Here is a 144,179-nt window from a genome sequence, read left to right as displayed (position 1 = left end):
ACTGTCTCAATTATATTATAAAAGACCAGCTCGATTTACCGTCTCTATTATATTATGACAGACAAGCTAGATATACTGATACTTTTATATTATGACAGACCAGCTAGATCTACAGTATCTATTATATTATGACAGACCAGCTATATCTACTGTCTCTATTATATTATGACAGACCAGCTATATCTACTGTCTCTCAAATATATTATGACAGACCAGCTACATCTACTGTCTCAATTATTTTATGACAGACCAGCTAGATCTAATGTCTCTATTATATTCTGGCAAACTAGCTAGATCGACTGTCTCTATTATAGTATGGCAAACTAGCTAGATCTACTGTCTCTATTATATTATGACAGACCAGCTAGAGCTACTGTCTCAATTATTTTATGACAGTTCAGCTAGATATACCGTCTCTAGTATATTATGACAGACCAGCTAGAGCTACTGTCTCAATTATTTTATGACAGTTCAGCTAGATATACCGTCTCTATTATATTATGACAGTTCAGCTAGATCTACTGTCTCTATTATATTATGACAGACCAGCTAGATCTACTGTCTCTATTATATTATGACAGACCAGCTAGATCTACTGTATTTATTATATCATGACATACCAGCTAGATCTACTGTCTCAATTATATTATGCTAGACCAGCTAGATCTACTGTCTCTATTATATTATGACAGACCAGCTACATCTACTGCCTCTCTTATATTATGACAGACCAGCTAAATCTACTGTCTCAATTATATTATAAAAGACCAGCTCGATTTACCGTCTCTATTATATTATGACAGACAAGCTAGATATACTGATACTTTTATATTATGACAGACCAGCTAGATCTACAGTATCTATTATATTATGACAGACCAGCTATATCTACTGTCTCTCTTATATTACGACAGACCAGCTATATCTACTGTCTCAATTATTTTATGACAGACCAGCTACATCTACTGTCTCTATTATATTTTAAAAGACTAGCTAGATCTACAGTATCTATTATATAATGACAGACCAGCTACATCTACTGTCTCTATTATATTTTAAAAGACCAGCTAGATCTACTGTCTCTATTATATTATGACAGACCAGCTAGAACTACTGTCTCATTTATTTTATGACAGACCAGCTAAATCTACTGTCTCATTTTTATCACGAAACACCAGCTATATCTACTGTCTCTATTTTATTATAACAGACCAGCTAGATCGACTGTCTCAATTATATAATGACAGACCAGCTAGATCGACTGTCTCTATTATATTTTGGCAGACCATCTACATCTACAGACTCTAATAAATGATGACAGACCTGCTTGATCTACTGTCTCATTTATATAATGACAGACCAGCTAGATCGACTGTCTCAATTATATAATGACAGACCAGCTAGATCGACTGTCTCTATTATATTTTGACAGACCAGCTAGATCTACTGTCTCATTTATATTTTGACAGACCAGCCATATCTATTGTCTCAATGACAGTATGACACACCAGCTAGATCTACTGTCTCTACTATATTATGACAGACTAGCTATATCTATTATTTTTACTATATTATGGCAGACCAGCTAAATCTACTGTCTCAAATATATTATGATAGACCTGCTAGATCTACTGTCTCATTATATTTTGACAGACCAGCTATATCTACTGTCTCTATTATATTATGACATACCAAATAGATCTACTGTCTATTATATTTTGACAGACTAGCTATATCTATTACATTTACTATAATACTAGATCTACTGTCTCTCAAATATATTATGACAGACCAGCTAGATCTAATGTCTCTATTATATGCTGGCAAACTAGCTAGATCTACTGTCTCTATTATATTATGGCAAACTAGCTAGATCTACTGTCTCTATTATATTATGAAAGACCAGCTAAATCTACTGTCTCTATTATATTATGACAGACCAGCTACATCTACTGTCTCAATTATTTTATGACAGACCAGATAGATCTAATGTCTCTATTACATTATGGCAAACTAGCTAGATCTACTGTCTCTATTATATTATGAAAGACCAGCTAGATCTACTGTCTCTATTAAATTATGACAAACCAGCTACATGTACTGTCTCAAATATATTATGACAGACCAGCTACATGTACTGTCTCTATTATATTATGAAAGACCAGTTAGATCTACTGCCTCTCTTATATTATGACAGACCAGCTAGATCTACAGTATCTATTATATTATGACAGACCAGCTATATCTACTGTCTCTCTTATATTACGACAGACCAGCTATATCTACTGTCTCAATTATTTTATGACAGACCAGCTACATCTACTGTCTCTATTATATTTTAAAAGACTAGCTAGATCTACAGTATCTATTATATAATGACAGACCAGCTACATCTACTGTCTCTATTATATTTTAAAAGACCAGCTAGATCTACTGTCTCTATTATATTATGACAGACCAGCTAGAACTACTGTCTCAATTATTTTATGACAGACCAGCTAAATCTACTGTCTCATTTTTATCACGAAACACCAGCTATATCTACTGTCTCTATTTTATTATAACAGACCAGCTAGATCGACTGTCTCAATTATATAATGACAGACCAGCTAGATCGACTGTCTCTATTATATTTTGACAGACCATCTACATCTACAGACTCTAATAAATGATGACAGACCTGCTAGATCTACTGTCTCATTTATATAATGAAAGACCAGCTAGATCGACTGTCTCAATTATATAATGACAGACCAGCTAGATCGACTGTCTCTATTATATTTTGACAGACCAGCTAGATCTACTGTCTCATTTATATTTTGACAGACCAGCCATATCTATTGTCTCAATGACAGTATGACACACCAGCTAGATCTACTGTCTCTACTATATTATGACAGACTAGCTATATCTATTATTTTTACTATATTATGGCAGACCAGCTAAATCTACTGTCTCAAATATATTATGATAGACCAGCTAGATCTACTGTCTCTATTATATTATGACAGACCAGCTAGAACTACTGTCTCAATTATTTTATGACAGACCAGCTACATCTACTGTCTCATTTATATTTCAAAACACCAGCTAGATCGACTGCCTCTACTATATTATGACAGACCATCTACATCTACAGACTCTAATAAATTATGATAGACCTGCTAGATCTACTGTCTCATTATATTTTGACAGACCAGCTATATCTACTGTCTCTATTATATTATGACACACCAAATAGATCTACTGTCTATTATATTTTGACAGACTAGCTATATCTATTACATTTACTATAATACTAGATCTACTGTCTCTCAAATATATTATGACAGACCAGCTAGATCTAATGTCTCTATTATATGCTGGCAAACTAGCTAGATCTACTGTCTCTATTATATTATGGCAAACTAGCTAGATCTACTGTCTCTATTATATTATGAAAGACCAGCTAAATCTACTGTCTCTATTATATTATGACAGACCAGCTACATCTACTGTCTCAATTATTTTATGACAGACCAGATAGATCTAATGTCTCTATTACATTATGGCAAACTAGCTAGATCTACTGTCTCTATTATATTATGAAAGACCAGCTAGATCTACTGTCTCTATTAAATTATGACAAACCAGCTACATGTACTGTCTCAAATATATTATGACAGACCAGCTACATGTACTGTCTCTATTATATTATGAAAGACCAGTTAGATCTACTGCCTCTCTTATATTATGACAGACCAGCTAAATCTACTTTCTCTATTATATTATGACAGACCAGCTAGATCGACTGTCTCCACTATATTATGACAGACCAGCTAAATCGACTGTCTCATTTATATTTTGACAGACCAGCTATATCTACTGTCTCTATTATTTTATGACAGACCAGCTAGATCTACTGTCTCATTTATATTTTGACAGACCAGCTATATCTACTGTCTCTATTATAGTATGACACACCAGCTAGATCTACTGTCTATTATATTTTGAAAGACTAGCTATATCTATTATATTTACTATATTATGGCAGACCAGCTAGATCTACTGTCTCTATTATATTATGACAGACCAGCTACATCTACTGCCTCTCTTATATTATGACAGACCAGCTAAATCTACTGTCTCAATTATATTATAAAAGACCAGCTCGATTTACCGTCTCTATTATATTATGACAGACCAGCTACATCTACTGTCTCTATTATATTATGACAGACCAGCTATATCTACTGTCTCTATTATATTATGACAGACCAGCTATATCTACTGTCTCTATTATATTACGACAGACACGCTATATCTACTGTCTCAATTTTTTTATGACAGACCAGCTATATCGACTGTCTCTATTATATTTTAAAAGACCAGCTAGATCTACAGTATCTATTATATAATGACAGACCAGCTACATCTACTGTCTCTATTATATTTTAAAAGACCAGCTAGATCTACTGTCTCTATTATATTATGACAGACCAGCTAAATCTACTGTCTCATTTTTATCACGAAACACCAGCTATATCTACTGTCTCTATTATATTATGACAGACCAGCTAGATCGACTGTCTCAATTATATAATGACAGACCAGCTAGATCGACTGTCTCTATTATATTTTGACAGACCATCTACATCTACAGACTCTAATAAATTATGACAGACCTGCTAGATCTACTGTCTCATTTATATAATGACAGACCAGCTAGATCGACTGTCTCAATTATATAATGAAAGACCAGCTAGATCGACTGTCTCTATTATATTTTGACAGACCAGCTAGATCTACTGTCTCATTTATATTTTGACAGACCAGCCATATCTATTGTCTGAATGACAGTATGACACACCAGCTAGATCTACTGTCTCTACTATATTATGACAGACTAGCTATATCTATTACTTTTACTATATTATGGCAGACCAGCTAAATCTACTGTCTCAAATATATTATAAAAGACCAGCTCGATTTACCGTCTCTATTATATTATGACAGACAAGCTAGATATACTGATACTTTTATATTATGACAGACCAGCTAGATCTACAGTATCTATTATATTATGACAGACCAGCTATATCTACTGTCTCTATTATATTATGACAGACCAGCTATATCTACTGTCTCTCAAATATATTATGACAGACCAGCTACATCTACTGTCTCAATTATTTTATGACAGACCAGCTAGATCTAATGTCTCTATTATATTCTGGCAAACTAGCTAGATCGACTGTCTCTATTATAGTATGGCAAACTAGCTAGATCTACTGTCTCTATTATATTATGACAGACCAGCTAGAGCTACTGTCTCAATTATTTTATGACAGTTCAGCTAGATATACCGTCTCTAGTATATTATGACAGACCAGCTAGAGCTACTGTCTCAATTATTTTATGACAGTTCAGCTAGATATACCGTCTCTATTATATTATGACAGTTCAGCTAGATCTACTGTCTCTATTATATTATGACAGACCAGCTAGATCTACTGTCTCTATTATATTATGACAGACCAGCTAGATCTACTGTATTTATTATATCATGATATACCAGCTAGATCTACTGTCTCAATTATATTATGCTAGACCAGCTAGATCTACTGTCTCTATTATATTATGACAGACCAGCTAGATCTACTGTCTCAATTATATTATGCTAGACCAGCTAGATCTACTGTCTCTATTATATTATGACAGACCAGCTACATCTACTGCCTCTCTTATATTATGACAGACCAGCTAAATCTACTGTCTCAATTATATTATAAAAGACCAGCTCGATTTACCGTCTCTATTATATTATGACAGACAAGCTAGATATACTGATACTTTTATATTATGACAGACCAGCTAGATCTACAGTATCTATTATATTATGACAGACCAGCTATATCTACTGTCTCTCTTATATTACGACAGACCAGCTATATCTACTGTCTCAATTATTTTATGACAGACCAGCTACATCTACTGTCTCTATTATATTTTAAAAGACTAGCTAGATCTACAGTATCTATTATATAATGACAGACCAGCTACATCTACTGTCTCTATTATATTTTAAAAGACCAGCTAGATCTACTGTCTCTATTATATTATGACAGACCAGCTAGAACTACTGTCTCATTTATTTTATGACAGACCAGCTAAATCTACTGTCTCATTTTTATCACGAAACACCAGCTATATCTACTGTCTCTATTTTATTATAACAGACCAGCTAGATCGACTGTCTCAATTATATAATGACAGACCAGCTAGATCGACTGTCTCTATTATATTTTGGCAGACCATCTACATCTACAGACTCTAATAAATGATGACAGACCTGCTAGATCTACTGTCTCATTTATATAATGACAGACCAGCTAGATCGACTGTCTCAATTATATAATGACAGACCAGCTAGATCGACTGTCTCTATTATATTTTGACAGACCAGCTAGATCTACTGTCTCATTTATATTTTGACAGACCAGCCATATCTATTGTCTCAATGACAGTATGACACACCAGCTAGATCTACTGTCTCTACTATATTATGACAGACTAGCTATATCTATTATTTTTACTATATTATGGCAGACCAGCTAAATCTACTGTCTCAAATATATTATGATAGACCTGCTAGATCTACTGTCTCATTATATTTTGACAGACCAGCTATATCTACTGTCTCTATTATATTATGACATACCAAATAGATCTACTGTCTATTATATTTTGACAGACTAGCTATATCTATTACATTTACTATAATACTAGATCTACTGTCTCTCAAATATATTATGACAGACCAGCTAGATCTAATGTCTCTATTATATGCTGGCAAACTAGCTAGATCTACTGTCTCTATTATATTATGGCAAACTAGCTAGATCTACTGTCTCTATTATATTATGAAAGACCAGCTAAATCTACTGTCTCTATTATATTATGACAGACCAGCTACATCTACTGTCTCAATTATTTTATGACAGACCAGATAGATCTAATGTCTCTATTACATTATGGCAAACTAGCTAGATCTACTGTCTCTATTATATTATGAAAGACCAGCTAGATCTACTGTCTCTATTAAATTATGACAAACCAGCTACATGTACTGTCTCAAATATATTATGACAGACCAGCTACATGTACTGTCTCTATTATATTATGAAAGACCAGTTAGATCTACTGCCTCTCTTATATTATGACAGACCAGCTAGATCTACAGTATCTATTATATTATGACAGACCAGCTATATCTACTGTCTCTCTTATATTACGACAGACCAGCTATATCTACTGTCTCAATTATTTTATGACAGACCAGCTACATCTACTGTCTCTATTATATTTTAAAAGACTAGCTAGATCTACAGTATCTATTATATAATGACAGACCAGCTACATCTACTGTCTCTATTATATTTTAAAAGACCAGCTAGATCTACTGTCTCTATTATATTATGACAGACCAGCTAGAACTACTGTCTCAATTATTTTATGACAGACCAGCTAAATCTACTGTCTCATTTTTATCACGAAACACCAGCTATATCTACTGTCTCTATTTTATTATAACAGACCAGCTAGATCGACTGTCTCAATTATATAATGACAGACCAGCTAGATCGACTGTCTCTATTATATTTTGACAGACCATCTACATCTACAGACTCTAATAAATGATGACAGACCTGCTAGATCTACTGTCTCATTTATATAATGAAAGACCAGCTAGATCGACTGTCTCAATTATATAATGACAGACCAGCTAGATCGACTGTCTCTATTATATTTTGACAGACCAGCTAGATCTACTGTCTCATTTATATTTTGACAGACCAGCCATATCTATTGTCTCAATGACAGTATGACACACCAGCTAGATCTACTGTCTCTACTATATTATGACAGACTAGCTATATCTATTATTTTTACTATATTATGGCAGACCAGCTAAATCTACTGTCTCAAATATATTATGATAGACCAGCTAGATCTACTGTCTCTATTATATTATGACAGACCAGCTAGAACTACTGTCTCAATTATTTTATGACAGACCAGCTACATCTACTGTCTCATTTATATTTCAAAACACCAGCTAGATCGACTGCCTCTACTATATTATGACAGACCATCTACATCTACAGACTCTAATAAATTATGATAGACCTGCTAGATCTACTGTCTCATTATATTTTGACAGACCAGCTATATCTACTGTCTCTATTATATTATGACACACCAAATAGATCTACTGTCTATTATATTTTGACAGACTAGCTATATCTATTACATTTACTATAATACTAGATCTACTGTCTCTCAAATATATTATGACAGACCAGCTAGATCTAATGTCTCTATTATATGCTGGCAAACTAGCTAGATCTACTGTCTCTATTATATTATGGCAAACTAGCTAGATCTACTGTCTCTATTATATTATGAAAGACCAGCTAAATCTACTGTCTCTATTATATTATGACAGACCAGCTACATCTACTGTCTCAATTATTTTATGACAGACCAGATAGATCTAATGTCTCTATTACATTATGGCAAACTAGCTAGATCTACTGTCTCTATTATATTATGAAAGACCAGCTAGATCTACTGTCTCTATTAAATTATGACAAACCAGCTACATGTAATGTCTCAAATATATTATGACAGACCAGCTACATGTACTGTCTCTATTATATTATGAAAGACCAGTTAGATCTACTGCCTCTCTTATATTATGACAGACCAGCTAAATCTACTTTCTCTATTATATTATGACAGACCAGCTAGATCGACTGTCTCCACTATATTATGACAGACCAGCTAGATCGACTGTCTCATTTATATTTTGACAGACCAGCTATATCTACTGTCTCTATTATTTTATGACAGACCAGCTAGATCTACTGTCTCATTTATATTTTGACAGACCAGCTATATCTACTGTCTCTATTATAGTATGACACACCAGCTAGATCTACTGTCTATTATATTTTGAAAGACTAGCTATATCTATTATATTTACTATATTATGGCAGACCAGCTAGATCTACTGTCTCTATTATATTATGACAGACCAGCTACATCTACTGCCTCTCTTATATTATGACAGACCAGCTAAATCTACTGTCTCAATTATATTATAAAAGACCAGCTCGATTTACCGTCTCTATTATATTATGACAGACCAGCTACATCTACTGTCTCTATTATATTATGACAGACCAGCTATATCTACTGTCTCTATTATATTATGACAGACCAGCTATATCTACTGTCTCTATTATATTACGACAGACACGCTATATCTACTGTCTCAATTTTTTTATGACAGACCAGCTATATCGACTGTCTCTATTATATTTTAAAAGACCAGCTAGATCTACAGTATCTATTATATAATGACAGACCAGCTACATCTACTGTCTCTATTATATTTTAAAAGACCAGCTAGATCTACTGTCTCTATTATATTATGACAGACCAGCTAAATCTACTGTCTCATTTTTATCACGAAACACCAGCTATATCTACTGTCTCTATTATATTATGACAGACCAGCTAGATCGACTGTCTCAATTATATAATGACAGACCAGCTAGATCGACTGTCTCTATTATATTTTGACAGACCATCTACATCTACAGACTCTAATAAATTATGACAGACCTGCTAGATCTACTGTCTCATTTATATAATGACAGACCAGCTAGATCGACTGTCTCAATTATATAATGAAAGACCAGCTAGATCGACTGTCTCTATTATATTTTGACAGACCAGCTAGATCTACTGTCTCATTTATATTTTGACAGACCAGCCATATCTATTGTCTGAATGACAGTATGACACACCAGCTAGATCTACTGTCTCTACTATATTATGACAGACTAGCTATATCTATTACTTTTACTATATTATGGCAGACCAGCTAAATCTACTGTCTCAAATATATTATAAAAGACCAGCTCGATTTACCGTCTCTATTATATTATGACAGACAAGCTAGATATACTGATACTTTTATATTATGACAGACCAGCTAGATCTACAGTATCTATTATATTATGACAGACCAGCTATATCTACTGTCTCTATTATAATATGACAGACCAGCTATATCTACTGTCTCTCAAATATATTATGACAGACCAGCTACATCTACTGTCTCAATTATTTTATGACAGACCAGCTAGATCTAATGTCTCTATTATATTCTGGCAAACTAGCTAGATCGACTGTCTCTATTATAGTATGGCAAACTAGCTAGATCTACTGTCTCTATTATATTATGACAGACCAGCTAGAGCTACTGTCTCAATTATTTTATGACAGTTCAGCTAGATATACCGTCTCTAGTATATTATGACAGACCAGCTAGAGCTACTGTCTCAATTATTTTATGACAGTTCAGCTAGATATACCGTCTCTATTATATTATGACAGTTCAGCTAGATCTACTGTCTCTATTATATTATGACAGACCAGCTAGATCTACTGTCTCTATTATATTATGACAGACCAGCTAGATCTACTGTATTTATTATATCATGATATACCAGCTAGATCTACTGTCTCAATTATATTATGCTAGACCAGCTAGATCTACTGTCTCTATTATATTATGACAGACCAGCTAGATCTACTGTCTCAATTATATTATGCTAGACCAGCTAGATCTACTGTCTCTATTATATTATGACAGACCAGCTACATCTACTGCCTCTCTTATATTATGACAGACCAGCTAAATCTACTGTCTCAATTATATTATAAAAGACCAGCTCGATTTACCGTCTCTATTATATTATGACAGACAAGCTAGATATACTGATACTTTTATATTATGACAGACCAGCTAGATCTACAGTATCTATTATATTATGACAGACCAGCTATATCTACTGTCTCTCTTATATTACGACAGACCAGCTATATCTACTGTCTCAATTATTTTATGACAGACCAGCTACATCTACTGTCTCTATTATATTTTAAAAGACTAGCTAGATCTACAGTATCTATTATATAATGACAGACCAGCTACATCTACTGTCTCTATTATATTTTAAAAGACCAGCTAGATCTACTGTCTCTATTATATTATGACAGACCAGCTAGAACTACTGTCTCATTTATTTTATGACAGACCAGCTAAATCTACTGTCTCATTTTTATCACGAAACACCAGCTATATCTACTGTCTCTATTTTATTATAACAGACCAGCTAGATCGACTGTCTCAATTATATAATGACAGACCAGCTAGATCGACTGTCTCTATTATATTTTGGCAGACCATCTACATCTACAGACTCTAATAAATGATGACAGACCTGCTAGATCTACTGTCTCATTTATATAATGACAGACCAGCTAGATCGACTGTCTCAATTATATAATGACAGACCAGCTAGATCGACTGTCTCTATTATATTTTGACAGACCAGCTAGATCTACTGTCTCATTTATATTTTGACAGACCAGCCATATCTATTGTCTCAATGACAGTATGACACACCAGCTAGATCTACTGTCTCTACTATATTATGACAGACTAGCTATATCTATTATTTTTACTATATTATGGCAGACCAGCTAAATCTACTGTCTCAAATATATTATGATAGACCTGCTAGATCTACTGTCTCATTATATTTTGACAGACCAGCTATATCTACTGTCTCTATTATATTATGACATACCAAATAGATCTACTGTCTATTATATTTTGACAGACTAGCTATATCTATTACATTTACTATAATACTAGATCTACTGTCTCTCAAATATATTATGACAGACCAGCTAGATCTAATGTCTCTATTAAATTATGACAAACCAGCTACATGTACTGTCTCAAATATATTATGACAGACCAGCTACATGTACTGTCTCTATTATATTATGAAAGACCAGTTAGATCTACTGCCTCTCTTATATTATGACAGACCAGCTAGATCTACAGTATCTATTATATTATGACAGACCAGCTATATCTACTGTCTCTCTTATATTACGACAGACCAGCTATATCTACTGTCTCAATTATTTTATGACAGACCAGCTACATCTACTGTCTCTATTATATTTTAAAAGACTAGCTAGATCTACAGTATCTATTATATAATGACAGACCAGCTACATCTACTGTCTCTATTATATTTTAAAAGACCAGCTAGATCTACTGTCTCTATTATATTATGACAGACCAGCTAGAACTACTGTCTCAATTATTTTATGACAGACCAGCTAAATCTACTGTCTCATTTTTATCACGAAACACCAGCTATATCTACTGTCTCTATTTTATTATAACAGACCAGCTAGATCGACTGTCTCAATTATATAATGACAGACCAGCTAGATCGACTGTCTCTATTATATTTTGACAGACCATCTACATCTACAGACTCTAATAAATGATGACAGACCTGCTAGATCTACTGTCTCATTTATATAATGAAAGACCAGCTAGATCGACTGTCTCAATTATATAATGACAGACCAGCTAGATCGACTGTCTCTATTATATTTTGACAGACCAGCTAGATCTACTGTCTCATTTATATTTTGACAGACCAGCCATATCTATTGTCTCAATGACAGTATGACACACCAGCTAGATCTACTGTCTCTACTATATTATGACAGACTAGCTATATCTATTATTTTTACTATATTATGGCAGACCAGCTAAATCTACTGTCTCAAATATATTATGATAGACCAGCTAGATCTACTGTCTCTATTATATTATGACAGACCAGCTAGAACTACTGTCTCAATTATTTTATGACAGACCAGCTACATCTACTGTCTCATTTATATTTCAAAACACCAGCTAGATCGACTGCCTCTACTATATTATGACAGACCATCTACATCTACAGACTCTAATAAATTATGATAGACCTGCTAGATCTACTGTCTCATTATATTTTGACAGACCAGCTATATCTACTGTCTCTATTATATTATGACACACCAAATAGATCTACTGTCTATTATATTTTGACAGACTAGCTATATCTATTACATTTACTATAATACTAGATCTACTGTCTCTCAAATATATTATGACAGACCAGCTAGATCTAATGTCTCTATTATATGCTGGCAAACTAGCTAGATCTACTGTCTCTATTATATTATGGCAAACTAGCTAGATCTACTGTCTCTATTATATTATGAAAGACCAGCTAAATCTACTGTCTCTATTATATTATGACAGACCAGCTACATCTACTGTCTCAATTATTTTATGACAGACCAGATAGATCTAATGTCTCTATTACATTATGGCAAACTAGCTAGATCTACTGTCTCTATTATATTATGAAAGACCAGCTAGATCTACTGTCTCTATTAAATTATGACAAACCAGCTACATGTACTGTCTCAAATATATTATGACAGACCAGCTACATGTACTGTCTCTATTATATTATGAAAGACCAGTTAGATCTACTGCCTCTCTTATATTATGACAGACCAGCTAAATCTACTTTCTCTATTATATTATGACAGACCAGCTAGATCGACTGTCTCCACTATATTATGACAGACCAGCTAGATCGACTGTCTCATTTATATTTTGACAGACCAGCTATATCTACTGTCTCTATTATTTTATGACAGACCAGGTAGATCTACTGTCTCATTTATATTTTGACAGACCAGCTATATCTACTGTCTCTATTATAGTATGACACACCAGCTAGATCTACTGTCTATTATATTTTGAAAGACTAGCTATATCTATTATATTTACTATATTATGGCAGACCAGCTAGATCTACTGTCTCTATTATATTATGACAGACCAGCTAAATCTACTGTCTCAATTATATTATAAAAGACCAGCTCGATTTACCGTCTCTATTATATTATGACAGACCAGCTACATCTACTGTCTCTATTATATTATGACAGACCAGCTATATCTACTGTCTCTATTATATTATGACAGACCAGCTATATCTACTGTCTCTATTATATTACGACAGACACGCTATATCTACTGTCTCAATTTTTTTATGACAGACCAGCTATATCGACTGTCTCTATTATATTTTAAAAGACCAGCTAGATCTACAGTATCTATTATATAATGACAGACCAGCTACATCTACTGTCTCTATTATATTTTAAAAGACCAGCTAGATCTACTGTCTCTATTATATTATGACAGACCAGCTAAATCTACTGTCTCATTTTTATCACGAAACACCAGCTATATCTACTGTCTCTATTATATTATGACAGACCAGCTAGATCGACTGTCTCAATTATATAATGACAGACCAGCTAGATCGACTGTCTCTATTATATTTTGACAGACCATGTACATCTACAGACTCTAATAAATTATGACAGACCTGCTAGATCTACTGTCTCATTTATATAATGACAGACCAGCTAGATCGACTGTCTCAATTATATAATGAAAGACCAGCTAGATCGACTGTCTCTATTATATTTTGACAGACCAGCTAGATCTACTGTCTCATTTATATTTTGACAGACCAGCCATATCTATTGTCTGAATGACAGTATGACACACCAGCTAGATCTACTGTCTCTACTATATTATGACAGACTAGCTATATCTATTACTTTTACTATATTACGGCAGACCAGCTAAATCTACTGTCTCAAATATATTATGATAGACCAGCTACATCTACTGTCTCATTTATATTACAAAACACCAGCTAGATCCACTGTCTCTACTATATTATGACAGACCATCTACATCTACAGACTCTAATAAATTATGATAGACCTGCTAGATCTACTGTCTCATTTATATTTTGACAGACTAGCTATATCTACTGTCTCTATTATATTATGACACACCAGCTAGATCTACTGTCTATTATATTTTGACAGACTAGCTATATCTATTATATTTACTATTTTATGGCAGACCAACTACATCTACTGTCTCAATTATTTTATGACAGACCAGCTAGATCTAATGTCTCTATTATATTCTGGCAAACTAGCTAGATCTACTGTCTCTATTATATTATGGCAAACTAGCTAGATCTACTGTCTCTATTATATTATGAAAGACCAGCTAAATCTACTGTCTCTATTATATTATGACAAACCAGCTACATGTACTGTCTCAAATATATTATGCTAGACCAGCTAGATCTACTGTCTCTATTATATTTTGACAGACCAGCTAGATCTACTGTCTCTATTATATTATGCTAGACCAGCTAGATCTACTGTCTCTATTATATTTTGACAGACCAGCTAGATCTACTGTATTTATTATATCATGACATACCAGCTAGATCTACTGTCTCAATTATATTATGCTAGACCAGCTAGATCTACTGTCTCTATTATATTATGACAGACCAGCTAGATCTACTGTCTCTATTATATTATGCTTAGCCAGCTAGATCTACTGTCTCTATTATATTATGACAGACCAGCTACATCTACTGTCTCTATTATATTATGACAGACCAGCTACATCTACTGTCTCTATTATATTATGACAGACCAGCTAGATCGACTGTCTCTAATAAATTATGACAGACCTGCTAGATCTACTGTCTCATTTATATTTTGACAGACCAGCTATATCTACTGTCTCTATTATTTTATGACAGACCAGCTAGATCTACTGTCTCATTTATATTTTGACAGACCAGCTATATCTACTGTCTCTATTATATTATGACACACCAGCTAGATCTACTGTCTATTATATTTTGACAGACTAGCTATATCTATTATATTTACTATATTATGGCAGACCAGCTAGATCTACTGTCTCTCTTATATTATGACAGACCAGCTAGATCTACTGATTCAAATATATTATGACAGACCAGCTACATCTACTGTCTCAATTATTTTATGACAGACCAGCTAGATCTAATGTCTCTATTATATTATGGCAAACTAGCTAGATCTACTGTCTCTATTATATTATGAAAGACCAGCTAGATCTACTGTCTCTATTATATTATGACAAACCAGCTACATGTACTGTCTCAAATATATTATGACAGACCAGCTCGATTTACCGTCTCTATTAAATTATGACAGACAAGCTAGATATACTGATACTTTTATATTATGACAGACCAGCTAGATCTACAGTATCTATTATATTATGACAGACCAGCTATATCTACTGTCTCTATTATACTACGACAGACCAGCTATATCTACTGTCTCTATTATATTACGACAGACCAGCTATATCTACTGTCTCTATTTTATTTTAAAAGACCAGCTAGATCTACCGTATCTATTATACTACGACAGACCAGCTATATCTACTGTCTCTATTATATTACGACAGACCAGCTATATCTACTGTCTCTACTATATTATGACAGACCAGCTACATCTACAGTCTCTACCATGTTATGACCGACCAGCTAGATCTACTGTATTTATTATATTATGGCAGACTAGCTAGATCTACTTGTAACGTTCGTCATTTTCTTCCTCCTCCTCGGATGAGGAGAGGCGAGAAGGCTCGGACCAAAATGCAGCGTCGAATTTATTAAACAAGACGAACACTGACACGAAATACACTTGGATAACTACAAAACGATGGTTCTCAATCAGAGGAAACGTAAAACACCTGCCCCTGATTGAGAACCATATCAGGCTAATAGACAATGAACCTAAACATAGAAACACATAACATAGAATGCCCACCCCAACTCACGCCCTGACCAACTAAACAAATACAAAAACAAGGAAAACAGGTTTGGAACGTGACACTACTGCCTCTACTATATTGACAGACAAGCTAGATCTACTGTCTCTACTATATTGACAGACAAGCTAGATCTACTGTCTCTACTATATTATGAAAGACCAGCTAGATCTTCTGTCTCTTTTGTATTATGACAGACCAGCTAGATCGACTGTCTCTATTATATTTTAAAAGACCAGCTAGATCTACTGTCTCTATTATTTTATTACAGACCAGCTAAATCTACTGTCTCAATTATATAATGACAGACCAGCTAGATCGACTGTCTCTATTATATTTTGACAGACCATCTACATCTACAGACTCTAATAATTTATGATAGACCAGCGAGATCTACTGTCTCAATTATATAATGACAGACCAGCTAGATCGACTGTCTCTATTATATTTTGACAGACCAGCTAGATCTACTGTCTCATTTATATTTTGACAGACCAGCTATATCTATTGTCTCAATGACAGTATGACACACCAGCTAGATCTACTGTCTCTACTATATTATGACAGACCAGCTAGATCTACTGTCTCTATTATATTATGACAGACTAGCTATATCTATTATTTTTACTATATTATGGCAGACCAGCTAGATCTACTGTCTCTGAATTATATTATGACAGTCCAGCTAGATCTGTCTCAATTATTTTATGACAGACCAGCTTGATCTACTGTCTCAATTATTTTTTGACAGACCAGCTTGATCTACTGTCTCAATTATTTTATGACAGACCAGCTAGATCTACTGTCTCTATTATAATATGACACACTAGCTACATCTACTGTCTCTATTATATTTTAAAAGACCAGCTAGATCTACTGTCTCTATTATATTATGACAGACCAGCTAGATCGACTGTCTCTATTATATTATGACAGACCAGCTAGATCGACTGTCTCTACTATATTATGACATACCATCTACATCTACAGACTCTAATAAATTATGATAGACCTGCTAGATCTACTGTCTCATTTATAATTTGACAGACCAGCTATATCTACTGTCTCAATTATATTATGACAGACCATCTACAGTCTCAATTATATTATGCTAGACCAGCTAGATCTACTGTCTCTACTACATTATGACAGACCAGCTAGATCTACTGTCTCTACTATATTAAACCAGACCAGCTAGATCTACTGTCTCTATTATATTATGACAGACCATCTACAGTCTCTATTATATTATGCTAGACCAGCTAGATCTACTGTCTCTATTATATTATGACAGACCAGCTACATCTACTGTCTCTACTATATTAAACCAGACCAGCTAGATCTACTGTCTCAATTATTTTATGACATACCAGCTACAGTCTCTATTATATTATGCTAGACCAGCTAAATCTACTGTCTCAATTATATTATCACAGACCAGCGAGATCTACTGTATTGATTATATTATGACAGACCAGCTAGATCTACTGTATTTATTATATATGGCAGACTAGCTAGATCTACTGTCTCAATTATTTTATGACAGACCAGCTAGATCTACAGTCTCTAATATATTATGATTGACCTGCTAGATCCTATGTCTCTACTATATTATGACAGACCAGCTACATCTACAGTCTCTACTATGTTATGACCGACCAGCTAGATCTACTGTATTTATTATATTATGGCAGACTAGCTAGATCTACTTGTAACGTTCGTCATTTTCTTCCTCCTCCTCGGATGAGGAGAGGCGAGAAGGCTCGGACCAAAATGCAGCGTCGAATTTATTAAACAAGACGAACACTGACACGAAATACACTTGGATAACTACAAAACGATGGTTCACAATCAGATGAAACGTAAAACACCTGCCCCTGATTGAGAACCATATCAGGCTAATAGACAATGAACCTAAACATAGAAACACATAACATAGAATGCCCACCCCAACTCACACCCTGACCAACTAAACAAATACAAAAACAAGGAAAACAGGTTTGGAACGTGACACTACTGCCTCTACTATATTGACAGACAAGCTAGATCTACTGTCTCTACAATATTATTACAGACCAGCTAGATCGACTGTCTCTATTATATTATGACAGACCAGCTAGATCTACTGTCTCAATTATATTATGACAGAACAGCTAGATTTACTGCCTCTATTATATTATGAAAGAATAGCTAGATCTACTGTCTCTATTATATTATGACATACCAGCTTAATCTGTCTATATTATATTATGGCAGACCAGCTAGATCTACTGTCGCAATTATTTTATGACATACCAGCTTAATCTGTCTATATTATATTATGACAGACCAGCTAGATCTATTATCTCTATTGTATTATGGCAGACCAGCTAGATCTACAGTCTTAGATGAACTATCTTCAAAGTAATGACTCGGGACGTCGGGTTTGATATGAAATCTTCTTTTAGTAATAATACTTGTTCACGTTACATTTACAAACTTTAGATTCTACAGAACAATGAATAATGAGTTGCTAGCGAAAAGGTCAAAATAATCACTTGTCAATTGCACTTAACTATCGCATTCTCTCTCTACTTCCTGTCGCAAGGCATTCTGGAACTTGCAGTCAAAAGCCTAGTTCAATACTCACCAATACAACAAAATATGTATGTAGTTCTCTCAATCTCCAACACACAAATTCTAATACAATTTCAAAAATCTTTCGATAGAGCTCGATGAATTAACTCAAACATTAATTCTGTAACCCATTAAAGTTACAACACTATTGAACAGATTGATGACCTGTCTCCATAGCTCTATACAATAGACTGATGCCCTGTCTCCATAGCTCTATATAACAGACTGATGACCTGTCTCCATAGCTCTATATAACAGATTGATGACCTGTCTCCATAGCTCTATATAACAGACTGATGACCTGTCTCCATAGCTCTATATAACAGACTGATGCCCTGTCTCCATAGCTCTATATAACAGACTGATGACCTGTCTCCATAGCTCTATATAACAGACTGATGACCTGTCTCCATAGCGCTATATAACAGGCTGATGACCTGTCTCCATAGCTCTATATAACAGGCTGATGACCTGTCTCCATAGCTCTATATAACAGACTGATGACCTGTCTCCATAGCTCTATATAACAGACTTATGACCTGTCTCCATAGCTCTATATAACAGACTGATGACCTGTCTCCATAGCTCTATATAACAGATTGATGACCTGTCTCCATAGCGCTATATAACAGGCTGATGACCTGTCTCCATAGCTCTATATAACAGACTGATGACCTGTCTCCATAGCTATATATAACAGACTGATGACCTGTCTCCATAGCTCCATATAACAGACTGATGACCTGTCTCCATAGCTCTATATAACAGACTGATGACCTGTCTCCTGATGACCTGTCTCCATAGCTCTATATAACAGACTGATGACCTGTCTCCATAGCTCTATATAACAGACTGATGACCTGTCTCCATAGCTCTATATAACAGACTGATGACCTGTCTCCATAGCTCTATATAACAGACTGATGACCTGTCTCCATAGCTCTATATAACAAGCTCTATATAACAGACTGATGACCTGTCTCCATAGCTCTATATAACAGACTGATGACCTGTCTCCTGATGACCTGTCTCCATAGCTCTATATAACAGACTGATGACCTGTCTCCATAGCTCTATATAACAGATTGATGACCTGTCTCCATAGCTCTATATAACAGACTGATGACCTGTCTCCATAGCTCTATATAACAGACTGATGCCCTGTCTCCATAGCTCTATATAACAGACTGATGACCTGTCTCCATAGCTCTATATAACAGACTGATGACCTGTCTCCATAGCGCTATATAACAGGCTGATGACCTGTCTCCATAGCTCTATATAACAGGCTGATGACCTGTCTCCATAGCTCTATATAACAGACTGATGACCTGTCTCCATAGCTCTATATAACAGACTTATGACCTGTCTCCATAGCTCTATATAACAGACTGATGACCTGTCTCCATAGCTCTATATAACAGATTGATGACCTGTCTCCATAGCGCTATATAACAGGCTGATGACCTGTCTCCATAGCTCTATATAACAGACTGATGACCAGTCTCCATAGCTATATATAACAGACTGATGACCTGTCTCCATAGCTCCATATAACAGACTGATGACCTGTCTCCATAGCTCTATATAACAGACTGATGACCTGTCTCCATAGCTCTATATAACAGACTGATGACCTGTCTCCTGATGACCTGTCTCCATAGCTCTATATAACAGACTGATGACCTGTCTCCATAGCTCTATATAACAGACTGATGACCTGTCTCCATAGCTCTATATAACAGACTGATGACCTGTCTCCATAGCTCTATATAACAGACTGATGACCTGTCTCCATAGCTCTATATAACAAGCTCTATATAACAGACTGATGACCTGTCTCCATAGCTCTATATAACAGACTGATGACCTGTCTCCATAGCTCTATATAACAGATTGATGACCTGTCTCCATAGCTCTATATAACAGACTGATGACCTGTCTCCATAGCTCTATATAACAGACTGATGCCCTGTCTCCATAGCTCTATATAACAGACTGATGACCTGTCTCCATAGCTCTATATAACAGACTGATGACCTGTCTCCATTGCGCTATATAACAGGCTGATGACCTGTCTCCATAGCTCTATATAACAGGCTGATGACCTGTCTCCATAGCTCTATATAACAGACTGATGACCTGTCTCCATAGCTCTATATAACAGACTGATGACCTGTCTCCATAGCTCTATATAACAGATTGATGACCTGTCTCCATAGCGCTATATAACAGGCTGATGACCTGTCTCCATAGCGCTATATAACAGACTGATGACCTGTCTCCATAGCTATATATAACAGACTGATGACCTGTCTCCATAGCTCCATATAACAGACTGATGACCTGTCTCCATAGCTCTATATAACAGACTGATGACCTGTCTCCATAGCTCCATATAACAGACTGATGACCTGTCTCCATAGCTCTATATAACAGACTGATGACCTGTCTCCTGATGACCTGTCTCCATAGCTCTATATAACAGACTGATGACCTGTCTCCATAGCTCTATATAACAGACTGATGACCTGTCTCCATAGCTCTATATAACAGACTGATGACCTGTCTCCATAGCTCTATATAACAGACAGATGACCTGTCTCCATAGCTCTATATAACAAGCTCTATATAACAGACTGATGACCTGTCTCCATAGCTCTATATAACAGACTGATGACCTGTCTCCATAGCTCTATATAACAGACTGATGACCTGTCTCCATAGCTCTATATAACAGACTGATGACCTGTCTCCATAGCTCTATATAACAAGCTCTATATAACAGACTGATGACCTGTCTCCATAGCTCTATATAACAGACTGATGACCTGTCTCCTGATGACCTGTCTCCATAGCTCTATATAACAGACTGATGACCTGTCTCCATAGCTCTATATAACAGACTGATGACCTGTCTCCTGATGACCTGTCTCCATAGCTCTATATAACAGACTGATGACCTGTCTCCATAGCTCTATATAACAGACTGATGACCTGTCTCCATAGCTCTATATAACAGACTGATGACCTGTCTCCTGATGACCTGTCTCCATAGCTCTATATAACAGGCTGATGACCTGTCTCCATAGCTCTATATAACAGACTGATGACCTGTCTCCATAGCTCTATATAACAGACTGATGACCTGTCTCCATAGCTCTATATAACAGACTGATGACCTGTCTCCTGATGACCTGTCTCCATAGCTCTATATAACAGACTGATGACCTGTCTCCATAGCTCTATATAACAGACTGATGACCTGTCTCCATAGCTCTATATAACAGACTGATGACCTGTCTCCATAGCTCTATATAACAAGCTCTATATAACAGACTGATGACCTGTCTCCATAGCTCTATATAACAGACTGATGACCTGTCTCCTGATGACCTGTCTCCATAGCTCTATATAACAGACTGATGACCTGTCTCCATAGCTCTATATAACAGATTGATGACCTGTCTCCTGATGACCTGTCTCCATAGCTCTATATAACAGACTGATGACCTGTCTCCATAGCTCTATATAACAGACTGATGACCTGTCTCCATAGCTCTATATAACAGACTGATGACCTGTCTCCTGATGACCTGTCTCCATAGCTCTATATAACAGGCTGATGACCTGTCTCCATAGCTCTATATAACAGACTGATGACCTGTCTCCATAGCTCTATATAACAGACTGATGACCTGTCTCCATAGCTCTATATAACAGACTGATGACCTGTCTCCTGATGACCTGTCTCCATAGCTCTATATAACAGACTGATGACCTGTCTCCATAGCTCTATATAACAGACTGATGACCTGTCTCCATAGCTCTATATAACAGACTGATGACCTGTCTCCATAGCTCTATATAACAAGCTCTATATAACAGACTGATGACCTGTCTCCATAGCTCTATATAACAGACTGATGACCTGTCTCCTGATGACCTGTCTCCATAGCTCTATATAACAGACTGATGACCTGTCTCCATAGCTCTATATAACAGATTGATGACCTGTCTCCATAGCTCTATATAACAGACTGATGACCTGTCTCCATAGCTCTATATAACAGACTGATGCCCTGTCTCCATAGCTCTATATAACAGACTGATGACCTGTCTCCATAGCTCTATATAACAGACTGATGACCTGTCTCCATTGCGCTATATAACAGGCTGATGACCTGTCTCCATAGCTCTATATAACAGGCTGATGACCTGTCTCCATAGCTCTATATAACAGACTGATGACCTGTCTCCATAGCTCTATATAACAGACTGATGACCTGTCTCCATAGCTCTATATAACAGATTGATGACCTGTCTCCATAGCGCTATATAACAGGCTGATGACCTGTCTCCATAGCGCTATATAACAGACTGATGACCTGTCTCCATAGCTATATATAACAGACTGATGACCTGTCTCCATAGCTCCATATAACAGACTGATGACCTGTCTCCATAGCTCTATATAACAGACTGATGACCTGTCTCCATAGCTCCATATAACAGACTGATGACCTGTCTCCATAGCTCTATATAACAGACTGATGACCTGTCTCCTGATGACCTGTCTCCATAGCTCTATATAACAGACTGATGACCTGTCTCCATAGCTCTATATAACAGACTGATGACCTGTCTCCATAGCTCTATATAACAGACTGATGACCTGTCTCCATAGCTCTATATAACAGACTGATGACCTGTCTCCATAGCTCTATATAACAAGCTCTATATAACAGACTGATGACCTGTCTCCATAGCTCTATATAACAGACTGATGACCTGTCTCCATAGCTCTATATAACAGACTGATGACCTGTCTCCTGATGACCTGTCTCCATAGCTCTATATAACAGACTGATGACCTGTCTCCATAGCTCTATATAACAGACTGATGACCTGTCTCCTGATGACCTGTCTCCATAGCTCTATATAACAGACTGATGACCTGTCTCCATAGCTCTATATAACAGACTGATGACCTGTCTCCATAGCTCTATATAACAGACTGATGACCTGTCTCCTGATGACCTGTCTCCATAGCTCTATATAACAGGCTGATGACCTGTCTCCATAGCTCTATATAACAGACTGATGACCTGTCTCCATAGCTCTATATAACAGACTGATGACCTATGGTACGTATAGCAACACTCAATAATGTTAAAATATCACACAATGATGTCCTCGTTTATTAAAACAAGACCTGTTACCTGGAGGACAATGTCTCTACCACAGGTTACCAAGGAAACAGTAACACTACCTAGTAACATTCAATAATGTTAAAATATTACACTGGAGTCACGTTCTCACACAATGATGTCCTAGTTTATTAAAATCAAGAAATCAACAATACATGGAAAATACCATTCAATTGTAAATACATGATCAATATATAATATACAGTGGGTCTGGAATTATTGACACCCTTGATAAAGATAATAATGACTGTATAATATACAGTGGGTCTGGAATTATTGACACCCTTGATAAAGATAATAATGACTGTATAATATACAGTGGGTCTGGAATTATTGACACCCTTGATAAAGATAATGACTGAATAAATAAATAATTCAAATACTGAGCTCTATCATATGCTCAACAACGTGTCAATTATATTATTTTATATTAATACGATTGACCTGATTAAAATATTTTGTTTAACGAGTAGTATTTATTTTCTAAATGATTGACCCCCCTAAAGAGTCTAATAAACTAGTCAGAAGGTCAGTATCTGGTTCTATATTCATAACAATGACATCATCACACTCCTGTAGATTTTGGGCCGTCAATCATTTTGACCCCTAACTTTTTACAACAAAATACATTACAAACAAATATATCTCTCTGAGCAATTATATTATTTTAAAATAATATAATTTACAATTTAATTTGAGCATACAATAGGTCAGCAGTTTATTTATTTATTATTGCTAATCTTTAGCAAGGATTTCAATAACTATATTCTCAAGGTGAATAATAAAAAACACTTCACAACGTCAAATAAAAAACTGTCACATTGACATGTTGAAGCTACAATAGAAGCTGAAATGTTGAAGCTACGATAGAAGCTGACAGGTTGAAGCTACGATAGAAGCTGACAGGTTGAAGCTACGATAGAAGCTGACAGGTTGAAGCTACGATAGAAGCTGACAAGTTGAAGCTACGATAGAAGCTGACAGGAAGCTAAAACAAAAATAAACAAATGGTTTTATCAGTCTTGTTCACAGGAGGCTGCTGAGGGGACGACGGCTCATTATAACGGCTGGAACGGAGCCAATGGAACGGCATCAAACATGGAAACCATGGAAACCACATGTTTGATGTATTTGATACCATGGAAACCGTGTGTAAGAGATTCTACCATGAGACATTAGTCCTGTGGTCTGGTTGATATACCTGATTATCAGGTACTAGACGTAAGAGGGTCTGTAACAGATTCTAACAGGAGACATTAGTCCATCATTCCATTCAACTCTATCAATTCCTGAGGGGGATTAGAAAGACATTGTTTATGGGGAAAACATATATAGAATAACCAGGAAATGGATATAAACCCATAATACAAACATGGTTAGTAAAACTTCAAAAAGTAGAGAACTAACTACTGGAAGTGGATTATAGAGTACTGACTAACACGTTTATCAAATGACTTTGTCTTACCAAGATTCATATCACTCAGTTATATACTCAGAAACTCAGCTTTGTTAGGTGGGACAGGTCTCTATAGAAAGTTATAGTCTCTCTATAGTTATAGTCTCTCTATAGTAACACAGCATTGTTAGGTGGGACAGGTCTCTATAGTAACCCTATAGCATAGAGTTAAATTCTGTAGTAACTCTTCCTCCCCTCTCCAGCTCATCCAGATCATCCTTCAGTAAAGACTCCTTCTCAGGAGCAGACTTCCTCCCTGGTAAAGACTCCTCCTCAGGAGCAGACTTCCTCCCTGGTAAAGACTCCTCCTCAGGAGCAGACTTCCTCCCTGGTAAAGACTCCTCCTCAGGAGCAGACTTCCTCCCTGGTAAAGACTCCTCCTCAGGAGCAGACTTCCTCCCTGGTAAAGACTCCTCCTCAGGAGCAGACTTCCTCCCTGGTAAAGACTTCATCTCCTCCTCAGGAGCAGACTTCCTCCCTGGTAAAGACTTCATCTCCTCCTCAGGAGCAGACTTCCTCCCTGGTAAAGACTTCATCTCCTCCTCAGGAGCAGACTTCCTCCCTGGTAAAGACTCCTCCTCAGGAGCAGACTTCCTCCCTGAACCAGGAGCAGACTTCCTCCCTGGTAAAGACTCCTCCTCAGGAGCAGACTTCCTCCCTGAACCAGGAGCAGACTTCCTCCCTGGTAAAGACTCCTCCTCAGGAGCAGACTTCCTCCCTGAACCAGGAGCAGACTTCCTCCCTATACCAGGAGCAGACTTCCTCCCTGGTAAAGACTCCTCCTCAGAAGCAGACTTCCTCCCTGGTAAAGTCTTCATCTCCATCCCTTCATTCCTCTCAGACTCTATTAAAGATAGAAAGGAACATCAGAACAGACAGAGATAATAAACTGACCAGACAGACAGAGATAATAAACTGACCAGACAGAGAGAGAGATAATAAACTGACCAGACAGAGAGAGATAATAAACTGACCAGACAGAGAGAGATAATAAACTGACCAGACAGAGAGAGATAATAAACTGACCAGACAGAGAGAGATAATAAACTGACCGGACAGAGAGAGAGATAATAAACTGACCAGACAGACAGAGATAATAAACTGACCAGACAGAGAGAGATAATAAACTGACCAGACAGAGAGAGAGATAATAAACTGACCAGACAGACAGAGATAATAAACTGACCAGACAGACAGAGATAATAAACTGACCAGACAGACAGAGATAATAAACTGACCAGACAGAGCGAGATAATAAACTGACCAGACAGAGAGCGAGATAATAAACTGACCAGACAGAGAGAGAGATAATAAACTGACCAGACAGAGAGAGAGATAATAAACTGACCAGACAGAGAGAGAGATCATAAACTGACCAGACAGAGAGAGAGATAATAAACTGACCAGACAGAGAGAGATAATAAACTGACCAGACAGACAGAGATAATAAACTGACCAGACAGACAGAGATAATAAACTGACCAGACAGAGAGAGATATAATAAACTGACCAGACAGAGAGAGATATAATAAACTGACCAGACAGAGAGAGATAATAAACTGACCAGACAGAGAGAGAGATAATAAACTGACCAGACAGAGAGATAATAAACTGACCAGACAGAGAGATAATAAACTGACCAGACAGAGAGAGATAATAAACTGACCAGACAGAGAGAGATAATAAACTGACCAGACAGAGAGAGATAATAAACTGACCAGACAGAGAGAGAGATAATAAACTGACCAGACAGAGAGAGAGATAATAAACTGACCAGACAGAGAGAGAGATAATAAACTGACCAGACAGAGAGAGAGATATAATAAACTGACCAGACAGAGAGAGAGATAATAAACTGACCAGACAGAGAGAGAGATAATAAACTGACCAGACAGAGAGAGAGAGATAATAAACTGACCAGACAGAGAGAGAGATAATAAACTGACCAGACAGAGAGAGAGATATAATAAACTGACCAGACAGAGAGAGATAATAAACTGACCAGACAGAGAGAGATAATAAACTGACCAGACAGAGAGAGATAATAAACTGACCAGACAGACAGAGATAATAAACTGACCAGACAGAGAGAGATAATAAACTGACCAGACAGAGAGAGAGATAATAAACTGACCAGACAGACAGAGATAATAAACTGACAGGACAGAGAGAGAGATAATAAACTGACAGGACAGAGAGAGAGATAATAAACTGACAGGACAGAGAGAGAGATAATAAACTGACCAGACAGACAGAGATAATAAACTGACAGGACAGAGAGAGAGATAATAAACTGACAGGACAGAGAGAGAGATAATAAACTGACCAGACAGAGAGAGATATAATAAACTGACCAGACAGAGAGAGATAATAAACTGACCAGACAGAGAGAGATAATAAACTGACCAGACAGACAGAGATAATAAACTGACCAGACAGAGAGAGATAATAAACTGACCAGACAGAGAGAGATAATAAACTGACCAGACAGACAGAGATAATAAACTGACCAGACAGAGAGAGATAATAAACTGACCAGACAGAGAGAGATAATAAACTGACCAGACAGAGAGAGAGAGATAATAAACTGACCAGACAGACAGAGATAATAAACTGACCAGACAGAGAGAGATAATAAACTGACCAGACAGAGAGAGAGATAATAAACTGACCAGACAGACAGAGATAATAAACTGACAGGACAGAGAGAGAGATAATAAACTGACAGGACAGAGAGAGAGATAATAAACTGACCAGACAGACAGAGATAATAAACTGACAGGACAGAGAGAGAGATAATAAACTGACAGGACAGAGAGAGAGATAATAAACTGACCAGACAGAGAGAGATATAATAAACTGACCAGACAGAGAGAGATAATAAACTGACCAGACAGAGAGAGATAATAAACTGACCAGACAGACAGAGATAATAAACTGACCAGACAGAGAGAGATAATAAACTGACCAGACAGAGAGAGATAATAAACTGACCAGACAGACAGAGATAATAAACTGACCAGACAGAGAAAGATAATAAACTGACCAGACAGACAGAGATAATAAACTGACCAGACAGAGAGAGAGATAATAAACTGACCAGACAGAGAGAGAGATAATAAACTGACCAGACAGAGAGAGAGATAATAAACTGACCAGACAGAGAGAGAGATAATAAACTGACCAGACAGAGAGAGATAATAAACTGACCAGACAGAGAGAGATAAAAAACTGACCAGACAGAGAGAGATAAAAAACTGACCAGACAGAGAGAGATAATAAACTGACCAGACAGAGAGAGATAATAAACTGACCAGACAGAGAGAGAGATAATAAACTGACCAGACAGAGAGAGAGATAATAAACTGACCAGACAGAGAGAGAGATAATAAACTGACCAGACAGAGAGAGAGATAATAAACTGACCAGACAGAGAGAGAGATAACAAACTGACCAGACAGACAGAGATAATAAACTGACCAGACAGAGAGAGAGATAATAAACTGACCAGACAGAGAGAGAGATAATAAACTGACCAGACAGAGAGAGAGATATAATAAACTGACCAGACAGAGAGAGAGATAATAAACTGACCAGACAGAGAGAGAGATAATAAACTGACCAGACAGAGAGAGAGAGATAATAAACTGACCAGACAGAGAGAGAGATAATAAACTGACCAGACAGAGAGAGAGATATAATAAACTGACCAGACAGAGAGAGATAATAAACTGACCAGACAGAGAGAGATAATAAACTGACCAGACAGACAGAGATAATAAACTGACCAGACAGAGAGAGATAATAAACTGACCAGACAGAGAGAGAGATAATAAACTGACCAGACAGACAGAGATAATAAACTGACAGGACAGAGAGAGAGATAATAAACTGACAGGACAGAGAGAGAGATAATAAACTGACCAGACAGACAGAGATAATAAACTGACAGGACAGAGAGAGAGATAATAAACTGACAGGACAGAGAGAGAGATAATAAACTGACCAGACAGAGAGAGATATAATAAACTGACCAGACAGAGAGAGATAATAAACTGACCAGACAGAGAGAGATAATAAACTGACCAGACAGACAGAGATAATAAACTGACCAGACAGAGAGAGATAATAAACTGACCAGACAGAGAGAGATAATAAACTGACCAGACAGACAGAGATAATAAACTGACCAGACAGAGAGAGATAATAAACTGACCAGACAGACAGAGATAATAAACTGACCAGACAGAGAGAGAGAGATAATAAACTGACCAGACAGAGAGAGAGATAATAAACTGACCAGACAGAGAGAGAGATAATAAACTGACCAGACAGAGAGAGATAATAAACTGACCAGACAGAGAGAGAGATAATAAACTGACCAGACAGAGAGAGAGATAATAAACTGACCAGACAGAGAGAGAGATAATAAACTGACCAGACAGAGAGAGAGATAATAAACTGACCAGACAGAGAGAGATAATAAACTGACCAGACAGACAGAGATAAAAAACTGACCAGACAGAGAGAGATAAAAAACTGACCAGACAGAGAGAGATAATAAACTGACCAGACAGAGAGAGATAATAAACTGACCAGACAGAGAGAGAGATAATAAACTGACCAGACAGAGAGAGAGATAATAAACTGACCAGACAGAGAGAGAGATAATAAACTGACCAGACAGAGAGAGAGATAATAAACTGACCAGACAGAGAGAGAGATAACAAACTGACCAGACAGACAGAGATAATAAACTGACCAGACAGAGAGAGATAATACACTGACCAGACAGACAGAGATAATAAACTGACCAGACAGAGAGAGAGATAATAAACTGACCAGACAGAGAGAGAGATAATAAACTGACCAGACAGAGAGAGATAATAAACTGACCAGACAGAGAGAGAGATAATAAACTGACCAGACAGAGAGATAATAAACTGACCAGACAGAGAGAGATAATAAACTGACCAGACAGAGAGAGATAATAAACTGACCAGACAGAGAGAGAGATAATAAACTGACCAGACAGAGAGAGAGATAAACTGACCAGACAGAGAGAGAGATAACAAACTGACCAGACAGAGAGAGAGATAATAAACTGACCAGACAGAGAGAGAGATAATAAACTGACCAGACAGAGAGAGATAATAAACTGACCAGACAGAGAGAGGGATAATAAAGTGACCAGACAGAGAGAGAGATAATAAACTGACCAGACAGAGAGAGATAATAAACTGACCAGGCAGAGAGAGAGATAATAAACTGACAGGACAGAGAGAGAGAGATAATAAACTGACCAGACAGAGAGAGAGAGATAATAAACTGACCAGGCAGAGAGAGATAATAAACTGACCAGACAGAGAGAGAGAGATAATAAACTGACCAGACAGAGAGAGATAATAAACTGACCAGACAGAAAGAGAGAGATAATAAACTGACCAGACAGAGAGAGATAATAAACTGACCAGACAGAGAGAGAGATAATAAACTGACCAGACAGAGAGAGATAGATAATAAACTGACCAGACAGAGAGAGAGATAATAAACTGACCAGACAGAGAGAGAGATAATAAACTGACCAGACAGAGAGAGAAAATAAACTGACCAGACAGAGAGAGATAATAAACTGACCAGACAGAGAGAGATAATAAACCGACCAGACAGAGATAGATAATAAACTGACCAGACAGAGAGAGAGATAATAAACTGACCAGACAGAGAGAGATAATAAACTGACCAGACAGAGAGAGAGATAATAAACTGACCAGACAGAGAGAGAGATAATAAACTGACCAGACAGAGAGAGAGATAATAAACTGACCAGACAGAGAGAGATAATAAACGGACAAGACAGAGAGATACTGATGACCAGTAATTCTAGAAACATTAGAATCATAAAGACTGATTACTTTGGGAAGGAGTCTGTGTTTCCTGTTGACCTCCTGGAGAGGTGGAGAGGGATTGGATGGTCTCTTTAGCTCTCCCTGAGGACAAGAACAGACAGTCAGATAGAATACATAGAATAGATATAACAGATAGATAGAATACATATAACAGATAGAATAGATATAACAGATAGATAGATGGATATAATAAACTGACCATCAATTGTATATAATATAACAGATGGATATAACAAGAACAGATAGACAGAACACATGTTGGTGAGTTAAAAACACAGACAGGCACACTACTTACTATATAATATAGAAACCTTAACATGACAATGTAGACAGACACACACATAGACAGACAGACAGACAGGTACATAGACAGACAGACAGACAGACAGACACACTACTTACTATATAATATAGAAACCTTAACATGACAATGTAGACAGACACACACATAGACAGACAGACAGACAGGTACATAGACAGACAGACAGACAGACAGACACACTACTTACTATATAATATAGAAACCTTAACATGACAATGTAGACAGACACACACATAGACAGACAGACAGACAGGTACATAGACAGACAGACAGACAGACAGACACACTACTTACTCAGTTCTTCTTTGAGTTCACCTGGTGTAAAAAAATAAATACAGATAGTGAGATAGTGATAATTAAATCATCATTGAATCATGAGATTTATACACTACATGACCAAAAGTATGTGGACACCTGCTCATTGAGCATCTCATTCCAAAATCATGGGCATTAATATGGAGTTGGTCCCCCTTTGCTGCTATAACAGCCTCCACTATTCTGGGAAGGCTTTAATATGGAGTTGGTCCCCCTTTGCTGCTATAACAGCCTCCACTATTCTGGGAAGGCTTTCCACTAGATGATGGAACATTGCTGTGGGGACTTGCTTCCAATCAGCCACAAGAGCATTAGTGAGGTCTCCCTCTCTCTCTTCTCTCAGAGGACCTGGGCCATTGGACCATGCATCAGGACTATCTGGCCTGATGACTCCTTGCTGTCCCCAGTCCACCTGGTTGTGCTAAGCGTCAGTATAGAGACAAAGTTGAGTCGCAATTCAATGGCTCAGACACGAGAGGTATGTGACAGGGTCTACGGTCAATCATGGATTACAAAAAGAAAACCAGCCCCGTCGCGGACCAGGATGTCTTGCTCCCAGAAAGACTAAATAACTTTTTGGCTCGTTTGAGGACAATACAGTGCCACCGACACGGCCCGCTACCAAAACCTGCGGACTCTCCTTCACCGCGGCCAACGTGAGTAAAACATTTAAACGTGTTAACCCTCGCAAGGCTGCAGGCCCAGGAGGCATCCCCAGCCGTGTCCTCAGAGCATGTGCAGACCAGCTGGCTGGAGTGTTTACGGACATATTCAATCAATCCTTATCCCAGTCTGCTGTTCCAACATGCTTCAAGAGGGCCACCATTGTTCCTGCTCCCAAGAAAGCTAACTGAGATAAACGACTACCGCCCCGTAGCACTCACCTCATTCATCATGAAGTGCTTTGAGAGACTAGTTAAGGATCACATCACCTTCACCCTACCTGACACCCTAGACCCACTTCAGTTTGCTTAACGCTCACGCCTCCAACTCAATCATCAAGTTTGCAGACGACACTACAGCGGTAGACTTGATTACCAACAACGACGAGACGGCCTACAGGGAGGAGGTGAGGGCCCTCGGAGTGTGGTGTCAGGAAAATAACCTCTCACTCAACGTCAGCAAAATAAAAGAGATGATCGTGGACTTCAGGAAACAGCAGAGGGAGCACCCCCCTATCCACATCAACGGGACAGTAGTGGAGAAGGTGGAAAGTTTTAAGCTACCTGTCCCCGACCTGCTGGTTTCAACTCTCTAGAGACAGCAGTAGCGGTAGAGAAACTCTGAATGATCGGCTATGAAAAGCAAACTGACATTTACTCCTGAGGTGCTGACCTGTTGCACCCTCGACAACTACTGTGATTATTATTATTTGACCCTACTGGTCATTGATCATGCTGCTCGGCCATGGAAACCCATTTCATGAAGCTCCAGACAAACAGTTCTTGTGCTGATGTTGCTTCCAGAGGCAGTTTGGAACTCTGTAGTGAGTGTTGCAACCGAGGACAGACGATTTTTACGCCCTTCAATACTTGGCGGTCCCATTCTGTGAGCTTCTGTGGCCTACCACTAAACGGCTGAGACATTTTTTGCTCCTAGATGTTTCCACTCCACAATAACAGCACTTACACTTGACCGCGGCAGCTCTAGCAGGGCAGAAACTTGACAAACTGACTTATAGGAAAGGTGGCATCCTAAGACAGTGCCACGTTGAAAGTCACTGAGCTCTTCAGTAAGGCAATTCTACTGACAAGGTTTGTCTATGGAGATTGCATGGCTGTGTGCTTGATTTTATACACCTGTCAGCAACGGGTGTGGCTGAAATAGAATCTACTATTTTAAAGAGTTGTCCACATACTTTTGTATATATAGTGTAGTTAATCAGTGTAATATATAGTGTAGTTAACCAGTGTAATATATAGTGTAGTTAATCAGTGTAATATATAGTGTAGTTAATCAGTGTAATATATAGTGTAGTTAATCAGTGTAATATATAGTGTAGTTAATCAGTGTAATATATAGTGTAATATATAGTGTAGTTAATCAGTGTAATATATAGTGTAGTTAATCAGTGTAATATATAGTGTAATATATAGTGTAGTTAATCAGTGTAATATATAGTGTAGTTAATCAGTGTAATATATAGTGTAGTTAATCAGTGTAATATATAGTGTAGTTAATCAGTGTAATATATAGTATAATATATAGTGTAGTTAATCAGTGTAATATATCGTGTAGTTAATCAGTGTAATATATAGTGTAGTTAATCAGTGTAATATATAGTGTAGTTAATCAGTGTAATATATAGTGTAATATATAGTGTAGTTAATCAGTGTAATATATAGTGTAGTTAATCAGTGTAATATATAGTATAATATATAGTGTAGTTAATCAGTGTAATATATAGTGTAATATATAGTGTAGTTAATCAGTGTAATATATTGTGTAGTTAATCAGTGTAATATATAGTGTAGTTAATCAGTGTAATATATAGTGTAGTTAATCAGTGTAATATATAGTGTAATATATAGTGTAGTTAATCAGTGTAATATATAGTGTAGTTAATCAGTGTAATATATAGTGTAGTTAATCAGTGTAATATATAGTGTAATATATAGTGTAGTTAATCAGTGTAATATATAGTGTAGTTAATCAGTGTAATATATAGTGTAGTTAATCAGTGTAATATATAGTGTAGTTAATCAGTGTAATATATAGTGTAGTTAATCAGTGTAATATATAGTGTAGTTAATCAGTGTAATATATAGTGTAGTTAATCAGTATAATATATAGTGTAGTTAATCAGTGTAATATATAGTGTAGTTAATCAGTGTAATATATAGTGTAGTTAATCAGTATAATATATAGTGTAGTTAACCAGTGTAATATATAGTGTAGTTAATCAGTGTAATATATAGTGTAGTTACAGCAGTAGACACAACTTACCGTTCTCTTTTCTGACCTCCTCTGTAGACAGAGAAGATAAAACATGATGTATTATGGGTACTAGAACATGAAGACAGACTACATCCTCTCTATTCTGACCTCCTCTGTAGACAGTAGATAAAACATGATGTATTATGGGTACTAGAACATGAAGACAGACTACATCCTCTCTATTCTGACCTCCTCTATAGACAGTAGATAAAACATGATGTATTATGGGTACTAGAACATGAAGACAGACTACATTCTCTCTATTCTGACCTCCTCTGTAGACAGTAGATAAAACATGATGTATTATGGGTACTAGAACATGAAGACAGACTACATCCTCTCTATTCTGACCTCCTCTGTAGACAGTAGATAAAACATGATGCATTATGGGTACTAGAACATGAAGACAGACTACATTCTCTCTATTCTGACCTCTGTAGACAGTAGATAAAACATGATGTATTATGGGTACTAGAACATGAAGACAAAGACACAGACACACTACTTACTCAGGTCTCCTTGTAGTCCATCTGGTGTAAAAATTAAATAAAGATAGTGAGATAGTGATAATTAAATAATCATTGAATCATGAGATTTATACACTACATGACCAAAAGTATGTGGACACCTGCTCATTGAACATCTCATTCCAAAATCATGGGCATTAATATGGAGATGGTCCCCCTTTGCTGCTATAACAGCCTCCACTATTCTGGGAAGTCATTAATATGGAGTTGGTCCCCCTTTGCTGCTACAACAGCCTCCACTTTCCTGGGAAGTCATTAATATGGAGTTGGTCCCCCCTTTGCTGCTATAACAGCCTCCACTACTCTGGGAAGTCATTAATATGGAGTTGGTCCCCCTTTGCTGCTATAACAGCCTCCACTATTCTGGGAAGGCTTTCCACTAGATGATGGAACATTGCTGTGGGGACTTGCTTCCATTCAGCCACAAGAGCATTAGTGAGGTCTCCCTCTCTCTCTTCTCTCAGAGGACCTGAGCCCTAGGACCACGCCTCAGGACTATCTGGCCTGATGACTCCTTGCTGTCCCCAGTCCACCTGGTTGTGCTAAGCGTCAGTATAGAGCTAACAAGCTAAGCGTCAGTATAGAGACAAAGTAGAGTCGCAATTCAACGGCTCAGACACGAGACGTATGTGGCAGGGTCTACGGTCAATCACGGATTACAAAAAGAAAACCAGCCCCGTCGCGGACCAGGATGTCTTGCTCCCAGACAGACTAAACAACTTCTTTGCTCGCTTTGAGGACAATACAGTGCCACCGACACGGCCCGCTACCAAAACCTGCGGACTCTCCTTCACCGCGGCCAACGTGAGTCAAACATTTAAACGTGTTAACCCTCGCAAGGCTGCCAGCCCAGACGGCATCAACAGCTGCGTCCTCAGAGCATGTGCAGACCAGCTGGCTGGTGTGTTTACGGACATATTCAATCAAACCTTATCCCATTCTGCTGTTCCCACATGCTTCAAGAGGGCCACCATTGTTCCTGTTCCCAAGAAAGCTAAGGTAACTGAGCTAAACGACTATCGCCCCGTAGCACTCACCTCTGTCATCATGAAGTGCTTTGAGAGACTAGTCAAGGACCATATCACCTCCACCCTACCTGACACCCTAGACCCACTCCAATTTGCTTAACGCTCACGCCTCCAACCCATCATCAAGTTTGCAGACGACACTACAGTGGTAGGCTTGATTACCAACAACGACAAGACGGCCTACAGGGAGGAGGTGAGGGCCCTCGGAGTGTGGTGTCAGGAAAATAACCTCTCACTCAACGTCAGCAAAATAAAAGAGATGATCGTGGACTTCAGGAAACAGCAGAGGGAGCACCCCCCTATCCACATCGACGGGACAGTAGTGGAGAGGGTAGTAAGTTTTAAGCTACTTTGTCCCAGACCTGCTGTTTTCAACTCTCTAGAGACAGCAGGAGCGGTAGAGATACTCTTAATGATCGGCTATGAAAAGCCAACTGACATTTACTCCTGAGGTGCTGACTTGCTGCACCCTCGACAACTACTGTGATTATTATTATTTGACCATGCTGGTCATTTATGAACATTTGAACATCTTGGCCATGTTCTGTTATAATCTCCACCCGGCACAGCCAGAAGAGGACTGGCCACCCCTCATAGCCTAGTTCCTCTCTAGGTTTCTTCCTAGGTTTTGGCCTTTCTAGGGAGTTTTTCCTAGCCACCGTGCTTCTACACCTGCATTGCTTGCTGTTTGGGGTTTTAGGCTGGGTTTCTGTACAGAACTTTGTGACATCGGCTGATGTAAAATGGGCTTAATAAATACATTTGATTGATCGATTGATGCTGAGCGATTAGGCCTGGCTCGCAGTCGCCGTTCCAATTCATCCCAAAGGTGTTCAATGGGGTTGAGGTCAGGGCTCTGTGCAAGCCAGTCAAGTTCTTCCATACCAATCTCGACAAACCATTTCTGTATTGACCTCGCTTTGTGCACAGGGACATTGTCATACTAAAACAGGAAAGGGCCTTCCCCAAACTGTTGACACAAAGATTTCTCTTCACTGGAACTAAGGGGCCCAAACCATGAAAAACAGCCCCAGACCATTATTCCTCATCCACCAAACTTTACAGTTGGAAGTATGCATTGGGGCAGGTAGTGTTCTTCTGGCATCCACCAAACCCAGATTCATCTGTCAGACTGCCAGATGGTGAAGCGTGATTCATCACTCCTGAGAACGTATTTCCACTAGTCCAGAGTCCAATGGCGGTGAGCTTTACACTACTCCATCCGACGCTTGGCATTGAGCATGGTGATCTTAGGCTTGTGTGCGGCTGCTCGGCCACGGAAACCCATTTCATGAAGCTCCAGACAAACAGTTATTGTGTTGACGTTGCATCCAGAGGCAGTTTGGAACTCAGTACTGAGTGTTGCAAACGAGGACAGACGATTTTTATGCCTTTCAACACTTGGCGGTCCCATTCTGTGAGCTTCTGTGGCCTACCACTAAACGGCTGAGACATTTTTGCTCCTAGATGTTTCCACTCCACAATAACAGCACTTACACTTGACCGCGGCAGCTCTAGCAGGGCAGAAACTTGACAAACTGACTTGTTGGAAAGGTGGCATCCTAAGACAGTGCCACGTTGAAAGTCACTGAGCTCTTCAGTAAGGCCATTCTACTGACAATGTTTGTCTATGGAGATTGCATGGCTGTGTGCTTGATTTTATAAACCAGTCAGCAACAGGTGTGGCTGAAATAGAATTTACTAATTTAAAGTTGTCCACATACTTTTGTATATACAGTGTAGTTAATCAGTATAATATATAGTGTAGTTGACCAGTGTAGTTAATCAGTGTAATATATAGTGTAATATATAGTGTAGTTAATCAGTGTAATGTATAGTGTAGTTAACCAGTGTAATATATAGTGTAGTTAATCAGTGTAATATATAGTGTAGTTAATCAGTGTAATATATAGTGTAGTTAATCAGTGTAATATATAGTGTACTTAATCTGTGTAATATATAGTGTAGTTAACCAGTGTAATATATAGTGTAGTTAATCAGTGTAATATACAGTGTAGTTAATCAGTGTAATATATAGTGTAGTTAATCAGTGTAATATATAGTGTAGTTAATCAGTGTAATATATAGTGTAGTTAATCAGTGTAATATATAGTGTCGTTAACCAGTGTAATATACAGTGTAATATATAGTGTAGTTAATCAGTGTAATATATAGTGTAGTTAATCAGTGTAATATACAGTGTAATATATAGTGTAGTTAATCAGTGTAATATATAGTGTAGTTAATCAGTGTAATATACAGTGTAATATATAGTATAATATATAGTGTAGTTAACCAGTGTAATATATAGTGTAATATATAGTGTAGTTAATCAGTGTAATATATAGTGTAGTTAATCAGTGTAATATATAGTGTAGTTAATCAGTGTAATATATAGTGTAGTTAATCAGTATAATATATAGTGGACATATCTTTAAAGGAAAGTCTTTTCACTTAAATCAATGAAATACATGCAGTTATGCAACTCACCCCTCTCTCTTATGACCTTGTCTGTAGACAGAAGATAAAACATGATGTATTATGGGTACTAGAACATGAAGACAGACTACATCCTCTCTATTCTGACCTCCTCTGTAGACAGTAGATAAAACATGATGTATTATGGGTACTAGAACATGAAGACAGACTACATCCTCTCTATTCTGACCTCCTCTGTAGACAGTAGATAAAACATGATGCATTATGGGTACTAGAACATGAAGACAGACTACATCCTCTCTATTCTGACCTCCTCTGTAGACAGTAGATAAAACATGATGCATTATGGGTACTAGAACATGAAGACAGACTACATCCTCTCTATTCTGACCTCCTCTGTAGACAGTAGATAAAACATGATGTATTATGGGTACTAGAACATGAAGACAGACTACATCCTCTCTATTCTGACCTCCTCTATAGACAGTAGATAAAACATGATGTATTATGGGTACTAGAACATGAAGACAGACTACATCCTCTCTATTCTGACCTCCTCTGTAGACAGTAGATAAAACATGATGTATTATGGGTACTAGAACATGAAGACAGACTACATCCTCTCTATTCTGACCTCCTCTATAGACAGTAGATAAAACATGATGTATTATGGGTACTAGAACATGAAGACAGACTACATGCATATAGTAAACACAGAGACAACACTTACCCAGCTGTCTAGACAGGTTTTGAAGATCATCTAGGGGGAGAAATATATTCACTCATCTTGCCACCAAAACAGACAGACAAGACAGGTACACAGACAGACAGACACATAGAAAGACAGACAGACAGACAGACACATAGAAAGACAAACAGACAGACATAGACAGAGACACACAGTACACAGACAGACAGGAACACAGGCAGACAGGAATAAACAGACAGACAGACAGATAGGGACACAGACAGACAGACAGGAACACAGACAGACAGACAGACAGACAGACAGACAGACAGACAGACAGACAGACAGACAGACAGACAGGCAGACAGACAGACAGACACACAGACAGGACATACAGTTGTGGCCAAAAGTTTTGAGAAAATATTCATTTCAAATCAAAACGTGTGCCGAATACAACCGGTGTAATGCAGTGAAATGCTTATTTACAGGCTCTAACCAATAGTGCGAAAATAAAGGTAATAGGTAGGTATAGAAATAAAACAACAGTAAAAAGACATTTGAAAATAACAGTAGCGAGGCTACATACAGACACCGGTTAGTCAGGCTGATTGAGGTAGTATGTACATGTAGGTATGGTTAAAGTGACTATGCATATATGATGAACAGAGAGTAGCAGCAGCGTAAAAGAGGGGTTGGCGGGGGGGACACACAATGCAAATAGTCCGGGTAGCCATTTGGTTACCTGTTCAGGAGTCTTATGGCTTGGCGGTAAAAACTGTTGAGAAGCCTTTTTGTCCTAGACTTGGCACTCCGGTACCGCTTGCCATGCGGTAGTAGAGAGAACAGTCTGTGACTGGGGTGGCTGGGGTCTTTGACAATTTTTAGGGCCTTCCTCTGACACCGCTGGTGTAGAGGTCCTGGATGGCAGGCAGCTTAGCCCCAGTGATGTACTGGGCTGTACGCACTACCCTCTGTAGTGCCTTGCGGTCGGATGCTGAGCAGTTGCAATACCAGCCAGTGATGCAACCGGTCAGGATGCTCTCGATGTTGCAGCTGTAGAACTTTTTGAGGATCTGAGGACCCATGCCAAATCTTTTCCTGAGAGGGAATTGTCTTTGTCGTGTCCTCTTCACGACTGTCTTGGTGTGTTTGGACCATGTTGGTTTGTTGGTGATGTGGACACCCAAGGAACTTGAAGCTCTCAACCTGCTCCACTACAACCCCGTCGATAAGAATGGGGATGTGCTCGATCCTCCTTTTCCTGTAGTCCACTTTTTTCCACAAAGTTTGCTGCTTCAGTGTCTTTATATATTTTTGTCAGATGTTACTAAGGAATTCTGAAGTATAATTACAAGCATTTCATAAGTGTCAAAGGCTTTTATTGACAATTACATGAAGTTGATGCAAAGAGTCAATATTTGCAGTGTTGACCCTTCTTTTTCAAGACCTCTGCAATCCATCCTGGTATGCTGTCAATTAACTTCTGGGCCCCATCCTGACTGATGGCAGCCCATTCTTGCATAATCACTGCTTGGAGTTTGTCAGAATTTGTGGGGTTTTGTTTGTCCCCCCGCCTCTTGAGGATTGACCACAAGTTCCCTGTCCGGGGGTTTCTTCTGATGGGGCCACAGTGTCTCCTGACCCCTCCTGTCTCAGCCTCCAGTATTTATGCTGCAGTAGTTTATGTGTCAGGGGGCTAGGGTCAGTTGGTTATACCTGGAGTACTTCTCCTATCTTATCCAGTGTCCTGTGTGAATTTAAGTATGCTCTCTCTAATTCTCTCGTTCTCTCTTTCTCTCTGAGAACCTGAGCCCTAGGACCATACGTCACGGCAAACCGGGCATGATGACTCCTTGCTGTCCCCAGTCCGCCTGGCCTTGCTGCTATTCCAGTTTCAGCTGTTCTGCCTGCGGTTATGGAACCCCTACCTGTCCCAGACCTGCTGTTTTCAACTCTTAATGATCGGCTATGAAAAGCCAACTGATATTTATTCCTGATTATTATTTGACCATGCTTGTCACTTATGAATATTTTGAACATCTTGGCATAGTTCTGTTATAATCTCCACCCGGCACAGCCAGAAGAGGACTTGCCACCCCTCATAGCCTGGTTCCTCTCTAGGTTTCTTCCTAGGTTTTGGCCTTTCTATGGAGTTTTTCCTAGCCACCGTGCTTCTACACCTGCATTGCTTGCTGTTTGGGGTTTTAGGCTGGGTTTCTGTACAGCACTTCGAGATATTAGCTGATGTACGAAGGGCTATATAAAATAACCTTGATTTGATTTGATTTGATTCACAATGGGATTAAGTTCTGGGGAGTTTCCTGGCCATGGACCCAAAATATCAATGTTATGTTCCCCGAGCCACTTAGTTATACCAAGCAACTTACTTTTGCCTTATGGCAAGGTGCTCCATCATGCTGGAAAAGGCATTGTTCGTCACCAAACTATTCCTGGATGGTTGGGAGAAGTTGCTCTCGGAGGATGTGTTGGTACCATTCTTTATTCATGGCTGTGTTCTTAGGCAAAATTGTGAGTGAGCCCACTCCCTTAGCAGAGAAGCAACCCCACACATGAATGGTCTCAGGATGCTTTACTGTTGGCATGACACAGGACTGATGGTAGCGCTCACCTTGTCTTCTCCGGACAAGCTTTTTTCCGGATGCCCCAAACAATTGGAAAGGGGATTCATCAGAGAAAATGACTTTACCCCAGTCCTCAGCAGTCCAATCCCTGTACCTTTTGCAGAATATCAGTCTGTCCCTGATGTTTTTCCTGGAGAGAAGTGGCTTCTTTGCTGCCCTTCTTGACACCAGGCCATCCTCCAAAAGTCTTCGCCTCACTGTGCGTGCAGATGGACTCACACCTGCCTGCTGCCATTCCTGAGCAAGCTCGGTACTGGTGGTGCCCGATCCCGCAGCTGAATCAACTTTAGGAGACGGTCCTGGCGCTTGCTGGACTTTCTTGGGCGCCCTGAAGCCTTCTTCACAACAATTTAACCGCTCTCCTTGAAGTTCTCGATGATCCAATAAATGGTTGATTTAGGTGCAATCTTACTGGCAGCAATATCCTTGCCTGTGAAGTCCTTTTTGTACAAAGCAATAATGACAGCATGTGTTCCCTTGCAGGTAACCATGGTTGACAGAAGAAGAACAATGATTCCAAGCACCACCCTCCTTTTGAAGCTTCCAGTCTGTTATTTGAACTCAATCAGCATGACAAAGTGATCTCCAGCCTTGTCCTCGTCAACACTCACACCTGTGTTAACGAGAGAATCACTGACATGTCAGCTGGTCCTTTTGTGGCAGGGCTGAAATGCAGTGGACATGTTTTTATGGGATTCAGTTCATTTGCATGGCAAAGAGGGACTTTGCAATTAATTGCAATTCATCTGATCACTCTTCATAACATTCTGGAGTATATGCAAATTGCCATCATACAAACTGAGGCAGCAGACTTTGTGAAAATTAATATTTGTGTCATTCTCAAAACGTTTGGCCACGACTGTACATATTTTTTCACTTGTGCAACAATCTCTTAAGACGGAGAAGCTAAAAACATCAGATGCGTATTATGGGAACTAGATCATGAAGTTGGAGAAAGACAGACTTTCAAACACACAACTCACCTCTCTGTTTTATAACCTTCTCTGTAGACAGAAGACAGAAGATAAAAACATGACGCATTTTGGGTAGTAGAACATGAAGACAGACTACATCCTCTCTATTCTGACCTCCTCTGTAGACAGTAGATAAAACATGATGCATTATGGGTACTAGAACATGAAGACAGACTACCTCCTCTGTAGACAGTAGATAAAACATGATGTATTATGGGTACTAGAACATGAAGACAGACTACATCCTCTCTATTCTGACCTCCTCTGTAGACAGTAGATAAAACATGATGTATTATGGGTACTAGAACATGAAGACAGACTACATCCTCTCTATTCTGACCTCCTCTGTAGACAGTAGATAAAACATGATGCATTATGGGTACTAGAACATGAAGACAGACTACATCCTCTCTATTCTGACCTCCTCTGTAGACAGTAGATAAAACATGATGCATTATGGGTACTAGAACATGAAGACAGACTACATCCTCTCTATTCTGACCTCCTCTGTAGACAGTAGATAAAACATGATGCATTATGGGTACTAGAACATGAAGACAGACTACATCCTCTCTATTCTGACCTCCTCTATAGACAGTAGATAAAACATGATGCATTATGGGTACTAGAACATGAAGACAGACTACATCCTCTCTATTCTGACCTCCTCTGTAGACAGTAGATAAAACATGATGCATTATGGGTACTAGAACATGAAGAAAGACTACATCCTCTCTATTCTGACCTCCTCTGTAGACAGTAGATAAAACATGATGTATTATGGGTACTAGAACATGAAGACAGACTACATCCTCTCTATTCTGACCTCTGTAGACAGTAGATAAAACATGATGTATTATGGGTACTAGAACATGAAGACAGACTACATCCTCTCTATTCTGACCTCCTCTGTAGACAGTAGATAAAACATGATGCATTATGGGTACTAGAACATGAAGACAGACTACATCCTCTCTATTCTGACCTCCTCTGTAGACAGTAGATAAAACATGATGTATTATGGGTAATAGAACATGAAGACAGACTACATCCTCTCTATTCTGACCTCCTCTGTAGACAGTAGATAAAACATGATGCATTATGGGTAATAGAACATGAAGACAGACTACATCCTCTCTATTCTGACCTCCTCTGTAGACAGTAGATAAAACATGATGCATTATGGGTACTAGAACATGAAGACAGACTACATCCTCTCTATTCTGACCTCCTCTGTAGACAGTAGATAAAACATGATGCATTATGGGTACTAGAACATGAAGACAGACTACATCCTCTCTATTCTGACCTCTGTAGACAGTAGATAAAACATGATGTATTATGGGTACTAGAACATGAAGACAGACTACATCCTCTCTATTCTGACCTCCTCTGTAGACAGTAGATAAAACATGATGTATTATGGGTAATAGAACATGAAGACAGACTACCTCCTCTCTATTCTGACCTCCTCTATAGACAGTAGATAAAACATGATGTATTATGGGTAATAGAACATGAAGACAGACTACATCCTCTCTATTCTGACCTCCTCTGTAGACAGTAGATAAAACATGATGTATTATGGGTAATAGAACATGAAGACAGACTACATCCTCTCTATTCTGACCTCCTCTGTAGACAGTAGATAAAACATGATGTATTATGGGTAATTTCCTCAATTTCCTTTGATAATGTTGGTAATGTTGAAAATGACATGAATATAGTAAACACAGAGACAACACTTAGCCAGCTGTCCAGTCAGGTTTTTATTGAGTTCATCTAGGGGGGAGGGAAATATATTCACTCAACTTGTCAAAAATAAATAAATACACAGACAGACAGACAGACAGACAGACAGACAGACAGACAGACAGACAGACAGACAGACTACTTACTCAGCTCTCCTTGTCGTTCATCTGGTATAAAAATAAAATAAAGATAGTGATAATTAAATAATCATTGAATCATGAGATTTATACACTACATGACCAAAAGTATGTGGACACCTGCTCATTGAACATCTCATTCCAAAATCATGGGCATTAATATGGAGATGGTCCCCCTTTGCTGCTATAACAGCCTCCACTATTCTGGGAAGTCATTAATATGGAGTTGGTCCCCCTTTGCTGCTACAACAGCCTCCACTTTTCTGGGAAGTCATTAATATGGAGTTGGTCCCCCCTTTGCTGCTATAACAGCCTCCACTACTCTGGGAAGTCATTAATATGGAGTTGGTCCCCCTTTGCTGCTATAACAGCCTCCACTATTCTGGGAAGGCTTTCCACTAGATGATGGAACATTGCTGTGGGGACTTGCTTCCATTCAGCCACAAGAGCATTAGTGAGGTCTCCCTTTCTCTCTTCTCTCAGAGGACCTGAGCCCCAGGACCATGCCTCAGGACTATCTGATCTGATGACTCCTTGCTGTCCCCAGTCCACCTGGTTGTGCTAAGCGTCAGTACAGAGCTAACAAGCTAAGCGTCAGTATAGAGACAAAGTAGAGTCACAATTCAACGGCTCAGACATGAGACGTATGTGGCAGGGTCTACGGCCAATCACGGATTACAAAAAGAAAACCAGCCCAATCGCGGACCAGGATGTCTTGCTCCCAGACAGGCTAAATAACTTTTTTGCTAACTTTGAGGACAATACAGTGCCACTGACACGGCCCGCTACCAAAACCTGCGGACTCTCCTTCACCGCGGCCAACGTGAGTAAAACATTTAAACGTGTTAACCCTCGCAAGGCTGCAGGCCCAGACGGCATCCCCAGCCGCGTCCTCAGAGCATGCGCAGACCAGCTGGCTGGTGTGTTTACAGACATATTCAATTAAACCTTATCCCATTCTGCTGTTCCCACATGCTTCAAGAGGGCCACCATTGTTCCTGTTCCCAAGAAAGCTAAGGTAACTGAGCTAAACGACTATCGCCCCGTAGCACTCACTTCCGTCATCATGAAGTGCTTTGCGAGACTAGTCAAGGACCATATCACCTCCACCCTACCTGACACCCTAGACCCACTCCAATTTGTTTAACGCTCACGCCTCCAAATCAATCATCAAGTTTGCAGACGACACTACTACAACGAGACGGCCTACAGGGAGGAGGGGAAGGCCCTCGGCCCTCTACAACAGTTTGCTGACGACACTACTACAACGAGACGGCCTACAGGGAGGAGGGGAGGGCCCTCAGCCCTCTACAACAGTTTGCTGAAGACACTACTACAACGAGACGGGGAGGAGGGGAGGGCCCTCGGCCCTCTACAACATTTTGCTGACGACACTACTACAACGAGACGGCCTACAGGGAGGTGGGGAGGGCCCTCAGCCCTCTACAACAGTTTGCTGACGACACTACTACAACGAGACGGGGAGGAGGGGAGGGCCCTCGGCCCTCTACAACAGTTTGCTGACGACACTACTACAACGAGACGGTCTACAGGGAGGAGGGGAGGGCCCTCAGCCCTCTACAACAGTTTGCTGACGACACTACTACAACGAGACGGCCTACAGGGAGGAGGGGAGGGCCCTCAGCCCTCTACAACAGTTTGCTGACGACACTACTACAACGAGACGGGGAGGAGGGGAGGGCCCTCAGCCCTCTACAACAGTTTGCTGACGACACTACTACAACGAGACGGTCTAAAGGGAGGAGGGGAGGGCCCTCGGCCCTCTACAACAGTTTGCTGACGACACTACTACAACGAGACGGGGAGGAGGGGAGGGCCCTCAGCCCTCTACAACAGTTTGCTGACGACACTACTACAACGAGACGGTCTACAGGGAGGAGGGGAGGGCCCTCAGCCCTCTACAACAGTTTGCTGACGACACTACTACAACTAGACGGCCTACAGGGAGGAGGGGAGGGCCCTCAGCCCTCTACAACAGTTTGCTGACGACACTACTACAACGAGACGGTCTAAAGGGAGGAGGGGAGGGCCCTCGGCCCTCTACAACAGTTTGCTGACGACACTACTACAACGAGACGGGGAGGAGGGGAGGGCCCTCAGCCCTCTACAACAGTTTGCTGACGACACTACTACAACGAGACGGTCTACAGGGAGGAGGGGAAGGCCCTCAGCCCTCTACAACAGTTTGCTGACGACACTACTACAACGAGACGGCCTACAGGGAGGAGGGGAGGGCCCTCAGCCCTCTACAACAGTTTGCTGACGACACTACTACAACTAGACGGCCTACAGGGAGGAGGGGAGGGCCCTCAGCCCTCTACAACAGTTTGCTGACGACACTACTACAACGAGACGGTCTACAGGGAGGAGGGGAGGGCCCTCAGCCCTCTACAACAGTTTGCTGACGACACTACTACAACGAGACGGTCTACAGGGAGGAGGGGAGGGCCCTCAGCCCTCTACAACAGTTTGCTGACGACACTACTACAACGAGACGGGGAGGAGGGGAGGGCCCTCAGCCCTCTACAACAGTTTGCTGACGACACTACTACAACTAGACGGCCTACAGGGAGGAGGGGAGGGCCCTCAGCCCTCTACAACAGTTTGCTGACGACACTACTACAACTAGACGGCCTACAGGGAGGAGGGGAGGGCCCTCAGCCCTCTACAACAGTTTGCTGACGACACTACTACAACGAGACGGTCTAAAGGGAGGAGGGGAGGGCCCTCAGCCCTCTACAACAGTTTGCTGACGACACTACTACAACGAGACGGTCTAAAGGGAGGAGGGGAGGGCCCTCAGCCCTCTACAACAGTTTGCTGACGACACTACTACAACTAGACGGTCTACAGGGAGGAGGGGAGGGCCCTCAGCCCTCTACAACAGTTTGCTGACGACACTACTACAACGAGACGGCCTACAGGGAGGAGGGGAGGGCCCTCAGCCCTCTACAACAGTTTGCTGACGACACTACTACAACTAGACGGCCTACAGGGAGGAGGGGAGGGCCCTCAGCCCTCTACAACAGTTTGCTGACGACACTACTACAACGAGACGGCCTACAGGGAGGAGGGGAGGGCCCTCAGCCCTCTACAACAGTTTGCTGACGACACTACTACAACTAGACGGCCTACAGGGAGGAGGGGAGGGCCCTCAGCCCTCTACAACAGTTTGCTGACGACACTACTACAACGAGACGGGGAGGAGGGGAGGGCCCTCAGCCCTCTACAACAGTTTGCTGACGACACTACTACAACGAGACGGCCTACAGGGAGGAGGGGAGGGCCCTCAGCCCTCTACAACAGTTTGCTGACGACACTACTACAACGAGACGGTCTAAAGGGAGGAGGGGAGGGCCCTCAGCCCTCTACAACAGTTTGCTGACGACACTACTACAACGAGACGGTCTACAGGGAGGAGGGGAGGGCCCTCAGCCCTCTACAACAGTTTGCTGACGACACTACTACAACGAGACGGCCTACAGGGAGGAGGGGAGGGCCCTCAGCCCTCTACAACAGTTTGTTGACGACACTACTACAACGAGACGGCCTACAGGGAGGAGGGGAGGGCCCTCAGCCCTCTACAACAGTTTGCTGACGACACTACTACAACTAGACGGTCTACAGGGAGGAGGGGAGGGCCCTCAGCCCTCTACAACAGTTTGCTGACGACACTACTACAACGAGACGGGGAGGAGGGGAGGGCCCTCAGCCCTCTACAACAGTTTGCTGACGACACTACTACAACGAGACGGTCTACAGGGAGGAGGGGAGGGCCCTCAGCCCTCTACAACAGTTTGCTGACGACACTACTACAACGAGACGGCCTACAGGGAGGAGGGGAGGGCCCTCAGCCCTCTACAACAGTTTGCTGACGACACTACTACAACGAGACGGCCTACAGGGAGGAGGGGAGGGCCCTCAGCCCTCTACAACAGTTTGCTGACGACACTACTACAACTAGACGGCCTACAGGGAGGAGGGGAGGGCCCTCGGCCCTCTACAACAGTTTGCTGACGACACTACTACAACGAGACGGCCTACAGGGAGGAGGGGAGGGCCCTCAGCCCTCTACAACAGTTTGCTGACGACACTACTACAACGAGACGGGGAGGAGGGGAGGGCCCTCAGCCCTCTACAACAGTTTGCTGACGACACTACTACAACGAGACGGTCTACAGGGAGGAGGGGAGGGCCCTCAGCCCTCTACAACAGTTTGCTGACGACACTACTACAACGAGACGGCCTACAGGGAGGAGGGGAGGGCCCTCAGCCCTCTACAACAGTTTGCTGACGACACTACTACAACTAGACGGTCTACAGGGAGGAGGGGAGGGCCCTCAGCCCTCTACAACAGTTTGCTGACGACACTACTACAACTAGACGGCCTACAGGGAGGAGGGGAGGGCCCTCAGCCCTCTACAACAGTTTGCTGACGACACTACTACAACGAGACGGTCTAAAGGGAGGAGGGGAGGGCCCTCAGCCCTCTACAACAGTTTGCTGACGACACTACTACAACGAGACGGTCTACAGGGAGGAGGGGAGGGCCCTCAGCCCTCTACAACAGTTTGCTGACGACACTACTACAACGAGACGGCCTACAGGGAGGAGGGGAGGGCCCTCAGCCCTCTACAACAGTTTGCTGACGACACTACTACAACGAGACGGGGAGGAGGGGAGGGCCCTCGGCCCTCTACAACAGTTTGCTGACGACACTACTACAACGAGACGGCCTACAGGGAGGAGGGGAGGGCCCTCAGCCCTCTACAACAGTTTGCTGACGACACTACTACAACGAGACGGCCTACAGGGAGGAGGGGAGGGCCCTCAGCCCTCTACAACAGTTTGCTGACGACACTACTACAACTAGACGGTCTACAGGGAGGAGGGGAGGGCCCTCAGCCCTCTACAACAGTTTGCTGACGACACTACTACAACGAGACGGGGAGGAGGGGAGGGCCCTCAGCCCTCGACAACCACTGTGATTATTATTATTTGACCCTGCTGGTCATCTATGAACATTTGAACATCTTGGCCATGTTCTGTTATAATCTCCACCCAGCACAGCCAAAAGAGGACTGGCCACCCCTCATAGCCTGTTTCTTCTCTAGGTTTCTTCCTAGGTTTTGGCCTTTCTAGGGAGTTTTTCCTAGCCACCGTGCTTCTACACCTGCATTGCTTGCTGTTTGGGGGTTTTAGGCTGGGTTTCTGTACAGCACTTTGTGACATCGGCTGATGTAAGAAGGGCTTCATTAATACATTTGATTGATCAATTGATGCTGGGCGATTAGGCCTGGCTCGCAGTCGCCGTTCCAATTCATCCCAAAGGTGTTCGATGGGGTTGAGGTCAGGGCTCTGTGCAGGCCAGTCTAGTTATTCCATACCGATCTCGACAAAACATTTGTATGGACCTCGCTTTGTGCATAGTGGCATTGTCATGCAGAAACAGGAAAGGGCCTTCCCCAAACTGTTGCCACAAAAATTTCTCTTCACTGGAACTAAGGGGCCCGAACCATGAAAAACAGCCCCAGACCATTATTCCTCCTCCACCAAACTTTACAGTTGGAAGTATGCATTGGGGCAGGTAGTGTTCTTCTGGCATCCACCAAACCCAGATTCATCTGTCAGACTGCCAGATGGTGAAGCGTGATTCATCACTCCTGAGAACGTATTTCCACTAGTCCAGAGTCCAATGGCGGCGAGCTTTACACCACTCCACCCGACGCTTGGCATTGAGCATGGTGATCTTAGGCTTGTGTGCGGCTGCTCGGCCACGGAAACCCATTCCATGAAGCTCCAGACAAACAGTTATTGTGCTGATGTTGCTTCCAGAGGCAGTTTGGAACTCTGTAGTGAGTGTTGCAACCGAGGACAGACGATTTTTACGCCCTTCAATACTTGGCGGTCCCATTCTGTGAGATTCTGTGGCCTACCACTAAACGGCTGAGACATTTTTGCTCCTAGATGCTTCCAATCCACAATAACAGCACTTACACTTGACCGGGGCAGCTCTAGCAGGGCAGAAACTTGACAAACTGACTTGTTGGAAAGGTGGCATCCTAAGACAGTGCCACGTTGAAAGTCACTGAGCTCTTCAGTAAGGCCATTCTACTGACAATATTTGTCTATGGAGATTGCATGGCTGTGTGCTTGATTTTATAAACCAGTCAGCAACAGGTGTGGCTGAAATAGAATTTAATAATTTAAAGTTGTCCACATACTTTTGTATATACAGTGTAGTTAATCAGTATAATATATAGTGTAGTTGACCAGTGTAGTTAATCAGTGTAATATATAGTGTAATATATAGTGTAGTTAATCAGTGTAATATATAGTGTAGTTAACCAGTGTAATATATAGTGTAGTTAATCAGTATAATATATAGTGTAGTTAATCAGTGTAATATATAGTGTAGTTAATCAGTGTAATATATAGTGTAGTTAATCAGTGTAATATATAGTGTAGTTAATCAGTGTAATATATAGTGTAGTTAACCAGTGTAATATATAGTGTAGTTAACCAGTGTAATATATAGTGTAGTTAATATATAGTGTAGTTAATCAGTGTAATATATAGTGTAGTTAATCAGTCTAATATATAGTATAATATATAGTGTAGTTAATCAGTGTAATATATAGTGTAGTTAATCAGTATAATATATAGTGTAGTTAATCAGTGTAATATATAGTGTAGTTAATTAGTGTAATATATAGTATAATATATAGTGTAGTTAATCAGTGTAATATATAGTGTAGTTAATCAGTGTAATATATAGTGTAGTTAATTAGTGTAATATATAGTATAATATATAGTGTAGTTAATCAGTATAATATATAGTGTAGTTAATCAGTATAATATATAGTGTAGTTAATCAGTGTAATATATAGTGTAGTTAATCAGTGTAATATATAGTGTGGTTAATCAGTGTAATATATAGTGTAATATATAGTGTAGTTAATCAGTGTAATATATAGTGTAGTTAATTAGTGTAATATATAGTATAATATATAGTGTAGTTAATCAGTATAATATATAGTGTAGTTAATCAGTGTAATATATAGTGTGGTTAATCAGTGTAATATATAGTGTAGTTAATCAGTATAATATATAGTGTAGTTAATCAGTGTAATATATAGTGTGGTTAATCAGTGTAATATATAGTGTAGCTAATCAGTGTAATATATAGTGTAGTTAATCAGTGTAATATATAGTATAGTTAATCAGTGTAATATATAGTGTAGTTAATCAGTGTAATATATAGTATAGTTAATCAGTGTAATATATAGTGTAGTTAATCAGTGTAATATATAGTGTAGTTAATCAGTGTAATATATAGTTTAGTTAATCAGTGTAATATATAGTGTAGTTAATCAGTGTAATATATAGTGTAGTTAATATATAGTGTAGTTAACCAGTGTAATATATAGTGTAGTTAATATATAGTGTAGTTAATCAGTATAATATATTGTGTAGTTAATCTGTATAATATATAGTGTAGTTAATCTGTGTAATATATAGTGTAGTTAATCAGTTTAATATATAGTGTAATATATAGTGTAGTTAACCAGTGTAATATATAGTGTAGTTAATCAGTGTAATATATAGTGTAGTTAATCAGTGTAATATATAGTGTAGTTAATATATAGTGTAGTTAACCAGTGTAATATATAGTGTAGTTAATATATAGTGTAGTTAATCAGTATAATATATTGTGTAGTTAATCAGTGTAATATATAGTGTAGTTAATATATAGTGTAGTTAATCAGTATAATATACAGTGTAGTTAATCAGTGTAATATATAGTGTAGTTAACCAGTGATATTTATTGTGTAGTTAATAAGTGTAATATATAGTGTAGTTAATCAGTGTAATATATAGTGTAGTTAATCAGTGTAATATATAGTATAATATATAGTGTAGTTAATCAGTATAATATATATTGTAGTTAATCAGTGTAATATATAGTGTAGTTAATCTGTGTAATATATAGTGTAGTTAATCAGTGTAATATATAGTGTAGTTAATATATAGTGTAGTTAACCAGTGTAATATATAGTGTAGTTAATATATAGTGTAGTTAATCAGTATAATATATTGTGTAGTTAATCAGTGTAATATATAGTGTAGTTAATATATAGTGTAGTTAATCAGTATAATATACAGTGTAGTTAATCAGTGTAATATATAGTGTAGTTAACCAGTGATATTTATTGTGTAGTTAATAAGTGTAATATATAGTGTAGTTAATCAGTGTAATATATAGTGTAGTTAATCAGTGTAATATATAGTATAATATATAGTGTAGTTAATCAGTATAATATACAGTGTAGTTAATAAGTGTAATATATAGTGTAGTTAATCAGTGTAATATATAGTGTAGTTAATCAGTGTAATATATAGTATAATATATAGTGTAGTTAATCAGTATAATATATATTGTAGTTAATCAGTGTAATATATAGTGTAGTTAATCTGTGTAATATATAGTGTAGTTAATCAGTGTAATATATAGTGTAGTTAATCAGTGTAATATATAGTGTAGTTAATCATTGTAATATATAGTGTAATATATAGTGTAGTTAACCAGTGTAATATATAGTGTAGTTAACCAGTGTAATATATAGTGTAGTTAACCAGTATAATATATAGTGTAGTTAACCAGTGTAATATATAGTGTAGTTAATCAGTTTAATATATAGTGTAATATATAGTGTAGTTAATCAGCGTAATATATAGTGTAGTTAATCAGTGTAATATATTGTGTGGTTAATCAGTGTAATATATAGTGTAGTTAATCAGTGTAATATATAGTGTAGTTAATCAGTGTAATATATAGTGTAGTTAATATATTGTGTAGTTAACCAGTGTAATATATAGTGTAGTTAATCAGTGTAATATATAGTGTAGTTAATCAGTGTAATATATAGTGTAGTTAATCAGTGTAATATATAGTGTAATATATGGTGTAGTTAATCAGTGTAATATATAGTGTAGTTAGTCAGTGTAATATATAGTGTAATATATAGTGTAGTTAATAAGTGTAATATATAGTGTAATATATAGTGTAGTTAATCAGTGTAATATATAGTGCAGTTAATCAGTGTAATATATAGTGTAATATATAGTGTAGTTAATCAGTGTAATATATAGTGTAGTAAATCAGTGTAATATATATTGTAGTTAATCAGTGTAATATATAGTGTAGTTAACCAGTGATATATATTGTGTAGTTAATAAGTGTAATATATAGTGTAGTTAATCAGTGTAATATATTGTGTAGTTAATCAGTGTAATATATAGTGTAGTTAATCAGTGTTATATATAGTATAATATATAGTGTAGTTAATCAGTATAATATACATTGTAGTTAATCAGTGTAATATATAGTGTAATATATAGTGTAGTTAATCAGTGTAATATATAGTGTAGTTAATCAGTGTAATATATAGTATAATATACATTGTAGTTAATCAGTGTAATATATAGTGTAGTTAATCAGTCTAATATATAGTATAATATATAGTGTAGTTAATCAGTGTAATATATAGTGTAGTTAATCAGTGTAATATATAGTGTAATATATAGTATAATATTTAGTGTAGTTAATCAGTGTAATATATAGTGTAGTTAACCAGTGTAATATATAGTGTAGTTAATATATAGTGTAGTTAATCAGTGTAATATATAGTGTAGTTAATCAGTGTAATATAAAGTATAATATATAGTGTAGTTAATCAGTATAATATATAGTGTAGTTAATCAGTATAATATATAGTGTAGTTAATCAGTGTAGTATATAGTGTGGTTAATCAGTGTAATATATAGTGTAGTTAATCAGTGTAATATATAGTGTAGTTAATCAGTGTAATATATAGTGTAGTTAATTAGTGTAATATATAGTATAATATATAGTGTAGTTAATCAGTATAATATATAGTGTAGTTAATCAGTATAATATATAGTGTAGTTAATCAGTGTAATATATAGTGTAGTTAATCAGTGTAATATATAGTGTGGTTAATCAGTGTAATATATAGTGTAATATATAGTGTAGTTAATTAGTGTAATATATAGTATAGTTAATCAGTGTAATATATAGTGTAGCTAATCAGTGTAATATATAGTATAGTTAATCAGTGTAATATATAGTGTAGTTAATCAGTGTAATATATAGTGTAGTTAATCAGTGTAATATATAGTTTAGTTAATCAGTGTAATATATAGTGTAGTTAATCAGTGTAATATATAGTGTAGTTAATATATAGTGTAGTTAACCAGTGTAATATATAGTGTAGTTAATATATAGTGTAGTTAATCAGTATAATATATTGTGTAGTTAATCTGTATAATATATAGTGTAGTTAATCTGTGTAATATATAGTGTAGTTAATCAGTTTAATATATAGTGTAATATATAGTGTAGTTAACCAGTGTAATATATAGTGTAGTTAATCAGTGTAATATATAGTGTAGTTAATCAGTGTAATATATAGTGTAGTTAATATATAGTGTAGTTAACCAGTGTAATATATAGTGTAGTTAATATATAGTGTAGTTAACCAGTGTAATATATAGTGTAGTTAATATATTGTGTAGTTAATCAGTGTAATATATAGTGTAGTTAATATATAGTGTAGTTAATCAGTATAATATACAGTGTAGTTAATCAGTGTAATATATAGTGTAGTTAACCAGTGATATTTATTGTGTAGTTAATAAGTGTAATATATAGTGTAGTTAATCAGTGTAATATATAGTGTAGTTAATCAGTGTAATATATAGTATAATATATAGTGTAGTTAATCAGTATAATATATATTGTAGTTAATCAGTGTAATATATAGTGTAGTTAATCTGTGTAATATATAGTGTAGTTAATCAGTGTAATATATAGTGTAGTTAATCAGTGTAATATATAGTGTAGTTAATCAGTGTTATATATAGTATAATATATAGTGTAGTTAATCAGTATAATATACATTGTAGTTAATCAGTGTAATATATAGTGTAGTTAATCAGTGTAATATATAGTGTAGTTAATCAGTGTAATATATAGTGTAGTTAATCATTGTAATATATAGTGTAATATATAGTGTAGTTAACCAGTGTAATATATAGTGTAGTTAACCAGTGTAATATATAGTGTAGTTAACCAGTATAATATATAGTGTAGTTAACCAGTGTAATATATAGTGTAGTTAATCAGTGTAATATATAGTGTAGTTAATCAGTGTACTATATAGTGTAGTTAATCAGTTTAATATATAGTGTAATATATAGTGTAGTTAATCAGCGTAATATATAGTGTAGTTAATCACTGTAATATATTGTGTAGTTAATCAGTGTAATATATAGTGTAGTTAATCTGTGTAATATATAGTGTAGTTAATCAGTGTAATATATAGTGTAGTTAATCAGTGTAATATATAGTGTAGTTAATATATTGTGTAGTTAACCAGTGTAATATATAGTGTAGTTAATCAGTGTAATATATAGTGTAGTTAATCAGTGTAATAGTGTAATATATAGTGTAGTTAATCAGTGTAATATATAGTGTAATATATGGTGTAGTTAATCAGTGTAATATATAGTGTAGTTAGTCAGTGTAATATATAGTGTAATATATAGTGTAGTTAATAAGTGTAATATATAGTGTAATATATAGTGTAGTTAATCAGTGTAATATATAGTGCAGTTAATCAGTGTAATATATAGTGTAATATATAGTGTAGTTAACCAGTATAATATATAGTGTAGTTAACCAGTGTAATATATAGTGTAGTTAATCAGTGTAATATATAGTGTAGTTAATCAGTGTACTATATAGTGTAGTTAATCAGTTTAATATATAGTGTAATATATAGTGTAGTTAATCAGCGTAATATATAGTGTAGTTAATCACTGTAATATATTGTGTAGTTAATCAGTGTAATATATAGTGTAGTTAATCTGTGTAATATATAGTGTAGTTAATCAGTGTAATATATAGTGTAGTTAATCAGTGTAATATATAGTGTAGTTAATATATTGTGTAGTTAACCAGTGTAATATATAGTGTAGTTAATCAGTGTAATATATAGTGTAGTTAATCAGTGTAATAGTGTAATATATAGTGTAGTTAATCAGTGTAATATATAGTGTAATATATGGTGTAGTTAATCAGTGTAATATATAGTGTAGTTAATCAGTGTAATATATAGTGTAGTTAATCAGTGTAATATATAGTGTAGTTAATCAGTGTAATATATAGTGTAGTTAATCAGTGTAATATATAGTGTAGTTAATCAGTGTAATATATAGTATAATATACATTGTAGTTAATCAGTGTAATATATAGTGTAGTTAATCAGTGTAATATATAGTGTAGTTAATCAGTGTAATATATAGTGTAGTTAATCAGTGTAATATATAGTGTAGTTAATCAGTGTAATATATAGTGTAGTTAATCAGTGTAATATATAGTGTAGTTAATCAGTGTAATATATAGTGTAGTTAATCAGTGTAATATATAGTGTAGTTAATCACTGTAATATATAGTGTAGTTAATCAGTGTAATATATAGTGTAGTTAATCTGTGTAATATATAGTGTAGTTAATCAGTGTAATATATAGTGTAGTTAATCAGTGTAATATATAGTGTAGTTAATCAGTGTAATATATAGTGTAGTTAATCAGTGTAATATATAGTGTAGTTAATCAGTGTAATATATAGTGTAGTTAATCAGTGTAATATATAGTGTAGTTAATCAGTGTAATATATAGTATAATATATAGTGTAGTTAATCAGTGTAATATATAGTGTAGTTAATCAGTGTAATATATAGTGTAGTTAACCAGTGTAATATATAGTGTATATATTTTTTAAGGAAAGTGTTTTCACTTAAATCAATGAAATAAATGCAGTTGTGCAACTCACCCCTCTCTCTTGTGACCTCGTCTGTAGACAGAAGATAAAACATGATGCATTATGGGTACTAGAACATGAAGACAGACTACATCCTCTCTATTCTGACCTCCTCTGTAGACAGTAGATAAAACATGATGCATTATGGGATCTAGAACATGAAGACAGACTACATCCTCTCTATTCTGACCTCCTCTGTAGACAGTAGATAAAACATGATGCATTATGGGATCTAGAACATGAAGACAGACTACATCCTCTCTATTCTGACCTCCTCTGTAGACAGTAGATAAAACATGATGCATTATGGGTACTAGAACATGAAGACAGACTACATCCTCTCTATTCTGTAGTTAATCAGTGTTATATATAGTGTAGTTAATCAGTGTAATATATAGTGTAGTTAATCAGTGTAATATATAGTGTAGTTAATCAGTGTAATATATAGTGTAGTTAATCAGTGTAATATATAGTGTAGTTAATCAGTGTAATATATAGTGTAGTTAACCAGTGTAATATATAGTGTAGTTAACCAGTGTAATATATAGTGTAGTTAATCAGTCTAATATATAGTGTAGTTAATATATAGTGTAGTTAATCAGTGTAATATATAGTGTAGTTAATCAGTCTAATATATAGTGTAATATATAGTGTAGTTAACCAGTGTAATATATAGTGTAGTTAACCAGTGTAATATATAGTGTAGTTAATCAGTCTAATATATAGTGTAATATATAGTGTAGTTAACCAGTGTAATATATAGTGTAGTTAACCAGTGTAATATATAGTGTAGTTAATATATAGTGTAGTTAATCAGTGTAATATATAGTGTAGTTAATCAGTCTAATATATAGTGTAATATATAGTGTAGTTAATCAGTGTAATATATAGTGTAGTTAATCAGTGTAATATACATTGTAGTTAATCAGTGTAATATATAGTGTAGTTAATCAGTGTAATATATAGTGTAGTTAATCAGTGTAATATATAGTGTAGTTAATCAGTGTAATATATAGTGTAGTTAATCAGTGTAATATATAGTGTAGTTAATCAGTGTAATATATAGTGTAGTTAACCAGTGTAATATATAGTGTAGTTAACCAGTGTAATATATAGTGTAGTTAACCAGTGTAATATATAGTGTAGTTAATCAGTGTAATATATAGTGTAGTTAATCAGTGTAATATATAGTGTAGTTAATCACTGTAATATATAGTGTAGTTAATCAGTGTAATATATAGTGTAGTTAATCTGTGTAATATATAGTGTAGTTAATCAGTGTAATATATAGTGTAGTTAATCAGTGTAATATATAGTGTAATATATGGTGTAGTTAATCAGTGTAATATATAGTGTAGTTAATCAGTGTAATATATAGTGTAGTTAATCAGTGTAATATATAGTGTAGTTAATCAGTGTAATATATAGTGTAGTTAATCAGTGTAATATATAGTGTAGTTAATCAGTGTAATATATAGTGTAGTTAATCAGTGTAATATATAGTGTAGTTAACCAGTGTAATATATAGTGTAGTTAATCAGTGTAATATATAGTGTAGTTAATCAGTGTAATATATAGTGTAGTTAATCAGTGTAATATATAGTGTAGTTAACCAGTGTAATATATAGTGTAGTTAATCAGTGTAATATATAGTGTAGTTAATATATAGTGTAGTTAATCAGTGTAATATATAGTGTAATATATAGTGTAGTTAATCAGTGTAATATATAGTGTAGTTAATCAGTGTAATATATAGTGTAGTTAATCAGTGTAATATATAGTGTAGTTAATCAGTGTAATATATAGTGTAGTTAATCACTGTAATATATAGTGTAGTTAATCAGTGTAATATATAGTGTAGTTAATCTGTGTAATATATAGTGTAGTTAATCAGTGTAATATATAGTGTAGTTAACCAGTGTAATATATAGTGTAGTTAATCAGTGTAATATATAGTGTAGTTAATCAGTGTAATATATAGTGTAGTTAATCAGTGTAATGTATAGTGTAGTTAACCAGTGTAATATATAGTGTAGTTAATCAGTGTAATATACAGTGTAGTTAATCAGTGTAATATATAGTGTAGTTAACCAGTGTAATATATAGTGTAGTTAATCAGTATAATATATAGTGTAGTTAATCAGTGTAATATATAGTGTAGTTAATCAGTGTAATATATAGTGTATATATTTTTTAAGGAAAGTGTTTTCACTTAAATCAATGAAATAAATGCAGTTGTGCAACTCACCCCTCTCTCTTGTGACCTCGTCTGTAGACAGAAGATAAAACATGATGTATTATGGGTACTAGAACATGAAGAAAGACTACATCCTCTCTATTCTGACCTCCTCTGAAGACAGTAGATAAAACATGATGCATTATGGGTACTAGAACATGAAGACAGACTACATCCTCTCTATTCTGACCTCCTCTGAAGACAGTAGATAAAACATGATGTATTATGGGTACTAGAACATGAAGACAGACTACTTACTCAGCTCTCCTTGTAGTTCATCTGGTGTAAAAATAAAATAAAGATAGTGAGATAGTGATAATTAAATAATCATTGAATCATGAGATTTATACACTACATGACCAAAAGTATGTGGACACCTGCTCATTGAACATCTCATTCCAAAATCATGGGCATTAATATGGAGTTGGTCCCTCCTTCGCTGCTATAACAGCCTCCACTCTTCAGGGAAGGCTTTAATATGGAGTTGGTCCCCCTTTGCTGCTATAACAGCCTCCACTATTCTGGGAAGTCATTAATATGGAGTTGGTCCCCCTTTGCTGCTATAACAGCCTCCACTCTTCTGGGAAGGCATTAATATGGAGTTGGTCCCCGTTTGCTGCTATAACAGCCTCCACTCTTCTGGGAAGTCATTAATATGGAGTTGGTCCCCCTTTGCTGCTATAACAGCCTCCACTACTCTGGGAAGTCATTAATATGGAGTTGGTCCCCCTTTGCTGCTATAACAGCCTCCACTCTTCTGGGAAGTCATTAATATGGAGTTGGTCCCCCCCTTTGCTGTTATAACAGCCTCCACTCTTCTGGGAAGTCATTAATATGGAGTTGGTCCCCCTTTGCTGCTATAACAGCCTCCACTCTTCTGGGAAGTCATTAATATGGAGTTGGTCCCCCTTTGCTGCTATAACAGCCTCCACTATTCTGGGAAGGCTTTCCACTAGATGATGGAACATTGCTGTGGGGACTTGCTTCCATTCAGCCACAAGAGCATTAGTGAGGTCTCCCTCTCTCTCTTCTCTCAGAGGACCTGAGCCCTAGGACCATGCCTCAGGACTATCTGGCCTGATGACTCCTTGCTGTCCCCAGTCCACCTGGTTGTGCTGCTGCTCCAGTTTCAACTGTTCTGCCTGCGGCTATGGAACCCTGACCTGTTCACCGGACGTGCTACCTGTCCCAGACCTGCTGTTTTCAACTCTCTAGAGACAGCAGGAGCGGTAGAGATACTCTGAATGATCGGCTATGAAAAGCCAACTGACATTTACTCCTGAGGTGCTGACCTGTTGCACCCTCGATAACTACTGTGATTATTATTATTTGACCCTGCTGGTCATTTATGAACATTTGAACATCTTGGCCATGTTCTGTTATAATCTCAACCTGGCAGAGCCAGAAGAGGACTGGTCACCCCTCAGAGCCTGGTTCCTCTGGTCTACCCAGTCGTCTCCCGGGTGGCGCAGTGGTCTAGAGCTGCGCCACCAGAGTCTGGGTTCACGCCCAGGCTCTGCCGCAGCCGGCCGCGACCGGGAGGTCCGTGGGGCGACGCACAATTGGCTTAGCGTCGTCCGGGTTAGGGAGGGTTTGGCCGGTAGGGATATGTGGATATTGTAAAGTGTGTAAAGTGGATATTGTAAAGTGGTTGTTCCACTGGATATCATAAGGTGAAGGCACCAATTTGTAAGTCGCTCTGGATAAGAGCGTCTGCTAAATGACTTAAAATGTAAAAATGTAAAATGTACAACCAGTAGAGGACTGGTCACCCCTCAGAGCCTGGTTCCTCTGGTCTACCCAGAACAGCCAGTAGAGGACTGGTCACCCCTCAGAGCCTGGTTCCTCTGGTCTACCCAGTACAGCCAGTAGAGGACTGGTCACCCCTCAGAGCCTGGTTCCTCTCTACCCAGTACAGCCAGTAGAGGACTGGTCACCCCTCAGAGCCTGGTTCCTCTGGTCTACCCAGTACAGCCAGTAGAGGACTGGTCACCCCTCAGAGCCTGGTTCCTCTCTACCCAGTACAGCCAGTAGAGGACTGGTCACCCCTCAGAGCCTGGTTCCTCTCTATCCAGTACAGCCAGTAGAGGACTGGTCACCCCTCAGAGCCTGGTTCCTCTGGTCTACCCAGTACAGCCAGAAGAGGACTGATCACCCCTCAGAGCCTGGTTCCTCTCTACCCAGTACAGTCAGTAGAGGACTGGTCACCCCTCAGAGCCTGGTTCCTCTCTACCCAGTACAGCCAGTAAAGGACTGGTCACCCCTCAGAGCCTGGTTCCTGTCTACCCAGTACAGCCAGTAGAGGACTGGTCACCCCTCAGAGCCTGGTTCCTCTGGTCTACCCAGTACAGCCAGTAGAGGACTGGTCACCCCTCAGAGCCTGGTTCCTCTGGTCTACCCAGTACAGCCAGTAGAGGACTGGTCACCCCTCAGAGCCTGGTTCCTCTGGTCTACCCAGTACAGCCAGTAGAGGACTGGTCACCCCTCAGAGCCTGGTTCCTCTCTACCCAGTACAGCCAGTAGAGGACTGGTCACCCCTCAGAGCCTGGTTCCTCTGGTCTACCCAGTACAGCCAGTAGAGGACTGGTCACCCCTCAGAGCCTGGTTCCTCTCTACCCAGTACAGCCAGTAGAGGACTGGTTACCCCTCAGAGCCTGGTTCCTCTCTACCCAGTACAGTCAGTAGAGGACTGGTCACCCCTCAGAGCCTGGTTCCTCTGGTCTACCCAGTACAGCCAGTAGAGGACTGGTCACCCCTCAGAGCCTGGTTCCTCTCTACCCAGTACAGCCAGTAGAGGACTGGTCACCCCTCAGAGCCTGGTTCCTCTGGTCTACCCAGTACAGCCAGTAGAGGTCTGGTCACTCCTCAGAGCCTGGTTCCTCTGGTCTACCCAGTACAGCCAGTAGAGGACTGGTCACCCCTCAGAGCCTGGTTCCTCTGGTCTACCCAGTACAGCCAGTAGAGGACTGGTCACCCCTCAGAGCCTGGTTCCTCTCTACCCAGTACAGCCAGTAGAGGACTGGTCACCCCTCAGAGCCTGGTTCCTCTCTACCCAGTACAGCCAGTAGAGGACTGGTCACCCCTCAGAGCCTGGTTCCTCTGGTCTACCCAGTACAGCCAGTAGAGGACTGGTCACCCCTCAGAGCCTGGTTCCTCTGGTCTACCCAGTACAGCCAGTAGAGGACTGGTCACCCCTCAGAGCCTGGTTCCTCTCTACCCAGTACAGCCAGTAGAGGACTGGTCACCCCTCAGAGCCTGGTTCCTCTCTGCCCAGTACAGCCAGTAGAGGACTGGTCACCCCTCAGAGCCTGGTTCCTCTGGTCTACCCAGTACAGCCAGTAGAGGACTGGTCACCCCTCAGAGCCTGGTTCCTCTCTACCCAGTACAGCCAGTAGAGGACTGGTCACCCCTCAGAGCCTGGTTCCTCTCTACCCAGTACAGCCAGTAGAGGACTGGTCACCCCTCAGAGCCTGGTTCCTCTCTGCCCAGTACAGCCAGTAGAGGACTGGTCACCCCTCAGAGCCTGGTTCCTCTGGTCTACCCAGTACAGCCAGTAGAGGACTGGTCACCCCTCAGAGCCTGGTTCCTCTCTACCCAGTACAGTCACTAGAGGACTGGTCACCCCTCAGAGCCTGGTTCCTCTGGTCTACCCAGTACAGCCAGTAGAGGACTGGTCACCTCTCAGAGCCTGGTTCCTCTCTACCCAGTACAGCCAGTAGAGGACTGGTCACCCCTCAGAGCCTGGTTCCTCTGGTCTACCCAGTACAGCCAGTAGAGGACTGGTCACCCCTCAGAGCCTGGTTCCTCTGGTCTACCCAGTACAGCCAGTAGAGGACTGGTCACCCCTCAGAGCCTGGTTCCTCTGGTCTACCCAGTACAGCCAGTAGAGGACTGGTCACCCCTCAGAGCCTGGTTCCTCTCTACCCAGTACAGCCAGTAGAGGACTGGTCACCCCTCAGAGCCTGGTTCCTCTGGTCTAACCAGTACAGCCAGTAGAGGACTGGTCACCCCTCAGAGCCTGGTTCCTCTCTACCCAGTACAGCCAGTAGAGGACTGGTCACCCCTCAGAGCCTGGTTCCTCTCTACCCAGTACAGCCAGTAGAGGACTGGTCACCCCTCAGAGCCTGGTTCCTGTGGTCTACCCAGTACAGCCAGTAGAGGACTGGTCACCCCTCAGAGCCTGGTTCCTCTCTACCCAGTACAGCCAGTAGAGGACTGGTCACCCCTCAGAGCCTGGTTCCTCTGGTCTACCCAGTACAGCCAGTAGAGGACTGGTAACCCCTCAGAGCCTGGTTCCTCTCTACCCAGTACAGCCAGTAGAGGACTGGTCACCCCTCAGAGGTTACAAGTTCTTGGTTACAAGAATATGAAGTTGGAGAAGAACAGCAGACTTTCACACAACTCACTCCTCCGATGTACGATCTCTGTAGACAGAAGACAGAGAACATAAAACATGATGTATTATGGGAAATAGAACATGAAGACAGACTACATCCTCTCTATTCTGACCTCCTCTATAGACAGTAGATAAAACATGATGTATTATGGGTACTAGAACATGAAGACAGACTACATCCTCTCTATTCTGACCTCCTCTGTAGACAGTAGATAAAACATGATGCATTATGGGTACTAGAACATGAAGACAGACTACATCCTCTCTATTCTGACCTCCTCTGTAGACAGTAGATAAAACATGATGTATTATGGGTACTAGAACATGAAGACAGACTACATCCTCTGTAGACAGTAGATAAAACATGATGCATTATGGGTAATAGAACATGAAGACAGACTACATCCTCTCTATTCTGACCTCTGTAGACAGTAGATAAAACATGATGCATTATGGGTACTAGAACATGAAGACAGACTACATCCTCTCTATTCTGACCTCTGTAGACAGTAGATAAAACATGATGTATTATGGGTAATAGAACATGAAGACAGACTACATCCTCTCTATTCTGACCTCCTCTGTAGACAGTAGATAAAACATGATGTATTATGGGTACTAGAACATGAAGACAGACTACATCCTCTCTATTCTGACCTCCTCTGTAGACAGTAGATAAAACATGATGTATTATGGGTAATAGAACATGAAGACAGACTACATCCTCTCTATTCTGACCTCCTCTGTAGACAGTAGATAAAACATGATGTATTATGGGTAATAGAACATGAAGACAGACTACATCCTCTCTATTCTGACCTCCTCTGTAGACAGTAGATAAAACATGATGCATTATGGGTACTAGAACATGAAGACAGACTACATCCTCTCTATTCTGACCTCCTCTGTAGACAGTAGATAAAACATGATGTATTATGGGTACTAGAACATGAAGACAGACTACATCCTCTCTATTCTGACCTCCTCTGTAGACAGTAGATAAAACATGATGTATTATGGGTAATAGAACATGAAGACAGACTACATCCTCTCTATTCTGACCTCCTCTGTAGACAGTAGATAAAACATGATGTATTATGGGTAATAGAACATGAAGACAGACTACATCCTCTCTATTCTGACCTCCTCTGTAGACAGTAGATAAAACATGATGCATTATGGGTACTAGAACATGAAGACGGACTACATGCATATAGTAAACACAGAGACAACACTTACCCAGCTGTCTAGACAGGTTTTGAAGATCATCTAGGGGGAGAAATATATTCACTCATCTTGCCACCAAAACAGACAGACACATAGAAAGACAGACAGACAGACAGACACATAGAAAGACAAACAGACAGACATAGACAGAGACACACAGTACACAGACAGACAGGAACACAGGCAGACAGGAATAAACAGACAGACAGACAGATAGGGACACAGACAGACAGACAGGAACACAGACAGACAGACAGACAGACAGACAGACAGACAGACAGACAGGCAGACAGACAGACAGACACACAGACAGGACATACAGTTGTGGCCAAAAGTTTTGAGAAAATATTCATTTCAAATCAAAACGTGTGCCGAATACAACCGGTGTAATGCAGTGAAATGCTTATTTACAGGCTCTAACCAATAGTGCGAAAATAAAGGTAATAGGTAGGTATAGAAATAAAACAACAGTAAAAAGACATTTGAAAATAACAGTAGCGAGGCTACATACAGACACCGGTTAGTCAGGCTGATTGAGGTAGTATGTACATGTAGGTATGGTTAAAGTGACTATGCATATATGATGAACAGAGAGTAGCAGCAGCGTAAAAGAGGGGTTGGCGGGGGGGACACACAATGCAAATAGTCCAGGTAGCCATTTGGTTACCTGTTCAGGAGTCTTATGGCTTGGCGGTAAAAACTGTTGAGAAGCCTTTTTGTCCTAGACTTGGCACTCCGGTACCGCTTGCCATGCGGTAGTAGAGAGAACAGTCTGTGACTGGGGTGGCTGGGGTCTTTGACAATTTTTAGGGCCTTCCTCTGACACCGCTGGTGTAGAGGTCCTGGATGGCAGGCAGCTTAGCCCCAGTGATGTACTGGGCTGTACGCACTACCCTCTGTAGTGCCTTGTGGTCGGAGGCTGAGCAGTTGCCGTATCAGGCAGCGATGCAACCATTCAGGATGCTCTCGATGTTGCAGCTGTAGAACTTTTTGAGGATCTGAGGACCCATGCCAAATCTTTTCCTGAGAGGGAATTGTCTTTGTTGTGCCCTCTTCACGACTGTCTTGGTGTGTTTGGACCATGTTGGTTTGTTGGTGATGTGGACACCCAAGGAACTTGAAGCTCTCAACCTGCTCCACTACAACCCCGTCGATAAGAATGGGGATGTGCTCGATCCTCCTTTTCCTGTAGTCCACTTTTTTCCACAAAGTTTGCTGCTTCAGTGTCTTTATATATTTTTGTCAGATGTTACTATGGAATTCTGAAGTATAATTACAAGCATTTCATAAGTGTCAAAGGCTTTTATTGACAATTACATGAAGTTGATGCAAAGAGTCAATATTTGCAGTGTTGACCCTTCTTTTTCAAGACCTCTGCAATCCATCCTGGTATGCTGTCAATTAACTTCTGGGCCCCATCCTGACTGATGGCAGCCCATTCTTGCATAATCACTGCTTGGAGTTTGTCAGAATTTGTGGGGTTTTGTTTGTCCCCCCGCCTCTTGAGGATTGACCACAAGTTCCCTGTCCGGGGGTTTCTTCTGATGGGGCCACAGTGTCTCCTGACCCCTCCTGTCTCAGCCTCCAGTATTTATGCTGCAGTAGTTTATGTGTCAGGGGGCTAGGGTCAGTTGGTTATACCTGGAGTACTTCTCCTATCTTATCCAGTGTCCTGTGTGAATTTAAGTATGCTCTCTCTAATTCTCTCGTTCTCTCTTTCTCTCTGAGAACCTGAGCCCTAGGACCATACGTCACGGCAAACCGGGCATGATGACTCCTTGCTGTCCCCAGTCCACCTGGCCTTGCTGCTATTCCAGTTTCAGCTGTTTTGCCTGCGGTTATGGAACCGCCACCTGTCCCAGACCTGCTATTTTCAACTCTTAATGATCGGCTATGAAAAGCCAACTGATATTTATTCCTGATTATTATTTGACCATGCTTGTCACTTATGAACATTTTGAACATCTTGGCCATGTTCTGTTATAATCTCCACCCGGCACAGCCAGAAGAGGACTTGCCACCCCTCATAGCCTGGTTCCTCTCTAGGTTTCTTCCTAGGTTTTGGCCTTTCTATGGAGTTTTTCCTAGCCACCGTGCTTCTACACCTGCATTGCTTGCTGTTTGGGGTTTTAGGCTGGGTTTCTGTACAGCACTTCGAGATATTAGCTGATGTACGAAGGGCTATATAAAATAACCTTGATTTGATTTGATTTGATTCACAATGGGATTAAGTTCTGGGGAGTTTCCTGGCCATGGACCCAAAATATCAATGTTATGTTCCCCGAGCCACTTAGTTATACCAAGCAACTTACTTTTGCCTTATGGCAAGGTGCTCCATCATGCTGGAAAAGGCATTGTTCGTCACCAAACTATTCCTGGATGGTTGGGAGAAGTTGCTCTCGGAGGATGTGTTGGTACCATTCTTTATTCATGGCTGTGTTCTTAGGCAAAATTGTGAGTGAGCCCACTCCCTTGGCTGAGAAGCAACCCCACACATGAATGGTCTCAGGATGCTTTACTGTTGGCATGACACAAGACTGATGGTAGCGCTCACCTTGTCTTCTCCGGACAAGCTTTTTTCCGGATGCCCCAAACAATTGGAAAGGGGATTCATCAGAGAAAATGACTTTACCCCAGTCCTCAGCAGTCCAATCCCTGTACCTTTTGCAGAATATCAGTCTGTCCCTGATGTTTTTCCTGGAGAGAAGTGGCTTCTTTGCTGCCCTTCTTGACACCAGGCCATCCTCCAAAAGTCTTCGCCTCACTGTGCGTGCAGATGGACTCACACCTGCCTGCTGCCATTCCTGAGCAAGCTCGGTACTGGTGGTGCCCGATCCCGCAGCTGAATCAACTTTAGGAGACGGTCCTGGCGCTTGCTGGACTTTCTTGGGCGCCCTGAAGCCTTCTTCACAACAATTTAACCGCTCTCCTTGAAGTTCTTGATGATCCAATAAATGGTTGATTTAGGTGCAATCTTACTGGCAGCAATATCCTTGCCTGTGAAGTCCTTTTTGTACAAAGCAATAATGACGGCATGTGTTCCCTTGCAGGTAACCATGGTTGACAGAGGAAGAACAATGATTCCAAGCACCACCCTCCTTTTGAAGCTTCCAGTCTGTTATTTGAACTCAATCAGCATGACAAAGTGATCTCCAGCCTTGTCCTCGTCAACACTCACACCTGTGTTAACGAGAGAATCACTGACATGTCAGCTGGTCCTTTTGTGGCAGGGCTGAAATGCAGTGGACATGTTTTTATGGGATTCAGTTAATTTGCATGGCAAAGAGGGACTTTGCAATTAATTGCAATTCATCTGATCACTCTTCATAACATTCTGGAGTATATGCAAATTGCCATCATACAAACTGAGGCAGCAGACTTTGTGAAAATTAATATTTGTGTCATTCTCAAAACGTTTGGCCACGACTGTACATATTTTTTCACTTGTGCAACAATCTCTTAAGACGGAGAAGATAAAAACATCAGATGCGTATTATGGGAACTAGATCATGAAGTTGGAGAAAGACAGACTTTCAAACACACAACTCACCTCTCTGTTTTATAACCTTCTCTGTAGACAGAAGACAGTAGATAAAACATGATGCATTATGGGTACTAGAACATGAAGACAGACTACATCCTCTCTATTCTGACCTCCTCTATAGACAGTAGATAAAACATGATGCATTATGGGTACTAGAACATGAAGACAGACTACATCCTCTCTATTCTGACCTCCTCTGTAGACAGTAGATAAAACATGATGCATTATGGGTACTAGAACATGAAGACAGACTACATCCTCTCTATTCTGACCTCCTCTGTAGACAGTAGATAAAACATGATGTATTATGGGTACTAGAACATGAAGACAGACTACATCCTCTCTATTCTGACCTCCTCTATAGACAGTAGATAAAACATGATGCATTATGGGTACTAGAACATGAAGACAGACTACATCCTCTCTATTCTGACCTCCTCTATAGACAGTAGATAAAACATGATGTATTATGGGTACTAGAACATGAAGACAGACTACATCCTCTCTATTCTGACCTCCTCTGAAGACAGTAGATAAAACATGATGTATTATGGGTACTAGAACATGAAGACAGACTACATGCATATAGTAAACACAGAGACAACACTTACCCAGCTGTCCAGTCAGGTTTTTAAGATCATCTAGGGGGAGAAATATATTCACTCATCTTGCCACCAAAACAGACAGTACACAGACACAAAGACAGGTAGGCAAAATCAGACACAAAAACACTACTTACAAAGGTAAAGTTCTTCTGAATCTGTGGATGTTTGAAAAAAACACAGATTATCAGTTAGAAGACATGTTGACACCTTCTAAAACCATCATGTTATTATCTAACCCTGCTGGTCACCCCTCAGAGCCTGGTTCCTCTGGTCTACCCAGTACAGCCAGTAGAGGACTGGTCGCCCCTCAGAGCCTGGTTCCTCTGGTCTACCCAGTACAGCCAGTAGAGGACTGGTCACCCCTCAGAGCCTGGTTCCCCTCTACTCAGTACAGCCAGTAGAGGACTGGTCACCCTTCAGAGCCTGGTTCCTCTGGTCTACCCAGTACAGCCAGTAGAGGACTGGTCACCCCTCAGAGCCTGGTTCCTCTGGTCTACCCAGTACAGCCAGTAGAGGACTGGTCACCCCTCAGAGTCTGGTTCCTCTGGTCTACCCAGTACAGTCAGTAGAGGACTGGTCACCCCTCAGAGCCTGGTTCCTCTGGTCTACCCAGTAGAGCCAGTAGAGGACTGGTCACCCCTCAGAGCCTGGTTCCTCTGGTCTACCCATTACAGCCAGTAGAGGACTGGTCACCCCTCAGAGCCTGGTTCCTCTCTACCCAGTACAGCCAGTAGGGGACTGGTCACCCCTCAGAGCCTGGTTCCTCTGATCTACCCAGTACAGCCAGTAAAGGACTGGCCACCCCTCAGAGCCTGGTTCCTCTCTAGGTTTCTTCCTAGGTTCCTGCCTTTCTAGGGAGTTTTTCCTAGCCACCGTGCTTCTACATCTGCATTTATTGCTGTTTGGGGTTTTAGGCTGGGTTTCTGTACAGCACTTTGTGACATCGGCTGATGTAAAAAGGGCTTCATAAATACATTTGATTGATCGATTGATGCTGGGCGATTAGGCCTGGCTCGCAGTCGGAGTTCCAATTCATCCCAAAGGTGTTCGACGGGGTGGAGGTCAGGGCTCTGTGCAGGCCAGTCAAGTTCTTCCATACCAATCTTGACAAACCATTTCTGAATGGACCTCGCTTGTGTTCGGGGGTATTGTCATGCTGAAAAAGGAAAGAGCCTTCCCCAAACTGTTGCCGCAAAGTTGGAAGCACAGAATCATCTAGAATGTCATTATATGCTGTACGGTTTAGATTTCCCTTCACTGGAACTAAGGGGCCCGAACCATGAAAAACAGCCCCAGACCATTATTCCTCCTCCACCAAACTTTACAGTTGACACTATGCATTGGGGCAGGTAGTGTTCTCCTGGCATCCGCCAAACCCAGATTAATCTGTCACACTGCCAGATGGTGAAGCGTGATTCATCACTCCTGAGAACGAATTTCCACTAGTCCAGAGTCCAATGGCGGCGAGCTTTACACCACTCTACCCGACGCTTGGCATTGAGCATGGTGATCTTAGGCTTGTGTGCGGCTGCTCGGCCACGGAAACCCATTTCATGAAGCTCCAGACAAACAGTTCTTGTGCTGATGTTGCTTCCAAAGGCAGTTTGGAACTCTGTAGTGAGTGTTGCAACCGAGGACAGACGATTTTTACGCGCTTCAACACTTGGCGGTCCCATTCTGTGAGATTCTGTGGCCTACCACTAAACGGCTGAGACATTTTTGCTCCTAGATGTTTCCACTCCACAATAACAGCACTTACACTTGACCGGGGCAGCTCTAGCAGGGCAGAAACTTGACAAACTGACTTGTTGGAAAGGTGGCATCCTAAGACAGTGCCACGTTGAAAGTCACTGAGCTCTTCAGTAAGGACATTCTACTGACAAGGTTTGTCTATGGAGATTGCATGGCTGTGTGCTTGATTTTATACACTAGTTAATATATAGTGTAGTTAATCAGTGTAATAAATAGTGTAATATATATTGTAGTTAATCAGTATAATAGATAGTGTAGTTAATCAGTATAATATATAGTGTAGTTAATCAGTATAATATATAGTATAATATATAGTGTAGTTAATCAGTGTAATATATAGTGTAATATATAGTGTAGTTAACCAGTGTAATATATAGTGTAGTTAATCAGTATAATATATAGTATAATATATAGTGTAGTTAATCAGTGTAATATATAGTGTAATATATAGTGTAGTTAACCAGTGTAATATATAGTGTAGTTAATCAGTGTAATATATAGTGTAGTTAATCAGTATAATATATAGTATAATATATAGTGTAGTTAATCAGTGTATTATATAGTGTAATATATAGTGTAGTTAATCAGTGTAATATATAGTGTAGTTAATCAGTATAATATATAGTATACTATATAGTGTAGTTAACCAGTGTAATATATAGTGTAATATATAGTGTAGTTAATAAGTGTAATATAAAGTGTAGTTAATCAGTGTAATATATAGTGTAGTTAATCAGTGTAATATATAGTGTAGTTAATCAGTGTAATATATAGTGTAGTTAACCAGTGTAATATATAGTGTAATATATAGTGTAGTTAACCAGTGTAATATATAGTGTAGTTAATCAGTGTAATATATAGTTTAGTTAGTCAGTGTAATATATAGTGTAGTTAATCAGTGTAATATGTAGTGTAATATATAGTGTAGTTAATCAGTGTAATATATAGTGTAGTTAATCAGTGTAATATATAGTGTAGTTAATCAGTGTAATATGTAGTGTAATATATAGTGTAGTTAATCAGTGTAATATATAGTGTAGTTAACCAGTGTAATATATAGTGTAGTTAATCAGTGTAATATATAGTGTAGTTAATCAGTGTAATATATAGTGTAGTTAATCAGTATAATACATAGTGTAGTTAATCAGTGTAATATATAGTGTAGTTAATCAGTGTAATATATAGTGTAGTTAATCAGTGTAATATATAGTGTAGTTAATCAGTGTAATATATAGTGTAGTTAATCAGTGTAATATATAGTGTAGTTAATCAGTGTAATATATAGTGTAGTTAATCAGTGTAATATATAGTGTAGTTAACCAGTGTAATATATAGTGTAGTTAATCAGTGTAATATATAGTGTAGTTAACCAGTGTAATATATAGTGTAGTTAATCAGTGTAATATATAGTGTAGTTAATCAGTGTAATATATAGTGTAGTTAATCAGTGTAATATATAGTGTAGTTAACCAGTGTAATATATAGTGTAGTTAATCAGTGTAATATATAGTGTAGTTAATCAGTGTAATATATATTATAATACATAGTGTAGTTAATCAGTGTAATATATAGTGTAGTTAATCAGTGTAATATATAGTGTAGTTAATCAGTGTAATATATAGTGTAGTTAATCAGTGTAATATATAGTGTAGTTAATCAGTGTAATATATAGTGTAGTTAATCAGTGTAATATATAGTGTAATATATAGTGTAGTTAATCAGTGTAATATATAGTGTAGTTAATCAGTATAATATATAGTGTACTTAATCAGTATAATATATAGTGGAAATATTTTTTAAGGAAAGTTTTTTCACTTAAATCAATGAAATACATGCAGGTGTGCAACTCACCCATCTCTCTTATGACCTTGCCTGTAGATAGAAGATAAAACATGATGTATTATGGGTACTAGAACATGAAGACGGACTACATGCATATAGTAAACACAGAGGCAACACTTACCCAGCTGTCTAGACAGGTTTTGACTGAGTTCATCTAGGGGGAGAAAAATATTCACTCATCTTGCCACCAAAACAGACAGTACACAGACACACAGACAGGTAGGCAAAATCAGACACAAAAACACATACTTACAAAGGTAAAGTTCTTCTGAATCTGTGGATGTTTGAAAAAAACACAGATTATCAGTTAGAAGACATGTTGATACCTTCTAAAACCATCATGTTATTATCTAACCCTGCTGGTCACCCCTCAGAGCCTGGTTCCTCTCTACCCAGTACAGCCAGTAGAGGACTGGTCACCCCTCAGAGCCTGGTTCCTCTCTACCCAGTACAGTCAGTAGAGGACTGGTCACCCCTCAGAGCCTGGTTCCTCTCTACCCAGTACAGCCAGTAGAGGACTGGTCACCCCTCAGAGCCTGGTTCCTCTGGTCTACCCAGTACAGCCAGTAGAGGACTGGTCACCCCTCAGAGCCTGGTTCCTCTGGTCTACCCAGTACAGTCAGTAGAGGACTGGTCACCCCTCAGAGCCTGGTTCCTCTCTACCCAGTACAGCCAGTAGAGGACTGGTCACCCCTCAGAGCCTGGTTCCTCTCTACCCAGTACAGCCAGTAGAGGACTGGTCACCCCTCAGAGCCTGGTTCCTCTCTACCCAGTACAGTCAGTAGAGGACTGGTCACCCCTCAGAGCCTGGTTCCTCTCTACCCAGTACAGCCAGTAGAGGACTGGTCATCCCTCAGAGCCTGGTTCCTCTCTACCCAGTACAGCCAGTAGAGGACTGGTCACCCCTCAGAGCCTGGTTCCTCTGGTCTACCCAGACCCAGTACAACCAGTAGAGGACTGGTCACCCCTCAGAGCCTGGTTCCTCTCTACCCAGTACAGTCAGTAGAGGACTGGTCACCCCGCAGAGCCTGGTTCCTCTCTACCCAGTACAGTCAGTAGAGGACTGGTCACCCCTCAGAGCCTGGTTCCTCTGGTCTACCCAGTACAGCCAGTAGAGGACTGGTCACCCCTCAGAGCCTGGTTCCTCTGGTCTACCCAGTACAGCCAGTAGAGGACTGGTCACTCCTCAGAGCCTGGTTCCTCTCTACCCAGTACAGTCAGTAGAGGACTGGTCACCCCTCAGAGCCTGGTTCCTCTGGTCTACCCAGTACAGCCAGTAGAGGACTGGTCACCCCTCAGAGCCTGGTTCCTCTGGTCTAACCAGTACAGCCAGTAGAGGACTGGTCACCCCTCAGAGCCTGGTTCCTCTCTACCCAGTACAGCCAGTAGAGGACTGGTCATCCCTCAGAGCCTGGTTCCTCTGTACCCAGTACAGCCAGTAGAGGACTGGTCACCCCTCAGAGCCTGGTTCCTCTGGTCTACCCAGTACAGCCAGTAGAGGACTGGTCACCCCTCAGAGCCTGGTTCCTCTCTACCCAGTACAGTCAGTAGAGGACTGGTTACCCCTCAGAATCTGGTTCCTCTCTACCCAGTACAGCCAGTAGAGGACTGGTCACCCCTCAGAGCCTGGTTCCTCTCTAGATAAGGTTTTTAGCTTTTAGGGTGTAAGACACTTTGTGACAACATCTGCTTAAAATGGCTTCATAAAATACATTTCATTGACCTGTCCGTTAGGAACTACAGTTGAAGTCGGAAGTTTAGTGAAGTCATTAAAACTCGACACATTTCTTGTTAACAAACTATAGCTTTGGCAAGTCAGTTACTTTGTGCATGACACAAGTCATTTTTCCTACAATTGTTTACAGACAGATTATTCATGGCTTTAGAAGCTTCTGATTGACTCAAATGTTGTCAATTAGCCTATCAGAGGCTAATTAACATCATTTGAGTCAATTGGAGGTGTACCTGTGGGTGTATTTCAAGGCCTACCTTCAAACTCAGTGCCTCTTTGCTTGACATCATGGTAAAATCAAAAGAAATCAGTCAATTTCCAGGAATTTTCAGGAAGGAGAAACGTTCTTTGGTGCAAAAAGTGCAAATCAATCCCAGAACAACAGCAAAGGACCTTGTGAAGATGCTGGAGGAAACAGGTACAAAAGTATCTATATCCACAGTAAAACGAGTCCTATATCGACATAACCTGAAAGGCCGCTCAGCAAGGAAGAAGCCACTGCTCCAAAACCTCCATAAAAAGCTAGACTACAGTTTGCAACTGCACATGAGGACAAAGATCGTACTTTTTGGAGAAATGTCCTCTGGTCTGATGAAACAAAAATAGAACTGTTTGGCCATAATGACCATCGTTATGTTTGGTGGAAAAGGGGGAGGCTTGCAAGCTGAAGAACACCATCCCAACCGTGAAGCACGGGGGTGGCAGCATCATGTTGTGGGGGCGCTTTCCTGCAGGAGGGACTGGTGCACTTCACAAAATAGATGGCATCATGAGGCAGGAAAATTGTGTGGCTATATTGAAGCAACATCTCAAGACATCAGTCAGGAAGTTAAAGCTTGGTCGCAAATGTGTCTTCCAAATGGACAATGACCCCAAGCATACGTCCAAAGTTGTGGCAAAATGGCTTAAGGACAACAAAGTCAAGGTATTGGGGTGGCCATCACAAAGCCCTGACCTCAATCCTATAGACAATTTGTGGGCAGAACTGAAAAGTGTGTGCGAGCAAGGGGGCCTACAAACCTGACTCAGTTACACCAGCTCTGTCAGGAGGAATGGTCCAAAATTCACCCATCTTATTGTGGGAAGCTATTGGAAGGCTACCTGAAACGTTTGACCCAAATTAAACAATTTAAAAGCAATGCTACCAAATACTAATTGAGTGTATGTAAACTTCTGACCCACTGGGAATGTGATGAATGAAATAAAAGCTGAAATAAATAATTCTCTACTATTATTTTTACTACTCTACATTTCACATTCTTAAAATAAAGTGGTGATCCTAACTGACTTGACAGGGAATTTTTACTAGGATTAAATGTCAGGAATTGTGAAAAACTGAGTTTAAATGTATTTGGCTAAGGTGTATGTAAACTTCTGACTTCAACTGCATATTGACCCGCTAACAGCCCATAATGAGCTATTATATATAATACTGTACAAGGTGTCACTCAGCTTTATGTAGGTGATGCTATATGACTGAGTCACTCAGCTTTATGTAGTTGCTGAGGCTATATGACTGAGTCACTCAGCTTTATGTAGGTGACGATGCTATATGACTGAGTCACTCAGCTTTATGTAGGTGACGAGGCTATATGACTGAGTCACTCAGCTTTATGTAGGTGACGTGGCTATATGACTGAGTCACTCAGCTTTATGTAGGTGCTGAGGCTATATGACTGAGTCACTCAGCTTTATGTAGGTGCTGAGGCTATATGACTGAGTCACTCAGCTTTATGTAGGTGAGGCTATATGACTGAGTCACTCAGCTTTATGTAGGTGCTGAGGCTATATGACTGAGTCACTCAGCTTTATGTAGGTGCTGAGGCTATATGACTGAGTCACTCAGCTTTATGTAGGTGCTGGGCTATATGACTGAGTCACTCAGCTTTATGTAGGTGCTGAGGCTATATGACTGAGTCACTCAGCTTTATGTAGGTGCTGAGGCTATATGACTGAGTCACTCAGCTTTATGTAGGTGCTGAGGCTATATGACTGAGTCACTCAGCTTTATGTAGGTGCTGGGCTATATGACTGAGTCACTCAGCTTTATGTAGGTGCTGAGGATATATAACTGAGTCACTCAGCTTTATGTAGGTGCTGAGGATATATAACTGAGTCACTCAGCTTTGTGTAGGTGACGAGGCTATATGACTGAGTCACTCAGATTTATGTAGGTGCTGAGGCTATATGACTGAGTCACTCAGCTTTATGTAGGTGCTGAGGCTATATGACTGAGTCACTCAGCTTTATGTAGGTGCTGAGGCTATATGACTGAGTCACCCAGCTTTATGTAGGTGACGAGGCTATATGACTGAGTCACTCAGCTTTATGTAGGTGATGCTATATGACTGAGTCACTCAGCTTTATGTAGGTGATGCTATATGACTGAGTCACTCAGCTTTATGTAGGTGCTGAGGCTATATAACTGAGTCACTCAGCTTTATGTAGGTGCTGAGGCTATATGACTGAGTCACTCAGCTTTATGTAGGTGACGAGGCTATATGACTGAGTCACTCAGCTTTATGGAGGTGATGAGGCTATATGACTGAGTCACTCAGCTTTATGTAGGTGCTGAGGCTATATGAATGAGTCACTCAGCATTATGTAGGTAATGAGGCTATATGAGTGAGTCACTCAGCTTTATGTAGGTGATGAGGCTTTATGACTGAGTCACTCAGCTTTATGTAGGTGACGAGGCTATATGAGTGAGTCACTCAGCTTTATGTAGGTGCTGAGGCTATATGACTGAGTCACTCAGCTTTATGTAGGTGCTGAGGCTATATGAATGAGTCACTCAGCTTTATGTAGGTGAGGCTATATGACTGAGTCACTCAGCTTTATATAGGTGAGGCTATATGACTGAGTCACTCAGCTTTATGTAGGTGTCGAGGCTATATGGCTGAGTCACTCAGCTTTATGTAGGTGTCGAGGCTATATGACTGAGTCACTCAGCTTTATGTAGGTGAGGCTATATGACTGAGTCACTCAGCTTTATGTAGGTAACGGGCTATATGAGTGAGTCACTCAGCTTTATGTAGGTACCGGGCTATATGACTGAGTCACTCAGTTTTATGTAGGTAACGGGCTATGTGACTGAGTCACTCAGCTTTATGTAGGTGTCGAGGCTATATGACTGAGTCACCCAGCTTTATGTAGGTGACGGGCTATATGACTGAGTCACTCAGCTTTATGTAGGTGATACTATATGACTGAGTCACTCAGCTTTATGTAGGTGTCGAGGCTATATGACTGAGTCACTCAGCTTTATGTAGGTGCTGAGGTTATATGACTGAGTCACTCAGCTTTATGTAGGTACCGGGCTATATGACTGAGTCACTCAGCTTTATGTAGGTAACGGGCTATATGAGTGAGTCACTCAGCTTTATGTAGGTAACGGGCTATGTGACTGAGTCACTCAGCTTTATGTAGGTGTCGAGGCTATATGACTGAGTCACCCAGCTTTATGTAGGTGACGGGCTATATGAGTGATTCACACAGCGTTATGTAGGTGACGAGGCTATATGAGTGAGTCACTCAGCTTTATGTAGGTGTCGGGCTATATGACTGAGTCACTCAGCTTTATGTAGGTGTCGGGCTATATGACTGAGTCACTCAGATTTATGTAGGTGAGGCTATATGACTGAGTCACTCAGCTTTATGTGGGTGAGGCTATATGACTGAGTCACTCAGCTTTATGTAGGTGAGGCTATATGACTGAGTCACTCAGCTTTATGTAGGTGCTGAGGCTATATGAGTGAGTCACTCAGCTTTATGTAGGTGAGGCTATATGAATGAGTCACTCAGCTTTATGTAGGTGCTGGGCTATATGACTGAGTCACTCAGCTTTATGTAGGTGAGGCTATATGACTGAGTCACTCAGCTTTATGTAGGTGATGAGGCTATATGACTGAGTCACTCAGCTTTATGTAGGTGCCGGGGCTATATGACTGAATCACTCAGCTTTATGTAGGTGTCGAGGCTATATGACTGAGTCACTCAGCTTTATGTAGGTGCTGAGGCTATATGACTGAGTCACTCAGCTTTATGTAGGTGTCGAGGCTATATGACTGAGTCACTCAGCTTTACGTAGGTGAGGCTATATGACTGAGTCACTCAGCTTAATGTAGGTGCTGAGGCTATATGACTGAGTCACTCAGCTTTATGTAGGTCCCGAGGCTATATGACTGAGTCACTCAGCTTTATGTAGGTGCTGAGGCTATATGACTGAGTCACTCAGCTTTATGTAGGTGCTGAGGCTATATGACTGAGTCACTCAGCTTTATGTAGGTGCCGAGGCTATATGACTGAGTCACTCAGCTTTATGTAGGTGATGAGGCTATATGACTGAGTCACTCAGCTTTATGTAGGTGCTGAGGCTATATGACTGAGTCACTCAGCTTTATGTAGGTGCTGAGGCTATATGACTGAGTCACTCAGCTTTATGTAGGTGCCGGGCTATATGACTGAGTCACTCAGCTTTATGTAGGTGCTGAGGCTATATGACTGAGTCACTCAGCTTTATGTAGGTGCTGAGGCTATATGACTGAGTCACTCAGCTTTATGTAGGTGATGCTATATGAGTGAGTCACTCAGCTTTATGTAGGTGAGGCTATATGACGGAGTCACTCAGCTTTATGTAGGTGTCGAGGCTATATGACTGAGTCACTCAGCTTTATGTAGGTGTCGAGGCTATATGACTGAGTCACTCAGCTTTATGTAGGTGCTGAGGCTATATGACTGAGTCACTCAGCTTTATGTAGGTGAGGCTATATGACTGAGTCACTCAGCTTTATGTAGGTGCCGAGGCTATATGACTGAGTCACTCAGCTTTATGTAGGTCCCGAGGCTATATGACTGAGTCACTCAGCTTTATGTAGGTGAGGCTATATGAGTGAGTCACTCAGCTTTATGTAGGTGCTGGGCTATATGACTGAGTCACTCAGCTTTATGTAGGTCCCGAGGCTATATGACTGAGTCACTCAGCTTTATGTAGGTGCTGGGCTATATGAGTGAGTCACTCAGCTTTATGTAGGTGCTGGGCTATATGAGTGAGTCACTCAGCTTTATGTAGGTGCCGAGGCTATATGACTGAGTCACTCAGCTTTATGTAGGTGCTGAGGCTATATGACTGAGTCACTCAGCTTTATGCAGGTGAGGCTATATGACTGAGTCACTCAGCTTTATGTAGGTGAGGCAATATGACTGAGTCACTCAGCTTTATGTAGGTGAGGCTATATGACTGAGTCACTCAGCTTTATGTAGGTGAGGCTATATGACTGAGTCACTCAGCTTTATGTAGGTACCGGGCTATATGACTGAGTCACTCAGCTTTATGTAGGTACCGGGCTATATGACTGAGTCACTCAGCTTTATGTAGGTGAGGCTATATGACTGAGTCACTCAGCTTTATGTAGGTGAGGCTATATGACTGAGTCACTCAACTTTATGTAGGTACCGGGCTATATGACTGAGTCACTCAGCTTTATGTAGGTGAGGCTATATGACTGAGTCACTCAGCTTTATGTAGGTGAGGCTATATGAGTGAGTCACTCAGCTTTATGTAGGTGACGAGGCTATATGACTGAGTCACTCAGCTTTATGTAGGTGACGAGGCTATATGACTGAGTCACTCAGCTTTATGTAGGTGCTGCTATATGACTGAGTCACTCAGCTTTATGTAGGTGCTGAGGCTATATGACTGAGTCACTCAGCTTTATGTAGGTGAGGCTATATGACTGAGTCACTCAGCTTTATGTAGGTGCTGAGGCTATATGAGTGAGTCACCCAGCTTTATGTAGGTGCTGAGGCTATATGACTGAGTCACCCAGCTTTATGTAGGTGTCGAGGCTATATGATTGAGTCACTCAGCTTTATGTAGGTGTTGAGGATATATGACTGAGTCACTCAGCTTTATGTAGGTGAGGCTATATGACTGAGTCACCCAGCTTTATGTAGGTGTCGAGGCTATATGATTGAGTCACTCAGCTTTATGTAGGTGTTGAGGATATATGACTGAGTCACTCAGCTTTATGTAGGTGAGGCTATATGACTGAGTAACTCAGCTTTATGTAGGTGCCGAGGCTATATGACTGAGTCACTCAGCTTTATGTAGGTGCTGAGGCTATATGACTAAGTCAGCTCCATTATTAGTTATTAGTTACCGTACTAAACCACACATTACCTCTAACTCCCCCTAGTGGTGGTCTGAGGTAGTGATGCAGGGTACCGTACTAAACCACACATTACCTCTAACTCCCCCTAGTGGTGGTCTGAGGTAGTGACGCAGGGTACCGTACTAAACCACACATTACCTCTAACTCCCCCTAGTGGCGGTCTGAGGTAGTGACGCAGGGTACCGTACTAAACCACACATTACCTCTAACTCCCCCTAGTGGTGGTCTGAGGTAGTGATGCAGGGTACCGTACTAAACCACACATTACCTCTAACTCCCCCTAGTGGTGGTCTGAGGTAGTGATGCAGGGTACCGTACTAAACCACACATTACCTCTAACTCCCCCTAGTGGTGGTCTGAGGTAGTGACGCAGGGTACCGTATTAAACCACACATTACCTCTAACTCCCCCTAGTGGTGGTCTGAGGTAGTGATGCAGGGTACCGTACTAAACCACACATTACCTCTAACTCCCCCTAGTGGTGGTCTGAGGTAGTGATGCAGGGTACCGTACTAAACCACACATTACCTCTAACTCCCCCTAGTGGTGGTCTGAGGTAGTGATGCAGGGTACCGTACTAAACCACACATTACCTCTAACTCCCCCTAGTGGTGGTCTGAGGTAGTGATGCAGGGTACCGTATTAAACCACACATTACCTCTAACTCCCCCTAGTGGTGGTCTGAGGTAGTGACGCAGGGTACCGTACTAAACCACACATTACCTCTAACTCCCCCTAGTGGTGGTCTGAGGTAGTGATGCAGGGTACCGTACTAAACCACACATTACCTCTAACTCCCCCTAGTGGTGGTCTGAGGTAGTGATGCAGGGTACCGTACTAAACCACACATTACCTCTAACTCCCCCTAGTGGTGGTCTGAGGTAGTGATGCAGGGTACCGTACTAAACCACACATTACCTCTAACTCCCCCTTAACTCTAGAAGCCCATAGTGTAGAGAACCTATCTGGTCCACTAGAGAACCTAACAGGTCCAGTAGAGAACCTAACAGGTCCAGTAGACAACCTAACAGGTCCAGTAGAGAACCTAACAGGTCCAGTAGAGAACCTAACAGGTCCAGTAGACAACCTAACAGGTCCAGTAGAGAACCTAACAGGTCCAGTAGAGAACCTAACAGGTCCAGTAGAGAACCTAACAGGTCCAGTAGACAACCTAACCGGTCCAGTAGACAACCTAACCGGTCCAGTAGAGAACCTAACCGGTCCAGTAGAGAACCTAACAGGTCCAGTAGAGAACCTAACAGGTCCAGTAGAGAACCTAACAGGTCCAGTAGAGAACCTAACCGGTCCAGTAGAGAACCTAACCGGTCCAGTAGAGAACCTAACTGGTCCAGTAGAGAACCTAGCAGGTCCAGTAGAGAACCTAACCGGTCAGTAGAGAACCTAACTGGTCCAGTAGAGAACCTAACAGGTCCAATAGAGTTGAATCTCCAACATGCAGTAGCCCATAGTTAATTGTGTTGAATGTCCAATAGACCAATTCCTTTGTCTCTTCCTCCCCTCTCTGAATCCATGGTGTTATAACCAAACTGTCCTGTTTCGTTAGTCCTCTAGGGACTGTATATACTGTATGATGTTAGAATGTTTAAATTGTTAACATAGTGTTAAGAAAGTGTTACACAACTGTTTTCACTTACATCAATGAAATAGATGCACACAGACTTTCACACACAACTCACCAATCTGATTTCTGAACATCTCTGTAGAGAGAAGACAGAGAAGATAAAACATGATGTATTATGGGTACTAGAACATGAAGACAGACTACATCCTCTCTATTCTGACCTCCTCTGTAGACAGTAGATAAAACATGATGTATTATGGGTAATAGAACATGAAGACGGACTACATGCATATAGTAAACACAGAGACAACACTTACCCAGCTGTCTAGACAGGTTTTGAATGAGAACATCTAAGGGGAGAAATATATTCATTCATCTTGCCACCAAAACAGACAGTACACAGACACACAGACAGGTAGGCAAAATCAGACACAAACACACTACTTACAAAGGTAAAGTTCTTCTGAATCTGTGGATGTTTGAAAAAAACACAGATTATCAGTTAGAAGACATGTTGACACCTTCTAAAACCATCATGTTATTATCTAACCCTGCTGGTCACCCCTCAGAGCCTGGTTCCTCTGGTCTACCCAGTACAGCCAGTAGAGGACTGGTCACCCCTCAGAGCCTGGTTCCTCTGGTCTACCCAGTACAGTCAGTAGAGGACTGGTCACCCCTCAGAGCCTGGTTCCTCTCTACCCAGTACAGCCAGTAGAGGACTGGTCACTCCTCAGAGCCTGGTTCCTCTGGTCTACCCAGTACAGCCAGTAGAGGACTGGTCACCCCTCAGAGCCTGGTTCCTCTCTACCCAGTACAGCCAGTAGAGGACTGGTCACCCCTCAGAGCCTGGTTTCTCTCTACCCAGTACAGCCAGTAGAGGACTGGTCACCCCTCAGAGCCTGGTTCCTCTGGTCTACCCAGTACAGTCAGTAGAGGACTGGTCACCCCTCAGAGCCTGGTTCCTCTGGTCTACCCAGTACAGTCAGTAGAGGACTGGTCACCCCTCAGAGCCTGGTTCCTCTGGTCTACCCAGTACAGCCAGTAGAGGACTGGTCACCCCTCAGAGCCTGGTTCCTCTAGTCTACCCAGTACAGCCAGTAGAGGACTGGTCACCCCTCAGAGCCTGGTTCCTCTGGTCTACCCAGTACAGCCAGTAGAGGACTGGTCACCCCTCAGAGCCTGGTTCCTTTAGTCTACCCAGTACAGCCAGTAGAGGACTGGTCACCCCTCAGAGCCTGGTTCCTCTAGTCTACCCAGTACAGCCAGTAGAGGACTGGTCACCCCTCAGAGCCTGGTTCCTCTGGTCTACCCAGTACAGCCAGTAGAGGACTGGTCACCCCTCAGAGCCTGGTTCCTCTGGTCTACCCAGTACAGCCAGTAGAGGACTGGTCACCCCTCAGAGCCTGGTTCCTCTGGTCTACCCAGTACAGCCAGTAGAGGACTGGTCACCCCTCAGAGCCTGGTTCCTCTGGTCTACCCAGTACAGCCAGTAGAGGACTGGTCACCCCTCAGAGCCTGGTTCCTCTCTACCCAGTACAGCCAGTAGAGGACTGGTCACCCCTCAGAGCCTGGTTTCTCTCTACCCAGTACAGCCAGTAGAGGACTGGTCACCCCTCAGAGCCTGGTTCCTCTGGTCTACCCAGTACAGCCAGTAGAGGACTGGTCACCCCTCAGAGCCTGGTTCCTCTGGTCTACCCAGTACAGCCAGTAGAGGACTGGTCACCCCTCAGAGACTGGTTCCTCTGGTCTACCCAGTACAGTCAGTAGAGGACTGGCCACCCCTCAGAGCCTGGTTCCTCTGGTCTACCCAGTACAGTCAGTAGAGGACTGGCCACCCCTCAGAGCCTGGTTCCTCTGGTCTACCCAGTACAGCCAGTAGAGGACTGGTCACCCCTCAGAGCCTGGTTCCTCTAGTCTACCCAGTACAGCCAGTAGAGGACTGGTCACCCCTCAGAGCCTGGTTCCTCTGGTCTACCCAGTACAGCCAGTAGAGGACTGGTCACCCCTCAGAGCCTGGTTCCTCTGGTCTACCCAGTACAGCCAGTAGAGGACTGGTCACCCCTCAGAGCCTGGTTCCTCTGGTCTACCCAGTACAGCCAGTAGAGGACTGGTCACCCCTCAGAGCCTGGTTTCTCTGGTCTACCCAGTACAGCCAGTAGAGGACTGGTCACCCCTCAGAGCCTGGTTCCTCTGGTCTACCCAGTACAGCCAGTAGAGGACTGGTCACCCCTCAGAGCCTGGCTCCTCTGGTCTACCCAGTACAGCCAGTAGAGGACTGGTCACCCCTCAGAGCCTGGTTCCTCTGGTCTACCCAGTACAGCCAGTAGAGGACTGGTCACCCCTCAGAGCCTGGTTCCTCTGGTCTACCCAGTACAGCCAGTAGAGGACTGGTCACCCCTCAGAGCCTGGTTCCTCTCTACCCAGTACAGCCAGTAGAGGACTGGTCACCCCCCTGTAACCAGAGGTAGAGAGGTTCTTACCCAGGTGATAGACTAGATAAGGTTTATATTCCAGTGATATGTAACCAGAGGTAGACAGGTTCTTACCCAGGTGATAGACTAGATAAGGTTTATATTCCAGTGATATGTAACCAGAGGTAGACAGGTTCTTACCCAGGTGATAGACTAGATAAGGTTTATATTCCAGTGATATGTAACCAGAGATAGAGAGGTTCTTACCCAGGTGATAGACTAGATAAGGTTTATATTCCAGTGATATGTAACCAGAGATAGAGAGGTTCTTACCCAGGTGATAGACTAGATAAGGTTTATATTCCAGTGATATGTAACCAGAGGTAGACAGGTTCTTACCCAGGTGATAGACTAGATAAGGTTTATATTCCAGTGATATGTAACCAGAGGTAGAGAGGTTCTTACCCAGGTGATAGACTAGATAAGGTTTATATTCCAGTGATATGTAACCAGAGGTAGAGAGGTTCTTACCCAGGTGATAGACTAGATAAGGTTTATATTCCAGTGATATGTAACCAGAGGTAGACAGGTTCTTACCCAGGTGATAGACTAGATAAGGTTTATATTCCAGTGATATGTAACCAGAGGTAGACAGGTTCTTACCCAGGTGATAGACTAGATAAGGTTTATATTCCAGTGATATGTAACCAGAGGTAGAGCGGTTCTTACCCAGGTGATAGACTAGATAAGGTTTATATTCCAGTGATATGTAACCAGAGGTAGAGAGGTTCTTACCCAGGTGATAGACTAGATAAGGTTTATATTCCAGTGATATGTAACCAGAGGTAGAGAGGTTCTTACCCAGGTCTCTGACAAGGTCAGGTTCCAGATCCAGTAGAATCCTGTAAAAGTCTAATTTCACCCTTCCTGTGTCGTGGCTGGCTTCTTCCAGGGCCTGGTACAACTGTTTCATCTGGTCCCGGCTGGTCATCAGATTGATCCTGATGTTACAGTACAACTTCGCATAGAACATCTCATACATGATGGGTTTCACCTGGGTAACCATTTGAATGAGGTGATCCTTATGGACGTCCACAAATAAGGCACCTAAAAAGAAATGTAGAGTTATATACTGTAGAACAAGAGGACATTACTAGTCAGGTTAGATGTAGAGTTATATACTGTAGAACAAGAGGACATTACTAGTCAGGTTAGATGTAGAGTTATATACTGTAGAGGATATTACTAGTCAGGTTAGATGTAGAGTTATATACTGTAGAACAAGATGACATTACTAGTCAGGTTAGATGTAGAGTTATATACTGTAGAGGACATTACTAGTCAGGTTAGATGTAGAGTTATATACTGTAGAGGACATTACTAGTCAGGTTAGATGTAGAGTTATATACTGTAGAACAAGAGGACATTACTAGTCAGGTTAGATGTAGAGTTATATACTGTAGAACAAGAGGACATTACTAGTCAGGTTAGGTGTAGAGTTATATACTGTAGAACAAGAGGGCATTACTAGTCAGGTTAGATGTAGAGTTATATACTGTAGAACAAGAGGACATTACTAGTCAGGTTAGATGTAGAGTTATATACTGTAGAGGACATTACTAGTCAGGTTAGATGTAGAGTTATATACTGTAGAACAAGAGGACATTACTAGTCAGGTTAGATGTAGAGTTATATACTGTAGAACAAGAGGACATTACTAGTCAGGTTAGATGTAGAGTTATATACTGTAGAACAAGAGGACATTACTAGTCAGGTTAGATGTAGAGTTATATACTGTAGAGGACATTACTAGTCAGGTTAGATGTAGAGTTATATACTGTAGAACATGAGGACAATACTAGTCAGGTTAGATGTAGAGTTATATACTGTAGAGGACATTACTAGTCAGGTTAGATGTAGAGTTATATACTGTAGAACAAGAGGACATTACTAGTCAGGTTAGATGTAGAGTTATATACTGTAGAGGACATTACTAGTCAGGTTAGATGTAGAGTTATATACTGTAGAACAAGAGGACATTACTAGTCAGGTTAGATGTAGAGTTATATACTGTAGAGGACATTACTAGTCAGGTTAGATGTAGAGTTATATACTGTAGAGGACATTACTAGTCAGGTTAGATGTAGAGTTATATACTGTAGAGGACATTACTAGTCAGGTTAGATGTAGAGTTATATACTGTAGAGGACATTACTAGTCAGGTTAGATGTAGAGTTATATACTGTAGAGGACATTACTAGTCAGGTTGTCAGGTTAGATGTAGAGTTATATACTGTAGAGGACATTACTAGTCAGGTTGTCAGGTTAGGTGTAGAGTTATATACTGTAGAGGACATTACTAGTCAGGTTGTCAGGTTAGGTGTAGAGTTATATACTGTAGAGGACATTACTAGTCAGGTTAGATGTAGAGTTATATACTGTAGAACAAGAGGACATTACTAGTCAGGTTGTCAGGTTAGATGTAGAGTTATATACTGTTGAGGACATTACTAGTCAGGTTGTCAGGTTAGGTGTAGAGTTATATACTGTAGAGGACATTACTAGTCAGGTTGTCAGGTTAGATGTAGAGTTATATACTGTAGAGGACATTACTAGTCAGGTTAGATGTAGAGTTATATACTGTAGAGGACATTACTAGTCAGGTTGTCAGGTTAGGTGTAGAGTTATATACTGTAGAGGACATTACTAGTCAGGTTGTCAGGTTAGATGTAGAGTTATATACTGTAGAGGACATTACTAGTCAGGTTGTCAGGTTAGGTGTAGAGTTATATACTGTAGAGGACATTACTAGTCAGGTTGTCAGGTTAGGTGTAGAGTTATATACTGTAGAGGACATTACTAGTCAGGTTGTCAGGTTAGGTGTAGAGTTATATACTGTAGAGGACATTACTAGTCAGGTTGTCAGGTTAGGTGTAGAGTTATATCCTGTAGAGGACATTACTAGTCAGGTTGTCAGGTTAGGTGTAGAGTTATATACTGTAGAGGACATTACTAGTCAGGTTGTCAGGTTAGGTGTAGAGTTATATACTGTAGAGGACATTACTAGTCAGGTTGTCAGGTTAGATGTAGAGTTATATACTGTAGAGGACATTACTAGTCAGGTTGTCAGGTTAGATGTAGAGTTATATACTGTAGAGGACATTACTAGTCAGGTTGTCAGGTTAGATGTAGAGTTATATACTGTAGAGGACATTACTAGTCAGGTTGTCAGGTTAGGTGTAGAGTTATATACTGTAGAGGACATTACTAGTCAGGTTGTCAGGTTAGATGTAGAGTTATATACTGTAGAGGACATTACTAGTCAGGTTAGATGTAGAGTTATATACTGTAGAACAAGAGGACATTACTAGTCAGGTTAGATGTAGAGTTATATACTGTATAGGACATTACTAGTCAGGTTAGATGTAGAGTTATATACTGTAGAACAAGAGGACATTACTAGTCAGGTTAGATGTAGAGTTATATACTGTAGAGGACATTACTAGTCAGGTTAGATGTAGAGTTATATACTGTAGAGGACATTACTAGTCAGGTTAGATGTAGATGTATATACTGTAGAACAAGAGGACATTACTAGTCAGGTTAGATGTAGAGTTATATACTGTAGAGGACATTACTAGTCAGGTTAGATGTAGAGTTATATACTGAAGAGGACATTACTAGTCAGGTTAGATGTAGAGTTATATACTGTAGAGGACATTACTAGTCAGGTTAGGTGTAGAGTTATATACTGTAGAGGACATTACTAGTCAGGTTAGATGTAGAGTTATATACTGTAGAGGACATTACTAGTCAGGTTAGATGTAGAGTTATATACTGTAGAGGACATTACTAGTCAGGTTAGATGTAGAGTTATATACTGTAGAGGACATTACTAGTCAGGTTAGATGTAGAGTTATATACTGTAGAGGACATTACTAGTCAGGTTAGATGTAGAGTTATATACTGTAGAACAAGAGGACATTACTAGTCAGGTTAGATGTAGAGTTATATACTGTAGAACAAGAGGACATTACTAGTCAGGTTAGATGTAGAGTTATATACTGTAGAACAAGAGGACATTACTAGTCAGGTTAGATGTAGAGTTATATACTGTAGAACAAGAGGACATTACTAGTCAGGTTAGATGTAGAGTTATATACTGTAGAGGACATTACTAGTCAGGTTAGATGTAGAGTTATATACTGTAGAGGACATTACTAGTCAGGTTAGATGTAGATGTATATACTGTAGAACAAGAGGACATTACTAGTCAGGTTAGATGTAGAGTTATATACTGTAGAGGACATTACTAGTCAGGTTAGATGTAGAGTTATATACTGTAGAACAAGAGGACATTACTAGTCAGGTTAGATGTAGAGTTATATACTGTAGAGGACATTACTAGTCAGGTTAGATGTAGAGTTATATACTGTAGAGGACATTACTAGTCAGGTTAGATGTAGAGTTATATACTGTAGAACAAGAGGACATTACTAGTCAGGTTAGATGTAGAGTTATATACTGTAGAGGACATTACTAGTCAGGTTAGATGTAGAGTTATATACTGTAGAGGACATTACTAGTCAGGTTAGATGTAGAGTTATATACTGTAGAACAAGTGGACATTACTAGTCAGGTTAGATGTAGAGTTATATACTGTAGAACAAGAGGACATTACTAGTCAGGTTAGATGTAGAGTTATATACTGTAGAGGACATTACTAGTCAGGTTAGATGTAGAGTTATATACTGTAGAGGACATTACTAGTCAGGTTAGATGTAGAGTTATATACTGTAGAACAAGAGGACATTACTCGTCAGGTTAGATGTAGAGTTATATACTGTAGAACAAGAGGACATTACTAGTCAGGTTAGATGTAGAGTTATATACTGTAGAGGACATTACTAGTCAGGTTAGATGTAGAGTTATATACTGTAGAGGACATTACTAGTCAGGTTAGATGTAGAGTTATATACTGTAGAACAAGAGGACATTACTAGTCAGGTTAGATGTAGAGTTATATACTGTAGAACAAGAGGACATTACTAGTCAGGTTAGATGTAGAGTTATATACTGTAGAACAAGAGGACATTACTAGTCAGGTTAGATGTAGAGTTATATACTGTAGAGGACATTACTAGTCAGGTTAGATGTAGAGTTATATACTGTAGAACAAGAGGACATTACTAGTCAGGTTAGATGTAGAGTTATATACTGTAGAGGACATTACTAGTCAGGTTAGATGTAGAGTTATATACTGTAGAACAAGAGGACATTACTAGTCAGGTTAGATGTAGAGTTATATACTGTAGAACAAGAGGACATTACTAGTCAGGTTAGATGTAGAGTTATATACTGTAGAGGACATTACTAGTCAGGTTAGATGTAGAGTTATATACTGTAGAGGACATTACTAGTCAGGTTAGATGTAGAGTTATATACTGTAGAACAAGAGGACATTACTAGTCAGGTTAGATGTAGAGTTATATACTGTAGAACAAGAGGACATTACTAGTCAGGTTACGTGTAGAGTTATATACTGTAGAACAAGAGGGCATTACTAGTCAGGTTAGATGTAGAGTTATATACTGTAGAACAAGAGGACATTACTAGTCAGGTTAGATGTAGAGTTATATACTGTAGAACAAGAGGACATTACTAGTCAGGTTAGATGTAGAGTTATATACTGTAGAGGACATTACTAGTCAGGTTAGATGTAGAGTTATATACTGTAGAGGACATTACTAGTCAGGTTAGATGTAGAGTTATATACTGTAGAACAAGAGGACATTACTAGTCAGGTTAGATGTAGAGTTATATACTGTAGAGGACATTACTAGTCAGGTTAGATGTAGAGTTATATACTGTAGAGGACATTACTAGTCAGGTTAGATGTAGAGTTATATACTGTAGAACAAGAGGACATCAATAGTCAGGTTAGATGTAGAGGTATATACTGTAGAACAAGAGGACATTACTAGTCAGGTTAGATGTAGAGTTATATACTGTAGAGGACATTACTAGTCAGGTTAGATGTAGAGTTATATACTGTAGAGGACATTACTAGTCAGGTTAGATGTAGAGTTATATACTGTAGAACAAGTGGACATTACTAGTCAGGTTAGATGTAGAGTTATATACTGTAGAGGACATTACTAGTCAGGTTAGGTGTAGAGTTATATACTGTAGAGGACATTACTAGTCAGGTTAGATGTAGAGTTATATACTGTAGAGGACATTACTAGTCAGGTTAGATGTAGAGTTATATACTGTAGAGGACATTACTAGTCAGGTTAGATGTAGAGTTATATACTGTAGAGGACATTACTAGTCAGGTTAGATGTAGAGTTATATACTGTAGAGGACATTACTAGTCAGGTTAGATGTAGAGTTATATACTGTAGAACAAGAGGACATTACTAGTCAGGTTAGATGTAGAGTTATATACTGTAGAACAAGAGGACATTACTAGTCAGGTTAGATGTAGAGTTATATACTGTAGAACAAGAGGACATTACTAGTCAGGTTAGATGTAGAGTTATATACTGTAGAACAAGAGGACATTACTAGTCAGGTTAGATGTAGAGTTATATACTGTAGAGGACATTACTAGTCAGGTTAGATGTAGAGTTATATACTGTAGAGGACATTACTAGTCAGGTTAGATGTAGATGTATATACTGTAGAACAAGAGGACATTACTAGTCAGGTTAGATGTAGAGTTATATACTGTAGAGGACATTACTAGTCAGGTTAGATGTAGAGTTATATACTGTAGAACAAGAGGACATTACTAGTCAGGTTAGATGTAGAGTTATATACTGTAGAGGACATTACTAGTCAGGTTAGATGTAGAGTTATATACTGTAGAGGACATTACTAGTCAGGTTAGATGTAGAGTTATATACTGTAGAACAAGAGGACATTACTAGTCAGGTTAGATGTAGAGTTATATACTGTAGAGGACATTACTAGTCAGGTTAGATGTAGAGTTATATACTGTAGAGGACATTACTAGTCAGGTTAGATGTAGAGTTATATACTGTAGAACAAGTGGACATTACTAGTCAGGTTAGATGTAGAGTTATATACTGTAGAACAAGAGGACATTACTAGTCAGGTTAGATGTAGAGTTATATACTGTAGAGGACATTACTAGTCAGGTTAGATGTAGAGTTATATACTGTAGAGGACATTACTAGTCAGGTTAGATGTAGAGTTATATACTGTAGAACAAGAGGACATTACTAGTCAGGTTAGATGTAGAGTTATATACTGTAGAACAAGAGGACATTACTAGTCAGGTTAGATGTAGAGTTATATACTGTAGAGGACATTACTAGTCAGGTTAGATGTAGAGTTATATACTGTAGAGGACATTACTAGTCAGGTTAGATGTAGAGTTATATACTGTAGAACAAGAGGACATTACTAGTCAGGTTAGATGTAGAGTTATATACTGTAGAACAAGAGGACATTACTAGTCAGGTTAGATGTAGAGTTATATACTGTAGAACAAGAGGACATTACTAGTCAGGTTAGATGTAGAGTTATATACTGTAGAGGACATTACTAGTCAGGTTAGATGTAGAGTTATATACTGTAGAACAAGAGGACATTACTAGTCAGGTTAGATGTAGAGTTATATACTGTAGAGGACATTACTAGTCAGGTTAGATGTAGAGTTATATACTGTAGAACAAGAGGACATTACTAGTCAGGTTAGATGTAGAGTTATATACTGTAGAACAAGAGGACATTACTAGTCAGGTTAGATGTAGAGTTATATACTGTAGAGGACATTACTAGTCAGGTTAGATGTAGAGTTATATACTGTAGAGGACATTACTAGTCAGGTTAGATGTAGAGTTATATACTGTAGAACAAGAGGACATTACTAGTCAGGTTAGATGTAGAGTTATATACTGTAGAACAAGAGGACATTACTAGTCAGGTTAGATGTAGAGTTATATACTGTAGAACAAGAGGGCATTACTAGTCAGGTTAGATGTAGAGTTATATACTGTAGAACAAGAGGACATTACTAGTCAGGTTAGATGTAGAGTTATATACTGTAGAACAAGAGGACATTACTAGTCAGGTTAGATGTAGAGTTATATACTGTAGAGGACATTACTAGTCAGGTTAGATGTAGAGTTATATACTGTAGAGGACATTACTAGTCAGGTTAGATGTAGAGTTATATACTGTAGAACAAGAGGACATTACTAGTCAGGTTAGATGTAGAGTTATATACTGTAGAACAAGAGGACATTACTAGTCAGGTTAGATGTAGAGTTATATACTGTAGAGGACATTACTAGTCAGGTTAGATGTAGAGTTATATACTGTAGAACAAGAGGACATTACTAGTCAGGTTAGATGTAGAGTTATATACTGTAGAACAAGAGGACATTACTAGTCAGGTTAGATGTAGAGTTATATACTGTAGAACAAGAGGACATTACTAGTCAGGTTAGATGTAGAGTTATATACTGTAGAACAAGAGGACATTACTAGTCAGGTTAGATGTAGAGTTATATACTGTAGAGGACATTACTAGTCAGGTTAGATGTAGAGTTATATACTGTAGAACAAGAGGACATTACTAGTCAGGTTAGATGTAGAGTTATATACTGTAGAGGACATTACTAGTCAGGTTAGATGTAGAGTTATATACTGTAGAGGACATTACTAGTCAGGTTAGATGTAGAGTTATATACTGTAGAACAAGAGGACATTACTAGTCAGGTTAGATGTAGAGTTATATACTGTAGAGGACATTACTAGTCAGGTTAGATGTAGAGTTATATACTGTAGAACAAGAGGACATTACTAGTCAGGTTAGATGTAGAGTTATATACTGTAGAACAAGAGGACATTACTAGTCAGGTTAGATGTAGAGTTATATACTGTAGAGGACATTACTAGTCAGGTTAGATGTAGAGTTATATACTGTAGAGGACATTACTAGTCAGGTTAGATGTAGAGTTATATACTGTAGAACAAGAGGACATTACTAGTCAGGTTAGATGTAGAGTTATATACTGTAGAGGACATTACTAGTCAGGTTAGATGTAGAGTTATATACTGTAGAACAAGAGGACATTACTAGTCAGGTTAGATGTAGAGTTATATACTGTAGAGGACATTACTAGTCAGGTTAGATGTAGAGTTATATACTGTAGAGGACATTACTAGTCAGGTTAGATGTAGAGTTATATACTGTAGAACAAGAGGACATTACTAGTCAGGTTAGATGTAGAGTTATATACTGTAGAGGACATTACTAGTCAGGTTAGATGTAGAGTTATATACTGTAGAACAAGAGGACATTACTAGTCAGGTTAGATGTAGAGTTATATACTGTAGAACAAGAGGACATTACTAGTCAGGTTAGATGTAGAGTTATATACTGTAGAACAAGAGGACATTACTAGTCAGGTTAGATGTAGAGTTATATACTGTAGAGGACATTACTAGTCAGGTTAGATGTAGAGTTATATACTGTAGAACAAGAGGACATTACTAGTCAGGTTAGATGTAGAGTTATATACTGTAGAACAAGAGGACATTACTAGTCAGGTTAGATGTAGAGTTATATACTGTAGAGGACATTACTAGTCAGGTTAGATGTAGAGTTATATACTGTAGAACAAGAGGACATTACTAGTCAGGTTAGATGTAGAGTTATATACTGTAGAACAAGAGGACATTACTAGTCAGGTTAGATGTAGAGTTATATACTGTAGAACAAGAGGACATTACTAGTCAGGTTAGATGTAGAGTTATATACTGTAGAGGACATTACTAGTCAGGTTAGATGTAGAGTTATATACTGTAGAGGACATTACTAGTCAGGTTAGATGTAGAGTTATATACTGTAGAACAAGAGGACATTACTAGTCAGGTTAGATGTAGAGTTATATACTGTAGAACAAGAGGACATTACTAGTCAGGTTAGATGTAGAGTTATATACTGTAGAACAAGAGGACATTACTAGTCAGGTTAGATGTAGAGTTATATACTGTAGAGGACATTACTAGTCAGGTTAGATGTAGAGTTATATACTGTAGAACAAGGGACATTACTAGTCAGGTTAGATGTAGAGTTATATACTGTAGAACAAGAGGACATTACTAGTCAGGTTAGATGTAGAGTTATATACTGTAGAGGACATTACTAGTCAGGTTAGATGTAGAGTTATATACTGTAGAGGACATTACTAGTCAGGTTAGATGTAGAGTTATATACTGTAGAACAAGAGGACATTACTAGTCAGGTTAGATGTAGAGTTATATACTGTAGAACAAGAGGACATTACTAGTCAGGTTAGATGTAGAGTTATATACTGTAGAACAAGAGGACATTACTAGTCAGGTTAGATGTAGAGTTATATACTGTAGAACAAGAGGACATTACTAGTCAGGTTAGATGTAGAGTTATATACTGTAGAGGACATTACTAGTCAGGTTAGATGTAGAGTTATATACTGTAGAGGACATTACTAGTCAGGTTAGATGTAGAGTTATATACTGTAGAACAAGAGGACATTACTAGTCAGGTTAGATGTAGAGTTATATACTGTAGAACAAGAGGACATTACTAGTCAGGTTAGATGTAGAGTTATATACTGTAGAGGACATTACTAGTCAGGTTAGATGTAGAGTTATATACTGTAGAGGACATTACTAGTCAGGTTAGATGTAGAGTTATATACTGTAGAGGACATTACTAGTCAGGTTAGATGTAGAGTTATATACTGTAGAACAAGAGGACATTACTAGTCAGGTTAGATGTAGAGTTATATACTGTAGAGGACATTACTAGTCAGGTTAGATGTAGAGTTATATACTGTAGAGGACATTACTAGTCAGGTTAGATGTAGAGTTATATACTGTAGAACAAGAGGACATTACTAGTCAGGTTAGATGTAGAGTTATATACTGTAGAACAAGAGGACATTACTAGTCAGGTTAGATGTAGAGTTATATACTGTAGAACAAGAGGGCATTACTAGTCAGGTTAGATGTAGAGTTATATACTGTAGAACAAGAGGACATTACTAGTCAGGTTAGATGTAGAGTTATATACTGTAGAGGACATTACTAGTCAGGTTAGATGTAGAGTTATATACTGTAGAGGACATTACTAGTCAGGTTAGATGTAGAGTTATATACTGTAGAACAAGAGGACATTACTAGTCAGGTTAGATGTAGAGTTATATACTGTAGAACAAGAGGACATTACTAGTCAGGTTAGATGTAGAGTTATATACTGTAGAACAAGAGGACATTACTAGTCAGGTTAGATGTAGAGTTATATACTGTAGAACAAGAGGACATTACTAGTCAGGTTAGATGTAGAGTTATATACTGTAGAGGACATTACTAGTCAGGTTAGATGTAGAGTTATATACTGTAGAACAAGAGGACATTACTAGTCAGGTTAGATGTAGAGTTATATACTGTAGAACAAGAGGACATTACTAGTCAGGTTAGATGTAGAGTTATATACTGTAGAACAAGAGGACATTACTAGTCAGGTTAGATGTAGAGTTATATACTGTAGAACAAGAGGACATTACTAGTCAGGTTAGATGTAGAGTTATATACTGTAGAGGACATTACTAGTCAGGTTAGATGTAGAGTTATATACTGTAGAACAGAGGACATTACTAGTCAGGTTAGATGTAGAGTTATATACTGTAGAGGACATTACTAGTCAGGTTAGATGTAGAGTTATATACTGTAGAACAAGAGGACATTACTAGTCAGGTTAGATGTAGAGTTATATACTGTAGAGGACATTACTAGTCAGGTTAGATGTAGAGTTATATACTGTAGAACAAGAGGACATTACTAGTCAGGTTAGATGTAGAGTTATATACTGTAGAACAAGAGGACATTACTAGTCAGGTTAGATGTAGAGTTATATACTGTAGAGGACATTACTAGTCAGGTTAGATGTAGAGTTATATACTGTAGAGGACATTACTAGTCAGGTTAGATGTAGAGTTATATACTGTAGAACAAGAGGACATTACTAGTCAGGTTAGATGTAGAGTTATATACTGTAGAGGACATTACTAGTCAGGTTAGATGTAGAGTTATATACTGTAGAACAAGAGGACATTACTAGTCAGGTTAGATGTAGAGTTATATACTGTAGAACAAGAGGACATTACTAGTCAGGTTAGATGTAGAGTTATATACTGTAGAACAAGAGGACATTACTAGTCAGGTTAGATGTAGAGTTATATACTGTAGAACAAGAGGACATTACTAGTCAGGTTAGATGTAGAGTTATATACTGTAGAGGACATTACTAGTCAGGTTAGATGTAGAGTTATATACTGTAGAGGACATTACTAGTCAGGTTAGATGTAGAGTTATATACTGTAGAACAAGAGGACATTACTAGTCAGGTTAGATGTAGAGTTATATACTGTAGAGGACATTACTAGTCAGGTTAGATGTAGAGTTATATACTGTAGAGGACATTACTAGTCAGGTTAGATGTAGAGTTATATACTGTAGAACAAGAGGACATTACTAGTCAGGTTAGATGTAGAGTTATATACTGTAGAACAAGAGGACATTACTAGTCAGGTTAGATGTAGAGTTATATACTGTAGAACAAGAGGACATTACTAGTCAGGTTAGATGTAGAGTTATATACTGTAGAACAAGAGGACATTACTAGTCAGGTTAGATGTAGAGTTATATACTGTAGAGGACATTACTAGTCAGGTTAGATGTAGAGTTATATACTGTAGAGGACATTACTAGTCAGGTTAGATGTAGAGTTATATACTGTAGAACAAGAGGACATTACTAGTCAGGTTAGATGTAGAGTTATATACTGTAGAACAAGAGGACATTACTAGTCAGGTTAGATGTAGAGTTATATACTGTAGAACAAGAGGACATTACTAGTCAGGTTAGATGTAGAGTTATATACTGTAGAGGACATTACTAGTCAGGTTAGATGTAGAGTTATATACTGTAGAGGACATTACTAGTCAGGTTAGATGTAGATGTATATACTGTAGAACAAGAGGACATTACTAGTCAGGTTAGATGTAGAGTTATATACTGTAGAACAAGAGGACATTACTAGTCAGGTTAGATGTAGAGTTATATACTGTAGAACAAGAGGACATTACTAGTCAGGTTAGATGTAGAGTTATATACTGTAGAGGACATTACTAGTCAGGTTAGATGTAGAGTTATATACTGTAGAGGACATTACTAGTCAGGTTAGATGTAGAGTTATATACTGTAGAACAAGAGGACATTACTAGTCAGGTTAGATGTAGAGTTATATACTGTAGAGGACATTACTAGTCAGGTTAGATGTAGAGTTATATACTGTAGAGGACATTACTAGTCAGGTTAGATGTAGAGTTATATACTGTAGAACAAGAGGACATTACTAGTCAGGTTAGATGTAGAGTTATATACTGTAGAGGACATTACTAGTCAGGTTAGATGTAGAGTTATATACTGTAGAGGACATTACTAGTCAGGTTAGATGTAGAGTTATATACTGTAGAACAAGAGGACATTACTAGTCAGGTTAGATGTAGAGTTATATACTGTAGAGGACATTACTAGTCAGGTTAGATGTAGAGTTATATACTGTAGAACAAGAGGACATTACTAGTCAGGTTAGATGTAGAGTTATATACTGTAGAGGACATTACTAGTCAGGTTAGATGTAGAGTTATATACTGTAGAACAAGAGGACATTACTAGTCAGGTTAGATGTAGAGTTATATACTGTAGAGGACATTACTAGTCAGGTTAGATGTAGAGTTATATACTGTAGAACAAGAGGACATTACTAGTCAGGTTAGATGTAGAGTTATATACTGTAGAGGACATTACTAGTCAGGTTAGATGTAGAGTTATATACTGTAGAGGACATTACTAGTCAGGTTAGATGTAGAGTTATATACTGTAGAACAAGAGGACATTACTAGTCAGGTTAGATGTAGAGTTATATACTGTAGAGGACATTACTAGTCAGGTTAGATGTAGAGTTATATACTGTAGAGGACATTACTAGTCAGGTTAGATGTAGAGTTATATACTGTAGAGGACATTACTAGTCAGGTTAGATGTAGAGTTATATACTGTAGAACAAGAGGACATTACTAGTCAGGTTAGATGTAGAGTTATATACTGTAGAGGACATTACTAGTCAGGTTAGATGTAGAGTTATATACTGTAGAGGACATTACTAGTCAGGTTAGATGTAGAGTTATATACTGTAGAACAAGAGGACATTACTAGTCAGGTTAGATGTAGAGTTATATACTGTAGAACAAGAGGACATTACTAGTCAGGTTAGATGTAGAGTTATATACTGTAGAACAAGAGGACATTACTAGTCAGGTTAGATGTAGAGTTATATACTGTAGAACAAGAGGACATTACTAGTCAGGTTAGATGTAGAGTTATATACTGTAGAACAAGAGGACATTACTAGTCAGGTTAGATGTAGAGTTATATACTGTAGAGGACATTACTAGTCAGGTTAGATGTAGAGTTATATACTGTAGAGGACATTACTAGTCAGGTTAGATGTAGATGTATATACTGTAGAACAAGAGGACATTACTAGTCAGGTTAGATGTAGAGTTATATACTGTAGAGGACATTACTAGTCAGGTTAGATGTAGAGTTATATACTGTAGAACAAGAGGACATTACTAGTCAGGTTAGATGTAGAGTTATATACTGTAGAGGACATTACTAGTCAGGTTAGATGTAGAGTTATATACTGTAGAACAAGAGGACATTACTAGTCAGGTTAGATGTAGAGTTATATACTGTAGAGGACATTACTAGTCAGGTTAGATGTAGAGTTATATACTGTAGAACAAGAGGACATTACTAGTCAGGTTAGATGTAGAGTTATATACTGTAGAGGACATTACTAGTCAGGTTAGATGTAGAGTTATATACTGTAGAGGACATTACTAGTCAGGTTAGATGTAGAGTTATATACTGTAGAACAAGAGGACATTACTAGTCAGGTTAGATGTAGAGTTATATACTGTAGAGGACATTACTAGTCAGGTTAGATGTAGAGTTATATACTGTAGAGGACATTACTAGTCAGGTTAGATGTAGAGTTATATACTGTAGAACAAGAGGACATTACTAGTCAGGTTAGATGTAGAGTTATATACTGTAGAACAAGAGGACATTACTAGTCAGGTTAGATGTAGAGTTATATACTGTAGAACAAGAGGACATTACTAGTCAGGTTAGATGTAGAGTTATATACTGTAGAACAAGAGGACATTACTAGTCAGGTTAGATGTAGAGTTATATACTGTAGAACAAGAGGACATTACTAGTCAGGTTAGATGTAGAGTTATATACTGTAGAACAAGAGGACATTACTAGTCAGGTTAGATGTAGAGTTATATACTGTAGAACAAGAGGACATTACTAGTCAGGTTAGATGTAGAGTTATATACTGTAGAGGACATTACTAGTCAGGTTAGATGTAGAGTTATATACTGTAGAGGACATTACTAGTCAGGTTAGATGTAGAGTTATATACTGTAGAACAAGAGGACATTACTAGTCAGGTTAGATGTAGAGTTATATACTGTAGAGGACATTACTAGTCAGGTTAGATGTAGAGTTATATACTGTAGAGGACATTACTAGTCAGGTTAGATGTAGAGTTATATACTGTAGAACAAGAGGACATTACTAGTCAGGTTAGATGTAGAGTTATATACTGTAGAACAAGAGGACATTACTAGTCAGGTTAGATGTAGAGTTATATACTGTAGAACAAGAGGACATTACTAGTCAGGTTAGATGTAGAGTTATATACTGTAGAACAAGAGGACATTACTAGTCAGGTTAGATGTAGAGTTATATACTGTAGAGGACATTACTAGTCAGGTTAGATGTAGAGTTATATACTGTAGAGGACATTACTAGTCAGGTTAGATGTAGAGTTATATACTGTAGAACAAGAGGACATTACTAGTCAGGTTAGATGTAGAGTTATATACTGTAGAACAAGAGGACATTACTAGTCAGGTTAGATGTAGAGTTATATACTGTAGAACAAGAGGACATTACTAGTCAGGTTAGATGTAGAGTTATATACTGTAGAGGACATTACTAGTCAGGTTAGATGTAGAGTTATATACTGTAGAGGACATTACTAGTCAGGTTAGATGTAGAGTTATATACTGTAGAACAAGAGGACATTACTAGTCAGGTTAGATGTAGAGTTATATACTGTAGAACAAGAGGACATTACTAGTCAGGTTAGATGTAGAGTTATATACTGTAGAACAAGAGGACATTACTAGTCAGGTTAGATGTAGAGTTATATACTGTAGAGGACATTACTAGTCAGGTTAGATGTAGAGTTATATACTGTAGAGGACATTACTAGTCAGGTTAGATGTAGAGTTATATACTGTAGAACAAGAGGACATTACTAGTCAGGTTAGATGTAGAGTTATATACTGTAGAGGACATTACTAGTCAGGTTAGATGTAGAGTTATATACTGTAGAGGACATTACTAGTCAGGTTAGATGTAGAGTTATATACTGTAGAACAAGAGGACATTACTAGTCAGGTTAGATGTAGAGTTATATACTGTAGAGGACATTACTAGTCAGGTTAGATGTAGAGTTATATACTGTGGAGGACATTACTAGTCAGGTTAGATGTAGAGTTATATACTGTAGAACAAGAGGACATTACTAGTCAGGTTAGATGTAGAGTTATATACTGTAGAGGACATTACTAGTCAGGTTAGATGTAGAGTTATATACTGTAGAACAAGAGGACATTACTAGTCAGGTTAGATGTAGAGTTATATACTGTAGAGGACATTACTAGTCAGGTTAGATGTAGAGTTATATACTGTAGAACAAGAGGACATTACTAGTCAGGTTAGATGTAGAGTTATATACTGTAGAGGACATTACTAGTCAGGTTAGATGTAGAGTTATATACTGTAGAACAAGAGGACATTACTAGTCAGGTTAGATGTAGAGTTATATACTGTAGAGGACATTACTAGTCAGGTTAGATGTAGAGTTATATACTGTAGAGGACATTACTAGTCAGGTTAGATGTAGAGTTATATACTGTAGAACAAGAGGACATTACTAGTCAGGTTAGATGTAGAGTTATATACTGTAGAGGACATTACTAGTCAGGTTAGATGTAGAGTTATATACTGTAGAGGACATTACTAGTCAGGTTAGATGTAGAGTTATATACTGTAGAGGACATTACTAGTCAGGTTAGATGTAGAGTTATATACTGTAGAACAAGAGGACATTACTAGTCAGGTTAGATGTAGAGTTATATACTGTAGAGGACATTACTAGTCAGGTTAGATGTAGAGTTATATACTGTAGAGGACATTACTAGTCAGGTTAGATGTAGAGTTATATACTGTAGAACAAGAGGACATTACTAGTCAGGTTAGATGTAGAGTTATATACTGTAGAACAAGAGGACATTACTAGTCAGGTTAGATGTAGAGTTATATACTGTAGAACAAGAGGACATTACTAGTCAGGTTAGATGTAGAGTTATATACTGTAGAACAAGAGGACATTACTAGTCAGGTTAGATGTAGAGTTATATACTGTAGAACAAGAGGACATTACTAGTCAGGTTAGATGTAGAGTTATATACTGTAGAGGACATTACTAGTCAGGTTAGATGTAGAGTTATATACTGTAGAGGACATTACTAGTCAGGTTAGATGTAGAGTTATATACTGTAGAACAAGAGGACATTACTAGTCAGGTTAGATGTAGAGTTATATACTGTAGAGGACATTACTAGTCAGGTTAGATGTAGAGTTATATACTGTAGAACAAGAGGACATTACTAGTCAGGTTAGATGTAGAGTTATATACTGTAGAGGACATTACTAGTCAGGTTAGATGTAGAGTTATATACTGTAGAACAAGAGGACATTACTAGTCAGGTTAGATGTAGAGTTATATACTGTAGAGGACATTACTAGTCAGGTTAGATGTAGAGTTATATACTGTAGAACAAGAGGACATTACTAGTCAGGTTAGATGTAGAGTTATATACTGTAGAGGACATTACTAGTCAGGTTAGATGTAGAGTTATATACTGTAGAGGACATTACTAGTCAGGTTAGATGTAGAGTTATATACTGTAGAACAAGAGGACATTACTAGTCAGGTTAGATGTAGAGTTATATACTGTAGAGGACATTACTAGTCAGGTTAGATGTAGAGTTATATACTGTAGAGGACATTACTAGTCAGGTTAGATGTAGAGTTATATACTGTAGAACAAGAGGACATTACTAGTCAGGTTAGATGTAGAGTTATATACTGTAGAACAAGAGGACATTACTAGTCAGGTTAGATGTAGAGTTATATACTGTAGAACAAGAGGACATTACTAGTCAGGTTAGATGTAGAGTTATATACTGTAGAACAAGAGGACATTACTAGTCAGGTTAGATGTAGAGTTATATACTGTAGAACAAGAGGACATTACTAGTCAGGTTAGATGTAGAGTTATATACTGTAGAGGACATTACTAGTCAGGTTAGATGTAGAGTTATATACTGTAGAACAAGAGGACATTACTAGTCAGGTTAGATGTAGAGTTATATACTGTAGAACAAGAGGACATTACTAGTCAGGTTAGATGTAGAGTTATATACTGTAGAACAAGAGGACATTACTAGTCAGGTTAGATGTAGAGTTATATACTGTAGAGGACATTACTAGTCAGGTTAGATGTAGAGTTATATACTGTAGAGGACATTACTAGTCAGGTTAGATGTAGAGTTATATACTGTAGAACAAGAGGACATTACTAGTCAGGTTAGATGTAGAGTTATATACTGTAGAGGACATTACTAGTCAGGTTAGATGTAGAGTTATATACTGTAGAACAAGAGGACATTACTAGTCAGGTTAGATGTAGAGTTATATACTGTAGAGGACATTACTAGTCAGGTTAGATGTAGAGTTATATACTGTAGAGGACATTACTAGTCAGGTTAGATGTAGAGTTATATACTGTAGAACAAGAGGACATTACTAGTCAGGTTAGATGTAGAGTTATATACTGTAGAGGACATTACTAGTCAGGTTAGATGTAGAGTTATATACTGTAGAGGACATTACTAGTCAGGTTAGATGTAGAGTTATATACTGTAGAACAAGAGGACATTACTAGTCAGGTTAGATGTAGAGTTATATACTGTAGAGGACATTACTAGTCAGGTTAGATGTAGAGTTATATACTGAAGAGGACATTACTAGTCAGGTTAGATGTAGAGTTATATACTGTAGAGGACATTACTAGTCAGGTTAGTGTAGAGTTATATACTGTAGAGGACATTACTAGTCAGGTTAGATGTAGAGTTATATACTGTAGAGGACATTACTAGTCAGGTTAGATGTAGAGTTATATACTGTAGAGGACATTACTAGTCAGGTTAGATGTAGAGTTATATACTGTAGAACAAGAGGACATTACTAGTCAGGTTAGATGTAGAGTTATATACTGTAGAACAAGAGGACATTACTAGTCAGGTTAGATGTAGAGTTATATACTGTAGAGGACATTACTAGTCAGGTTAGATGTAGAGTTATATACTGTAGAACAAGAGGACATTACTAGTCAGGTTAGATGTAGAGTTATATACTGTAGAGGACATTACTAGTCAGGTTAGATGTAGAGTTATATACTGTAGAACAAGAGGACATTACTAGTCAGGTTAGATGTAGAGTTATATACTGTAGAACAAGAGGACATTACTAGTCAGGTTAGATGTAGAGTTATATACTGTAGAGGACATTACTAGTCAGGTTAGATGTAGAGTTATATACTGTAGAGGACATTACTAGTCAGGTTAGATGTAGAGTGTATATACTGTAGAACAAGAGGACATTACTAGTCAGGTTAGATGTAGAGTTATATACTGTAGAGGACATTACTAGTCAGGTTAGATGTAGAGTTATATACTGTAGAACAAGAGGACATTACTAGTCAGGTTAGATGTAGAGTTATATACTGTAGAGGACATTACTAGTCAGGTTAGATGTAGAGTTATATACTGTAGAGGACATTACTAGTCAGGTTAGATGTAGATGTATATACTGTAGAACAAGAGGACATTACTAGTCAGGTTAGATGTAGAGTTATATACTGTAGAGGACATTACTAGTCAGGTTAGATGTAGAGTTATATACTGTAGAACAAGAGGACATTACTAGTCAGGTTAGATGTAGAGTTATATACTGTAGAACAAGAGGACATTACTAGTCAGGTTAGATGTAGAGTTATATACTGTAGAGGACATTACTAGTCAGGTTAGATGTAGAGTTATATACTGTAGAACAAGGGACATTACTAGTCAGGTTAGATGTAGAGTTATATACTGTAGAGGACATTACTAGTCAGGTTAGATGTAGAGTTATATACTGTAGAGGACATTACTAGTCAGGTTAGATGTAGAGTTATATACTGTAGAACAAGAGGACATTACTAGTCAGGTTAGATGTAGAGTTATATACTGTAGAGGACATTACTAGTCAGGTTAGATGTAGAGTTATATACTGTAGAGGACATTACTAGTCAGGTTAGATGTAGAGTTATATACTGTAGAGGACATTACTAGTCAGGTTAGATGTAGAGTTATATACTGTAGAGGACATTACTAGTCAGGTTAGATGTAGAGTTATATACTGTAGAACAAGAGGACATTACTAGTCAGGTTAGATGTAGAGTTATATACTGTAGAACAAGAGGACATTACTAGTCAGGTTAGATGTAGAGTTATATACTGTAGAACAAGAGGGCATTACTAGTCAGGTTAGATGTAGAGTTATATACTGTAGAACAAGAGGACATTACTAGTCAGGTTAGATGTAGAGTTATATACTGTAGAGGACATTACTAGTCAGGTTAGATGTAGAGTTATATACTGTAGAACAAGAGGACATTACTAGTCAGGTTAGATGTAGAGTTATATACTGTAGAGGACATTACTAGTCAGGTTAGATGTAGAGTTATATACTGTAGAACAAGAGGACATTACTAGTCAGGTTAGATGTAGAGTTATATACTGTAGAACAAGAGGACATTACTAGTCAGGTTAGATGTAGAGTTATATACTGTAGAACAAGAGGACATTACTAGTCAGGTTAGATGTAGAGTTATATACTGTAGAACAAGAGGACATTACTAGTCAGGTTAGATGTAGAGTTATATACTGTAGAACAAGAGGACATTACTAGTCAGGTTAGATGTAGAGTTATATACTGTAGAACAAGAGGACATTACTAGTCAGGTTAGATGTAGAGTTATATACTGTAGAACAAGAGGACATTACTAGTCAGGTTAGATGTAGAGTTATATACTGTAGAACAAGAGGACATTACTAGTCAGGTTAGATGTAGAGTTATATACTGTAGAACAAGAGGACATTACTAGTCAGGTTAGATGTAGAGTTATATACTGTAGAACAAGAGGACATTACTAGTCAGGTTAGATGTAGAGTTATATACTGTAGAGGACATTACTAGTCAGGTTAGATGTAGAGTTATATACTGTAGAGGACATTACTAGTCAGGTTAGATGTAGAGTTATATACTGTAGAACAAGAGGACATTACTAGTCAGGTTAGATGTAGAGTTATATACTGTAGAGGACATTACTAGTCAGGTTAGATGTAGAGTTATATACTGTAGAACAAGAGGACATTACTAGTCAGGTTAGATGTAGAGTTATATACTGTAGAACAAGAGGACATTACTAGTCAGGTTAGATGTAGAGTTATATACTGTAGAACAAGAGGACATTACTAGTCAGGTTAGATGTAGAGTTATATACTGTAGAGGACATTACTAGTCAGGTTAGATGTAGAGTTATATACTGTAGAGGACATTACTAGTCAGGTTAGATGTAGAGTTATATACTGTAGAGGACATTACTAGTCAGGTTAGATGTAGAGTTATATACTGTAGAACAAGAGGACATTACTAGTCAGGTTAGATGTAGAGTTATATACTGTAGAGGACATTACTAGTCAGGTTAGATGTAGAGTTATATACTGTAGAACAAGAGGACATTACTAGTCAGGTTAGATGTAGAGTTATATACTGTAGAGGACATTACTAGTCAGGTTAGATGTAGAGTTATATACTGTAGAACAAGAGGACATTACTAGTCAGGTTAGATGTAGAGTTATATACTGTAGAGGACATTACTAGTCAGGTTAGATGTAGAGTTATATACTGTAGAGGACATTACTAGTCAGGTTAGATGTAGAGTTATATACTGTAGAACAAGAGGACATTACTAGTCAGGTTAGATGTAGAGTTATATACTGTAGAGGACATTACTAGTCAGGTTAGATGTAGAGTTATATACTGTAGAGGACATTACTAGTCAGGTTAGATGTAGAGTTATATACTGTAGAACAAGAGGACATTACTAGTCAGGTTAGATGTAGAGTTATATACTGTAGAACAAGAGGACATTACTAGTCAGGTTAGATGTAGAGTTATATACTGTAGAGGACATTACTAGTCAGGTTAGATGTAGAGTTATATACTGTAGAGGACATTACTAGTCAGGTTAGATGTAGAGTTATATACTGTAGAACAAGAGGACATTACTAGTCAGGTTAGATGTAGAGTTATATACTGTAGAGGACATTACTAGTCAGGTTAGATGTAGAGTTATATACTGTAGAACAAGAGGACATTACTAGTCAGGTTAGATGTAGAGTTATATACTGTAGAGGACATTACTAGTCAGGTTAGATGTAGAGTTATATACTGTAGAGGACATTACTAGTCAGGTTAGATGTAGATGTATATACTGTAGAACAAGAGGACATTACTAGTCAGGTTAGATGTAGAGTTATATACTGTAGAGGACATTACTAGTCAGGTTAGATGTAGAGTTATATACTGTAAGAGGACATTACTAGTCAGGTTAGATGTAGAGTTATATACTGTAGAGGACATTACTAGTCAGGTTAGATGTAGAGTTATATACTGTAGAGGACATTACTAGTCAGGTTAGATGTAGAGTTATATACTGTAGAACAAGAGGACATTACTAGTCAGGTTAGATGTAGAGTTATATACTGTAGAGGACATTACTAGTCAGGTTAGATGTAGAGTTATATACTGTAGAACAAGAGGACATTACTAGTCAGGTTAGATGTAGAGTTATATACTGTAGAACAAGAGGACATTACTAGTCAGGTTAGATGTAGAGTTATATACTGTAGAGGACATTACTAGTCAGGTTAGATGTAGAGTTATATACTGTAGAGGACATTACTAGTCAGGTTAGATGTAGAGTTATATACTGTAGAACAAGAGGACATTACTAGTCAGGTTAGATGTAGAGTTATATACTGTAGAACAAGAGGACATTACTAGTCAGGTTAGATGTAGAGTTATATACTGTAGAGGACATTACTAGTCAGGTTAGATGTAGAGTTATATACTGTAGAGGACATTACTAGTCAGGTTAGATGTAGAGTTATATACTGTAGAACAAGAGGACATTACTAGTCAGGTTAGATGTAGAGTTATATACTGTAGAACGAGGACATTACTAGTCAGGTTAGATGTAGAGTTATATACTGTAGAGGACATTACTAGTCAGGTTAGATGTAGATGTATATACTGTAGAACAAGAGGACATTACTAGTCAGGTTAGATGTAGAGTTATATACTGTAGAGGACATTACTAGTCAGGTTAGATGTAGAGTTATATACTGTAGAACAAGAGGACATTACTAGTCAGGTTAGATGTAGAGTTATATACTGTAGAGGACATTACTAGTCAGGTTAGATGTAGAGTTATATACTGTAGAGGACATTACTAGTCAGGTTAGATGTAGAGTTATATACTGTAGAACAAGAGGACATTACTAGTCAGGTTAGATGTAGAGTTATATACTGTAGAGGACATTACTAGTCAGGTTAGATGTAGAGTTATATACTGTAGAACAAGAGGACATTACTAGTCAGGTTAGATGTAGAGTTATATACTGTAGAACAAGAGGACATTACTAGTCAGGTTAGATGTAGAGTTATATACTGTAGAGGACATTACTAGTCAGGTTAGATGTAGAGTTATATACTGTAGAACAAGAGGACATTACTAGTCAGGTTAGATGTAGAGTTATATACTGTAGAGGACATTACTAGTCAGGTTAGATGTAGAGTTATATACTGTAGAGGACATTACTAGTCAGGTTAGATGTAGAGTTATATACTGTAGAACAAGAGGACATTACTAGTCAGGTTAGATGTAGAGTTATATACTGTAGAACAAGAGGACATTACTAGTCAGGTTAGATGTAGAGTTATATACTGTAGAGGACATTACTAGTCAGGTTAGATGTAGAGTTATATACTGTAGAGGACATTACTAGTCAGGTTAGATGTAGATGTATATACTGTAGAACAAGAGGACATTACTAGTCAGGTTAGATGTAGAGTTATATACTGTAGAGGACATTACTAGTCAGGTTAGATGTAGAGTTATATACTGTAGAACAAGAGGACATTACTAGTCAGGTTAGATGTAGAGTTATATACTGTAGAGGACATTACTAGTCAGGTTAGATGTAGAGTTATATACTGTAGAGGACATTACTAGTCAGGTTAGATGTAGAGTTATATACTGTAGAGGACATTACTAGTCAGGTTAGATGTAGAGTTATATACTGTAGAGGACATTACTAGTCAGGTTAGATGTAGAGTTATATACTGTAGAGGACATTACTAGTCAGGTTAGATGTAGAGTTATATACTGTAGAACAAGAGGACATTACTAGTCAGGTTAGATGTAGAGTTATATACTGTAGAACAAGAGGACATTACTAGTCAGGTTAGGTGTAGAGTTATATACTGTAGAACAAGAGGGCATTACTAGTCAGGTTAGATGTAGTTATATACTGTAGAACAAGAGGACATTACTAGTCAGGTTAGATGTAGAGTTATATACTGTAGAGGACATTACTAGTCAGGTTAGATGTAGAGTTATATACTGTAGAACAAGAGGACATTACTAGTCAGGTTAGATGTAGAGTTATATACTGTAGAACAAGAGGACATTACTAGTCAGGTTAGGTGTAGAGTTATATACTGTAGAACAAGAGGACATTACTAGTCAGGTTAGATGTAGAGTTATATACTGTAGAGGACATTACTAGTCAGGTTAGATGTAGAGTTATATACTGTAGAACAAGAGGACATTACTAGTCAGGTTAGATGTAGAGTTATATACTGTAGAACAAGAGGACATTACTAGTCAGGTTAGATGTAGAGTTATATACTGTAGAACAAGAGGACATTACTAGTCAGGTTAGATGTAGAGTTATATACTGTAGAACAAGAGGACATTACTAGTCAGGTTAGATGTAGAGTTATATACTGTAGAACAAGAGGACATTACTAGTCAGGTTAGATGTAGAGTTATATACTGTAGAACAAGAGGACATTACTAGTCAGGTTAGATGTAGAGTTATATACTGTAGAACAAGAGGACATTACTAGTCAGGTTAGATGTAGAGTTATATACTGTAGAACAAGAGGACATTACTAGTCAGGTTAGATGTAGAGTTATATACTGTAGAACAAGAGGACATTACTAGTCAGGTTAGATGTAGAGTTATATACTGTAGAGGACATTACTAGTCAGGTTAGATGTAGATGTATATACTGTAGAACAAGAGGACATTACTAGTCAGGTTAGATGTAGAGTTATATACTGTAGAGGACATTACTAGTCAGGTTAGATGTAGAGTTATATACTGTAGAACAAGAGGACATCAATAGTCAGGTTAGATGTAGAGGTATATACTGTAGAACAAGAGGACATTACTAGTCAGGTTAGATGTAGAGTTATATACTGTAGAGGACATTACTAGTCAGGTTAGATGTAGAGTTATATACTGTAGAACAAGTGGACATTACTAGTCAGGTTAGATGTAGAGTTATATACTGTAGAGGACATTACTAGTCAGGTTAGATGTAGAGTTATATACTGTAGAGGACATTACTAGTCAGGTTAGATGTAGAGTTATATACTGTAGAACAAGAGGACATTACTAGTCAGGTTAGATGTAGAGTTATATACTGTAGAGGACATTACTAGTCAGGTTAGATGTAGAGTTATATACTGTAGAGGACATTACTAGTCAGGTTAGATGTAGAGTTATATACTGTAGAGGACATTACTAGTCAGGTTAGATGTAGAGTTATATACTGTAGAGGACATTACTAGTCAGGTTAGATGTAGAGTTATATACTGTAGAACAAGAGGACATTACTAGTCAGGTTAGATGTAGAGTTATATACTGTAGAACAAGAGGACATTACTAGTCAGGTTAGGTGTAGAGTTATATACTGTAGAACAAGAGGGCATTACTAGTCAGGTTAGATGTAGAGTTATATACTGTAGAACAAGAGGACATTACTAGTCAGGTTAGATGTAGAGTTATATACTGTAGAGGACATTACTAGTCAGGTTAGATGTAGAGTTATATACTGTAGAACAAGAGGACATTACTAGTCAGGTTAGATGTAGAGTTATATACTGTAGAACAAGAGGACATTACTAGTCAGGTTAGATGTAGAGTTATATACTGTAGAGGACATTACTAGTCAGGTTAGATGTAGAGTTATATACTGTAGAGGACATTACTAGTCAGGTTAGATGTAGATGTATATACTGTAGAACAAGAGGACATTACTAGTCAGGTTAGATGTAGAGTTATATACTGTAGAGGACATTACTAGTCAGGTTAGGTGTAGAGTTATATACTGTAGAGGACATTACTAGTCAGGTTAGATGTAGAGTTATATACTGTAGAACAAGAGGACATTACTAGTCAGGTTAGATGTAGAGTTATATACTGTAGAACAAGAGGACATTACTAGTCAGGTTAGATGTAGAGTTATATACTGTAGAACAAGAGGACATTACTAGTCAGGTTAGATGTAGAGTTATATACTGTAGAACAAGAGGACATTACTAGTCAGGTTAGATGTAGAGTTATATACTGTAGAACAAGAGGACATTACTAGTCAGGTTAGATGTAGAGTTATATACTGTAGAACAAGAGGACATTACTAGTCAGGTTAGATGTAGAGTTATATACTGTAGAACAAGAGGACATTACTAGTCAGGTTAGATGTAGAGTTATATACTGTAGAACAAGAGGACATTACTAGTCAGGTTAGATGTAGAGTTATATACTGTAGAACAAGAGGACATTACTAGTCAGGTTAGATGTAGAGTTATATACTGTAGAGGACATTACTAGTCAGGTTAGATGTAGAGTTATATACTGTAGAGGACATTACTAGTCAGGTTAGATGTAGATGTATATACTGTAGAACAAGAGGACATTACTAGTCAGGTTAGATGTAGAGTTATATACTGTAGAGGACATTACTAGTCAGGTTAGATGTAGAGTTATATACTGTAGAACAAGAGGACATTACTAGTCAGGTTAGATGTAGAGTTATATACTGTAGAGGACATTACTAGTCAGGTTAGATGTAGAGTTATATACTGTAGAGGATATTACTAGTCAGGTTAGATGTAGAGTTATATACTGTAGAACAAGAGGACATTACTAGTCAGGTTAGATGTAGAGTTATATACTGTAGAGGACATTACTAGTCAGGTTAGATGTAGAGTTATATACTGTAGAACAAGAGGACATTACTAGTCAGGTTAGGTGTAGAGTTATATACTGTAGAGGACATTACTAGTCAGGTTAGATGTAGAGTTATATACTGTAGAGGACATTACTAGTGAGGTTAGATGTAGATGTATATACTGTAGAACAAGAGGACATTACTAGTCAGGTTAGATGTAGAGTTATATACTGTATAGGACATTACTAGTCAGGTTAGATGTAGAGTTATATACTGTAGAACAAGAGGACATTACTAGTCAGGTTAGATGTAGAGTTATATACTGTAGAGGACATTACTAGTCAGGTTAGATGTAGAGTTATATACTGTAGAGGACATTACTAGTCAGGTTAGATGTAGATGTATATACTGTAGAACAAGAGGACATTACTAGTCAGGTTAGATGTAGAGTTATATACTGTAGAACAAGAGGACATTACTAGTCAGGTTAGATGTAGAGTTATATACTGTAGAGGACATTACTAGTCAGGTTAGATGTAGAGTTATATACTGTAGAGGACATTACTAGTCAGGTTAGATGTAGAGTTATATACTGTAGAGGACATTACTAGTCAGGTTAGATGTAGAGTTATATACTGTAGAGGACATTACTAGTCAGGTTAGATGTAGAGTTATATACTGTAGAGGACATTACTAGTCAGGTTAGATGTAGAGTTATATACTGTAGAACAAGAGGACATTACTAGTCAGGTTAGATGTAGAGTTATATACTGTAGAACAAGAGGACATTACTAGTCAGGTTAGGTGTAGAGTTATATACTGTAGAACAAGAGGGCATTACTAGTCAGGTTAGATGTAGTTATATACTGTAGAACAAGAGGACATTACTAGTCAGGTTAGATGTAGAGTTATATACTGTAGAGGACATTACTAGTCAGGTTAGATGTAGAGTTATATACTGTAGAACAAGAGGACATTACTAGTCAGGTTAGATGTAGAGTTATATACTGTAGAACAAGAGGACATTACTAGTCAGGTTAGGTGTAGAGTTATATACTGTAGAACAAGAGGACATTACTAGTCAGGTTAGATGTAGAGTTATATACTGTAGAGGACATTACTAGTCAGGTTAGATGTAGAGTTATATACTGTAGAACAAGAGGACATTACTAGTCAGGTTAGATGTAGAGTTATATACTGTAGAACAAGAGGACATTACTAGTCAGGTTAGATGTAGAGTTATATACTGTAGAACAAGAGGACATTACTAGTCAGGTTAGATGTAGAGTTATATACTGTAGAACAAGAGGACATTACTAGTCAGGTTAGATGTAGAGTTATATACTGTAGAACAAGAGGACATTACTAGTCAGGTTAGATGTAGAGTTATATACTGTAGAACAAGAGGACATTACTAGTCAGGTTAGATGTAGAGTTATATACTGTAGAACAAGAGGACATTACTAGTCAGGTTAGATGTAGAGTTATATACTGTAGAACAAGAGGACATTACTAGTCAGGTTAGATGTAGAGTTATATACTGTAGAGGACATTACTAGTCAGGTTAGATGTAGAGTTATATACTGTAGAGGACATTACTAGTCAGGTTAGATGTAGATGTATATACTGTAGAACAAGAGGACATTACTAGTCAGGTTAGATGTAGAGTTATATACTGTAGAGGACATTACTAGTCAGGTTAGATGTAGAGTTATATACTGTAGAACAAGAGGACATTACTAGTCAGGTTAGATGTAGAGTTATATACTGTAGAACAAGAGGACATTACTAGTCAGGTTAGATGTAGAGTTATATACTGTAGAGGACATTACTAGTCAGGTTAGATGTAGAGTTATATACTGTAGAACAAGTGGACATTACTAGTCAGGTTAGATGTAGAGTTATATACTGTAGAGGACATTACTAGTCAGGTTAGATGTAGAGTTATATACTGTAGAGGACATTACTAGTCAGGTTAGATGTAGAGTTATATACTGTAGAACAAGAGGACATTACTAGTCAGGTTAGATGTAGAGTTATATACTGTAGAGGACATTACTAGTCAGGTTAGATGTAGAGTTATATACTGTAGAGGACATTACTAGTCAGGTTAGATGTAGAGTTATATACTGTAGAGGACATTACTAGTCAGGTTAGATGTAGAGTTATATACTGTAGAGGACATTACTAGTCAGGTTAGATGTAGAGTTATATACTGTAGAACAAGAGGACATTACTAGTCAGGTTAGATGTAGAGTTATATACTGTAGAACAAGAGGACATTACTAGTCAGGTTAGGTGTAGAGTTATATACTGTAGAACAAGAGGGCATTACTAGTCAGGTTAGATGTAGAGTTATATACTGTAGAACAAGAGGACATTACTAGTCAGGTTAGATGTAGAGTTATATACTGTAGAGGACATTACTAGTCAGGTTAGATGTAGAGTTATATACTGTAGAACAAGAGGACATTACTAGTCAGGTTAGATGTAGAGTTATATACTGTAGAACAAGAGGACATTACTAGTCAGGTTAGATGTAGAGTTATATACTGTAGAGGACATTACTAGTCAGGTTAGATGTAGAGTTATATACTGTAGAGGACATTACTAGTCAGGTTAGATGTAGATGTATATACTGTAGAACAAGAGGACATTACTAGTCAGGTTAGATGTAGAGTTATATACTGTAGAGGACATTACTAGTCAGGTTAGATGTAGAGTTATATACTGTAGAACAAGAGGACATTACTAGTCAGGTTAGATGTAGAGTTATATACTGTAGAGGACATTACTAGTCAGGTTAGATGTAGAGTTATATACTGTAGAACAAGAGGACATTACTAGTCAGGTTAGATGTAGAGTTATATACTGTAGAACAAGAGGACATTACTAGTCAGGTTAGATGTAGAGTTATATACTGTAGAACAAGAGGACATTACTAGTCAGGTTAGATGTAGAGTTATATACTGTAGAACAAGAGGACATTACTAGTCAGGTTAGATGTAGAGTTATATACTGTAGAACAAGAGGACATTACTAGTCAGGTTAGATGTAGAGTTATATACTGTAGAACAAGAGGACATTACTAGTCAGGTTAGATGTAGAGTTATATACTGTAGAACAAGAGGACATTACTAGTCAGGTTAGATGTAGAGTTATATACTGTAGAACAAGAGGACATTACTAGTCAGGTTAGATGTAGAGTTATATACTGTAGAACAAGAGGACATTACTAGTCAGGTTAGATGTAGAGTTATATACTGTAGAGGACATTACTAGTCAGGTTAGATGTAGAGTTATATACTGTAGAGGACATTACTAGTCAGGTTAGATGTAGATGTATATACTGTAGAACAAGAGGACATTACTAGTCAGGTTAGATGTAGAGTTATATACTGTAGAGGACATTACTAGTCAGGTTAGATGTAGAGTTATATACTGTAGAACAAGAGGACATTACTAGTCAGGTTAGATGTAGAGTTATATACTGTAGAGGACATTACTAGTCAGGTTAGATGTAGAGTTATATACTGTAGAGGACATTACTAGTCAGGTTAGATGTAGAGTTATATACTGTAGAACAAGAGGACATTACTAGTCAGGTTAGATGTAGAGTTATATACTGTAGAGGACATTACTAGTCAGGTTAGATGTAGAGTTATATACTGTAGAACAAGAGGACATTACTAGTCAGGTTAGATGTAGAGTTATATACTGTAGAGGACATTACTAGTCAGGTTAGATGTAGAGTTATATACTGTAGAGGACATTACTAGTCAGGTTAGATGTAGATGTATATACTGTAGAACAAGAGGACATTACTAGTCAGGTTAGATGTAGAGTTATATACTGTAGAGGACATTACTAGTCAGGTTAGATGTAGAGTTATATACTGTAGAACAAGAGGACATTACTAGTCAGGTTAGATGTAGAGTTATATACTGTAGAGGACATTACTAGTCAGGTTAGATGTAGAGTTATATACTGTAGAGGACATTACTAGTCAGGTTAGATGTAGATGTATATACTGTAGAACAAGAGGACATTACTAGTCAGGTTAGATGTAGAGTTATATACTGTAGAGGACATTACTAGTCAGGTTAGATGTAGAGTTATATACTGAAGAGGACATTACTAGTCAGGTTAGATGTAGAGTTATATACTGTAGAGGACATTACTAGTCAGGTTAGGTGTAGAGTTATATACTGTAGAGGACATTACTAGTCAGGTTAGATGTAGAGTTATATACTGTAGAGGACATTACTAGTCAGGTTAGATGTAGAGTTATATACTGTAGAGGACATTACTAGTCAGGTTAGATGTAGAGTTATATACTGTAGAACAAGAGGACATTACTAGTCAGGTTAGATGTAGAGTTATATACTGTAGAACAAGAGGACATTACTAGTCAGGTTAGATGTAGAGTTATATACTGTAGAGGACATTACTAGTCAGGTTAGATGTAGAGTTATATACTGTAGAACAAGAGGACATTACTAGTCAGGTTAGATGTAGAGTTATATACTGTAGAGGACATTACTAGTCAGGTTAGATGTAGAGTTATATACTGTAGAACAAGAGGACATTACTAGTCAGGTTAGATGTAGAGTTATATACTGTAGAACAAGAGGACATTACTAGTCAGGTTAGATGTAGAGTTATATACTGTAGAGGACATTACTAGTCAGGTTAGATGTAGAGTTATATACTGTAGAGGACATTACTAGTGAGGTTAGATGTAGATGTATATACTGTAGAACAAGAGGACATTACTAGTCAGGTTAGATGTAGAGTTATATACTGTATAGGACATTACTAGTCAGGTTAGATGTAGAGTTATATACTGTAGAACAAGAGGACATTACTAGTCAGGTTAGATGTAGAGTTATATACTGTAGAGGACATTACTAGTCAGGTTAGATGTAGAGTTATATACTGTAGAGGACATTACTAGTCAGGTTAGATGTAGAGTTATATACTGTAGAGGACATTACTAGTCAGGTTAGATGTAGAGTTATATACTGTAGAACAAGTGGACATTACTAGTCAGGTTAGATGTAGAGTTATATACTGTAGAACAAGAGGACATTACTAGTCAGGTTAGATGTAGAGTTATATACTGTAGAACAAGAGGACATTACTAGTCAGGTTAGATGTAGAGTTATATACTGTAGAGGACATTACTAGTCAGGTTAGATGTAGAGTTATATACTGTAGAGGACATTACTAGTCAGGTTAGATGTAGAGTTATATACTGTAGAACAAGAGGACATTACTAGTCAGGTTAGATGTAGAGTTATATACTGTAGAACAAGAGGACATTACTAGTCAGGTTAGATGTAGAGTTATATACTGTAGAACAAGAGGACATTACTAGTCAGGTTAGATGTAGAGTTATATACTGTAGAGGACATTACTAGTCAGGTTAGATGTAGAGTTATATACTGTAGAACAAGAGGACATTACTAGTCAGGTTAGATGTAGAGTTATATACTGTAGAGGACATTACTAGTCAGGTTAGATGTAGAGTTATATACTGTAGAACAAGAGGACATTACTAGTCAGGTTAGATGTAGAGTTATATACTGTAGAGGACATTACTAGTCAGGTTAGATGTAGAGTTATATACTGTAGAGGACATTACTAGTCAGGTTAGATGTAGAGTTATATACTGTAGAACAAGAGGACATTACTAGTCAGGTTAGATGTAGAGTTATATACTGTAGAACAAGAGGACATTACTAGTCAGGTTAGATGTAGAGTTATATATTGTAGAGGACATTACTAGTCAGGTTAGATGTAGAGTTATATACTGTAGAACAAGAGGACATTACTAGTCAGGTTAGATGTAGAGTTATATACTGTAGAGGACATTACTAGTCAGGTTAGATGTAGAGTTATATACTGTAGAACAAGAGGACATTACTAGTCAGGTTAGATGTAGAGTTATATACTGTAGAACAAGAGGACATTACTAGTCAGGTTAGATGTAGAGTTATATACTGTAGAGGACATTACTAGTCAGGTTAGATGTAGAGTTATATACTGTAGAGGACATTACTAGTCAGGTTAGATGTAGATGTATATACTGTAGAACAAGAGGACATTACTAGTCAGGTTAGATGTAGAGTTATATACTGTAGAGGACATTACTAGTCAGGTTAGATGTAGAGTTATATACTGTAGAACAAGAGGACATTACTAGTCAGGTTAGATGTAGAGTTATATACTGTAGAGGACATTACTAGTCAGGTTAGATGTAGAGTTATATACTGTAGAGGACATTACTAGTCAGGTTAGATGTAGATGTATATACTGTAGAACAAGAGGACATTACTAGTCAGGTTAGATGTAGAGTTATATACTGTAGAGGACATTACTAGTCAGGTTAGATGTAGAGTTATATACTGTAGAACAAGTGGACATTACTAGTCAGGTTAGATGTAGAGTTATATACTGTAGAACAAGAGGACATTACTAGTCAGGTTAGATGTAGAGTTATATACTGTAGAACAAGAGGACATTACTAGTCAGGTTAGATGTAGAGTTATATACTGTAGAGGACATTACTAGTCAGGTTAGATGTAGAGTTATATACTGTAGAGGACATTACTAGTCAGGTTAGATGTAGAGTTATATACTGTAGAACAAGAGGACATTACTAGTCAGGTTAGATGTAGAGTTATATACTGTAGAACAAGAGGACATTACTAGTCAGGTTAGATGTAGAGTTATATACTGTAGAACAAGAGGACATTACTAGTCAGGTTAGATGTAGAGTTATATACTGTAGAGGACATTACTAGTCAGGTTAGATGTAGAGTTATATACTGTAGAACAAGTGGACATTACTAGTCAGGTTAGATGTAGAGTTATATACTGTAGAACAAGAGGACATTACTAGTCAGGTTAGATGTAGAGTTATATACTGTAGAGGACATTACTAGTCAGGTTAGATGTAGAGTTATATACTGTAGAGGACATTACTAGTCAGGTTAGATGTAGAGTTATATACTGTAGAACAAGAGGACATTACTAGTCAGGTTAGATGTAGAGTTATATACTGTAGAACAAGAGGACATTACTAGTCAGGTTAGATGTAGAGTTATATACTGTAGAACAAGAGGACATTACTAGTCAGGTTAGATGTAGAGTTATATACTGTAGAACAAGAGGACATTACTAGTCAGGTTAGATGTAGAGTTATATACTGTAGAACAAGAGGACATTACTAGTCAGGTTAGATGTAGAGTTATATACTGTAGAACAAGAGGACATTACTAGTCAGGTTAGATGTAGAGTTATATACTGTAGAACAAGAGGACATTACTAGTCAGGTTAGATGTAGAGTTATATACTGTAGAACAAGAGGACATTACTAGTCAGGTTAGATGTAGAGTTATATACTGTAGAACAAGAGGACATTACTAGTCAGGTTAGATGTAGAGTTATATACTGTAGAGGACATTACTAGTCAGGTTAGATGTAGAGTTATATACTGTAGAACAAGAGGACATTACTAGTCAGGTTAGATGTAGAGTTATATACTGTAGAGGACATTACTAGTCAGGTTAGATGTAGAGTTATATACTGTAGAGGACATTACTAGTCAGGTTAGATGTAGAGTTATATACTGTAGAACAAGAGGACATTACTAGTCAGGTTAGATGTAGAGTTATATACTGTAGAGGGCATTACTAGTCAGGTTAGATGTAGAGTTATATACTGTAGAACAAGAGGACATTACTAGTCAGGTTAGATGTAGAGTTATATACTGTAGAACAAGAGGACATTACTAGTCAAGTTAGATGTAGAGTTATATACTGTAGAACAAGAGGACATTACTAGTCAGGTTAGATGTAGAGTTATATACTGTAGAACAAGAGGACATTACTAGTCAGGTTAGAAGTAGAGTTATATACTGTAGAACAAGAGGACATTACTAGTCAGGTTAGAAGTAGAGTTATATACTGTTGAACAAGAGGACATTACTAGTCAGGTTAGATGTAGAGTTATATACTGTAGAGGACATTGCTAGTCAGGTTAGATGTAGAGTTATATACTGTAGAACAAGAGGATATTATTAGTCAGGTTAGATGTAGAGTTATATACTGTAGAACAAGAGGACATTACTAGTCAGGTTAGATGTAGAGTTATATACTGTAGAACAAGAGGACATTACTAGTCAGGTTAGATGTAGAGTTATATACTGTAGAGGACATTGCTAGTCAGGTTAGATGTAGAGTTATATACTGTAGAACAAGAGGACATTACTAGTCAGGTTAGATGTAGAGTTATATACTGTAGAGGACATTACTAGTCAGGTTAGATGTAGAGTTATATACTGTAGAGGACATTACTAGTCAGGTTAGATGTAGAGTTATATACTGTAGAACAAGAGGACATTACTAGTCAGGTTAGATGTAGAGTTATATACTGTAGAACAAGAGGACATTACTAGTCAGGTTAGATGTAGAGTTATATACTGTAGAGGACATTACTAGTCAGGTTAGATGTAGAGTTATATACTGTAGAGGACATTACTAGTCAGGTTAGATGTAGAGTTATATACTGTAGAACAAGAGGACATTACTAGTCAGGTTAGATTTAGAGTTATATACTGTAGAACAAGAGGACATTACTAGTCAGGTTAGATGTAGAGTTATATACTGTAGAACAAGGGGACATTACTAGTCAGGTTAGATGTAGAGTTATATACTGTAAAACAAGAGGACATTACTAGTCAGGTTAGATGTAGAGTTATATACTGTAGAACAAGAGGACATTACTAGTCAGGTTAGATGTAGAGTTATATATTGTAGAACAAGAGGACATTACTAGTCAGGTTAGATGTACAGTTATATACTGTAGAGGACATTACTAGTCAGGTTAGATGTAGAGTTATATACTGTAGAACAAGAGGACATTACTAGTCAGGTTAGATGTAGAGTTATATACTGTAGAGGACATTACTAGTCAGGTTAGATGTAGAGTTATATACTGTAGAGGACATAACTAGTCAGGTTAGATGTAGAGTTATATACTGTAGAGGACATTACTAGTCAGGTTAGATGTAGAGTTATATACTGTAGAGGACATTACTAGTCAGGTTAGATGTAGAGTTATATACCGTAGAACAAGAGGACATTACTAGTCAGGTCAGATGTAGAGTTATATACTGTTGAACAAGAGGACATTACTAGTCAGGTTAGATGTAGAGTTATATACTGTAGAACAAGAGGACATTACTAGTCAGGTTAGATGTAGAGTTATATACTTCTTTTCTTTATGTGAATCACAGGGATTTGGGACTGGTCTGTTCATCCCCAACCCTAACCAATGTATACATGACCATATCGGTTCATCCTAACATTATCCCATACCTAACAGCTACATTTTCATTCCTAACCTAAACTCAGCAAAAAAAGAAACGTCCCTTTTTCAGCACCCTGTCTTTCAACGATAATTTGCAAAATCCAATTAACTTAACAGATCTTCATTGTAAAGGGTTTAAACGTGGTTTCCCATGCTTGTTCAATGATCCATAAACAATTAATGAACATGCACCTGTGGAACGGTCGTTAAGACACTAACAGCTTACAGACGGTAGGCAATTAAGGTCACAGTTATGAAAACTTAGGACACTAAAGACGCCTTTCTACGGACTCTGAAAAACACCAAAAGAAAGATGCCCAGGGTCCCTGCTCATCTGCGTGAACGTGCCTTAGGCTTGCTGCAAGGTGGCATGAGGACTGCAGATGTGGCTAGGGCAATAAATTGCAATATCTGTACTGTGAGACGCCTAAGACAGCGCTACAGGGAGACAGGACGGACAGCTGATTGTCCTCGCAGTGGCAGACCACGTGTAACAACACCTGCACAGGATCGGTACATCTGAACATCACACCTGCGGGACAGGTACAGGATGGCAACAACAACTGCCCGAGTTACACCAGGAACGCACAATCCCTCCATCAGTGCACAGACTGTCCGCAATAGGCTGAGAGAGGCTGGACTGAGGGCTTGTAGGCCTGTTGTAAAGCAGGTCCTCACCAGACATCACCAGCAACAACGTCGCCTATGGGCACAAACCCACCGTCGCTGGACCAGACAGTACTGGCAAAAAGTGCTCTTCACTGAGAAGTCTCGGTTTTGTCTCACCAGGGGTGATGGTCGGATTCACGTTTATCGTGGAAGGAATGAGTGTTACACCGAGGCCTGTACTCTGGAGCGGAATCGATTTGGAGGTGGAGGGTCCGTCATTGTCTGGGACGATGTGTCACCGCATCATCGGACTGAGCTTGTTGTCATTGCAGGCAATCGCAACGCTGTGCGTTAAAGGGAAGACGTCCTCCTCCCTCATGTGGTACCCTTCCTGCAGGCTCATCCTGACATGACCCTCAAGCATGACAATGCCACCAGCCATACTGCTCGTTCTGTGCGTGATTTCCTGCAAGACAGGAATGTCAGTGTTCTGCCATGGCCAGCGAAGAGCCCGGATCTCAATCCCATTGAGCATGTCTGGGACCTGTTGGATTGGAGGGTGAGGGCTAGGGCCATTTCCCCCAGAAATCCCCCAGAGTCCGGGAACTTGCAGGTGCCTTGGTGGAAGAGTGGGGTAACATCTCACAGCAAGAACTGGCAAATCTGGTGCAGTTCATGAGGAGGAGATGCACTGCAGTACTTAATGCAGCTGGTGGCCACACCAGATACTGACTGTTACTTTTGATTTTGACCCCCTCTTTGTTCAGGGACAAATTATTCAATTTCTGTCAGTCACATGTCTGTGGAACTTGTTCAGTTTATGTCTCAGTTGTTGAATCTTGTTATGTTCATACAAATATTTACACGTTTAGTTTGCTGAAAATAAACGCAGTTGACAGTGAGAGGACGTTTCTATTTTTGCAGAGTTTATTTTGTGTACTTAGTTCTATACTTAGTTCTATACTTAGTTCTATACTTAGTTCTATACTTAGTTCTATACTTAGTTCTATACTTAGTTCTATAGTAGTTCTATAGTAGTTCTATAGTAGTTTGTTTCCATCTACCTGCGCTGTTACTTCCTCTATTTACTTTATTAGTCTCTTTAGACCTAAACTGCTTTGAGTAGACTGTTCTGTAGATCTTGTTATGTTCATACAAATATTTACACATGTTAAGTTTGCTGAAAATAAACGCAGTTGACAGTGAGAGGACGTTTCTATTTTGCTGAGACGGAGCAGTCTTCTGGTCAGGCTCCGTAGACGGACACATCGCGCACCGCTCCCGAGCATACTACTCGCCAATGTCCAGTCTCTTGACAACAAAGTAGACGAAATCCGAGCAAGGGTTGCCTTCCAGAGAGACATCAGGGATTGTAACGTTCTGTGTTTCACGGAAACATGGCTCACTCGAAACACGCTATCAGAGTCGGTACAGCCACCTGGTTTCTTCACGCATCGCGCGGACAGAAACAAGCATCTTTCTGGTAAGAAGAGGGGCGGGGGTGTATGCCTTATGATTAACGAGACGTGGTGTAATCATAACAACATACAGGAACTGAAGTCCTTTTGTTCACCTGGCCTAGAATTCCTTACAATCAAATGCCGACCGCATTATCTACCAAGAGATTTCTCTTAGATTATAATCCCCCCCAAGCAGACGGCCCTGAAAGAACTTCATTTGACTCTATGTAAACTGGAAACCACATATCCTGAGGCTGCATTCATTGTAGATGGGGATTTTAACAAAGCTAATCTGAAAACAAGGCTCCCTAAATTTTATCAGCATATCGAATGCGCTGGCAGCATTCTGGACCATTGTTATTCTAACTTCCGCGACGCATACAAAGCCCTCCTTTCGGCAAATCTGACCACGACTCCATTTTGTGGCTAAAGACAAAAACTAAAACAGGAAACGCGCAGGTCAATTCGCCTTGAGGACAATACAGTGCCACCGACACGGCCCGCTACCAAAACCTGCGGACTCTCCTTCACCGCGGCCAACGTGAGTAAAACATTTAAACGTGTTAACCCTCGCAAGGCTGCCGGGCCAGACGGCATCCCCAGCCGCGTCCTCAGAGCATGTGCAGACCAGCTGGCTGGTGTGTTTACAGACATATTCAATCAATCCTTATCCCAGTCTGCTGTTCCCACATGCTTCAAGAGGGCCACCATTATTCCTGTTCCCAAGAAAGCAAAGGTAACTGAACTAAACGACTACCGCCCCGTAGCACTCACTTCAGTCATCATGAGGTGCTTTGAGAGACTAGTCAAGGACCATATCACCTCCACCCTACCTGACACCCGAGACCCACTCCAATTTGCTTACCGCCCCAATAGGTCAACAGACGACGCAATCGCCATCACACTGCACACTGCCCTAACCCATCTGGACAAGAGGAATACCTATATAAGAATGCTGTTCATCGACTACAGCTCAGCATTTAACACCATAGTACCCTCCAAACTCATCATCAAGCTCGAGACCCTGGGTCTCGACCCCGACCTGTGCAACTGTGTCCTGGTCTTCCTGACTGGTCGCCCCCAGGAGGTGAAGGTAGGAAACAACATCTCCACTTCGTTGATCCTCAACACTCGGGCCCCACAAGGGTGCGTGCTCAGCCCTCTCCTGTACTCCCTGTGTGGCTGCTGCCAACATACTGACTCAAATCTCTAGCCACTTTAATAATAAACTTGGATGTAATAAATGTATCACTAGTCACTTTAAACTATGCCACTTTATGTTTATATACCCTACATTACTCATCTCATATGTATATTCTGTACTCTATACCATCTACTGCATCTTGCCTATGCCGTTTGGCCATCGCTCATCCAAATATTTATATGTACATATTCTTATTCATTCCTTTACACTTGTGTGTAAAAGGTAGTTGTTGTGAAATTGTTAGATTACATGTTAGATACTACTGCATAGTCGGAACTACAAGCACAAGCATTTCGCTACACTCGCATTAACATCTGCAAAACATGTGTATGTGACAAATAAAATGTGATTTGATTTGAGTTTATATATGTAAAGTATACAGCCAGTAGAGGACTGGTCACCACTCAGAGCCTGGTTCCTCTCTACCCGGTACAGTCAGTAGAGGACTGGTCACCTCTCAGAGCCTGGTTCCTCTGGTCTACCCAGTACAGCCAGTAGAGGACTGGTCAACCCTCAGAGCCTGGTTCCTCTGGTCTACCCAGTACAGTCAGTAGAGGACTGGTCACCCCTCAGAGCCTAGTTCCTCTGGTCTACCCAGTACAGCCAGTAGAGGACTGGTCACCCCTCAGAGCCTGGTTCCTCTGGTCTACCCAGTACAGTCAGTAGAGGACTGGTCACCCCTCAGAGCCTGGTTCCTCTCTACCCAGTACAGCCAGTAGAGGACTGGTCACCCCTCAGAGCCTGGTTCCTCTGGTCTACCCAGTACAGCCAGTAGAGGACTGATCACCCCTCAGAGCCTGGTTCCTCTGGTCTACCCAGTACAGCCAGTAGAGGACTGGTCACCCCTCAGAGCCTGGTTCCTCTGGTCTACCCAGTACAGCCAGTAGAGGACTGGTCACCCCTCAGAGCCTGGTTCCTCTCTACCCAGTACAGCTAGTAGAGGACTGGTCACCCGTCAGAGCCTGGTTCCTCTCTACCCAGTACAGCCAGTAGAGGACTGGTCACCCCTCAGAGCCTGGTTCCTCTCTACCCAGTACAGCCAGTAGAGAGGTTCTTACCCAGTTGATAGACTAGATAAGGTTTATATTCCAGTGATATGTAACCAGAGGTAGACAGGTTCTTACCCAGGTGATAGACTAGATAAGGTTTATATTCCAGTGATATGTAACCAGAGGTAGAGAGGTTCTTACCCAGGTGATAGACTAGATAAGGTTTATATTCCAGTGATATGTAACCAGAGGTAGAGAGGTTCTTACCCAGGTGATAGACTAGATAAGGTTTATATTCCAGTGATATGTAACCAGAGGTAGAGAGGTTCTTACCCAGGTGATAGACTAGATAAGGTTTATATTCCAGTGATATGTAACCAGAGGTAGAGAGGTTCTTACCCAGGTGATAGACTAGATAAGGTTTATATTCCAGTGATATGTAACCAGAGGTAGACAGGTTCTTACCCAGGTGATAGACTAGATAAGGTTTATATTCCAGTGATATGTAACCAGAGGTAGAGAGGTTCTTACCCAGGTGATAGACTAGATAAGGTTTATATTCCAGTGATATGTAACCAGAGGTAGAGAGGTTCTTACCCAGGTGATAGACTAGATAAGGTTTATATTCCAGTGATATGTAACCAGAGATAGAGAGGTTCTTACCCAGGTGATAGACTAGATAAGGTTTATATTCCAGTGATATGTAACCAGAGGTAGACAGGTTCTTACCCAGGTGATAGACTAGATAAGGTTTATATTCCAGTGATATGTAACCAGAGGTAGAGAGGTTCTTACCCAGGTGATAGACTAGATAAGGTTTATATTCCAGTGATATGTAACCAGAGGTAGAGAGGTTCTTACCCAGGTGATAGACTAGATAAGGTTTATATTCCAGTGATATGTAACCAGAGGTAGACAGGTTCTTACCCAGGTGATAGACTAGATAAGGTTTATATTCCAGTGATATGTAACCAGAGGTAGACAGGTTCTTACCCAGGTGATAGACTAGATAAGGTTTATATTCCAGTGATATGTAACCAGAGGTAGAGAGGTTCTTACCCAGGTGATAGACTAGATAAGGTTTATATTCCAGTGATATGTAACCAGAGGTAGAGAGGTTCTTACCCTGGTCGATGACAAGGTCAGGTTCCAGGTCCAGTAGAATCCTGTAAAAGTCTGACTTCACCTTGTTCCCTCCAAAGTCTAGAGCCTCGTACAACAGTTCCATCTGGTCTTGACTGGTCCTGGCAGCACGGATCTTAGAGTACGTCTCGGAACGGATCAAGTAAAATGCTATGGGAATCACCATGGTAACATTCTGAATGAGGTAATAGGAGTGTATGTTCACAAACCGGGCATCACCTAGAAAGGAAAGAAAACAGAGAGTTATATACTGTAGAACAAGAGGACATTACTAGTCAGGTTAGATGTAGAGTTATATACTGTAGAGGACATTACTAGTCAGGTTAGATGTAGAGTTATATACTGTAGAACAAGAGGACATTACTAGTCAGGTTAGATGTAGAGTTATATACTGTAGAGGACATTACTAGTCAGGTTAGATGTAGAGTTATCTACTGTAGAGGACATTACTAGTCAGGTTAGATGTAGAGTTATATACTGTAGAGGACATTACTAGTCAGGTTAGATGTAGAGTTATATACTGTAGAGGACATTACTAGTCAGGTTAGATGTAGAGTTATATACTGTAGAGGACATTACTAGTCAGGTTAGATGTAGAGTTATATACTGTAGAGGACATTACTAGTCAGGTTAGATGTAGAGTTATATACTGTAGAGGACATTACTAGTCAGGTTAGATGTAGAGTTATATACTGTAGAGGACATTACTAGTCAGGTTAGATGTAGAGTTATATACTGTAGAGGACATTACTAGTCAGGTTAGATGTAGAGTTATATACTGTAGAACAAGAGGACATTACTAGTCAGGTTAGATGTAGAGTTATATACTGTAGTGGACATTACTAATCAGGTTAGATGTAGAGTTATATACTGTAGAACAAGAGGACATTACTAGTCAGGTTAGATGTAGAGTTATATACTGTAGAGGACATTACTAGTCAGGTTAGATGTAGAGTTATATACTGTAGAGGACATTACTAGTCAGGTTAGATGTAGAGTTATATACTGTAGAACAAGAGGACATTACTAGTCAGGTTAGATGTAGAGTTATATACTGTCGAACAAGAGGACATTACTAGTCAGGTTAGATGTAGAGTTATATACTGTAGAACAAGAGGACATTACTAGTCAGGTTAGATGTAGAGTTATATACTGTCGAACAAGAGGACATTACTAGTCAGGTTAGATGTAGAGTTATATACTGTAGAGGACATTACTAGTCAGGTTAGATGTAGAGTTATATACTGTAGAACAAGAGGACATTACTAGTCAGGTTAGATGTAGAGTTATATACTGTAGAGGACATTACTAGTCAGGTTAGATGTAGAGTTATATACTGTAGAACATGAGGACAATACTAGTCAGGTTAGATGTAGAGTTATATACTGTAGAACAAGAGGACATTACTAGTCAGGTTAGATGTAGAGTTATATACTGTAGAACAAGAGGACATTACTAGTCAGGTTAGATTTAGAGTTATATACTGTAGAACAAGAGGACATTACTAGTCAGGTTAGATGTAGAGTTATATACTGTAGAGGACATTACTAGTCAGGTTAGATGTAGAGTTATATACTGTAGAGGACATTACTAGTCAGGTTAGATGTAGAGTTATATACTGTAGAACAAGAGGACATTACTAGTCAGGTTAGATGTAGAGTTATATACTGTAGAGGACATTACTAGTCAGGTTAGATGTAGAGTTATATACTGTCGAACAAGAGGACATTACTAGTCAGGTTAGATGTAGAGTTATATACTGTAGAGGACATTACTAGTCAGGTTAGATGTAGAGTTATATACTGTAGAGGACATTACTAGTCAGGTTAGATGTAGAGATGACTTACGATTCACTTCAGTTATCAATTTGTTCTTCGCTGTAGAAATAGGAAAGACATAAACAAAGTCATCAGGATTAACCGTTTTTAACAGGATTAACAATGTGTCTGTGGACAAGGAAATGCAGTATTATAGTAATAAACCATGAGGTCTGTGATTAACAGTTGACCCATCAGTATTATAGTAATAAACCATGAGGTCTGTGATTAACAGTTGACCCATCAGTATTATAGTAATAAACCATGAGGTCTGTGATTAACAGTTGACCCATCAGTATTATAGTAATAAACCATGAGGTCTGTGATTAACAGTTGACCCATCAGTATTATAGTAATAAACCATGAGGTCTGTGATTAACAGTTGACCCATCAGTATTATAGTAATAAACCATGAGGTCTGTGATTAACAGTTGACCCATCAGTATTATAGTAATAAACCATGAGGTCTGTGATTAACAGTTGACCCATCAGTATTATAGTAATAAACCATGAGGTCTGTGATTAACAGTTGACCCATCAGTATTATAGTAATAAACCATGAGGTCTGTGATTAACAGTTGACCCATCAGTATTATAGTAATAAACCATGAGGTCTGTGATTACCAGTTGACCCATCAGTATTATAGTAATAAACCACGAGGTCAAGTATAAGGTAACCTGGTATAAATGAATAGAGTCTAATGGACAGTATATGGGTCATTCCTAGTTATATCCTGATCTAATACAGGACTGGTCTGAAGGTAACCTGGTATAAATGAATAGAGTCTAATGGACAGTATATGGGTCATTCCTAGTTATATACTGATCTAATACAGGACTGGTCTGAAGGTAACCTGGTATAAATGAATAGAGTCTAATGGACAGTATATGGGTCATTCCTAGTTATATCCTGATCTAATACAGGACTGGTCTGAAGGTAACCTGGTAAAAATGAATAGAGTCTAATGGACAGTATATGGGTCATTCCTAGTTATATCCTGATCTAATACAGGACTGGTCTGAAGGTAACCTGGTATAAATGAATAGAGTCTAATGGACAGTATATGGGTCATTCCTAGTTATATCCTGATCTAATACAGGACTGGTCTGAAGGTAACCTGGTATAAATGAATAGAGTATAATGGACAGTATATGGGTCATTCCTAGTTATATCCTGATCTAATACAGGACTGGTCTGAAGGTAACCTGTTATAAATGAATAGAGTCTAATGGACAGTATATGGGTCATTCCTAGTTATATCCTGATCTAATACAGGACTGGTCTGAAGGTAACCTGGTATAAATGAATAGAGTCTAATGGACAGTATATGGGTCATTCCTAGTTATATCCTGATCTAATACAGGACTGGTCTGAAGGTAACCTGGTATAAATGAATAGAGTCTAATGGACAGTATATGGGTCATTCCTAGTTATATCCTGATCTAATACAGGACTGGTCTGAAGGTAACCTGGTATAAATGAATAGAGTCTAATAGACAGTATATGGGTCATTCCTAGTTATATCCTGATCTAATACAGGACTGGTCTGAAGGTAACCTGGTATAAATGAATAGAGTCTAATGGACAGTATATGGGTCATTACTAGTTATATCCTGATATAATACAGGACTGGTCTGAAGGTAACCTGGTATAAATGAATAGAGTCTAATGGACAGTATATGGGTCATTCCTAGTTATATCCTGATCTAATACAGGACTGGTCTGAAGGTAACCTGGTATAAATGAATAGAGTCTAATGGACAGTATATGGATCATTCCTAGTTATATTCTGATCTTTCTAACACAGGACTGGTCTGAAGGTAACCTGGTATAAATTAATAGAGTCTAATGGACAGTATGTGGGTCATTCCTAGTTATATTCTGATCTTTCTAACACAGGACTGGTCTGAAGGTAACCTGGTATAAATGAATAGAGTCTAATGGACAGTATATGGGTCATTACTAGTAATATCCTGATCTAATACAGGACTGGTCTGAAGGTAACCTGGTATAAATGAATAGAGTCTAATTGACAGTATATGGGTCATTCCTAGTTATATCCTGATCTAATACAGGACTGGTCTGAAGGTAACCTGGTATAAATGAATAGAGTCTAATGGACAGTATATGGGTCATTACTAGTAATATCCTGATCTAATACAGGACTGGTCTGAAGGTAACCTGGTATAAATGAATAGAGTCTAATTGACAGTATATGGGTCATTCCTAGTTATATCCTGATCTAATACAGGACTGGTCTGAAGGTAACCTGGTATAAATGAATAGAGTCTAATGGACAGTATATGGGTCATTCCTAGTTATATCCTGATCTAATACAGGACTGGTCTGAAGGTAACCTGGTATAAATGAATAGAGTCTAATGGACAGTATATGGATCATTCCTAGTTATATCCTGATCTAATACAGGACTGGTCTGAAGGTAACCTGGTATAAATGAATAGAGTCTAATAGACAGTATATGGGTCATTCCTAGTTATATCCTGATCTAATACAGGACTGGTCTGAAGGTAACCTGGTATTAATGAATAGAGTCTAATGGAGAGAATATGGGTCATTCCTAGTTATATTCTGATCTTTCTAACACAGGACTGGTCTGAAGGTAACCTGGTATAAATGAATAGAGTCTAATGGACAGTATATGGGTCATTCCTAGTTATATTCTGATCTTTCTAACACAGGACTGGTCTGAAGGTAACCTGGTATAAATGAATAGAGTCTAATGGACAGTATATGGGTCATTCCTAGTTATATCCTGATCTAATACAGGACTGGTCTGAAGGTAACCTGGTATAAATGAATAGAGTCTAATGGACAGTATATGGGTCATTATTAGTTATATCCTGATCTAATACAGGACTGGTCTGAAGGTAACCTGGTATAAATGAATAGAGTCTAATGGACAGTATATGGGTCATTCCTAGTTATATCCTGATCTAATACAGGACTGGTCTGAAGGTAACCTGGTATAAATGAATAGAGTCTAATGGACAGTATATGGGTCATTCCTAGTTATATCCTGATCTAATACAGGACTGGTCTGAAGGTAACCTGGTATAAATGAATAGAGTCTAATGGACAGTATATGGGTCATTCCTAGTTATATCCTGATCTAATACAGGACTGGTCTGAAGGTAACCTGGTATAAATGAATAGAGTCTAATAGACAGTATATGGGTCATTCCTAGTTATATCCTGATCTAATACAGGACTGGTCTGAAGGTAACCTGGTATAAATGAATAGAGTCTAATGGACAGTATATGGGTCATTCCTAGTTATATCCTGATCTAATACAGGACTGGTCTGAAGGTAACCTGGTATAAATGAATAGAGTCTAATGGACAGTATATGGGTCATTCCTAGTTATATCCTGATCTAATACAGGACTGGTCTGAAGGTAACCTGGTATAAATGAATAGAGTCTAATGGACAGTATATGGGTCATTCCTAGTTATATCCTGATCTAATACAGGACTGGTCTGAAGGTAACCTGGTATAAATGAATAGAGTCTAATGGACAGGATATGGGTCATTCCTAGTTATATCCTGATCTAATACAGGACTGGTCTGAAGGTAACCTGGTATAAATGAATAGAGTCTAATGGACAGTATATGGGTCATTCCTAGTTATATCCTGATCTAATACAGGACTGGTCTGAAGGTAACCTGGTATAAATGAATAGAGTCTAATAGACAGTATATGGGTCATTACTAGTTATATCCTGATCTAATACAGGACTGGTCTGAAGGTAACCTGGTATAAATGAATAGAGTCTAATGGACAGTATATGGGTCATTCCCTGCTCCATCTACTGCTGCCCCCTGGACACTATGATCACTTGGCTACATAGCTGATGCCTGCTGGACTGTCCATCAATCACGGTACTCCATTCTGTTTATTTGTGTTTTATCTGTCGGCCCCAGCCGTGAACTCAGGCTCTGTGTGTAGTTAATCCGACCCTCTCTGCCTAGTCATCGCCATTTTACCTGCTGTTGTTGTGTTAGCTGACTAGCTGCTGTTGTCTCACCTGTTGTTTTAGCTAGCTCTCCCAATCAAGACCTGCAATTACTTTATGCCTTACTGTATGTCTCTCTCGAATATCAATATGCCTTGTATACTGTTGTTCGGGTTAGTTATCATTGTTTCAGTTTACAATGGAGCCCGTAGTTCCACTCCCCGTACCTCTGATACCTCCTTTGTCCCACCTCCCACACATGCGGTGACCTCACCCATTGAGACCAGCATGTCCAGAGATACAACCTCTCTTATCATCACCCAGTGCCTGGGCTTACCTCCGCTGTACCCGCACCCCACCATACCCCTGTCTGCACATTATGCCCTGAATCTATTCTACCACGCCCATAAATCTGCTCCTTTTATTCCTTGTCCCCAACGCTCTAGGCGACCAGTTTTGGTAGCCTTTAGCCGCACCCTCATCCTACTACTCCTCTGTTCCTCGGGTGATGTGGAGGTAAACCCAGGCCCTGCATGTCCCCAGGCACCCTCATTTGTTGACTTTTGTGATTGAAAAAACCTTGGTTTCATGCATGTCAACATCAGAAGCCTCCTCCCTAAGATTGTTTTACTCACTGCTTTAGCACACTCTGCCAACCCTGATGTCCTTACCGTGTCTGAATCCTGGCTTAGGAAGGCCACCAAAAATTCTGAGATTTCCATACCCAACTATAACACTTTCCGTCAAGATAGAACTGCCAAAGGGGGAAGAGTTGCAATCTACTGCAGAGATAGCCTGCAAAGTTCTGTCATACTTTCCAGGTCTATGACCAAACAGTTCAAACTTCTAATTTTAAAAATTAATCTCTCCAGAAATAAGTCTCTCACTGTTGCCGCCTGCTACCGACCCCCCTCAGCTCCCAGCTGTGCCCTGGACACCATCTGTGAATTGATCGCCCCCATCTAGCTTCAGAGTTCGTTCTGTTAGGTGACCTAAACTGGGATATGCTTAACACCCCGGCCATCCTACAATCTAAGCTAGATGCCCTCAATCTCACACAAATCATCAAGGAACCCACCAGGTACAACCCCAAATCCGTAAACATGGGCACCCTAATAGACATTATCCTGACCAACTTGCCCTCCAAATACACCTCTGCTGTCTTCAATCAGGATCTCAGCGATCACTGCCTCATTGCCTGTATCCGCTGCGGGTCCGCGGTCAAACGACCACCCCTCATCACTGTCAAACGCTCCCTAAAACACTTCTGCGAGCAGGCCTTTCTAATCGACCTGGCCCGGGTATCCTAGAAGGATATTGACCTCATCCCGTCAGTTGAGGATGCCTGGTCATTCTTTAAAAGTAACTTCCTCACCATCTTAGACAAGCATGCTCCGTTCAAAAAATGCAGAACTAGGAACAGATATAGCCCTTGATTCACTCCAGACCTGACTGCCCTCGACCAGCACAAAAACATCCTGTGGCGAACTGCAATAGCATCGAATAGTCCCCGCGATATGCAACTGTTCAGGGAAGTCAGGAACCAATACACGCAGTCAGTCAGGAAAGCAAAGGCCAGCTTTTTCAAGCAGAAATTTGCATCCTGTAGTTTTAACTCCAAAAAGTTCTGGGACACTGTAAAGTCCATGGAGAACAAGAGCACCTCCTCCCAGCTGCCCACTGCACTGAGACTAGATAACACGGTCACCACCGATAAATCCGTGATAATCGAAAACTTCAACAAGCATTTCTCAAAGGTTGGCCATGCCTTCCTCCTGGCGACTCCAACCTTGGCCAACAGCCCCGCCCCCCCCGCTGCTACTCGCCCAAGCCTCCCCAGCTTCTCCTTTACCCAAATCCAGATAGCAGATGTTCTGAAAGAGCTGCAAAACCTGGACCCATACAAATCAGCTGGGCTTGACAATCTGGACCCTCTATTTCTGAAACTGTCCGCCGCCATTGTCGCACCCCCTATTTCCAGCCTGTTCAACCTCTCCTTCGTATCATCTGAGATCCCCAAGGATTGGAAAGCTGCCGCGGTCATCCCCCTCTTCAAAGGGGGAGACACCCTGGACCCAAACTGTTACAGTCCTATATCCATCCTGCCCTGCCTATCTAAGGTCTTCGAAAGCCAAGTCAACAAACAGATCACTGACCATCTCGAATCCCACCGTACCTTCTCCGCTGTGCAATCCGGTTTCCAAGCCGGTCACGGGTGCACCTCAGCCACGCTCAAGGTACTAAACGATATCATAACCGCCATCGATAAAAGACATTACTGTGCAGCCGTCTTCATTGACCTGGCCAAGGCTTTCGACTCTGTCAATCACCATATTCTTATCGGCAGACTCAGTAGCCTCGGTTTTTCTAATGACTGCCTTGCCTGGTTCACCAACTACTTCGCAGACAGAGTTCAGTGTGTCAAATCGGAGGGCATGTTGTCCGGTCCTCTGGCAGTCTCTATGGGGGTACCACAGGGTTCAATTCTCGGGCCGAATCTTTTCTCTGTATATATCAATGATGTTGCTCTTGCTGCGGGCGATTCCCTGATCCACCTCTATGCAGACGACACCATTCTGTATACCTCTGGCCCCTCTTTGGATACTGTGTTAACTAACCTCCAAACGAGCTTCAATGCCATACAACACTCCTTCTGTGTCCTCCAACTGCTCTTAAACACTAGTAAAACCAAATGCATGCTTTTTAACCATTCGCTGCCTGCACCCGCACGCCCGACTAGCATCACCACCCTGGACGGTTCCGACCTAGAATATGTGGACATCTATAAGTACCTAGGTTTGTTGACTTGGCTTTGCTTTCTTGGCCAGGTCGCAATTGTAAATGAGAACTTGTTCTCAACTTGCCTACCTGGTTAAATAAAGGTACTTTTTTTTTTTAAGACAAGGGAAATAGTTCTATAATTCCTATAATAACTACAACCTAAAACTTCTTACCTGGGAATATTGAAGACTCATGTTAAAAGGAACCACCAGTTTTCATATGTTCTCATGTTCTGAGCAAGGAACTTAAACGTTTTAAAAGCTTAAAACTTTAAAGCTTTTTTACATGGCACATATTGCACTTTTACTTTCTTCTCCAACACTTTGCTTTTGCATTATTTAAACCAAGTTGAACATGTTTCATTATTTATTTGAGGCTAAATCAATTTTATTGATGTATTATATTAAGTTAAAATATTAATTCAGTGTTGTTGTAATTGTCATTAATACAAATAAATAAAAAACAATCGGTATCGGCTTTTTTGGCGTTGAAAAATCATAATCGGTCGACCTCTACTCTGGACGGCTCTGACTTAGAATATGTGGACAACTACAAATACCTAGGTGTCTGGTTAGACTGTAAACTCTCCTTCCAGACTCACATCAAACATCTCCAATCCAAAGTTAAATCTAGAATCGGCTTCCTATTCCGCAACAAAGCATCCTTCACTCATGCTGCCAAACATACCCTTGTAAAACTGACCATCCTACCAATCCTCGACTTCGGTGATGTCATTTACAAAATAGCCTCCAATACTCTACTCAGCAAATTGGATGCAGTCTATCACAGTGCCATCCGTTTTGTCACCAAAGCCCCATATACTACCCACCACTGCGATCTGTATGCTCTCGTTGGCTGGTCCCCGCTACATATTCATCGCCAAACCCACTGGCTCCAGGTCATCTAGAAGACCCTGCTAGGTAAAGTCCCGCCTTATCTCAGCTCACTGGTCACCATAGCAGCACCCACCTGTAGCACGTGCTCCAGCAGGTATATCTCTGGTCACCCCCAAAACCAATTCTTCCTTTGGCCGCCTCTCCTTCCAGTTCTCTGCTGCCAATGAATGGAACGAACTACAAAAATCTCTGAAACTGGAAACACTTATCTCCCTCACTAGCTTTAAGCACCAGCTGTCAGAGCAGCTCACAGATTACTGCACCTGTACATAGCCCATCTATAATTTAGCCCAAACAACTACCTCTTTCCCTACTGTATTTATTTATTAATTTATTTTGCTTCTTTGCACCCCATTATTTATATATCTCTACTTTGCACATTCTTCCACTGCAAATCAACCATTCCAGTGTTTTACTTGCTATATTGTATTTACTTCGCCACCATGGCCTATTTATTGCCTTTACCTCCCTTATCTCACCTCACTTGCTCACATTGTATATAGACTTATTTTTCTACTGTATTATTGACTGTATGTTTGTTTTACTCCATGTGTAACTCTGTGTTGTTGTTTGTGTCGAACTGCTTTGCTTTCTTGGCCAGGTCGCAATTGTAAATGAGAACTTGTTCTCAAGTTGCCTACCTGGTTAAATAAAGGTACTTTTTTTTTTTTTAAAGACTCACCTTCAGTATGTTTAATATCTGAGGGACTCTTAATGATGAGACATCAAGGACCAGTCAGAGATCAAGGTTAAACTCACCTGTATATTTTATCAACTTGTAGACACCAGCTGAAGATGCAAGAACTACAACAGCTGCTGCTGCTATTGACAGACCAACAATCAACCCTACTTGTGATTTAGGAAACACGTCATCTGAAACAGAGAAGTCATGTCAAACCATTACAACACCTACATATATACTGTACAGGAAGTAAAGCATCATTTATAAATACTACTGAACAGACCAATAAGGTAATCTCTTAGGAAACCATCCTCCACTAACTAGTCTAACTAGGGGTCTCAGGTATTTGGGTTAACCAATGAAGACCTCACCTGGGACATGAATCTCTGTCTCCTTCAGGTGGTTGATCTCCGTCTGATTAACTCTACAGGTGAACCTGTTGGTGTCAGTCTTGTTCACGGTGACATATCGTCTCAGAGCGTAGAGGTCCTCTGAGTCCCTGTGTCTCTCTGGAGGTCCATCAGCAGGGAGGATGGTTCCAGAACTGTCCAGCCACTCCATCACAGGTTCAGGAGACCAGCCTCCAGACTCACACTTCAGGACCACCCCCCAGCCTTTAGTTCCATCAATAGAGATCACTGGCTGAGATACAGCACCTACACAGATACAAGATAAAACAGAGATCACTGGCTGAGATACAGCACCTACACAGATACAAGATAAAACAGAGATCACTGGCTGAGATACATCACCTACACAGATACAAGATAAAACAGAGATCACTGGCTGAGATACATCACCTACAAAGATACAAGATAAAACAGAGATCACTGGCTGAGATACAGCACCTACAGATACAAGATAAAACAGAGATCACTGGCTGAGATACATCACCTACAAAGATACAAGATAAAACAGAGATCACTGGCTGAGATACATCACCTACAAAGATACAAGATAAACCAGAGAAACAGAAAGATGGTCAGAAGTCATGAACAGAACCCTGCAGCACTCCAGTATTAACAGAACCCTGCAGCACTCCAGTATTAACAGAACCCTGCAGCACTCCAGTATTAACAGAACCCTGCAGCACTCCAGTATTAACAGAACCCTGCAGCACTCCAGTATTAACAGGACCCTGCAGCACTCCAGTATTAACAGAACCCTGCAGCACTCCAGTATTAACAGAACCCTGCAGCACTCCAGTATTAACAGAACCCTGCAACACTCCAGTATTAACAGGACCCTGCAGCACTCCAGTATTAACAGAACCCTGCAGCACTCCAGTATTAACAGAACCCTGCAGCACTCCAGTATTAACAGAACCCTGCAGCACTCCAGTATTAACAGAACCCTGCAGCACTCCAGTATTAACAGAACCCTGCAGCACTCCAGTATTAACAGAACCCTGCAGCACTCCAGTATTAACAGAACCCTGCAGCACTCCAGTATTAACAGAACCCTGCAGCACTCCAGTATTAACAGAACCCAGCAGCACTCCAGTATTAACAGGACCCTGCAGCACTCCAGTATTAACAGAACCCTGCAGCACTCCAGTATTAACAGAACCCTGCAGCACTCCAGTATTAACAGGACCCTGCAGCACTCCAGTATTAACAGAACCCTGCAGCACTCCAGTATTAACAGAACCCTGCAGCACTCCAGTATTAACAGAACCCTGCAGCACTCCAGTATTAACAGAACCCTGCAGCACTCCAGTATTAACAGAACCCTGCAGCACTCCAGTATTAACAGAACCCTGCAGCACTCCAGTATTAACAGAACCCTGCAGCACTCCAGTATTAACAGAACCCTGCAACACTCCAGTATTAACAGGACCCTGCAGCACTCCAGTATTAACAGAACCCTGCAACACTCCAGTATTAACAGAACCCTGCAGCACTCCAGTATTAACAGAACCCTGCAACACTCCAGTATTAACAGAACCCTGCAGCACTCCAGTATTAACAGAACCCTGCAGCACTCCAGTATTGCAGCAGTGAGTCAACAGTAGGAATATTAGGACACAGCAGTGAGTCAACAGCAGGTAGTAGGAATATTAGGACACAGCAGTGAGTCAACAGCAGGAATATTAGGACACAGCAGTGAGTCAACAGCAGGTAGTAGGAATATTAGGACACAGCAGTGAGTCAACAGTAGGAATATTAGGACACAGCAGTGAGTCAACAGTAGGAATATTAGGACACAGCAGTGAGTCAACAGTAGGTAGTAGGAATATTAGGACACAGCAGTGAGTCAACAGCAGGAATATTAGGACACAGCAGTGAGTCAACAGTAGGTAGTAGGAATATTAGGACACAACAGTAGGTAGTAGGAATATTAGGACACAGCCAGTCAGTCAACAGTAGGTAGTAGGAATATTGGGACACAGCAGTGTGTCAACAGTAGGAATATTAGGACACAGCCAGTCAGTCAACAGTAGGTAGTAGGAATATTAGGACACAGCAGTGAGTCAACAGTAGGTAGTAGGAATATTAGGACACAGCCAGTCAGTCAACAGTAGGTAGTAGGAATATTAGGACACAGCAGTGAGTCAACAGCAGGTAGTAGGAATATTAGGACACAGCAGTGAGTCAACAGTAGGTTGTAGGAATATTAGGACACAGCCAGTCAGTCAACAGTAGGTAGTAGGAATATTAGGACACAGCAGTGAGTCAACAGTAGGTAGTAGGAATATTAGGACACAGCCAGTCAGTCAACAGTAGGTAGTAGGAATATTAGGACACAGCAGTGAGTCAACAGCAGGTAGTAGGAATATTAGGACACAGCAGTGAGTCAACAGTAGGTAGTAGGAATATTAGGACACAGCAGTGAGTCAACAGCAGGTAGTAGGAATATTAGGACACAGCAGTGAGTCAACAGTAGGAATATTAAGACACAGCAGTGAGTCAACAGTAGGTAGTAGGAATATTAGGACACAGCAGAGTCAACAGTAGGTAGTAGGAATACAGCCAGTGTGACAGACCAGCTGAATACATGATCTCTAACAGAGGACAGTATTCATGACTCACCAACAAGGAGTTGAACGGTGGTTTCCTTCACCTGGCTGGTCAGTGTTGGAAGGAAGCACCTGTATCCTCCAGCATCAGAGAGAGTAACGTTGGTCAGCTTTAAGGAGACGTTGCCGTTCTTCAGTTCTTCATGAAACATTGATGTCCTTCCCCTGTAGGATGGATGCTGCTCCTCATTGGAGTCTCGACCGTCAAGGTAAAGATGGACGTTTTCTGCTTTCAGGTTCAATCTTGTCCACTTCACTACCATGTCCTCAGCACTGACACTGGGTTTCAGGAAACATGGTAGAATGACGTCATCACCAGCTAAGGCAACGACTGGGTCAGCCGGTCCAACAACCTCAGACGACCCTGGAGAAAAACAAACGACACAGTCAGAGATAATTCATTCATAAAGATATCTGGTAACTTCCTGTTGTTCCATGGATTCTGGCCCACATGACACCATTCATTCATAAAGATACCTGGTAACTTCCTGTTGTTCCATGGATTCTGGCCCACATGACACCATTCATTCATAAAGATACCTGGTAACTTCCTGTTGTTCCATGGATTCTGGCCCACATGACACCATTCATTCATAAAGATACCTGGTAACTTCCTGTTGTTCCATGGATTTTGGCCCACATGACACCATTCATTCATAAAGATATCTGGTAACTTCCTGTTGTTCCATGGATTCTGGCCCACATGACACCATTCATTCATAAAGATACCTGGTAACTTCCTGTTGTTCCATGGATTCTGGCCCACATGACACCATTCATTCATAAAGATACCTGGTAACTTCCTGCTGTTCCATGGATTCTGGCCCACATGACACCATTCATTCATAAAGATACCTGGTAACTTCCTGTTGTTCCATGGATTCTGGCCCACATGACACCATTCATTCATAAAGATACCTGGTAACTTCCTGCTGTTCCATGGATTCTGGCCCACATGACACCATTCATTCATAAAGATACCTGGTAACTTCCTGCTGTTCCATGGATTCTGGCCCACATGACACCATTCATTCATAAAGATACCTGGTAACTTCCTGTTGTTCCATGGATTCTGGCCTATATGACACCACTCATTCCTGTGTGAAGACTCAACAGTGCATTGAAGCCAAATGAAGGCAGTTAAGATGGCGTCTCATGTGGGAGATTTATGTAGACAGTTTGACCTACTCCAGGAAGTGACGATACAGGCTAGCTCAGTGCTGCCCCCTCTCATTAAGCAACTCAAGTTGAAGGCCAACCGGGGTACTGCAGGCTGCCATTAGACATAACATGCAGGCTAGCTCAGTGCTGCCCCCTCTCATTAAGCAACTCAAGTTGAAGGCCAACCGGGGTACTGCAGGCTGCCATTAGACATAACATGCAGGCTAGCTCAGTGCTGCCCTCTCTACAATAAATGTTGTCCCGTTGCCATACAGTCCACAATGTGCTACACTATAATTCACAGCACGTCAAACAGTGGTGCATTGCCCCCACACCCCTAACCCCAGACAGTATATTGCCCCACACCCCTCACCCCAGACAGTATATTGCCCCACACCCCTCACCCCAGACAGTATATTGCCCCACACCCCTCACCCCAGACAGTATATTGCCCCACACCCCTAACCCCAGACAGTATATTGCCCCACACACCCCTAACCCCAGACAGTATATTGCCCCACACACCCCTAACCCCAGACAGTATATTGCCCCAGACCCCTCACCCCAGACAGTATATTGCCCCACACCCCTCATCCCAGACAGTATATTGCCCCACACCCCTAACCCCAGACAGTATATTGCCCCACACACCCCTAACCCCAGACAGTATATTGCCCCACACACCCCTAACCCCAGACAGTATATTGCCCCACACACCCCTAACCCCAGACAGTATATTGCCCCACACACCCCTAACCCCAGACAGTATATTGCCCCAGACCCCTAACCCCAGACAGTATATTGCCCCACACCCCTCATCCCAGACAGTATATTGCCCCAGACCCCTAACCCCAGACAGTATATTGCCCCCCACACACCCCTAACCCCAGACAGTATATTGCCCCACACCCCTCACCCCAGACAGTATATTGCCCCACACACCCCTAACCCCAGACAGTATATTGCCCCACACACCCCTAACCCCAGACAGTATATTGCCCCACACACCCCTAACCCCAGACAGTATATTGCCCCAGACCCCTAACCCCAGACAGTATATTGCCTCACACCCCTCATCCCAGACAGTATATTGCCCCACACCCCTAACCCCAGACAGTATATTGCCCCACACACCCCTAACCCCAGACAGTATATTGCCCCACACCCCTCATCCCAGACAGTATATTGCCCCACACCCCTAACCCCAGACAGTATATTGCCCCACACACCCCTAACCCCAGACAGTATATTGCCCCAGACCCCT

General features: G+C 39.3%; 2 protein-coding genes across 2 annotated transcripts; both read right to left on the bottom strand.

Moving 5' to 3' along the window:
- Positions 1 to 24,806: 24,806 nt before the first annotated feature.
- On the bottom strand, positions 24,807 to 35,500 carry LOC129842288 (nematocyst expressed protein 3-like). Its single transcript, XM_055910773.1, has 4 exons — positions 35,480 to 35,500; positions 32,513 to 32,533; positions 31,903 to 31,977; positions 24,807 to 26,831 (listed from the first exon to the last, which is right to left on the bottom strand). The coding sequence occupies exon 4, from the start codon at positions 26,809 to 26,811 to the stop codon at positions 26,143 to 26,145; it is 669 nt and encodes a 222-aa protein (XP_055766748.1). The 5' UTR covers positions 26,812 to 26,831; positions 31,903 to 31,977; positions 32,513 to 32,533; positions 35,480 to 35,500; the 3' UTR covers positions 24,807 to 26,142.
- A 47,512-nt stretch (positions 35,501 to 83,012) lies between these two features.
- LOC129842290 (selection and upkeep of intraepithelial T-cells protein 6-like) lies at positions 83,013 to 142,128 on the bottom strand (the record flags this gene model as incomplete). Its single annotated transcript, XM_055910775.1, has 7 exons — positions 83,013 to 83,473; positions 83,790 to 83,810; positions 86,353 to 87,192; positions 128,566 to 128,802; positions 138,813 to 138,926; positions 139,107 to 139,391; positions 141,768 to 142,128. Coding segments are annotated over 7 exons (2,319 nt in total), but the record flags the coding sequence as incomplete, so codon positions are not given.
- Positions 142,129 to 144,179: the final 2,051 nt, after the last annotated feature.

This window comes from Salvelinus fontinalis, unplaced genomic scaffold (genome assembly GCF_029448725.1).
Source record: "Salvelinus fontinalis isolate EN_2023a unplaced genomic scaffold, ASM2944872v1 scaffold_0030, whole genome shotgun sequence".
In the NCBI taxonomy this organism is placed as follows: domain Eukaryota; kingdom Metazoa; phylum Chordata; class Actinopteri; order Salmoniformes; family Salmonidae; genus Salvelinus; species Salvelinus fontinalis.
Note: the sequence above shows the minus strand (reverse complement) of the source record. Positions and strands in the feature narration are given on the sequence as shown.

What these genes read in the sequence shown, in the direction of transcription:
- LOC129842288 (XM_055910773.1), bottom strand. Translation starts at nt 26,811, where the DNA reads ATGGAGATGAAGACTTTACCAGGGAGGAAGTCTGCTTCTGAGGAGGAG.